This window comes from Perna viridis, chromosome 5 (assembly GCF_037379345.1).
Source record: "Perna viridis isolate PV_CMFRI_1.1 ecotype Kerala chromosome 5, ASM3737934v1, whole genome shotgun sequence".
NCBI classification, from domain to species: Eukaryota; Metazoa; Mollusca; class Bivalvia; order Mytilida; family Mytilidae; genus Perna; species Perna viridis.
This window is the reverse complement of record NC_142449.1, coordinates 49,316,976-49,450,946: the sequence shown is the minus strand read 5'-3', so window position 1 is coordinate 49,450,946 and position 133,971 is coordinate 49,316,976. Positions and strand designations below refer to the sequence as shown.

The 133,971-nt window shown below is 33.7% G+C and overlaps 4 protein-coding genes across 5 annotated transcripts; 2 read left to right on the top strand and 2 right to left on the bottom strand.

Annotated features, from left to right (window-relative positions):
• Nucleotides 1-50,742: 50,742 nt before the first annotated feature.
• Nucleotides 50,743-57,977, bottom strand: LOC148618088 (uncharacterized). Its single transcript, XM_088585165.1, has 5 exons — nt 57,962-57,977; nt 54,563-54,843; nt 53,997-54,201; nt 51,394-51,507; nt 50,743-51,177 (listed from the first exon to the last, which is right to left on the bottom strand). The coding sequence occupies exons 1-5, from the start codon at nt 57,975-57,977 to the stop codon at nt 51,014-51,016; spliced, it is 780 nt and encodes a 259-aa protein (XP_088441291.1). The 3' UTR covers nt 50,743-51,013.
• A 1,347-nt stretch (nt 57,978-59,324) lies between these two features.
• LOC148618087 (uncharacterized) lies at nt 59,325-75,755 on the bottom strand. The gene is made up of 7 exons (XM_088585955.1): nt 75,697-75,755; nt 70,515-70,587; nt 68,170-68,438; nt 65,456-65,639; nt 64,426-64,602; nt 63,354-63,530; nt 59,325-62,777 (listed from the first exon to the last, which is right to left on the bottom strand). Exons 1-7 carry the CDS (start codon nt 75,721-75,723, stop codon nt 62,761-62,763), a joined length of 924 nt encoding a protein of 307 aa, XP_088442081.1. The 5' UTR covers nt 75,724-75,755; the 3' UTR covers nt 59,325-62,760.
• Nucleotides 75,756-80,718: 4,963 nt separating this feature from the next.
• Nucleotides 80,719-85,691, top strand: LOC148618086 (heat shock 70 kDa protein 12B-like). The gene is made up of 5 exons (XM_088585954.1): nt 80,719-80,806; nt 81,395-81,713; nt 83,031-83,246; nt 83,443-83,587; nt 84,507-85,691. The coding sequence occupies exons 2-5, from the start codon at nt 81,405-81,407 to the stop codon at nt 85,544-85,546; spliced, it is 1,710 nt and encodes a 569-aa protein (XP_088442080.1). The 5' UTR covers nt 80,719-80,806; nt 81,395-81,404; the 3' UTR covers nt 85,547-85,691.
• Nucleotides 85,692-90,493: 4,802 nt separating this feature from the next.
• LOC148618085 (heat shock 70 kDa protein 12B-like) lies at nt 90,494-97,971 on the top strand. 2 transcript variants are annotated; one of them, XM_088585952.1, is made up of 6 exons: nt 90,495-90,656; nt 90,827-90,924; nt 94,383-94,704; nt 95,140-95,358; nt 95,952-96,105; nt 96,758-97,971. In XM_088585952.1, the coding sequence occupies exons 3-6, from the start codon at nt 94,387-94,389 to the stop codon at nt 97,813-97,815; spliced, it is 1,749 nt and encodes a 582-aa protein (XP_088442078.1). In that variant the 5' UTR covers nt 90,495-90,656; nt 90,827-90,924; nt 94,383-94,386; the 3' UTR covers nt 97,816-97,971. The 2 variants fall into 2 exon arrangements, with proteins under 2 accessions (XP_088442079.1, XP_088442078.1); XM_088585953.1 differs by lacking the exon at nt 90,827-90,924 and having other exon boundaries at nt 90,494-90,656.
• The last annotated feature ends 36,000 nt before the right edge of the window (nt 97,972-133,971 follow it).

Sequence of the window (133,971 nt, the reverse complement as noted above, 5' to 3'; positions counted from 1 at the left end):
ATTTTAATATTGTGGGAATGTTGTTTGAATGTAGCCTTCAGGTAAGTCTGTGTTTTCTGTAACCAGGTTGAACAATTAAAAGAGATATGTGTCAGTGATGACTGTCTAGAAGGGTTTATTTAAGGTTATGGTCAGTAATTTATTGAATTGTGTCTTGGCAGTTTTACATGATTTGAAATTTTCTGTGGTTGAATTTGGTTACACGTGTTATTTATGGGGTGTTTGAAAAGAACTTTAGAAATGCATTGTCAGCATATGTTGCCAGTGAATTGTATCACTGTTGTTAAATAAGGGGGGTAGTAACAGAAAGAACATGTAGATATTTTGAATTGCAGTCTTCAGAAATCTTTATGTTAAAACTTGTATAGTGTAGAAACACCATTAATAGTGTCACACTTGATAATATTTCTAGGGTAAATTTGTATAAAGTTTTGTTTAGGGGGCTAAGCTTTTTCATTCTTTATCCAGAGGGCTTAATTTATGTTATACAGGTAAAATTTTCTCTAAAACAGGTAATATGGAAGGAATACTGGTCAGAAGTCTCCAATGTCTGACAATAGGTGAGGCAGGATAACTTACATACACGTAACTACATATTAAGTGGGGTTTTCACTATAATGACTAATAATGAACTCGTGTCTAGACTAACAAAATTTAAAGTTTGACAGTACATTGTTGAAATATTTAACTAAATCCCTATTAATGTAAAGTAGTCTATTTAATCATGATTTCCTCTCTGGCTTTTTTAAATCTTGACAAATAACCTATTCTAGATTTAAATTAAATGGTACTGGTAGTTTGTTTTATACCAAGCAAACAATGTTGAGGGTCATTAAAACCATGAGGGTCTATCCATCTGTTGTTTTTTTTTCAGTTTTTGTCTTTTGTTGGTTTTTTTTTATTATTAGAAGTACATTGTTGGTTTCCTTCCATGAAGATTTGGACACATCTTCATGAAACTTGGTACATATGGTCATTATTGTATTGATAGTATGTTACAAATACTGCCAGTGTCTGTCATGTTATTAAAAAAGAGGGGTGTCTTTCTTCAGTTTAGAATAGACAAGGCATTTTTTTTTTTCAGGTAAGTGAAATATCTCCCTTTCAGTAGTAGCAGATTATCTTGCTTCTAGTTTAGGTAGTTGAGCTGTAAAATTTGCAAGCTTCTGATGAGATATTTTATATTTACAAACCAAGACATCTACCATAGTTAATTGCCTGCAAAAAATGTTATTTAGTATATATTGTATTGATTTTATAATCTTTTCAGGCAGAAAGGACAGCGAATTCTCTTATGTCATACTAGAGTAAACCAAATTCTACATTTAAACCATCATTGATGTTATTGGGAACATCTTGTGTTGAATGAAAAAACCAATATCATTAATCTTAGGATGGTATTCCTTACCCTTTGCCTGTGTTTGTACTGTAAAAGTTATGATTTGTGTGTAGAATCACTGAGAGGTTTGTCTCACAGATCTTTGAATTTGTTTTTATATATGTTTCACAAGTTCTGTCTCTTTAATGGTTGCTTTCTTTCTTTTTTTTTTTTTTGGAAAATAAAATTGTTTATTGTTAAATCTGAAGACATAAGACCGTCTCCTTATATCATTGTATATATTATAACTATGTTGATATTTGGTTATAGGCATCTTTCACATACTTGTGTAGGATGGTATTCAGATGTTACTGTTAATCAATATTTTAATTTCTGAGGTTTAAGATGTAACAGGTGTCTTTGGAATGTGTTATTGATGGCAGTTTCCTAATTATTGAAAAAGACATTACAGGTTCAGTTGGTAGATATTACTAGCCAGTCTTAGTATATGTAAAATAGAAATATATTCAATGACATGTTCAATTCGTTGAGAGCTGTTTCGTTAAAATATATCATAAACTGGGGCAAAGCACTTTTTTGCCTTGGGACTCAACCATAGAAGCAGTTTTAGCTTAAGTCTATATAATTCATTCAGTTTTTCGTGAGTTTTGGCAACCACCCAATATATAAATTTATAAATTGCCTTCCATCAGTGCTTCTTACGTTAAAGTGGGAGACCCTAAACAATTTTCATTTTATTATCTGATTTTTTAAACAGAAATAAACTGGAGTCCATATTTTAAAACTCCAACAGAAAAAGAACCCTATTTTCAGATTTATTTCTTTGACTTTTGAACTTTCTAAAAAGGATGCACTCTAAGGTGGTGTTCATAGATCATTGTTACCCCAAATAGTTTGTTTTCATTGCTGTCTGTATAGTTTAAGAATTTCATGGTATACTAGTATTTTTAGGAGATAAGCCGTCATAATGCAGAGGACAGCTTAGATGGTGGTGTTATAGTGGAAGGCTAAATTTTAGAGATACTATGTCGTTAGCCATCTCCCTGAGACCATAACTTGTGACTACTTATAATTGTCCCAGGTTTTGGCCTTAGGATTACGGCAAATTGACAATATCAACTAGAGGTGCCATCCTTTACTGATTTCCTGATATCATCTTCTGAATACTGGTAATATAGAAATGGTAAGTTGATATATATACTCTTGTAAACAACCAATCAAAACACTTATACAAGTATTACCTTATTTAGGTGTCTGTTGGTTGGTAAAGTGGCTTGCGAAGTGGGGTATATTGTGGTTTCTGTCCTTCCTACTAACTTCCTTCTGTACACAGTGGGATACCTAACTCTTACCCATTACTCCTTCTACATCACTGAAATGAATAAAAACTTGTACTGAATCTTTATTACATATTCCCATTGTGAACCCTCGTATTTCAGAAATTGATCCAATTCAATATGAAGATTTTACATAGCAAAACATAGACTATGTCATTTATAAATATGGAGACAGGGTACCCATATCTTATCTATTACTCCTCCTACACCACTGAAATGAATTTAGTGAATCTTTAACAGTATTTATTTTACTTACCCCTCATTGGCCACCTCCAGTCTTAGATTTTGGTCCTAATTTCTTAGAATGTTAAAAGGTACTTGAAATCAAATAGAATCAGGGATGAAAGCTTTCCACGTATCTGGGGATTTCCACCTTTTTGTGGTGATTTTGATTATTTTTTAGATCAGTGTTAATTCATTGAGAAAATTTAAGGGGGTGAGGTTTAATTTTGACGATATTTTTGCCCAGTTAGCCCATTCTAAATGCTTTGTTGTGTCTCTGATTACATAAAAATCATCCAGAAAATTATCTGAGTAAAATCCACCCGTTTTCTGGATGATTCTCAGCATATTTTATTTGAACATTCCTGCACAGCTTTTGTAAATATTGTAAACTGGTTCCCTTGCAGATACCCTTATCAAATTCTGGTAACAACTGAATCATGAACCAGTCCGGACTGGTTTAAAAACAGAAATCGTTATTTTGGTGGCAATAGGGTTATTCATAAAAAGGAACCAGTTGACATTGTTCCTTGTGGTTCAACATTGGACCTTGCTTTGGGGCTTAAGGCAACCCCCAAACCACCATCCAGATCTTCAGATTTTTTCATCAAAAGTCACTTTCATCACTGTAGAATGTGTCAATTACTTAACCATTGCTCACACAATATTTGTTGTAGTATAATATTGTGCTGTTGTCATCGTCCAGGTTGTTGTCTGTACGGTAGACATTTTATGTTAACAGATATTAGCTAAAGAAAACAAGCATTTCTTAGAACTTAACTATATTACTCCAGTAAGTACATATGGATGATTATGGTATTGTTCTACAATATCACACATCTCCAAGTCTTACTGAGATTGAATTTAAGGGGTTTAGATTTCAATCATTTAGGAATGAGGGGCCAAAATAAAAGAATATTCTGGAAGCCTGGACAATTAACATCAAGATGTCATAGCACCAAAGGATAACTAGGGTATATTTTGGGGTTGTGACATCACCCATATTAAGAATGAGGGGATCAGAAACAAGCATTTTCTTGAACATGAAAAAACTAGTCCTTTAATAAAATGGAAAAAATTTACTGACACTCAATGATATGTTAATAGCCCTGGTTGTTACATACATTATATCATCAGTTGTCTCATACTACTTGGTTTTTAAAACCTTATTTATTGTATAACTTTATTTGTGAAACTTCAATCATGCAGGTCCGAGTGTTAAAAGAATAGGCCTTCAGCAGCGCTAAGCTTGTCGTAAAAGGTGACTAAATAGTGCTCAGAACCCTAGCCATGGGTTAGGGCACTCTGCCCACAGAGCGACTGGGATGTGTGCCCCAGGTGGTGGAATGGGCTACCCCTGGCGTGTTACATGCTGGGGTTATCAGGCTATAATACGGAAAACCTGACCGCAAACCATAGTGGTGCACCATGTTGGGAAAGATGCCATGTCCTCGCACATTAAAGAACCCTACTGTGGTATACACCTGCAGTAAGAACCATAGGGCTCCGCCACAGGAGGCTAAATTGCCCAACCCTACCCACCTCTCCCCATATCCAGTGGCAATCAAAATTTGTCGACCCCATTGTCCTTGTGTCCCATCCCTTTTTCATTTCATCATCATTTCATGTTCATTTTATCTTCAATTTCATGTTCATCGTCTTAATATAGCTGAAATATTGCTGCTCGGACGTTTAACCCCAACAAACAAACAAACAATCAATCAATAAATTATTATACTCTTGCTTTGAAGGTGTATTGTTTTACCATCATTCTGTAACACAACAAAGTACTCAGCTAATGTAAATCACAGGCTGTTGATATATAATACAAAGCTACATATGGGTATACTGAATCATGGAATGCATTTTTGTACTCATATGCTAACTATTTATTGTTTGATGAAAAACTTTTTTCTTTTTATGGGACAATACAAAGTTTTGTCACCTTTTCCCCAGATACTATTAATCGCAGGTTGTTAGTATATTATACTATAGTACATGGGCTGAGATAACCCATGTGCACCCTCCCCCCACTCATCAACAACATCAACCAAAATATGATTTTCAGATACCCTTATACCTCCCATTTACGAATCTTTTTGTCGCCACAAAATAAACTGAAGCATTTTTGTATTCTTTAGCTTATTTTTATACCTTGTTGAGGCAAAAATCATTTTTTAAATTTTTTTTATTCTACAAACTTCTTTGTACAGAATGAAGTAAATTGACATATATATGTATCATCATGTAGCCCTGTATCTCAGCTTTACAATGGTACCAAGAAAGTTGCTGTAACACTTCAGGTTTTGTGGTAAAATGAAAAAAAACATACCCACGTTTGTTGAATACATCGATAATTAAAATGATAGTCCCCAATATGTCTTTTTTTCATCGATTATGTGCTAAAAATTAACATTTTGGTTCAGGTTCAAGTATTCTTTTCATGGGTGGGGGTGGCAATTTTTCACCTATTTGGACTTGAAAAGTGCAAATATTTATTACTTGGGCTTGTTAGAAGCTAAGACACTATATAATTGTAGTTGAATATACAAAAGCTTAATTGAAGTTGAATTTGAAAAAAATTGACAATTATAGGTGAAATTGAAGAAAATATGAAATTTCGAAAATTCCACTTTTTATGAAAAAAACTCATGATTGTCACATTGAAACTGAAAACTATTGTAGACCATTTATATGTCAAAAAATTGCATTTTAGTTCATGTTGAGGCATTATTTTTTCATGGGTAGGGGTGGCAATTTTCCACCTAATTAATATAACTTGACTTGGAAAAGTTCAAATATTTATTACTTGGGCTCATTTTGAAGCTAAGACACTATATTAATGCACCATATCACACAAAAGCTTGTTTGAACTACAGTAATCTAAAAAAGAAAAGAAAAAAGACAATATTGGTTGATTTAGAAGAAAATTCACCTTTGTCCGATTTTATAGTAATTGTCACCCCAAAAGAAAAATCTAAGCACCTTAATTGATCAGATATGTTGAGTACATCATTATCTTAATTATGAATGGCCAAAATATGAGTTCTAAGATGTCAGTATGCTTTGAATGAGAATTCTGTTTGAAACAAGTTTTCTAGGGGTAGGGGTAATATTTTTAACATTTTTTGAAAATCCTTTCTTGAAAATTAGTTTTTCAGGGTTCATTTATGTAGAAAATTAAATTATCTATCGAATGATACCAAATTTGAGACCTTTTAGTTTAGTAATTACTTGTAGAGTTGAATTTATGTGACTGACCGAAAAAATCAAAATCCCATTTTTTGCATTTTTTGATAAAATCTGACCACAAAAATAGCCAAAATTCATCAAAAGAACCCCAGAAGTATAAATTGTGATAATACTAAACAGAAAATACCAAATAGGCCGTTTTTTACTGAAGCATTAATACTCAAGGTGTTTTGACATTGAAAAATATGTCAATTTAAGCGATTTTTCCACGGGATAGGGGTGCATTTCTTTCATTTTACCCAATAACCCTAAGTGGTACTGCAACTTTCTTGGTCTCCTTGTAAAGCTGTGACATTAGGCTGCATGATGATACCTAAATCTGTTTAGTTTGTTAGCACATGCTATCCCAGGAAGGCTTTGACACTCATACATTTGAGTCGCAAAAATTTTGGCTTATTGACCCAGTGGGTACAAATGCAGGCTTATACTTAAAAAGAACCCAAGAACATTCCTTGTCGACAAATTGATTACGTAATGGGAGGTATAAAGGTACCTAAAAATCACCATGAAGTTGGTTGATGAATGGGGGGTGTATGGTGGACCTTCCCATCCCATGGACTACTTTTTATAGAGATGTTGTTATATAGGACGTGTTCTTGTACTCATATGACATCTATTTCTTGTTTGCCAATTAACAAGAATTTTTCTTACATCAACATGGAAAATGGGGGTACCACTAAAGATCCGTTGCTTACGGATTTTTTGTTGAATAATTGATTTTGAAATAACTTTGATTATGCAACACTTTTGAGAATGTATATGCCACATAGGCACAGATGGACATGGTAATAATAGATGTCCATCTATAAAGTTTTATGAGCAAAAATATTTTGAAACCTCTTGTCAAATTTCTTCCAAATTTGGTTGAAAGTGTTTCTACCAAGTGTAGATGTGCATACTATACTGCCATTTTGAATCAAATTGTTAGGAGAGAATTATTAAGCAAACTCTTTCCATAATGCCACTTCGCCAAGATCGCCTGTCAGATTCTTTCCATAATTGGTAGGATTTGTTGTTATGATACTTTGCTACAACTTTGATTAAAAAAATATGAAAACTATTTTTACTTGTGAACTTTTCTCAACACTAGAAAAAAGCAATTTTAGAGATGCATCTTCTTTGAAAATATTTTATTATTTTGTTGGCCATATTTTACTCAGTGAAAATTGGGTTATAGTATGGTGAATATTGGTCAGGCGGGCAGGGAAATTATTTGCATAACACTTTTTCTCAGCAATTACTAATTGCTGCCTATTGATGTTTGGTATCCAGCATCAAGTTTGGGCCCCATATTATGGGATCTGGTTTCAGGCTTGTCAGACATCTACTTCTTGTTTAACGAAATTCAGCCATTTCTGTCTTTGACCCATGTGAGCTATTGCCATCACTTGGCATCTGTCGTCGTGGTTAACAATTTTTCTAGACTTTTCTCCTCTGACACTACTTGACCAATTGGAAGCAAACTTGGTATGAATGTTCCTTGGGGTATCCTGCATAGAAATGATGTGGGGATTTTTGATGGGTCAAAACTGATAGGTTCAGCCAAATTTTGATATTTTGAGTGTTCAGCATAATGAAATCTATATGGGTTAAAAAAAATTTTGTAATCTGTTAAGCCATTTTAGAGTTGTTGCCCTTTTTCAACATTTTAATTTAATTTTTTTTTTGTGCTATTTTTATGCTATTTCTTACAAAAAACCTCTCTCTGATACTACCAGACCAATTGGAACCAAATTTGGTATGAATGTTCCTTACGATATTTTTCAAAGAACTGATATAGAGATTTTTGACCCATGGAAAAACATGGCTGCTGTTACTAGAAATAGAACAAAGGGGTCAATCAGAAGTTTTTCTCATATATCTCCAAAATCAGGGCCAGAAAAAAGTATTTTCAACAACTTGACTATAATTGAATGGATCTCTATGATATTGTAGTAAAAGGCACCATACCACAAGAAAATAGCTGGGATTGGATTTGATTCACATGTTGTAACTTGAACTGATAGGGAATGAGGGGCCAAAAGGCACCAGAGGCAAGCATTTTCCTAATGTACAGCGTGAAAGTATATGGATCTCTTTGAAATTGTACCTAAGCTGCCATTTCCCAAAAATGGAAGGCGGGTGTTCACTTTGGGGATTGTGCATACTGCGGAATAAAAGGCCAAAAGTGGGCCACTGCAATATTTATCACATTCATCTCCAGTGTCGAATACTTAATCCAAATCTAAATTAAGAGCTGAATCAAGCTTGAGTGTAGTGTCCATACTTGCCCCAACTATTCAGGGTTGGACCTCTGCAGTAGTATCATGCTGCACACTGCAAAACATTGAGTCATATGGGGTTGTATTCATGAAAAATGGATTGATGTTCTGATTTTCAGTCTATAATTCAAGAACCCTTGCAGCATTGTCAAAAAACTTTGGTGAATATTAAAAAATATAGAAATATAAGCTCCATTTCCATTTGTGTAAATTTCCCAGTTTATTATTTAGAGTTACGGTACTATGGTTCAAAAAAAAAGGAAGCAGCAACTATCAGACTATAACTCAATAGTGGCCACATCCATTTTTACGAAACGTTGGAAGTACTCTAGTTCTATTATTGTCAGCTTCTTCCCAACGATGTTAGAACTGTCAAATTTGCGATGCAAATTTTTTGTCGTTCTCGAACTCGTACCGTTGTGACATCTATGGCACAAAGTCCAGGGCCCTAGACCACTCGGTCAGCTAGGCTATATAAAAATATAAGCTTTCGCTGGCCGGGTCATTCCTCCTCGTAGGATTAATCTAGGGCTGTAACTTAGTACACGATGTATGGTAGTACGGGACAGTTCATTTAGATGTTATTGTTTAGGATAGAGGATCAAATTAATGATGAATGTCACAACAAATCAATATTATACAAACGTCTAAGAATGTGACGAGTCTATTCGCTACACTGCTCCATCAGATCAAATTGATACAGCCTAGCTGGCCGAGTGGGCTAGGGCTAGACTTTGTGCAGGCGGTGTTGCCATGCAGGTCATTCCTCCTCGTAGGATTAATCTAGGGCTGTAACTTAGTACATGATGTATGGTAGTATGGGACAGTTTATTTAGGTGTTATTATGTACGATAGAGGATCAAATTAATGATGCATGTCACAACAAATCAATATATAAATCATCATCATATCCTCTAGAAAAGAAATTTTGGATTGTCCATCCGTCAGTTAGTCTGTCCAAATATATTTTCTTTATTTTAGTCCTGTGTCAAACATTTAATCACAAACTTCAGAGTTGTATTAAGCTTGATTTTTCCCTATCTCTTTAGTATTCAACCATTGGGGCATATCTAGCTGCACTAATTGAAACATTTTATTAAAATTTTTTAGTAAAAGACCATCTGAAACTTCTATATTAAAAGGAATATTAAATATTCAATTATTAATGCCATATTAGAGGAGTTCATCAATCTTTTATGCAGAGATGCCAACCACCCCGATTTTGGCGGATCTCCTCCTATTTTTCGATCCCTAATCAGCACTCCGATTTACCTATAGGCTAAAAACCACTAATTCCACTTCCCATAGGCTTCTATGCTAATTTCACAATATTCAATGGCTTCTCTGGACTTTACCTTAACTTTAACCTGCAGAGGACTATATATCAGCATGATTCTACATATGTCAGCTCACAATCCTCAGAATGGCATGTGGGGTTAGCAGACTTGCAGTGCAGTACTGGTCACCGGAAGTGAAGTGTCTATAAATAGCATGGGAAATCCCAATGTTTTCACAAGATAGGGGTATATTTAGAAATCATTATGGAGATTAGGCTTCACATCACAAGAAGCAAAATGCACCTATAAAATGTACAGAAATGTTTTTCCTTTAAGAAACTGTTTAATTTTTTTAAATGAGATGAGAACTTTTTTCACAGCACTATGAGGAACAGGGGTAATTTCTGCGTAGGACTATTTTTGCGTATGTTCCAAATGCTCATTGGTTGAATTGGTGGTCTGTAACCTAAAGCGTCACTTTCTGTCTTAGAAAAAATAAATAACTATACAAGTATCTTCCTATACACATACTGAATGCATTTGCAAAGTTTCAGTGAAATGTGACAAGCACTTTTTTAAATATTTGATTTTTAAATATAGGGTAACCAAGTTGCACGAGCAAAAAAGTGACAATATTCTACCACACTTAAATGCATTAAATATTTGCAAAGAACTTTTTCTGACTTTTCAAATAAAAAAAAATCAATCACAACTTGTTTTTTAACAATATTAATAAAGAGATAGCCTTTAAAAGTAGTCATTTTCTGAAAAATTGGTCTATTTTTAAAAATTTATGTCTGACATGCCTCCCCCTTTTTCTTGATCACATGTCAAAAACCCTAAATCTTTAAATTTTTGCAAAAGGTGATATCTTTGGCTTTAAATTTGTAAATACAGTGTTTTCACAATAAAACATGACAAGTAAAGGGCACCTAAAGCAAAAAAAGTACTCAAAAATGGATTTTCCATGTTGCCATAGGGAAATGCTTATATGTCCTTAACCGCAGTAATGAAAGTGAGTTTTTCCTCATTTCTAATCAAATTTTTGCTCAAATTTACACAAAACTTGATTTCAAGTGCTGATTACCACCATATTTAGGTAAATATAGCCCTAAAAGTTAAATATTTGATATTTTTACTAATTTTTCTACACTTTTCACAAGATAGGATATAAAATTCAGCCAAAAAGACTAATTTTCCATAATTTGGACCTATAACTTAAAAAAATGCATATTTTGAAGGATTTTTGTAGTGTATTCCTCTCATAGCAAAGTTTACAAGATCTTCAAGTAGTTTAAAGCTATTCCAAGAAAATTTCATTTTGCCATGGCCTAAGCTTAAGGCTAAAAACCACTAATTCCACTTCCCATAGGCTTCTATGCTAATTTCACAATATTCAATGGCTTCTCTGGACTTTACCTTAACTTTAACCTGCAGAGGACTATATATCAGCATGATTCTACATATGTCAGCTCACAATCCTCAGAATGGCATGTGGGGTTAGCAGACTTGCAGTGCAGTACTGGTCACCGGAAGTGAAGTGTCTATAAACAGCATGGGAAATCCCAGTGTTTTCACAAGATAGGGGTATATTTAGAAATCATTATGGAGATTAGGCTTCACATCACAAGAAGCAAAATGCACGTATAAAATGTACAGAAATGTTTTTCCTTTCAGAAACTGTTTAAATTTTTTAAATGAGATGAGAACTTTTTTCACAGCACTATGAGGAACAGGGGTAATTTCTGCGTAGGACTATTTTTGCGTACGTTCCAAATGCTCATTGGTTGAAATGGTGGTCTGTAACCTATATCAATCGCTGTGCTTAACTCCGATTTTTTTTTAAATCAAATTTTTTTCATGGTCGGCTCCTTCAACACTTTTTTTTTTTAGAAAACACTCAATCGTTTTGGCGCTTTAAACGTTTGGTTACTTTGATACCAAACGTTCATCTGATTTTGATCAATAAATATGAAACATGATGGAGACCATGATGCCTTAGGGTATCAGTCTTGTATTACATATTCCTGAGCGGGTGTACGTCAAAACATGGAGGCTAAAAAATATTATGTGCTTCCTTTTTGCTATTTCCTGTTTTTGTTTCTTGGCAAATCACTATCATTTTTCATCAAAAGTACAGTGTAAATATCAAGCTATGACACAATAAACTTGTTTTTGAGGAAAAACAGTATTTTCATGAAAAATAATCCTTCAGAAAAGGGGTCTATTTTATGCACTCAAAATAAAAGTGTAAGTAGAAAAAGTCCATTTTTAGTTTGACCTGTCTTGGTATAGCAAAGTTTATGCCTTTTTTTTTCTAAAATGGACCTAAACTTATTTGGACATTTCCTTAATTGAAAAACATGGTTAAAAGTTAGATTGAAACTCCTTGTGTATTTTTAAAAAAATCATGAAAATTTAAGGTATACTATACAAGCCTATGGGGCAAAGAATACAAGACTGAGACCCTAGTCAGCACTCCACAGTATTGTTGAACTGCCTAATTTTGGTCTTGTAATCTGATGCTTTGCAATATTTATCACCAAAATGTCAAGCATCTGTAAATCTATGTATGTTGAAATAGCTCAAGCCAAGGCCTTCAGGGTGCAGTAAAAATTTTCTGGAAAAAAATCACCCACAGCAAATAGAATTACCATAGAAACCATGCAAAAATATGCGAAAATTTGCAAAAAAGTTCATAAAATCAGGTTTGAAAATACCAAATTTCACACAAAATATCTTAAATTTTTATTTCATCCCCTGAAACTGCCCAAACTTTTTCCTTCGAAAACACCTTCCTCACATGGGCATCGCCGGTTAGATTTTGCGCTTTTTTACTTTGTAATCCACTTATTAAATTTAGCATGGTAAAAAATTACTTATTTTCACTTTCACAATGAAGTCAAATTGTCATTGAAAAAAAGCCCCTTCAACATTGATAATATATAAAACATTGCAAACTACTTTTCAAGTCCCCTTTTTCAGAAAATGTTTTATCAACAATAGATTCTTCATTTTTAATCACTATAACAACCACAGGTTTCCATTTATGTGATTTTTCATCCCAGCCAAAAGTGCAAAACTAAACTAAACTGTGGAGTGCTGGCTTAATTTGTTTGTTTGTTTGTTTGTTGGGGTTTAACGTCCGAGCAGCAATATTTCAGCTATATTCAGACAATGAACATGAAATGGATGATAAAATGAACATGAAATGAAAAAAAAAAAAGGATGGGTCACAAGGATAATAGGGTCTACAAATTTTAATTGCCACTGGAAAAAGGGGGGATGGGTAAGGTCGGGCAATTTAGCCTCCTGTGGCGGAGCGCAAAGGTTCTTACTCCTATCGAATACCTATCGAATGCTTAATTTGTGTAATATTGTGCATATTTGGGAACTTTAGCAAAGCAAAGAGTATACATCTACTAATTCTAATGGTGCTTGAAGTTTGATTAAGTATCAACATGTACATGTATTTACAAGTTGCTATTCATGCTCTTGAGGTGCAGTGATTAGCAGCAAACTTCAGTTTTGAGTAATGTTTCATTTTAACCAAGAGAAATTTTAATATAAAAATACTCTTCAAAAATAAAAAAAAATATATGCCAGGAGAGCCTAGAGTGCAGGGTTGTGCTTGATTTTCTTAAGAGCTTCTGGGGCCCTAGATTGGGCCCAAGACTCCCGGCCATAAGGGACCTAGCTTCGTGAGGTGTGAAAGTCGCGCTGTTACTCCTAATTGACATCAAATGGGGTTGGCATCTCTGTAATATGTGATGCCATAATTCACTAATTTGCATCTCAATTAAAGTCAAGAAAGACTTAATTATAAGATTATGGTCTTGATACCTCTGCTGGTGGATTTTGTCCCCGAGGGTTTCATCAACCCAGTAATACAATTTTTAAAATTAATGGTTTTAACAAGAGGAATGAAAGAAAAACTGACTCGGACGTCGCCCAGTATAAAAAGGTCCGAACCTGACAGCAGATCGGACACTCTGTTGTCTTGTAATGTAAGTATGTGGTGTCCCCAGATGGGAATCTTAGCACACTCACATCTGGTATGGAAAGTGCCCCGACCAATTCAACTAAAAGTACCCAATCACACGTTCAGTCTGCAGGCCATCTATTCCAGTACAAAAATTCTGACTATTTTAAAATTATCAAACCATGTTCCATCACTTTAAACGATATATTTGACTACAACGATGACGAACAACATTGTACCATATCAAAATGTGGTATTAAAAATTGCAAAACATGCAACATTCTTATAACCGACCCTTACTTCTCCAGTTCCCTTACAAACAAAACCTTCCATACAAGAAGTCGCGATGACTTAAGTTGCAAATCAACAAACTGAATATATGGATTATAATGCAACTTATGTGGTTTAATATATGTCGGAGAAACGCAAGAACGATTAAATAAAAGAATGTGCGGTTATCGTTTGGGAATTAACACCACCAAATTCCCGACAATTTATCAACACTTTAATCAACGAGATCATTCAATCCTCTCCATGAAAGTTCGTATTTTAGAAAAAAATATTACCATCCTACGAACAGTCCCGTTCTAAGTAAAAACTATCGTAGGGAAAGAGAGGAGTACTGGATACGCAGACTAGGTACTGCAATACCTTACGGATGGGATGACAACATCAAAAGTATAGGAAACCTTTCAAGCCAATATAACAATAACATAAATGTGATGAATTTATTTGACAAAAATCCAAGACGGGAAAGGAGTCATGGCCATCGCCTCTATACGTCACCTAAGTTGCATGATGTCTCCATAGATGGTCTCCTTCCTTTCTTACAAAAACCTCTTGGACTTCATCACATTAGAACCAAACTTTATTCTATACCTCTCACTATACTACACTCCCTTTACAAAACAAGTCTTGACACTCCTGTTTCTGACCCCACGTCATCATTATACAGACTTGTTGCCATCATTTTGGATATTGGTTTCCACAGACTCTTTAAACCAGTTTGTGTGAAAAGTCAAGATGAAGAAAAACGATCATTTCTTCCACTACCGTTTGTCAACAAAGGTATAGATGCAATTAATTTGGCTAACATCCTGCATCACAAAAACGTTACCAACAAAATTCCGCCATATTTCAAAGACAAATCCATACCAATTATTTCATATTCCTATACTTCACCCATCGCATCCAAAATTTTCAATTATAAAAGGCTATTGCAGAACCTCGAGATTGAGGACTTCAAGGCTAAACCACCTGACTGTTCTTGCAAATCCTCTCCATTCAAATATGGTCCTTCTGGTCACGTCGTTACGGGAGATTTACCATTATCGAAAACGAATCTCTGCGTAATATCCTTTCTAAAGGTCCCAAGTACCGTGAACCACGCTCCATAAATTGGAATTATAACTAAAGTTCTTATGGATGCCGTAGAGGACTATGCAAGAAAATAGATAAAACGAGAACAAGAAGTCATTGATTCTCTGTCAGAGTGGTTAAAGGCCGTGAGGTCTTTAATTTTGAAACGAATGAAAGTTTTAAGTAGGTCAATGAGTGCCAAGGCTACATCAGTTTTCAAAGACCCCTATGTAGCAAAAACATTGTCTGATATACATGACAAGTATGTTGTCATACCAGCAGACAAAGCCCAAAACAACATTGTTTTTGTCTGCAAAACGTTTTATATCCAATGTTTATTATCAGAGATAGACGTAGAAAATAATAGCAGGGATAGGACCTACACTGCTACCACTCTCTCCAAAGAAGAGATTGTGGAAAACCATGAATCTGTGCTATCGTCTTTTGGTCTCTCTACAAAGGACGATGATTGTGGTTTACCGTCTATGTACTGGATTCCTAAACTTCACAAGAATCCATACAAACAACGTTTCATAGCTGGATCTGCAAAATGTACCACCAAACCTCTTTCAAAACTTTTAACTTCTATACTCACAACCGTCAAAGAGGGTCTACAGTCCTATCACAACACCTGTTACTCCCGTAGTGGTATTAATTCAATGTGGATCCTGAAAAATTCGAAAGATCTTTTGGAGACAATCAGTTCAAGGCTATTATCTGAATATAATAGCATTAAAACCTATGATTTTTCAACACTGTATACTTCTATTCCCTATACTCAGTTAAAATCCCGACTTAAAAACATTAAAAATCGTTGTTTTTCCAAAAAAGATGGTACACCTAGATACAAATATATAGTTCTTGGTAGAGATTCCTCATACTTTGTAAGAAATAATTCAAAATCATCTTCCAAATATACAGAGGAAGATGTTTACAAAATGCTGGAATTTTTAATCGACAACATATTTGTCCATTGTGATGGATGTGTTTTTCAACAGACGGTCGGCATTCCAATGGGAACAAATTGTGCTCCTCTACTTGCTGACCTATTCCTTCACTCTTATGAGGCTGATTTTATAGCTGATCTGATAAGAAAGAAAGTATATCGTTTGGCTAGATCCTTCAATCTCAGTTTCCGCTATATAGATGACGTATTATCTTAATCCTAATTTCGGGGATTTGATACATCGCATCTACCCAAAAGAACTTGAGATAAAGAATACTACAGACACTGTGAAGTCAGCCTCATATCTTGACCTACACTTAGAAATCGATGGTAAAGGAAAACTATTGACCAAACTTTACGACAAACGTGATGACTTTTCATTCAGAATTGTTAACTTTCCTTTCATCTGTGGCAACATCCCTTTGGCTCCTGCGTATGGAGTGTTCATATCACAACTCATACGTTATGCCAGAGCTTGCCGAAACTACGCAGACTTTTTGTATCGCGCTAGAACTCTAACAAATAGGCTTCTGGAACAGGGTTATGTTGCTACAAGATTGAAGTCATCACTACAGAAGTTTTATGGTCGTCATCATGAACTCGTGGATTGTTATGGTGTATCCATCAGCAACATGAAAACTGATGTATTCAACAGGTCATAGTTTTCCTTTCCTCGTTTGCCTACCCCGTACTTGACTTTTTATGAGCAACTCGGCGGGTGTTTTTTAGAAAAGCAGAGGACGCTTACCCTACCGGTGCACCTGGTCCATGCTCCCAGTTTTTAGTGGAGTCCGAGTTGCTCATTTACTTTTGTTACTTTGTATGTACGATTTTAGTTACTTTATGTTCTTTGTTGTGAATGTCTGTTTTCCATGTCTGGTCTTTGTCCCTGGATTACATTCTTTTGATTACCGCTATAGCCTTGGTTCCCTTGATTACTCCGTTGCAATCTTTATACCTTTCTTATTTCTTATTCAGTTTTTAGCTCACCTGACCGAAGGCCATCTGAGATATTGCCATCACTTGGCATCCGTCATCATCTGTCGGTGTCATCATCGTCATTAACAATTTTTCAAAACTCTTCTCCTCTGACACTACTTGACCAATTGGAACAAAACTTGATATGAATGTTCCCTAGGGTATCCTGCATAGAACTGATGTGGGAGATTTTTGATTTGCGAAAAACATGGCTGCTATTACTAAAATAGAACATAGGGCTCAGACAGTAGTTTTTTGCATATGTATCCAAAACCGTTAGGTTTAGCCAAATTCTTTCATAGATGAAATGATCCTTATTATTAGGACTACAAAAGTCTTCAGGGATAAAAGTTGTCAGACAACTCCTTGTAAGACTTATTGCCCTTGAAAGAATGACGGTTATTTTTGTTTTTGTTTTTGTTTTTTTTGTTTTTGTTTTTTTTTTACAGTTTTTAGCCAATATCTTGAAAACTATGATAGACATAAAGAAACTTTTAATCAAAGAAATGATCCTTATGATGTCATTCCAAAGTCTTCAGTCAAAATAGACAACTTCTTGTTAAATTTATTGCCCTTGAAAGGCAAACTTCAACCAGGTGACAATTCAGGCTCCTAGGAGCTTCTTGTTTTTTCTTCAAATGGTTTCTTTTATGTGAAATGATTTTAATTTGCTATACTTGAAAAATATTATTTTAGTGATTTTAAACTGTAAACTTCCATTTTTTACTTAACATTTTCGTACATAGTATGAATCACAGAATAGTGAACTGCAAATTCCAGTCCTGAAAAGAATATTTTATTATATAAAAAATAGTTATGTGGATTAATTGTTGATACCCCATGCCAATGTATGGATTTTTAATTTTTACACTCAAAAAAACAAATCATATATTGATGATGAAATGATAAAGAACTTTCCTATACTGCTATTATGACACAGTCACTTTTCATATTAAATTTTTTAAAGGCTGTATTTTTATTTTCAAACATTGGAAAACCCATAGAAAAGTAATATAATTTAATAAGTAATACAAAATGTTGATATTCAGTGCTGTATTATAAACAAAAGTGAATATGATGCATGTTTATCACATTACTTTTAAATTGAAAAAGGAACAGATATGGTAAAATGCTACATATGCACCATCATAAGAAAGAATTTGGGACCCAAGGTTAGGGCTTCCCTTTTATATATTTTTGTATCTACACCTAAAGAAAGCTGTTTTTAACAACCCAAATAAAATATTCATCACTGACCAGGAACTTTAAATAATTTCAGCATTGAATATGATCATAACGTGTTATATTACTACTTATCAAAGTGTTCTCATCCTTCATGTTTTTTTTTTTATATCACAATCACCACTTTTTCGTGACCCATGAACTGTTTAAGTAGCAGTCTTTATAAAGCTCAGAAAGTCTGATATATGATTCTTGCATGTAAAATAATCCACGGATTTTACATCTATTTCTTATTCAGAAACAGTTACAGACTACATAAACAATCATTTTTACGCTTGATTGTTGCACTTTTAAGATAAAAATGGCTTGACTTGGTTGATTTTAGTGTGGTATAAACAGAAGACGTCTACATATAATCAGATCTGAAGCAAAAAAGACAATTGTTGCTTAAAAATATAGCATGTAGAATGCAAGATCATCATTTATTTATTTCCGTTGTTTTTTTTTACACCATGGATCACCTCTACCATAAGCGAAATTTCATATGGACTGGTACTTAAACTATTGGTTTATATCATGTTGTAATTGTTTCTGTGTTGCAAAATTGACCTGAAACATATGGCTATTTGTGGCTATATATGTATATAGTTGATTTAGAAATGATGCTTTTCAAAGATACCAATATTTCTACACATGAGCGGATCCAGAGAGTTCGAAAGGGGATCCAGAGGAGTTCCAGAAATGATGGTGTTTCCAGGCTATTATTTGCTCATTTTTGCAAAGTTTCAGGTCGAAAAATATTCATAGAAAGGCAGATTCCAACCCTGAACCTCCTTTGATCATCCACTCTTTTGACAGATATACTATAAGGTAAACTCGTTACTCTATCTGTAAACAGGTAATACTTAAATTATCCAAAAATGCATTGATTGATTTAATATTTGTGACATAATTCATTGGCATCCCTTCAGCACCTGCGTGTGGAGTTTCATATCACAACTCATACGTTATGCCAGAATTCGCCGTAACTACGCAGACTTTTGGTATTGCGGTAGACTTCTTGCAGTTGGGCTTCTGGAACAGGGTTATTGAAATAATCGCTACAGAAGTTTTATGGTCGTCATCATGAAATCGCGAGTCGTTACGGTGAATCCATCTCCACCATGAAAACCGATTTGCTCATAATGACATAGTTTCCTTCCCACTTTATTCAACCTTGAACTTGACTTTTTATTAGCAACTCGGCGGGTGTTTCTAGAAAAGCAAGAGACGCTTACCCTACCGCGGTGCACCTGATCCATGTTCAGTGGAGTCCGAGGTTGTTCATTTACTTTAAATTTGTTACTTTGTATGCATTATTTTGATTATTTTATGTTCTTTGTTGTGTGTGTCTGTTCACCATATCTGGTCTTCGTCCCTGGATCATATTCTTTTGATTTCCGCTGGAATCTTGGTACCCTTAATTACTCTTATTTCAGAAGTTCTTCCTAAAGAGGTAGGGTACTTGTATTTTGTAATAAAGTATGCATGATGAAAACTTATTTTATAGGAGATCCACACATGCTTTAAAACCAGAAACCGTTTCTACAGATACTACTTTACCACTATGTGTGAGAGGCTAGAAACCCACCATACATGGCCTTTCCCCTTCTTTACCTTATCTTATGATCTTAACTGAAAGATGAATTCATTTGATCGGAATATGAGATGATTTTGTAGATACTTTGAAATTGAATTATCTTAAGTTATCTTAGACCTGGTGTGGAAGGCATTTGTTTCCACTATCTTTATTTATAGTCTCGGTCAAACTGGGAACATGTAAGATTCAAATTATAAAGCTATTTACACTCACACTCCAAATTCATAAGACATTACTATTTAGTTCCAAGTCATAACCTTATAGTACTTGTCTGAGAAAAATCAAGTTTTTTTAGATCCAGGGGCAAAATTGAACAATAATCTTGTGAAAAAAATACATTGCCAAGTACATCAATTAATCTTTGAAAAGCATGCAAGAATAAGTCAAACTTACTTGAGAATAATTATTTTTGAAAATTGTAAGCTTTAGGCTCAATGTCAGTGTGATAGAAGGAATATCAAATAATTCAGGAAGTTTTATCAACTCATTAATTCCAGACAGTAGAAGAGGGATGATCTCAGATGTGGGATCCATAAACAATAATACTTGAATTTTAATGACAAACTTAATTTGTCTTTCTTATGATGTGAAGGGTATATGATCTGAAGGTTATTTCTGATGACAGAACCTAAAGGTTGACATGTATTACAACATTTTAGTATCCTTAAATTTGAACGTACCATTGAGTCACGTGGCTATCTTAACAACCGTCAAAACATACCAAGTGGTCTTTGTATAAGACCTTGAGTTGTTGCTGACCAGGAAGACCGTTCGGATAAAAATAGCCTACGGCCAGATGTTTCCAGTCAACAGTCTCATCGTCGTCGACAGCACCTGGTCAAATAAGTGCATGCCCTATATAACTGACTTTGTTAAAACCAACATCAACAATACAAGAAACCCACCAGTCACTGTACCTTCCAACTTCAGCGCCACCAATCAGCAACATTTCAAAGCTACAGATGGGAAAGTTTCAAGGGTTGTCGGAGAGGGAGGGAGTATTACTTGCATAGTCAAGATTATACTCACTTGCAATATCTCGGGTACCGCAGTGGAAGCAGGACATGCTTACCCTCCCTGAGCACCTGATGCCTCTCCCGTTTTGTGTGTTTACGTCTTGTTATCCTTACCTTCAGTATTTTTTTTTCAGTTCGCTACATTATGTATATACATGTAGGTCGTTTTTGTTTCACATTTCACATTTTTGTTCACGTTTAGGCCGTGTTTTAGGGATTTTGATGTACTTGTTTCATCCCACTGCTCTAACCTGGAAACCCGGGCAATATTTACGTTCCACAAGTTTCTTTCAGATTACTTTTTTATTTGTTCAGTTTGGTTGATATGTTTTAACGATTGGTTTACCAAAGGAAACTTACTGTGCCCCCTGATCGAGACTCGTTTCTTTACTCTTAGATAGTCCCCTGTTTTGTCTGTTGTCTTTGTCCAGTCTTATCATTAAAATTTCCTTGTTTTGTCTTTTAGCTTGGTGTAGTTTTACTAGATAGTCCCCAGTTCAGTTTGTTGTCTTGGTCCAGTCTTTTACTAGAAAGTCTTAAGTTTTGTTCGTTGTCTTGGTCCAGTTTTACTAGATAATCTCCTGTTTTGTCTGTTAGCTTGGTGTAGTTTTTTTTTAGTTTTACTAGATAGTTCCCTGTTTTGTCTGTTGTCTTGGTCCAATCAAACTAGATGGTCTTCAGTATTGTCTGTTGTCTTGGTCCAGTGTTACTAGATAGTCCCCTGTATTGTCTATTAGCTTGGTGCAGTTTTACTAGATAGTCTCTTGTCTGTTATCTTGGTCCAGTCTTTCTAGATAGTCTCATGTTTTTTCTATTGTCTTGGTCCAGTCTTACTAGATGGTGTCTTGTTTTGTTGGTAGTTTGGTGCAGTTTTACTAGGTATTCCCTTGTTTTGTCTGTGAGCTTGGTGCAGTTTTACTAGATAGTTTCCATTTTTGTCTGTTAGTTTGGCGCAGTTTTACTAGATAGGCTCTTGTTTTGTCTGTTAGTTTGGTGCAGTTTTACTAGATAGTCTGTTGTTTTAACTGTTGGCTTGGAGTAGTTTTACTAAATATTTCCTTGTTTTGTCTGTGAGCTTGATGCAGTTTTACTAGATAGTCTCCAGTTTAGTCTGTTAGCTTGGTGCAATTTTACTAGATAGTCTCTTGTTTTGTCTTTTATCTTGGTCCAGTCTTTCTTGATAGTCTCATGTTTGTCTATTATCTTGGTCCAGTCTTACTAGATGGTCTCTTGTTTTGTTGGTAGTTGGGTGCAGTTTTACTAGGTATTTCCTTGTTTTGTCTGTGAGCTTGGTGCAGTTTTACTAGATAGTCTCCAGTTTTGTCTGTTAGTTTGGTGCAGTTTTACTAGATAGGCTCTTGTTTTGTCTGTTAGTTTGGTGCAGTTTTACTAGATAGTCTCCAGTTTTGTCTGTTGGCTTGGAGTAGTTTTACTAAATAGTTCCTTGTTTTGTCTATCATCTTGGTCCAGTCTTTCTAGATAGTCTCCTGTTTTGTCAGTTGTATTGGTCCAGTCGTACAAGACAATCTACTGTTTTGTCTGTTAGCTTGGTGTAGTTTTACTAGATAGTCTCCTGTTTTGTCTGTTGTCTTGGTCCATTCTTACTAGATGGTCTCGTATTTGGCTGTTAGCTTGGTGCAGTTTTAGTAAATAGTCCCCTCATTTGTCTGTTAGCTCGATGCAGTTTTACAAGATATTCTCTTGTTTTGTCTGTTGTCTTGATCCGGTATTCCTAGATAGTCTCCTGCTTTGTCTGTTGTATTGGTCCGGTCTTACTAGATAGTATCCTTTTTTGTCTTGGTCCAGTCTTGGTCCGAAGATCGGACAGAAAAGTTGTCTTAAACTATAAGTACCATCTTTACTTTCACTGTCGTTTTGCACTCATCAAACCAAACTTTTCAGATGAACATTTTGTTATAATGTTAGATTTTTTAACAAAAAGATTGTCATCTTATAGTGTTATGTTTGCTCTATTTCATAAGTCATTGTTCATATCTTTTGACAAAACATTAGTTTGTAAAGAGACAAAAAGAAAATGCACTAAATAAGTCCCCTGTTTTGTCTGTTTTTGTTGCAGTATTTATCGTCTTGGTCCAGTCTTACACGATAGTTCCCCTACTTTTTTCATTTAGATTATATGCATCTCAGTTAAGTCGTTTGTTTTTTTATGTCTGATCATTATCACACTTCTCGTTTGACATTTTCATAACCGTATGTATGGGTCGTGTCTAAACGACACATGTATAACAAAATTCTTTGTGTTCAGCCTGTAAAAAATCATTATTTTTATGTGTTATTTCCTATGTGTATAATTATCCGTGCATTTTTAATGTATGATCACTATAACATCTTCTATATGTAATGCAGATTACATTATTTATGATTAAGTTATAATCCTATTTCCTACATTATTTTTTATTACCATTATGTGTTCATTCTACATGCTATTTACCGTTACCAATCCTATATGCAATCTAAGATCACCATTCTTAAATGATATTTAAGGTCACCATTCCTATGTGTTATTTAAAGTCATTATAAGCTTATATTTATTTAAGTTATAATTATCATTACTGTGTTGGTTCAAAGAGTAATCAAGAGAATCAAGATTTTTATATTCCATTTCCATGAGAAAGGGTAGTCAAGGGAACCAAAATTCCAACAGAAATCAAAAGAACGTAATCCAGGGACAAATACCAGACAAGGAAAACAGACATACACAACAAACAACAATAACCAAAATAATACAAACAAAGTAACAAAAGTAAATGAGCAACTCTGACTTCACTAAAGTAAACATTAGTATGTCTGAACTAGCTACCCAGGATGTTCCATCTTTCTTCGAATACCTGCGATGCATGATGATGTTTTTGGATGTAGATTTCAACCACATGTAGAACGATGCTTGAATAATTGAAGAACTTAATGCTGTTATATTTGGACAATAACCTTTAACCGATTTTTAATATTTTAGAATCCTCGTAGAATTTATACCACTTTGAAAACAACATGTCCCGTCACAAGACTAAAGAAAATTTTTGGCAACTTTGAGAATGTAAGTTAGTTATTTGGAAAGAGACTTCAGAAGTACAAATATCTAATCCAGCTACAAAGCGTAACTTATACGGATTTATTGTTAATTATAAATAAAGCATATACACATTACGTTTATATATTACCCATAGATATTGTACTAGGAATGGTTCACTGGAAAGCACAATGAAAAGATGTAAATAAACAAAAATAACACATAAAAGATTTAATTAATAAAACATTTACACATGGCAATTCAAAAGTACACATCGAAATGATGTAAATAATAAAATACATACACATCGCAAAGGGAAATAATACATCGAAATGACGTTAAAAAAATGTACACATGGCAATCAGAAATAATACATACAAAAGATATACATAATAAAACATATACACTTGGAAATTCGGAATAACACATAGAAATGTTGTAAATAATAAAACATATACACATTGCAAACAGAAAGAACGCATAGAAATCTTGTACATATAACTTATACACGTGGTAATTAGGAATAACTCATAGAAATGTTGTAAGAGTAATCAAGGGAACCAAGGTTATAGCGGTAATAAAAAAAATGTAATCCAGGGATAAAGACCAGACATGGAAAACAGACATACACAACAATGAACATAAAGTAACTAAAATCATACATACAAAGTAATAAAAGTAAATGAGCAACTCGGACTCCACTAAAAACTGGGAGCATGGACCAGGTGTTGTAAATAATAAAACGTACATATGTCAAACAGAAAGAACACATAAAAATGTTGTACATATTAAAACTTATACATATGGTAATTATGAATTACTTATAGAAATTATGTAAATAATAAAACATATACACATGTCAAACAGGAAGACCATATAGAAATGTTGTACATTTTAAAACTTACACACACGTGGTAATTAGAAACAACACATAAAAAGATGTAAATTATAAAACATGTACATAAGGCAATTCAAAATAACACATCGAAATGATGTAAATATTAAAATACATACACATGGCAAAGGGAAATAAAACATCTAAATAATGTTAAAAATAAAACATATACACATGGCAATTAGAAATAGTACATACAAAAGATACACACTATGAAACACACATGCTAATTAGAAACAAGTTATAGAAATGATGTATGTAAAAACATTTACGCATGACAAATGGAAATAACACATAGAAAGGATGTAAATAATAAAACATATGCACATTGCAATTCAAAATAACACATGGGAATGGTGTAACTAAATTAAACTTATACACATGGCAAACAGAAATATTACATAAAAATGTTGTACATAATAAAACATATACATATGACAAACAGAAAGAACACATAGAAATGATGTACATTATAGAACATATACACATGACAATCAGAAATAAAACATAAAAAAGATATACATAATAAAACACATACATATGGCAAATAGAAATAACACATGGAAATTATGAAAATAAAACAAAACATATACACTTGGCAATCAGAAAAAAAACATTGAAATAAAGATTAAAAAAAAGTAAAGATAACAAATAACAAAACAAAATAACATTTATATGCAAATAATAAATTGGCATTTTATAAAATCGTTTATTGACACAATGCATAGAAATGGTGATTAATAATTAAACATACACACAAGACGATATATATAAAGGTCTGGAAAATTCCCAACGATGTTAGAACTGTCAAATTTGCATCGCATATTTGTCAGTTCTAACATCGTTGGAAATTTTTCAGACCTTACTATACGTTTATATCCAATGGAGCAGTGTAGCGAATATAGTCGTCACTTTCTGAGACGTTTATATATATATATATATATATATATATATATATATAATACACAGATGTGGTCAATATATGATAGACATTTAGAAATGATTAACTGACATGACGCATAGAAATGAGGAAAAGAAATTAAATATATACACATGACGATCAGAAATTACCAACATAAATTGTACCAATCAAAGTTACATATTAAATAGTAAAATGCCAAAATAAAATACCAATCATATAGATTGCTATTATAAAAAATCATTAGCAGATGATGAAAGATCGTAATCCAGAAATCAATTGTTTACTATAACCAAAAGTATCGAAATAGGAACCCAAATCCATCACCGAGAGTTCAAGGAATGAAACCTCAGTGTTTTAGGGATTTTGAATACTGCAAATCTTGATGAATATGACAAATAAAATCTAATGTAAGTCGGGGTCAGACAAGTCTGACTACTGGTTTGGTTAACACCCTAGGGGACTTTAGGACCATCAGCAATGGCATCGAGTATGTGGTCCAACTTTTCGGCCTTTCCCCTGATATTGTCATTTTTTAATGCATCGTTTCCTTTTGCCTAGGTTTTAAAAGGTCGATGATATTGTTATTATCCTTTATTTATAAATATACATGGTAATAAATAACACATAGAATATTATAAATCAAATTAACATATAATTATGGTTATTGTTACATACATCAAAATGATGGTACCGAATAGTAATAAATATCGTGAAATAAACATACTCTTATATGACAGTAATTCACTAATCGAATGATTTGTTAAAATTTAACTATAAGATAACCCCCCCCCCACACACACACACACACACACACACACAAGACAAAAAATATCAAGCAATTGCGATATGAAAAAAAAGAAACAACAACAAAAAGAAACACCAAGCAAAAATTCAACATATGATATTGAAAATGTTTTTGGATTTAAAATGTAATTCGAAATCATGTGTTCAATGATGAAATGAGAGTATTGAGTTTTAACATAATTTTAATGTACACATGTAAATATCTGAAAGAGAGCTTTAACATTTTTTTATAAATGTGTGAGAAGAATTAAAACGTATTTGAATACATTTCGCATTAAACTCCCTTACTAGTGTGACAAGAGCTACAATATCGTTTTATTAGTTTCGAAATAGTGTTGGGAAATCTGTAGTTGTATTGATTGTCGGTTTCATGCTGTCGTAGACTTAAAGAACCAATTGAGTGTCTCTGTACAGCTTCTTTCTATAGCCTTTATTGGTAATAGTAGCATATGCAAATGCTTTGTTTTTATAATAAAATTTTCGTTCTCCTGACAGTCTCTACATATATCATCATTACCTCGTTTGTGGTGGCTGTTTTTGCACGTATTGCTACTTATTAACAATAACATGGGCAAGCATAAATACACGACATAAATATGTAAGCTGGAAAACCATGAAAACTTTATGCCAGGAAAAGATACACGTATACTACATTCCATATAAACAACAAGAAAATATTAAACATGCAAGCGAACAACAATATAAAGAATTAGCTCATCATTTGTTATGACAGGGATGATATTAGTCCTTCGTTAAACGCGACAGTCCGTGTAGGAACCAGAAAATTCCTATGATTAACCCCACCACTTTTCCTTGTTCCGATGCATTTCTATAATCATTATGATATTAGAGAGTGTAGGGATTTTTCTGAAATGAAAGCGGATGACTCATTCTAATAATTAAAGTAAATAATTTATTTTCAGAATAATGCTTTTTTTTTTTAATCTTTAAAGGAAGAAAATGCTTTGAAAACAAAATTGGCCATGTGCTAACTACTCCATAGGTCTTCTATAGACACTACATTGTTTTAATACATTTAATCTATTTCAAACAGGATGGTTCCGAAGATCTACATCCACTTTCTCCAAAGTGCTGTTTTAATGGTAGAGAATTTCTTTTAATTACAATTGAAGCCTTTCCTTTTTTTGTTTGTTTGTTTGTTTTTGTTTTTTTTTTCTCACTAAAGTTGATAATTCAATTTATAGTGTTAAACAACTACTTTCACAAATGTTTATACTCACATAATTTATGTTAAGTATCACGCATAATTTATAAAAATTTTTCTCACAAAGTTTTATTTCCTTTATCTTAAAAGAAAAAAAAACTGCAATATGTACTTGAGGTGTTGACGAGAAATATACGTTCAATTTGTATAAAAATTGATATGAACATCTTCAAACAGTAAATGTACATTCTCTTTGTATTATTGCAGTTCTACACACTGTTTTTATACAAAATCTTAGTTTTTTACAGAAGTGTTGACATTTTGTCATTAAAAATTATAATTTTTTTATTAAAAAAATAACGAAAGTAATGTTTATTATGTATGTAAATCTTCAATTCAAACTAAATAGTATAAAACTTTGTCAGCACTTTGTGTATGTTTTGAGATTTAAAAATACTAATCCGCCAAAACTCTGCTTTTGCATGAGAAATAAAGATTTTGAAAAATAAAAATATCTATACAATTTTAACTGAAATATTAATATTCACACCTTCATGTAGAACTCTACTGAAAACATATATTCATTACTGTGAATGGCTGTAAGAATATTTCTTAAATTTTGAACTCACTAAATTCTAACATTTTGGTTTGGAAAAAATATTCAAGTAGAATAAAAACATGTTACTGTTCAACTTTTGTAACTATTTTTTAATGGAAAATCTGAATGTCAAAATCTGTGATTTTGCATTAACATGAACATTTTACAGAAATATCTATATTTATTCTATTTCGATTAAACTTGATTGTGCACATTTTTACATAGTATCTAGTTCATATATAGTGTATTTTAATTTTTAGATTTTCAATCACAAAATATAAATTCTGAATAAAAATCAGCGATTTAAATAAATAATTGATGTTTTCACAAAATTGAATGAAGTTCTCTTTAGAGTTTTATCTAACTAATGGACCCAACTTAATATTGTACTTATAGATCACCCGTTTTTATTTCCATTGTACAACAACCCATAGAAAAGCATGAACGTCATTCGCCACTGAGACGCATAATTCTGATTTCAGATCAACTGATTTAGATTTTATATGTGATGTGCTTGGTGGCTAAGCAGTGACTACATTCTTTAAAGGTATTGTTATAACGGATCAGTAATCGAACGCAGTATGACGAGACACCGAAGTTGTTTAGAAGCATGTGACGAAAGCTTTTCATAGAAAAAAATCACAAAGAATGAACTAAAATATAATGATTATTGTTTTTACTAAAGACAAGTAAAGCGTGAACTAAAATATTAATAAAATATACTGTAAGATAAGAAAGATCATTTATAGTCTAATATTAATACAGAATAAATGTATTTTCAAAACGAAAGACAAGCATTAATTATACAATATAATAGTTATTTAAAACTTCGATGAAAATCATATTTATTTTAAGAATAATGAATATGTGAACAATAGCCACGTTTAAAAAGTAAACAGGAACTAAATACAAAAAAATATAGATTAAACGTAAAAGTATTAAAGAATATATTCATTTTAGACTATCATGAATTACCATAAATTCTGTAGATAAGGAACAAAGTATTTGGTTTACTTCTTAGGCCAAGAAAAAAAAATGTCTATTTAAGACCCTATTATTTCCTGCATACCATAACACATTTTATTGGTATTTTTCTATGTTGTACTGCTAAACTATCATTTTAGTTGAACACTATTAAAGTCAAGAAATATTTCCATAATTATTTATATAAAATAATTAAAAAAAATAAATTTATTCAACTACCTACCTACCCTATTTCTATTGTCCAATGTAACTTTAAACATGCTTTTTTTTGTCTTCGTCTTGGCCTGATGAAAATATGAATAATAAAAGTTCTGAAAATAATTAGGATAAAAACCATATAACATTTAAAATAGTAATAACATGAAAATTGTAGTCTATTTTAATTACAAAAAAAAAATCATTTATACTTTGAAGAAGCGTAAATCATCAATAATTCTTAAGATGAAATAAAAAAAGCATATATTTAGAATGACAAAAATAAATACATGTATTCATCTTTTTATATTTATAAGAATAAAAAAAAGTTTTTACTTGAATCATGACAGTTTTGAATGAGTGTGAAAAGGTTTCTTTATATATGATGATTATAAAGTTAGGGATTTCATACAAGCACGAATTAATAAATACTTAAAGTAAGAATAAAATATCTACTGAGGTTAAAATAGCAATGCAAAAAAAAATCATTCGATATGTCAAGCCTGATAAAAAAAAAACGATTTGTGCGTTTAACATCAAATTTGGCCATAGGAAAAAAAGTTGGGTCAAATCAGTATTGGTAATGTATAATATTGAGATAAATGTGTAATTACTACGCCAACACAACATTAATTGTAGTTTGGCACGCATAACATGCATATTTTTCTGCAAAATGGTTGAAAATTTGAGAGACACTTGGTTTCATCGCTTTTTCTTTGCAGTCCATTTTGGCCACATGATCAAATAACTTAAATATTCCATCTACAGAAGCCTATCAATACCACTTTTGACAAAATATTTACTTTTTTGAAAGTATGTGACCCATATTTCTGGATTATAAAAACACTTACAATTCTTTAAAGCAGCATAGCTGCATAGACAAATATTTTGTATGATAACTTTGATATGTAGATATTGTAACGTATCGTTGAACTTATATATCCGAATATAAAGGTGTGCCCCCTTTTTTGAAACCCCCAAAAATACCCTAAACGAGGATGAAAAAATGATACCTTAGACAATATGCTATCTCTAAGATATAAATTCAACGGTTTATTCCCTAAAATATTTAAACTTACGCTTCGGTATTTTAAGATTTTTAATTGTATTTAATTGGTAGTCGCGCATAAATGTAGATGGTTTTATGTAATTATCTGTCGTTGTTTATCTTCTTATTGTGGTCACAAATAACTTATAACTGGCTGTGCTCAACCGATGCTAGTACACTCAATTTACATCCGTTAAGGCTGTATATCTGCATCTTCATACACAATACATTTATAATCCACTATTTTCAGAATCGAACATAAAATATAAACAGAAGGCTAACATGTAGGCAATCTAACCACAGCAATACACAAGTGTTTTCTATTTTTTATTCAAAACATTCAGTTTTACATGTGAATTTCACGCACAGTATTGATATTCATTACATTTTAAAAGATATTAATGATAAATGCAATCGAAGAAAATCTGTTTAATATCGTTTACTGAGAGATTTGTAAAAAAGCCTCAACAATGTCTAGGAACTGTAGCAAAGATTTTGTGCAGCGGTATTATCACAGATGTCACAGCGTTACGAGTTCGAATACCGCGGAGGGACCGACCCAAAATCAAAAATTTGCTTCGCAAATTTGACATTTCTAACGTCGTAGTGAATCTTTCAGACCCTGCAATGCTTTCGTTATTCCTCCCTGTATCAATTTGAACCTATGGAGCAGTGCAGAGTCGTCAAATTCTGAGACGTATTGATTTGTTGTGAAATGTATCGTTAATTTGATCTCATCCTCCTACATTTCATTCATCGTGTACTAAGTTACAATCCTAGATTTATCCACTTTATTTTTATATAGCCTAGCTGGCAGAGTGGTCTAGGGCGCTGGATTTTGTACATGTATAACCTAAAAAAAATTAAACAAACACACTAAACAAATATACAAACAAACAAACAAACAAAAATATATACAAAAAAAAAGCAGGCAAGGATCTAAACGAAAAACCAGCAACGTTGCATAAAATGTAAGCATAAAAAAACTCGTTGAAAATTAGCTACATTTGTTATTCTGGATTACAGCCACTAATAGATTTTCTTGTCAATCTTAAATATTTTCAGTTTACTCCTCCTTATATAACTGTGTTGTTTAATGGTAATAAAAATATAATTTAAGACAGTAATATGTCTAAATAACATTAACATTTTAACAATGGATTAGTCATTGCAACATTTTAACAGCTTAATTAAGGTTTTTGTCTAAAGAACACTGTTCAAAAGTTCGAAGTACTTTGACCCTCTTGCAGACTGAGGTCTATATTTTCGAGGTTGATAGGAGTGTCATCAACTTTCTCTACGAAATGCATTTATTTCTAAACTTTTATGAATGTGATCAGTTTACCTTCAAATATTTTAACGAAAACATAGTCATGAAGGTCATATTTACGTGACGTTACCTTCCATTCATTTGCGACAGGTGACAAATTGAATTTCCCATATTTTCCTCATTTTGATGAAATGGCGGTTCAGATTAAACATTTATATCCCTTTGACCGTATCGAACGACAGAAAAGCCGTATCAAAATGACTTCGACTCTGCAGTAGTAGAAGGGAAATAATTCAATTCGTAGCTAAGATGATGCTTCATCCAAAGAAAACAATATACCATTTGATTTTCTATATAAAAGAATCGTTATGATTTTTACAGACTTTACCACTGAACATTTTGTATAATCGAAAAACATTTTTCAACGCAACGATGTTAAGATGTTAGCAACAAAATCCCTCAAGGTACCTTCACACCCTTGTGAAGGATTCAGGCGTTAAACTTTAATTACTGATGGTTTGGCCAACAACAATAGATGTATATATGTAGAGATACTAAGATAAACAAGATCTGTTTATAGGTCATATTTTAGGTGTTGTTATACCAACACTAGTGCATTTGCTTCACTTGTAACTGCGAAATTGACATTTCCTTTAATTTGTATTATTTGAATGGGAAAACATTTAAATTGAAGTTGTTTCATATTTCTTCTCTCTACCAGGGACGACGACTGTGATTTACCGTATATGTACTGTATTCCTAAACTCCACAAGAATTCATACAAACAACATTACATAACTGGATCTGCAAAATGTACCACCAAATCTCTTTCAAAACATTAAACTTCTATACTTACAGCTGTCAAAGAGGGTTTGCAGTCCTACCACAACACTTGTTACTCCGGTAGTTGTATTAATTCAATGGGGATCTTGAAAAATTCGAAAGATCTTTCGAAGACAATCAGTTCAAGACTATTATCTGAATAGAAAATATATGATTTTTCAACACTGTATACTTCTATTCCACATACTCAGTTAAAATCCCGACTTAAAAACATTATACATCGTTGTTTTTCCAAACAAGATGGTACACCTAGATACAAATATAAAGTTCTAGGTGGAGATTTATCATACTTTGTAAGGAATAATTCCAAATCATCTTCCAAATATACAGAAGAAGATGTTTACAAAATGCTGGAATTTTTAATCGACAAAATATTTGTCCAGTGTGGTGAACGTGTTTTTAAAAAAACGGTCGGCATTCCAATGGGAACAAATTGTGCTCCTCTACTTGCTGACCTATTCTTTCACTCTTATGAGGTCGACTTTATAGCTGATCTGATCCGAAAAAGTAATATCGTTTAGCTAGATCCTTTAATCTCAGTTTCCGCTATATAGATGACGTATTATCTTTAAACAATCCTTTTATAATCTTTTATAATTGAAAATTTTGGATGAAATGGGTAAAGTATAGGAATATGAAATAATTGGTATGGATTTGTCTTTGAAATATGGGTGAATTTTGTTGGTAACGTTTTTGTGATGAAAGATATTAGCCAAATTAATTACATCTATACCTTTGTTGACAAACGGTTGACTTTTCACACAAACTGGTTTAAAGAGTCCATGGAAACCAATATCCAAAATGATGGCAACAAGTCTGTATAATGATGAGGTAGGGTCTGAAACAGGAGTATCAAATGAATGTAATCCAGGGACAAAGACCAGACGTAGAAAACAGACACATAACATAAAGTAACTAAAATCATACATACAAAAAAATAAAAGCAAATAAGCAATTCGGACTCCACTAAAAACTGCGAGCATGGACCAGGTGCACCGGGAGGGTAAAAGTCCTCTGCTATTCTAGAAACACCCGTCGAGTTGCTCATAAAAAAGTCAAGTCCGTGGTAGACGAAAGAGGAAAGGAAAACTATGACACGTTGAACAAATCGGTTTTCATGGCGCAGATTGATACACCATAATGATCCACTAGTTCATGATGACGACCATAAAACTTCTATAGTTATGACTTCAATCTTGTATCATTTGTAGTAATTCTAGCGCGATACAAGAAGTCTGGTAGTTTCGGCAAGCTAAGATTCGAGTGGTATTTTATTATAAAAATATATATTATATGGTTAAACACGTATATTACATGTTTAAAAACTAGACATGGAAAATGACATTCACAACAAGGGGCATGGAATAATCAAAACAACTCAAAGAAACGAGAAACAGTAAATGAACAACCTGGTCTCCACTAAAGACTGATAGCATGAAGAAGTTGCACTGGTAGGGTAAGTGTCCTCTGCTCTACTAGAAATACAGACGAGTCACTCGTCTAAGGGGAAAGAAAAACTATGACACGATGAACAAATCGGTTGTCATAGTTCAGATGGGTACACCGTAAAGATACACGTATTCATGATGACGATAATAAAACTTCTGTAATGATAATCTAGCAGTAACAAAACCCTGTTCCAGAAGCCCAATTGTATGAAGTCGAGTATGGTACAAAAAGTCCGACAAACAAATCATAGCAATTATTGATAAAAATGAGTATCGCTGATATACGAACATTTTATAGCTACATATAACATATTTACAAAATACCATGAAAAAAAGAGTAAATATGTTCTATTTCCATTCTCACATCATTCACCTACTACTCATTCATTGTATTTTATAAGTTTGGACTGCTATGTATCTAAAGAACAGAAGTGCAATTGGAATAAAAATCAAGAAAGAAAGAAAAGAGAAATTGATATAAAAAAATCCTGTGTATTAAAATATGATGAAAAAAAAAGCTTGTAAAGGAGCCCAATATCTTTCAAATTTGTCCAATGTGCAAATTTTAATTGCGACATAACTTTCAATAGATTGGTACTGTCTAATACGGTTGACGAGGCCAACCATATTTCGTATAATTTCCTTTAAGTCACATCTATATAGATAGTTTTGTGCAATTATAAACAACAAATAAGAAAAATAAATCTTCTGAAGGAAACCGTAATAGTACTTGCTGCTTAGTAAATGCAAAATCTCTGTTGTACAAATGTATCTGATGCAAAAGTGATAACCAGAAATGTTTTGTGATATGACAATCATAAAATAAATGTTCGATGGTTTCTTCATCTAGTTTTCAAAAAGAATACAGATTGTTTGGCCTTTGCTTGATCCTGTATAAGAATAAATTTGTAGGAATAATACGATGTAGTAGTTTGTATTGAAAACTTCTCAGATAACTGTCAGAACATGTTTTTGTTAAAATGAAGTATTTTTGCCAGTCGACAGTTTCTGATTCTAAAAGTTCTTCCCACTTCAAAATTGTTTCTTTTGCCTGTCAAAATATGTTACTAATAAGATGGCTATATAAAAACTTAGTTTTTTTTTAACTAGAAGAAGCTGTTTAAGAAATGTGTCAGTTACAAAAAAAATAACAAAAGTATTCTTATTGCAGTGTTCTTTAACAAAAATCTTAATACTTTTAGGAATCTGTGATAGAATACTATAGTATCTCAAAAATTTATTAGTGAAAATTTTGTTTTTGAACACTTGAAATATGAAAAATCTGTGATTTTCAAAATCTATTATATCCTTTAAAACTTGAACACCGTGGTGATTCCAACTGTCATATAACATAAAATCTAGCACAGGTTCAAAGTTCAAAATATCTAGAGAAAGAATTTCTCTTTGTCTTAAAAACTGGCTTCACTTAGTACATTGACAAAAATACATCTCTCCAAAAAAATTGTGAATAAAAGTTAACAACTCTTTCAACTTTTCCTTTTGTAGAGAAAAAAACTATTTCACCTCATTACATTCTTAAATCATCAGAGAGTAAAAGCGACTGCCATGTCCCTCCTGTATCTTGTAGTACCCTACGTACGCAACCAATTTTTAAATAATATGAATGACTCCAAATGAACCATGTTCAATCCTCCTTGCTTGAAATTTCCAATAAGTGCATTACGCTTAATTCTCTTTGATTTCCCATTGCAAATAAAGTGAAAAAATAAAGAATTAATCTCATTTATACTATTTTGAGACAAATTGGGTAAGGCTGTTAACAAATGTTTAATCTTTGGAAGTGTAAGAGTTTTAATAATTGTAACCTTAACAAGGAGTGTAAGCTTTCTATGTTCTATGGACTTCAATATACCAGACATTTCCTTAAACTTCTTAAAAATTAATATGAAGCTTGTCATCTAACTTTAATGAAAATTCTAATCGCAGAACTTTAAAATTTGAAACTGACCATTGAAGGTAATACATGATCAGAAAAAAATTTTATCAACCCATATGGCTTTGGTTTTAGATGCATTCATCTTTAAGCCAGAAGCCTTATAAAACAACTCAAATACATTTAAAGACTCTGATAAAGATTTTTCCTTACCATCTAACATTAGAATTGTATCATCTGCATATTGACTTTCTTTTTCTTTCCCTTGTACCATGACACCACGAATATTTGGATCTGGTTTAAGTTTATTAGCTGATAGTTTAACATCTATAATAAACTGACAAGGTGAAAATGGGTCCCCGAGGTTACAACCACGTTGAAGATTGAAGAAACTTGACATATTACCATTATTTATTACACAGCTTTTGGCATCTGCATAGAAAGTATTTTACCACCTGCAAATCGATGGACCAAAGTAAAATTTTTTAATGCTGCAACTAGAAATTCCGATTCAATGGCATCAAAAATCAGAGAATAACAGTAATCCTGGCATATCATGATATTCTAAATAGTCCATCAGATCATATAAAAGTCTAGTATTTTCTCCTATTAATCTATCTTTAATAAAACCCTTCTGTGTATATCACTTATGATATTGGGTAATATGGTTTTTGACCGATTTGCAATTGCAACAGAGGCTATCTTCATGTCTGTACTTAACAAGCTAATTTTTGATATATCGCCTGTCCTTACCATCTTTAGGAATACAAGTGATGACACTCTGATACTGGAAAGCAGAAAAATTTCCTGTTTCATAACCAAAATGTAAGGATCCAAACACAAGTGGTCCAAGATCTTTCCAGAAAAATTTATAGAAATCAATAGTAAATCCATCTGACCCAGGACTTTTACCATTTGCCATATGTTTGAGTGCAAAAGAACACTCATTAAAAGTTATGTTACCCTCACAAAGGTCACTTTGATTTTGTCTAAGTTTAACACCGTGCTTAAAAATAAATCATTTCGACAACCAGAATGCATGCTTGAATACAAAGATTTATAAGAATTCTGTGTGTTGTTCAAGAAGAATTTTGACTGTTCTGAAATATGTATTCCCTGATCACCAATCGATTCTGTTATTGTCTGTTTTATAAATTTTTTTTCTAGCTTGCAAAAATATTCTGAGCATTTTCTCCATTTTCGTGCCAGTTTGCATGTGATCGTAAAAGTAACCCTTCTATTCGTTAAGACCTCAGATTTTCTAGTTCTTGCTCATTCAATAATGCTTGCACTTCTTCACTAGGAGAGATGTTCATAACATGCTCAATGTCTCGGACCTGTTGTTCTATAATACAAGTAGCCTCTTTAGCTTGTTTGTTTTAGCTATACTGTGAGTAATTCACAGAGTTCTGAGTTTCATCTTCAGGATTTAAAAAAACAACTGATCATTGCATGAAAAGGTAACTGAAAACAAATTAGTAATGTCACAAGAGAGATAATACTCAGACACTGCGTCTCTTACACACTTTTTAACAATGCAACATATTCTGAATTCCTCAATAGTTGGGAGTTAAAATTCCAAAATCTCATTCCCCGTTTTACAAGGCTAGCTGCAAATAACATAGTAATGGCAGAGTGATCAGTTTTAGTTTTTTTCATAAGTGAAAAAATATCTTCAGTTACCAAAAAATAGTCCAATCGACTTTGTTTTATAGATGTAGGCTGACGCCAAGTAAACTTTTTCTCAGGATGGCAGACTCGCCAAGGATCAACTAATTCTAACTTTTCAATAATTTCTTCAATCGTTTTGCGGCATTGTGGATTTCGATTGTATAAGATATTAAAAGTATCAAGACTACAATCTTGGACAACATTCCAGTCACCACATAATACAAAACTAGTGTTAGAGAAGGAAAACAATCTCTGTAGTATAGTATCAAAAAATGATGGATCATCGTAATTGTGTCCATACAAACCAAAGATAATCTGTTCATACAGAGTAAGATCAATAATAATATATTTTCCATTTGGATCTGTAATAGAATCATGAATTACAAAATCAAGACCCTTTTTAACCATTATACAAACACCAGCACATCTATTATTACAGAGACTGAATATGCAAGTATTACCCCATGCATCTTCCCATCGTTTACAAACATCAACATTAAAATGGGTTTCTTGAAAACAGAAAATAGGAGCGTTTGTACCTTTTGTCCAATCAAAAACATCCAATCGTTTCTTTTTGCTTGAAAATAGGCCTCTTACATTCATGGAAAGTACTGTTACATTACTATCCATATTCATATTATAACTCACAATTTAACTGCAATATTAAATAACATTTCCAATGTTTTAGTCCAAACAAAAAAGAAAAGTGTAAAATATAATCACATTAACACGACTCACAACCCTTACCAAAATGATGCTTGTAAAAAATCATAACTTTCTCTTAATAATTTTACTATGCTTTTGGTATATATATTTGATAGGGCACATTATTCAATAAAAATTAAATATATGTAACTAAATAAACAAACAAACAAAAATAGATGGTAAGTCCTTTCTTCTGCCACATGATGTTGATCTTGGTCTCAGTATTTCTGATTTTTGCCAAGACAGGCCTTACCATACCTCTTTTCCTTGTATCCTGCGAATAGCAACCACATCTGTACGATCTAACTGAACTTCCCAGTCATTTTTATAAATTCTGTTCTCAAATTTTCATCAGGCTTTTCTGGTAAATTGCACTGGACAAATATGTTGCAGCATTTTGACAATATTTGCAGAGAAACAACGATTTATAATGCGTATGAGTCTCGATTACAACTGAGCAAGCATAGGTAGGAAGTGTAAAAATATTAATTGGTTTTGATTTTTTTTGTATCCACGTTGAATTGATATCACATAAAGAGTAATAAATATCGAGGTAAGACAGGAGACCGGTCCTCCTTGACAGTTGTAAGTACCCTAGTTAATAATTTCGGAACAGACTTGGTAGTACATTTTGCATATCTAGCTATGAAGCGTTGTTTGTGTGGATTCAATCAAAAGAATGAAATCCATGGACAAAGACCAGACATGGAAAACAGACACACACAACAAATGACGTAAAATGACCAAAATAATACTTACAAAGAGAAAAAAATTAAATGAGCAACTCGGATTCCACTAAAAACTTGGAGCATGAACCAGATGCACTGGTAGGGATGCTTTTCATGAAAGTCAAGTCTAGGGTAAACGATTCTGCTAGAATTTTGGTTCCGTAGCTTTTCTTGACTACTCTTTCTAATGGGAATGGAATATAAATAAATCTTTTAAAGCATTACAGTCTAAGAACTTGACAACCCACTTTAACACTTGTCACATGAAACAAATTGTCCACATTCGAAATTTATAGACTTTTTCAAGTTATTGCAGGGACAATATTTGACAGCTGGCTGTCTGCCGTACATCTGAAAACTAAAAACCGAAATTCCGTTTATATGTTTTTATTCTTAGAATTCTAAGGAATCTAACACGTGTTGTTGATATATATGTGATATTCCCTCTAAACTACCCTTGTAGAAGATTTTTGTTTTAGGCAATATTCCATGCAGTTTTATCATATACATATATGCAAAACTTATTGACCGTCAACATATTTTTTAAACAATAGCAGAAAGAACTTGATATTAAGATTGTTTACAATAAAAAAAAGAAAACAGATTGACATTTCTAATATTTTAAGTAAACGAATGAAATTTTTTTTTCTTTATGAAATCTACTCTTTCTTGATTTTACAGCTTTGGGAGTCCAAATCTATATTTCTACTTTGGTTCCATAAAACATGTCCTGTACATATTCATTTTTTAGAACTTCTCTCTCCATTGACATTGTTCAAATTTTAATAGGGGAAACTGACTCTACTTCAGTCTGTTCTTGATTTCGCCATTCTTTATGTAAAACTTATACTTAAAGCAAAAGTTAACTATCTAACTCTGACAGTCGCAGGTGGAGATATAACTAAAACAACTCATTACTGAAGAAGAATTCATATTTAACATACCAGAACTCAGCATTAAAATATACTTTGATGGAGAAATAGCCAACATAATTATGTCGTCTTGGGAGTTTTTTTTTGTGCTTAGTCGCCTCCCTTCGAATTTACGTTAGTGAGGAAGAATAGTCAGATGGAAAAAATACCTCAACGGACGTCATGATTATCTGGACGGAAAAACAACTTAAACCGGATACAAAACAAACAACACGCAATGAAAATAAAATAATTATACCTGTAGTTGCAAACCTAGACAATGATGTTATTGTCTTCTCAGAGTTACTTTCCTAAAATTATGGCCAAAAAGATTATTTTAAAAAAATCACTCCTTTAAAACCGATATACCTTTATTATAATTCTAGGTGTGGATTATCATAATAGTAATGTACGTTCTTTAATGAAAGACAAAATAAAATATAAATACCAATGGCAGCACACGCTTGTAATTTTTAAAATATGATATATTTATCTATACTTTATATTTGATATATATATATATATATATATATATATATATATATATCATGATTAAAAACCATGAATATATATGTAGATATATGTAGATAAATTTCAGAGATATTGTTGGAAAAGATTTATGATTAGTTTTCAGTGGTTTTTATTTTAATAAAAAAATATCCGGTACTACCAATACAAAATGTTCTTATATCTGAAGATAAAAAGACATGATATAAAAATACACTCTATCATCAGTTAAATGGAAATAAGATGTTTCATTTAAAAACTGTAATGCACTTAATTTAAAAATCTATACAAAACATATAAATAAAAAAATGCTGCAAACGTTAAACTAAAAAGAAAAATTTTGCAGAGCGCGTTATACAGATTGGTTTACAGAGAACATTATATACATTTTATGTTTGGTTATGGAAGACAAAAAAGGAAAAACATAGAAGCATTTTATACAATACTGCTGCTGTCGTTGGTTGTCCCCCAACAGAGGTCGGAAACAATGGAGAATGTTTTAAATGCTATGTACGTCGGAAATACTTCAACGGCTAATATCTTTAACCTGATAACTACGGAAAAGGACCGACCGGAAACTACACATGATGACTTTGTAGAAAGTTATTCTGCAGATTACATTAGCGATTATGGTATTGAAATAATCAGGAAGGGTAGTTCAACCTTTATACAACAACTAATGGAAACGACATTTCATGAAGACATACACAAAACAAAAAAAGTTGAGGACAAACAAACCGGGATCAAATAGCTATTTAAAAGGTCTATCTTCTCATTAGATGGCACACTGATTCTTTTTGATAACATTTCACCAGAATCAAATGGGATTGGCTTGGATTCAAGAAATAATACTAAACCAGACTACTCTAAACATGATACCAACAATAGTCTCTTTTTGTCTGACATTTGCAGTGTTTATGGATCATGTGACTATCAATCAAATTTGGAAACAAAATTAAGATACTGCCATTGTGACGATGAATGTTATATATGCAATGACTGCTGTTTTGATGCCAATCAAACATCTACTGATTTCTTTGGAGAACGACAACCTTGTGAATGCGTGTCTTTTAGGACAAATTCTGAACAGTGGTTTGGATATTTCATAATTCGATCGTGCCCAATTGAAATAAAGTCTTTTGAAACTGAGCAACTGTGTAAATCAACTGATTTAAAAATGACCGGCCCGTGGGTTATAAGTAGAGGGAATGTGACTTATCAGAACAGGTACTGTGCTGCATGCAATAGAGAAGAAATGTTTACATAAATTGCAATAAATGTGTCTAATATTAACGAAAAAGTTTTAAACGGAATCCTAGGAGATGATGTATCATTTGCTTCTTTAGTTACACATAGCAATCCATTCCTTCGTATGGAAATGATTCCTCCACAAAATGCATTGACAAGGACCTGTTTGCTCTATGACGAACCGATAAAAGGTTTCGAAATTACATGTAAGAACTATCCAATCAGCGCTATGATATCAGTGAATGATACCGACAGTCTGATCAAATATATGCGTAGAAACGTATTTTGTGAACTTCCTTCCTGAAATGTGTTGATCCATCTACTGACTTTAATTTAACGAGAAAAAAAAAGGAAAGTCTAAACCTTTTCAACATCGATTTTATTTACTTTTAAGAACAATGGAAGATGTCGAAGTCAGGTAATCAGTTAGTATTGAGTATAATTACTAAGATATTGATAAAAGTACTTAACTTCCATCAGCAAATACAGCTTACAAAAATAATAAGCCTACAGATACTTATCAGCGTACGGACATCGTCCAATGTGCAGCGATAGACATTGACATGCATACAGACGATAACCAACGTATAGTGATAGTCTTTGTTTTGTTTGTTTGTTGGGGTTTAACGTCCGAGCAGCAATATTTCAGCTATATTCAGATGATGAACATGAATTGGATGACAAAATGAACATGAAAGGATGATGAAATGAAAAAGAGATGGAACACAAGGACAATGGGGTCGACAAATTTTGATTGCCACTGGAAAAAGGGGGGTTGGGTAAGGTCGGGCAATTTAGCCTCCTGTGGCGGAGCCCTATGGTTCCTACTCCGGGAGAATACCACAGTAGGGTTCTTTAACATGCGAGGAACGTGGCATCTTTCCCAACACGGTGCACCACTATGGTTTGCGGTCAGGTTTTCCGTATTATAGCCTGACAACCCCAGCATGTAACACGCCAGTGGTACCCCATTCCACCGCCTGGGGCACACATCCCAGTTGCTCTGTGGGCAGAGCGCCATAGCCCTCAGCTAGGGTTCTGAGCACTATTTAGTCGCCTTTTACGACAAGCTTAGCGCTGCTGCAGGCCTATTTTTTTAACATCCGGACCTACACGGGTATATAGTGATAGTCACTGACCAGCGTACATACATTGACCAACGTATAGAGATAGGCACTGACCAGCGCAGAGACATTAAACGACGTATAGCAGTAGACACTGACCATCGTAAAAAAACATTAACCAACGCATAACGATAGCCATTGGCCAGCACACAGTCATTGACCAACGAATCGCGAAACACTGACCAGAGTATAGACATTGACCGACATATAGCGATAGAAGCTGAACATAGTACAGACATTGACTATCGTACAGGCATTGATCAACGTATAGAGATAGATATTGACCACCTTACGGAAATCGACCAACATATAGCGATAGACAGTGACAAGAACGCAGACGATGACCAATGTATAGCTACAGACATTGTCCAACGTATAGTGATATACATTGACCGGTGTACAGATATTTATTAACGTATAAGGATAGACACTGACCAGCATACAGAAATAGAAAAACGTATATCGGTACACACATTGACAAACGTATAGCGATACAGACATTGAAAAACTTATAGCATTAGACACTGACAAACGTATAGCACAAGATATTGACAAAAGTATAGATGTATATATATTTGGACCGGCGTACAGACATTGACTATTGTACAAACATCGACCAAAGTAAAGCGATATAGACTGGACCAGCGCACAGACATTGACCAACGTAAAAGAGTGGCGCACATGAATGGATTAACGATAGATATTGACAAGTGAATAGAAATCATATTGACTGGATAACAGACATTAGTTAACGTACAGATACTGTTTGGCATACATACATTGAGCACTGAACAAATATTGACCTACAAATAGACATTGATATGCAGACAGAAATTGGTAAAGACATTGATTTACGTACAGAAACATATCAGTATATAGAAAGTGACCATGGAAAAGACATCAATCAGCGTGCAGACAATGCCTAGCGTAAATTAATAAATAAGCGTACAAACATCGATAAACGTTATGAAACGGCTGTTTTCAGATATTGATCAGCTACACTACGTACTTTGTTCAGCAAACAGATCTTGATCAGAACAAAAAAAAATTATTGAATTTAATGTAATGTCCAATAGGAATATTTCATATATGTCAGGACAAGAATGTATCACGAATCGTACACGCCCTTCCAGTAAAAGATCGACATGCAGAACCATAACATGACCCCCCAGTAATAGAGCAACATGTAGAATTGAATATAGCCTCCCATAAGACCGGCCCCGTGCAGGTCCGGATGTTAAAAGAATAGGCCTGCAGCAGCGCTAAGCTTGTCGTAATAGGCGAGTAAATAGTGCTCAGAAACCTAGCCGGGGGCTAGGCACTCTGCCCACAGAGCAACTGGGATATATGCCCCAGGTGGTGGAATGGGGTACCACTGGCGTTTTACATGCTGGGGTTGTCAGGCTATAATACGGAAAACCTGACCGCAAACCATAGTGGTGCACCGTGTTGGGAAATATGCCACATTCCTTGCACGTCAAAGAACCCTGCTGTGGTATTCTATAGGAGTAGGAACCTTTTGCGCTCCGCCACAGGAGGCTAAATTGCCCGAACTTACCCATCCTTCCCTTTTTCTAGTGGCAATCAAAATTTTTCGACTCATTATCCTTGTGTCCCATCATTTTTATTTCATCATTTCATGTTCATTTTATATCCATTTCATGTTCATCGTCTGAATATAGCTGAAATATTGCTGCTCGGACGTTAAACTCCAACAATCAATCAATCAATCAATCAATCAACCCAAAGACCGATATGCTGAATCAAACATACCCTCCATATCCTTGACTGACAAGACGAATCAAACATAACCACCCTATCTTAGACCGACTTGCTGAACCGAACACACTCACCCTGAACGAGACCGACATGATGAAACGAACACACTCACCCCGAACTACACCGACATGCAGAACCGAACATACCCACCCTGTCCTAGACCGTCATGCTGAACCGAACACATTCACACTAAACGAAACCGACATGCTGAAACGAACACACTCGCCCCCAACTAAACCGTCATGCTGAACCGAACATACCCACCTTGTCATGGACCAACACGCTGAACCGAACACGCCCAATCTCTACTAGGCAAACATGCTGATCTGAACAACCCCCTGAACTAGACCAACATGCTGACCCGAACATACTCACCCCCTACTAGACCAACATGCTGAACTGAACAAACCCTCTCTGTACTACATCGACATGCTGAACCAAATCTGGCCACCCTGTACATTCTGAACAAACAGTTATTATGTAAGCTCACATAAGCAACCCCCACAGGCGTATCAATCAAAACCAGACATATTTAGTTGACTCTAAACCAACTAAACATCATGCTTTTTTTCAAAATACCGCGTACAACGCAGAGAAACATAAAACTTAAAATTGTAAGCATTTTGTAATTCTCGGCAAAGGATCGAACCATGATTCTACCACGTGGGCAATGGAAAAAAACGTATAAACATTAGGAGTTACGAGCTTCTGAATTAATGAAACCGAAATATGTTGAGATTAATTGGTAAGACGTTTAATGTTAAACAAACATCTTGAGTATACTTTGTCAAATGCGAAAATGTAGTTTCTTTGAAATTTCTGGTGAACAAGATTTTTATTATCACAAGTGTTATGTTGGCGACTCTTTCCATTTAATAACTTGTAAAATTTGTCTCAATAGTATTTTACTTTAACTCCGGTAAAACATAATGCTACATCAGAAAATGTTATGCCAGACAAAGTTAACAAAATCAATCTATTCATCTAAAATTATGATTTTATTTACAGGTATGCGAGGATAGTTCTTTAGCTTCAGACATCCCTTTCATTGAAGCGTATGCTTTTTCTTCTACTGTATCAATAACAGCAAATGTTGGCGAAAGCGTTTCTACCATATTGGCATAAAGTTTATTGGAATACATAACAGTCACGTGGATTTCTCTTATGACTTTTTATAGTACAATGATCGGAAACTCAAGTCAGCATATTCTGAGCTTTGAAATACAAGGAATGATCAACAAGAAGATGGATATACCAACATTGAAACGATTAAAACTACGTCTACCAAAGATTAAATGGACAATTAGCATTTCAAACTTTAATAAAAGTGTTCTGGAAGTTAAATCCATCGTAGGTAGACATTTATAAGAATGATATTGCATGGGAAAGTGGAATACCACAATTTATTCTCTCTAAACAAATAGAAGACAAACATATCATTCTAAAAAGTGAGCAGAATATGCTATTAAACGCTAGGTGCCAACATCAATCACTTTCGTTTTCGTTTTCAGACGAATCAGAAAGAAACCAAAGGAGACTTAATTTTGAATCCATGTAATGTTTAGAGTTCAGTGGAAGAACAAATCAGCCCCCTCAATTATATGCTTACGATCATTCTGACGTATACCGGGTCATCCATCTCCTTAGTAGCTCTTGTGGTGTCAATTGTTATATATATGATCTTCAACATGTACAAATCTACTTCTGGTACTTTAGGTCTTGGATTGTTTATAACTTTATTTCTATCCAGTCTGTTGTTTATGGCTGGTATTGGTGTTACTGATAGTGACAAAGTTTGTTACTGTATAGGCATATGTCAGCATTACCTTTGGCTTTTGGTTTTCGCATTCAAATCTGTAACCTTGGTACATATTACTTACACCATTAGAACTATGATATATAATAGTACCCTTGTGGTGGCCAGAGAGTTCTTTTCAAGGATTAAACTGATTGTTCTCTGTTTAATTCTTCCCCTTACCTTCCTTGTACCATCTGTCATTTTCAATTACTTCGACATCTTCTATCTTCTAAGGGTGGAATACAATAACAAGGCATGTTTTCCGACTGGTTTCCATGGCAATATTATCTTTGTATCAATACCGATTGGTTTGTCTATAACAACAAACATCTGTTGTCTTTTTTTTGGTCATTTTTTGGGTTTCTGGTATTTTGGCAACCACCTTCAGCAGTGTTGTCACCGAGTTAATTTTTATCACATTCTGCAGTTTCCAAGGTTTAATTGCGTCACTTGCATATATGTCGCCCATAAAGGTACTCCACCAACCCAAAGAAATATCAACATCCTAATATATCGTTACACCCACAAAAAAATCCGAGGACTAATTGCTTACTTTTACTAAAGTGTAGACAGGTATTTCATTGGATGTACTGCATTAAAGATTGGCGACAGCCGAAAAAAACTTTCGTTCAATTGATAAAATTGGAAGACCATTCTTATATCGTTAGCCTAGAGGATAAGGATTTAAACCTACATCACCGAAAATCCGATAGTAAGGTACTGTCTCACTACAACGGACATCAAATCAAAGCATGTGTTTCATTAACTTGAACGAACCCACTGCCACTAATTCTACCAACGGTGTGAAGTAAATTTCCCGAAACGTACTACAAGATACGAACAAATAATGGAAACCACACAACGACTTATGAAAAATTCTTTTATCAGAATGTCATCCTGTATGATATTTTAAGTTCTCAACGTGCATAGAGCAAACTAAACTGTTCCAATAAAATACAAATCATTTCTAATATTCTTTATTCAAATTATCACCAGCTTAATGACTATATTTGATCATAACAATTTCAAATCCTAAATAAAAACAGCTTACTACAGTCAGTCGTATGCCACAATTGTACATCGTACAAGAAGTGTTAGTTTGCAATCCTATATATGTTTGTTATGTCTTCATTAGAATTTAATAATTATCTTGCAGCACAAAAGATGGTGTTGTTTATTTTAAAATCCTGAAAATAAGGACACAAATATAACATTTCTTAGAATTTGTTTTGGATGGTAAAACTATATTTTATAATCAAAATCTTCTGGTGCCTTTTGTACAAAGCCCATTTCTTTCTGAAGTCTTATGCAAACATGTTGAATTTCATTTACAAGCAGTCAATAATAGTTTGAAGCGTAGACAATAAAACTGCTTCACTCGAATATGATATTTTATAGTTTAATATAAGGAGAATAGATATGGTTAAAGAGTCAATTAAATAACCTCACCGGAAAGAAAAATGTCAGCTCAAAACCATCCATGGGTCTTCAATGAACGACGATGAAACCATCCATGGGTCTTCAATAAACGACGATGAAACCATCCATGGGTCTTCAATGAACGACGATGAAACCATCCATGGGTCTTCAATGAACGATGATGAAACCATCCATGGGTCTTCAATGAACGACGATGAAACCATCATAGCATTAGCCTGACCCGAAAAACAACATTAAACACAGGTACAGGCGCAAAAAAATGCGGCGGGGTTAAAGTACTTATCACAAATCCTCTTTAAAAACTGGCCAATGTTGCAATAATATTACACATTTAAACATACCCCAAAATTCAGTTCAAAATGTTCTGAGTTTAAACCGAAATAGGGAAACTATATCACAGAAACACTAAGAAACTTCCGAACATCGTAGTGTAAATATATTACAGCTTATTGACTTATAAGAGAACAACCGCATTTTAACATTCCTCGACGTATCGGGACGTAGATATTAGGGGACCGGTTCTTATTCAATAATAATATCATGACAAAACAGGTGTTTGGCAAATTGAATTACATGACTTACGCAGTAACTTTATTTCTTCATTTAATTGACTTTACTAATACTATAAATCTTCTCTTACAAAAAGGCTCAATGTGCAGAATTTGCTCGCTTTATCCATAGGACAGATTACGTTTCAGTGCGTTCTCGTACGTGCTTGCAAACCGCTACCATGGTTACAGTTCTTGATTAAATGAATTTAGGTGTAGTTTAATTTGAAAATATTAAGTTATGCACACTGAGATAATAATTTTTGTAATATTTGCACCAAATCATCATTTTGTAAACTCTGTCAAGGAGTAATTAAGGGAACCAAGATTATAGCGGTAATCAAAAGAATGTAATGCAGGGACAAAGACCAGACATGGAAAACAGACATACACAACACATAACATAAAGTAAATAAATCATACATACAAAGTAACAAAAGCAAATGAGCAACTCGGACTCCACTAAAACCTTGGAGCATGGACCAGGTGCACCGGTAGGGTAAGCGTCCTCTGTTTTTTCTAGAAACACTCGACGAGTTGCTCATAAAAAGTCAAGTCCGGGTAGACAAATGAGGAAAGGAAAACTATGACCCGTTGAATAAATCAGTTTTCATGGTGCAGATGGATACACCATAAAGATCCACGAGTTCATGATGACGACCATAAAACTTTTGTAGTGATGACTTGTAGCAACATAACCCTGTTCCAGAAGCCAATTTCTTAGTTAGAGTTCTAACGCGATACAACAAGTCCAGTGTGGTGGACGTGTAGTTTCGGCAAGCTCTGGAATAACGTATGAGTTGTGATATGGACACTCTATACGAAGGTGCTGAAGGAATGTTGCCACAGATGAAAGGAAAGTTGACAATTTTGAATGAAAAGTCATCGTTTAAAAACATTATATATCGTTGTTTTTCCAAAAAGATGGTACACCTAAATACAAATATTTAGTTCTTGGTAGAGATTCCTCATACTTTGTAAGAAATAATTCCAAATCATCTTCCAAATATACAGAGGAAGATGTTTACAAAATGCTGGAATTTTTAATCGACAACATATTTGTCCAGTGTGGTGGACGTGTTTTTCAACAAACGGTCGGCATTCCAATGGGAAAAATTGTGCTCCTCTACTTGCTGATATATTCCTTCACTCTTATGATGCTGACTTTATAGCTAATATGATCAGAAAGAAAGAATATCGTTTAGGTAGATCCTGTAATCTCAGTTTCTCTGAGAATGTAATGATATGTAATTCTTTCTACAAAACAACTCAATGTTCATCGAACAATGTATCAATTAAAAGCTTTCGAACTGGAACTCCCTATGTTTCGAAACAGACGCGGCTTGCTGAGTGCTTATGCTACTATCTGTGAAAAAAAAATCAGACATGAAGAATTACCGGCTTGTTTTAAATATGTCAAAATGTGCCGGCCACGAAACAAGATTGAAAAGACAATTGTTGGGTATAAAAGGAGATGGTTGAAGCCTTATCAACAAGTGTTCTACCTACTTGTTCCGATTTTATGAACAGGCACATGAACTTTCCCCACCCCTTCCCCGTTTTTGTCCAGTTGTGACTAATAATACATTTAGGTGGTGTAAGTTCTGAGATATACAAATTTAGGATTTATAAAAGCGTGTATTTTGTCATATTGGATATTGAGAATTGATTTAATGTTTATACAGTTCAATAATAATTTTGCATGAGTGGCTTTTTATAAGATGTCGTTAAAGAAATGACATACTATTAATGATTATCCTGCAATATAGAAAGTATTTGTTTTCGGCTCGGAAGGGGAGTAACTGCTCGGCAGAGCCTCGCAGTTACTTCCCCTTCCTTAGTCTCATACAAATACTTTCTGTATTTTTCTGGAATACACTATTGTATATTTATGTCCTGTTTTGTTGACAGAGCTTCAGCACCAAGGGTGAAATGAATCGGTCACGTTAAAAGTGGTATTACTTTCATATAAATTCTGAATTAAAGGGAAGACTAATACATAAACGTCTACTTACAGATGAAATTAAATACAAAATATTTACCGTAGATTAAAGTACACAAACAAAATAACATGTCTTAGAAAATCTTAAATAGCAAGATACTTTGATGTTCCTGATCTAAGTATATATATATTCTCAAAAAGTTAGTCCGGTTGCCTTTGCTTTGTAATCCCAGCTTGAAGTGCGTACTAGGTACATAAGGTGTCTTTGATTTAAGGTTAAGATAACCTGCCCTTTGTTATATCATGCCAAAAATATACAAACTAAATTCTTTAATAGGGAGACCTGAATAAGCAGCATATTTGAGACCCGTAAATGGTGGTACAGACAACATTTAACTTTTAGAGAATGCCTTGTTTTTATTTGTGTTCGACGGAGATACACGAATAACACAGTATATTCCCATCTTTGAATTGAAAATATAATTACTGCACTAACAAATTAGGTAGTATGCAATCCAACTAATTGCAACGATTTAGAATAGGTTATTGAAAATACATATAGCAATATTCAACAATAATTCATCTGAGCACTAGTAAAGAACCTCCTCTGTTAATGTTCAACTTGCTTCGTCCATAAGAAAGTCATTCGATATATGAAAAGAAGGATTGTTTGTTTCTTTTCATGTACTGAGACATCCAACAGTTCTCATTGGAAGCAAGTTTTATTTCTACTTCTCTCCTGTTGCTACATTTTCAACTGTTTCTGTCACTGTGTCTTCGTCGGTTTTAGAATTACCATTTTTAACTTTATACTTCCGAATGAGCAGGATTACAACTGGTACCATCAGGCTGGTCACTGAACCAACTATAATAGTTATCATGTTGTTGATATCTGTAAATGGAAATTAATATTCATTTAATATGTAAAGACATCGGCAAAAAACAATATCCGTGACACGTGTCAACCACTTTTCATAAAAGCGAATTCCTTCAGTAAAGATTCACATAAAAATCATACAAAAACACATTTTTCCCAAAATATTTTTTTTACTGAGGAGAAACTTTCACAATAATAAACATAATAAAAAAATTCTTTGGATTTTTTTACCTAAGGAATTTTCTTCTTTCTCTTCAGAGTTGCTCTTTGACGGCAAAATGTGGACACACACTCCATTGTCTGACAAGCACAACTTGGGGTAGTTAGACATATCATTTGAAATAGCTGAAAATTGAAGGCAAGATTTAGCAATAGACATTCATATTTTTTGACAGTTTTATATTATGCTGACATATCTATATAAAATAGGGAACTTATATGGTGAAATACAACAAATGCACCATCGTATAACCTTACTAAAAATACCAAATAATCACAGAGATCACCAAAACGTTTTCAAATGTTAATATATATTTAAGTAAGCCGTGGTTGAAAGGACATGAGTAATACATGTAATCATAATGCAATGATTACAACCAATTTGTACCATTTTTGGTAAACTAGAAAATTGTGATAACAAGATCACCAAAAGGCTATATGGACCTTGCTTCCAACAGGGGAGGGAATGAAAATACTACGCTGACTAATCAGAAATTCTAGGTAGATAGTCGTATGTTCTTTCCGTCAGGGACTAGCCAAGTCCACTCATCAAAATTGGCATTTTCCCCTGTTTGTGTGATAAATAATTAAATACATGAGCCTTCTTGTTAGACAAAGTCCATGTAAAGTTAGGACAGCTCAAGACCACCTAGTCAAAAAATAGTCAAACTGATTTATACAAATGAAGTATATTTATTTCCATATTAATAAGACAAAATAATAAGTCCGATCGTCAGTATTTACTAATTCGTAATAATTGTTAAGACTTCAGTATATTTCATTGTAGGCGATATCAAAGTTTAACTTAAAACATGAAGCAAAATCAACTGAGAAGAATTTAAACTCGTCACGTCAAAGTGAAATCATGGGTCATCACGCTGTGCACGTCAAAGTGAAGTCGTGGGTCATCACGATTTAAATTCGAAAATAATACATTTGAAATTGATATAGAAGGAGCACAGAAAAATGTGTAGAAAACGGATGCTAGACTCCAACAAAAATATTGTTAACCGATGAAGCGTTCCTGGTTTTTCTAGTTCTATTTTATTCTACCCGTAGAAGAGAAGCTGGTAGAAACAAGTAGTCATTTTCGTTCGACATCTATTCTACTATATATTAAAAGATTATGTCACACGTGAAATCAAAACCCTTGTAATTTCAGGTAATAAAATTAATTTTCACACCTATCCCACTCCCCCAATTAAGGCATCTAAGCAATAAAAAAAAATAAATAATAATAATAATAATAATAATAATGATAATAATAAAATGCGTTAACCTTGTTGAATTGAGAGTCGTGGAACCTCTTTGTATTTCATCCGGAACAGAATGTCAAAGGAGCTCAATAATTGTAGGTTAAAGATGATTTACGCCAATATTCAATTATACAATTTTGTAACACGACATTGTCTATTTTTTCTAATAGTGTCATTTGGAGACAATGTGAATAAGGAAAGATTTATTGCCTATCTTATTAATAATGAAGTGGGAAAAATTAAAACTGATATCCCCGAAATTATCATAGCAAAAAAAAACCTTACAATCTATATCACAACACTGTTTTCTTTTCTCATCTTGAACTTTGCATCATCAATTTGTTAGGGGGAAATACCTTTTCAGCAGAATAAAAAGCAAATACTTAGAAAGTTAAAGATCCAGAAATAAGTTTGAACAATTCAGATTGATTGAATGGCATGACAAGTTCGTAGTCCGACAGCTGCCAAACTTCAGCTTTAAAGACTAAATCGGTTCTAACCTACTCAAACCATGCTAGACGCTTAGGTACCACCCCATTGCAAAAGTTCTGTCATGCTCGGGAAGTATTTCCGTGAGCGAATAAAGTTTACGATAATTTCAATTAATTAATAAATTGATAATTTCAATCCAAAAATATAGTTAATAATGCACAAACAGGACAACAGCGGCTATCCTCATTCGTAATGTAGACAATAGAATACATAAAGCTGAAGATGAGAAATAAAGTAGATAGCTTACAGAGACAATACAAGATTTTGCCTCGAATCATATCTAAGTAATGTAGGAAGCTTGTTAGATTATCTCCCGTCTGAGCCCACCGATAAAAATTCCATTTACTGAAAGGAAAAACATGTGACATCATCAGGTGCTCCAGAAGAGAAAACATGTTCTGCTTTGACAGCCACAGTCGTCAACTTTGCATGAGAGTAAAGTCTGGAAAGCGCCCATCCGGTACGGAGTGAGTAAAGTCTGGAAAGCGCCCATCCGGTACGGAGTGAAATCACCATCATTTAACTTTGAAGTGATAAAAGCAACTACTACTGAACATAACCCGGAGTTTATGGAGTTTATTTGACAGTTCACTCTATTTACTTATAAAGTAAAATGTTTTGTTTTGTCATAGGTGTCAGGTAAATGAACCAACTTTACAGTGAAGTTCATCCGTTCATTGTCATTTTCTTTATTTATTCAGTTATTAAAACATTATTGTAGAAAGTGTGTCTTAAAACGGATAAAAGGAGTCACTGAGGAGAAGAGATACGGAAAGTGCTATCTTTATTGTTATAGTGTTAATAATTACTATACTAATATAATCTAACATTTAAAAACTTAAACAAAAATAAATAAGTTTAACTAACCTATGCTTCTAGCATGTGGGTACCATAATTGATTTGATAGAAGTTCATTCCCTTTTGTCATTTTTAGCAGTATTGTAGTATGAGCTGATTTACCAGTGTCAGGTACATGTATATCTATTTGAAATATATGTGGTACTCGAGAGCATATTTCTGTAGGTAGTATCAAAGTAGACTCATTGCAAGAAAATGTTTCTTCTTTAAGTACCTTGAGAAAATAGATATTAATAAACGCAATAATTGTTATATTGGTATATAGAATAACACTGGTACGCCATGTAAACAATCCGTTGTATCACAGGTAAGTGTCGTAAATTGAATGAACCCGTGCGCACCATGAGACCTGATGTTAATACATGTAATTTTATCCTTGGTGCAATGTGAAAATAAAGACATGGCACAATTAGGAAGAGAAAGAGTGTCAACTACTTAAGACTAGAACTATGCAGAATGAACATGAAATATGCAATCAACATAATAATGAGAAGGCAATTAATGTACTGTCAATAGAATTATCAATCAGTGAACTCATTAAAGTTAAAGCTTACCACGATATTGAAATAACTTACCATATCTTTGTCAATTGATACAGTTCCGTTATAGTCGGGAATTAAACTGAAAATCCGGACAAGAAATATGTTGTTTGTACTATTCGATGAACATGGCAATTTAACACTGATGATTCTGAGACATTCGACGGTTAATACAGACGTGTTTCCATGGTTAATATATCCAAAAAACCCCATCATACACGAAGGGTCTATACGATGAGTTGATTGAATAGCTACAGTTTGGTTTTCAGAAACAGCATAATAGTTTCCACAAACTCCACTCTCTTTACCAATAATTACTGAAATTAATATTGCTTTTAACAATGCATCTGTTTAGTCATGTACAGAAGAAACAATTACCCCAATGGAATGAAAATACCAGACCAATGCAACCAAATGGTCTTAAATGAACGACAAGGAAATCCTCATACCTCAGGTTAGGCTGCAGCTGGCCCCGAAACATTATATACACAGATACATCGAAATAGTTGTCCCTATATACTCAAGTTACATAAAAAATAAACCAAAGGTGAAAACGAAACAAGACATACAGAGGCCAGAAATATCTGGCTTGAGATAGGCGCAAAAATGCGGTGGGGTTAAAGTACTTACGAGTGATCACAACCCTCCCCTTAAAATCTGGAAAAAAATATTTTGCAGTTAAATACACCTAAATTCAGTTCGAAAGGGTCTGAAACCCTTGTTACAATGGAAATAAAGAAACTGAATATAAATTACACAAATGCACAAACTAAGGAATACTAGCATTCAACTGACATGCCAGCACCAGACCAGTTTAATCCTACAAAAATTATGTCCCAATCGTATGTAAAATCAGTCCCAATTCTTCCCATGTCATGCCAAAAACTGCTTTCATTATAGTCTTTCAATTTCTATGGAAAGACCCTATGAGCGAAACAATGTTAATAATATCCTTGAGGATTTGACAATAATATCATACAGAACGAGCCCATTCAATAGTTTAGTTAATTTAAGGAGTTCCATGCTTTGTGCTACAATATTTCCGTAAAACAAAGGGTGAGAGATGTCCTCACAAATCAATCATTTATAAGTACATCTTTTTCTGAAGGTGAGTTCCTTGTATTAGTTGAAAAAAAATTTGTGAATGTTTTGAACGAGCTTGTGATAGAGAAAATCTTGATGTAGTATCTTCTTGGGTATATAAAGATTCCTTTCGTTAAAACCCGACACATTGTTACAAATGAGAGCAAATCAAATCAGTTGTGATATTTAATCACCATAAGACAGTGGCAAGGAGACTTTACGATCTATAAATTGATCATATATATATATCTTTTTGCATTGTAATGGCCTTTGGACTTTGAGAATTATTGCAGACTCAGTTTTTTTGCACTTTCACAAATAATGCATTAAGTGTGCATTCTGCTCTCTTCAACATAAATTTCTTTCGGAAGGGGGACTCTTAGAATGCTTGGATTGTTTTTATTTTTTAGATTCTTTAATATTTAAATTCTAATTTTCAATTTAATTCAATATATCTTCACAAAAAATCTAAACTGATTTCCATATTTCCCCTTAGGAAATCCCCCTTCCCCAAATACAATAAAATGGGAAGTCTACCACCTTAAATACCTTCTCCTACTAAAAAGTGCAACATAAATAGAATATTAATATCAAACAAATCATAGTGAGTGAGACAATACGATTAGGAATGATGAAGAGAGAAGCCCTTTGGTTGGTTCTTGTTACAATTACGTTCACTAGTCCTTCAAATTTAACAACTACGTTGTATTTCTGTTTGGAAACAATGATAATTTCTATGAAAGATACAGTATTGGTTTGCCATGTTGATCGGTGAAATTTCAAGCCCTCCTCCGATATAAACAGAAAAAGGGAAAAAAATAAATAAATAAATAAACAGGAAACAGCAGGCCTTTTTAGTTTCTATTAGATTACTTACGTTCTTGATGCACACTACTCCTTCCATTACAATCAAATAAGCTTACAATAATAAATAGAAAAGACCTCTGTAATAAAAAGAGATTAAAACATAATTGAAGTTATCGAAGTAGTTACCCAACAAAAGAACCCTTTGCATATTTATTATGTTTAAAATTGGAGTATGTCTGCCAATGAAATATTTAAATAATTTAAAAAATAAGTCAATTTGTCCGGTTTTTTTTTTATACCGAAAAGTGAGTCAGGATTTTTTTATAAATTGATATTTAAATGCTCTACAAGTCCTTTTAATATATAAAAAATGACATGTTGTATTACAACTTCTGTTATGAGTTATAATCCTTTGTAGAACATTGCCCACAGATAAGTGTATAGTTTTTGTCATTAGAGAAAAGGGCAGATATAGTGAAATGCAACAAATGCATAAATTGAATAAGTGTAAACACACCTAGATTTTTAGTGGAGTCCGAGTTGCTCATTTACTTTTGTTACTTTGTATGATTTTAGTTACTTTATGTTCTTTGTTGTATATGTCTGTTTTCCATGTCTGGTCTTTGTCCCTGGATTACATTCTTTTGATTACCGCTATAACCTTGGTTCCCTTGATTACTCTTTCAAGTAAGCCTTTGAAGGCCCCGACAACAAAAGTAATAAAATACACCGTAACAGAACAATGATACTTCTTCAAGACACTAAAAAGTAAAATAACGACACGAAGACACTTTAATGACCAACATTGTCAAATACTATTGATGTTAGGGCGAAATCACTCATATCTTACCAATATCAGACAACTTTTGAAATAGTGGATAAACATCCGAAATCAACAAAATTAGATTGAGTCAACGAAAAATCACCAAAGGTAATGATTCATTCATAAATTGTTGAAAATTTCGAATTTGATCTTGACTTCTTACAGTTAGGCTTCTATGTGGGTTATGTTGCTACACGATTGAAGTCATCACTGCAGAAGTTTTATGGTCATCGTGGATAGTTACGGTGTATTCATCTACACTATGCAAACTGATTTATTCAACGTGTCATAGTTTTCCTACTTCTTTTGAATATCCTGGATTTGACTTTTTTAGTTGTTTCTAGAAAAGCAGATGACGCATACCCTACCGATGCACCTGGTCCATGCTCACAGTCTTTAGTGGAGTCCGAGTTGCTCATTTACATTGTCTTTGTACGTGTTATTTTAGTTATTTTATGTTTTCTGTTGTTTGTGTGTGTCTTGACTTTATTCTTATGATTGTCGCTCTAATCTTGGTTCTCTTAATTATTCTTCAATAATTTAATATGACCATGCACTAGTAGTTTTTTGTTGGTATTTGATACGTTTAGTTTTTGAATCGTTTTATGCACAATACTTTTGTTTTTTTCTTGCTTTGTCTTATCTTATTCTGTTGAATTATTGTCTTTATTAATGCTTTAACCATATTTTCCATTGCTTTTTCACTCTAATTGTTTGCTTACCTTCAAAACTGTCCATTTCCTCTGATAACAGTAGATTTTAGTGAGAAAGAAGTAAAAGGGGTATACGCCATAACACGAAATAAACAACAAACTGAAGAATTTAAATTATTTTATGTTGATTTTTGCAGGTGTCATAGTACATATGAAAAATTAATGGCATTTTACATCTGTTTGATTTATACATGACAAATAATATAACCTTTAGAATCCTTGAATAAGTAATGGTTAATTGTTTAAGTTATCTCACTGAAAAATGCACCGCAGGAAAATTCATTACAATTATATTTATCAAGAAAATTTAATTCAATTCACCATCTGTTATGTAAATTAATTTTGATATATCACGATCTAACACAAATAGATTTATGAAAAATCGTTGGAACACCAATGTCTCAAAAGAGAGAAAATCAGTTGATAAAGCAAAAGGCGACAACAGCAGTGCAACAGAAATGTACATGTTTTGCACAATATAAATATAGGATATGTGGTATGATTGCCAATGACACAGTTATCCACCAAACACCAAGTAACAACAATTGCTTTTTACAGGTCTCCCTAACCCTGACCCAAAACCCCAACTCTATATCCCCAAAACAAAAAAAGTGAAAATATTCATAAAAGACGACAACCGACCTAATATATATAGCACAAATGCATTGCAACTAATAGATATTTAGAAAAAACGAGTAGCACGAATGTCTGAAAGAAAACTGGAGTAAACTCGGACGCTCTGTTAAAACAAACATTCTTGCTTTTTTGCAAGACAACTGATGTGCTATCTGCATGCGGCCTGTTGGGATGTATGTAAAGTGAAAGATCAATATATCTTTAACATATAGACAGATGTGATTAGGTAGAAAGCATATGTCATTTTAAGCTCACATGGCTGAAGGCCATGTGAGCTATTGCCATCACTTGACGTCTGTCGTCGTCCGTCGTCGTTAACGATTTTCCGAACCTCTTCTCCTCTGACACTACTTGACCAATTGAAACCATACTTAGAATGAATGTTTCTTGAGGTATACTGCTTACAACTGATGGAAAAATGTTTGATCCTTCGAAAAACATTGCCACCGTTACTAAAAATAAAACATAGGGGTCAGACAGTAGTTTGTAGCATATATCTCCAAAACCGTTAGGATTAGCTAAATTCTGACGTGTGTAAAAGTGTTCAGCGTGATGAGGTCTATTTATGTTCAATTTTTTATTTTATTCCGTCAAGCCTGGGTCCCGCAAACCCTTTCGGGTCAAATGGCCACCCCCTAGGTAATACAAAAACACACTGAACCTAGACCTATGCATTGTACATTATTTTTGTGTATTCTGATTAAAAGTAGACAAAATAAAGCTGACAATGTGTACGTTAAAATCATATTTGTAATTTACTACAAAAGTGTAAGAATATGTGTTTACAGGTGTGAGTAATTTGCCACCATACTGTCAATTACATGTAGCAGAAAAGGCAAAAATGTGGATTTTCGGTATTATTTATTTAAGTATTGTTTTTTTTTTGTTTTTTTTTTTGAAGAATTTCTACAATCATCGTACCTTTAGCATAATGATCTTGAAAGCCTTATTTTCCAAGCTTCGCAATGGTATGCAATTTTAAGATGTCATTTGTCCCGGGAATTCACAGTGAAACTTTGAAAATTACTCTTTTTAACATGTAAAGAAATGAAAACCTTAGAAGTGGTTAGTGAGACCATTAGCTAAATTATGGCATATTTCAGAGTGATGCATAATTTGTTGAAAATTGCCTATCCTGGTCATTATTTTGATTTTCCAATAAAATCAGTGTATTGATATTGGTAATCTAGCTATATTTTACGAGGAGCATTGTGCAAGGTATTTAGAAAAAAACAAACAAGATTTATATCAGTAAAACTGCCTCATAACTTGACATCATCCCTGAAATACCTAACGTCACTGCTTGGGATATTGAAAGTACTCAAATTGTCATACAGCACAAACTAAGAATCACACAATGATGAGACAGGCATATTAATTGTTGAAATCTGTCCCTTTTTCATAATGATCAATTATATTAACTACTACACCTTCTCGTATCATCATAAATATCAAATTGGTATGACAAAGTGCCTAAAATTGTCATTTCAAGTAATTTAGGGAAAATACCACTGAGGGGCATGATATGAAAATGGCAATTTCTTTGTAGTCCCATGCTGTCAGCTAGCAGAAAAGGGCAATCCGGACTCCACTAAAAACCGGGAACATAGACCAGCAGCACCGGTAGGATAAGCGTCCTCTGCTTTTCCAGAAACGGCCGCCGAGTTGCTAATAAAAAGTCAAGTCCGGGGTAGGCGAAAGAGGAAAGGAAAATTATGACACGTTGAACTAATCAGTTTATATGGCGCAGATAGATACACCATAAAGATCCACGAGTTCATGATGACGACCATAAAACTTCTGTAGTGATGACTTCAATCTTATAGCAACATAACCCTGCTCCAGAAACCTATTTGTTAGAATTCTAGCGCGATACAAAATGTCTGCGTGATCTAGGCAAGCTCTGGCATAACGTATGAGTTGTGATATGCAAGTGCTGAAGGGATGTTGCCACAGATGAAAGGAAAGTTGACAATTCTGAATGAAAAGTCATCATGTTTGTCGTAAAAATTGGTCAATAGTTTTCCGTTACCATCGATTTCTAAGTGTAAGTCAAGATGTGAGGCTGACTTCAAAGTGTCTGTAGTATCCTTTATCTCAAGTTCTTTGGGGGTAGATGCGATGTATCAAATCCCACAAATTAGGATTGTTTAAAAGTAATACGTCATTTATATAGCGGAAACTGAGATTAAAGGATCTAGCTAAACAATATACTTTCTTTCGGATCAGATCAGATATAAAGCCAGCCTCATAAAGGTGAAGGAATAAGGTAGGCAAGTAGAGGAACACAATTTTTTTCCCATTGGAATGCCGACCGTTTGTTGCAAAAAGCGTCCACCACACTGGACAAATATGTTGTCGATTTAATATTCAAGCATTTTGTGAACATCTTCCTCTGTATATTTGGAAGATGATTTGGAATTCTTTCTAACAAAGTATGATGAATCTCTACCAAGAACTATATATTTGTATCTAGGTGTACCATCTTTTTTTGAAAAACAACGATGCATAATGTTTTTAAGTCGGGATTTTAATTGAGTGTGTGGAATAGAAGTAATACGGTGTTGAAAAATGTGGATTTTCAGTATTATTTATTCAAGTAAATTGTTTTGAAGAATTTCTTCAATCATCTAATATTAGCATAATGATTTTGAAAGCCTTATTTTCCAAGTTCGCAATGGTGTGCAACTTTAAGATGTCATTTGTCCTGGGAATTCACACTGAAACTTTGAAAATTACTTTTGTAACATGTAAAGTACTGGACACGTTAGAAGTGGTTAGTGAAACCTAAGCCATTTTGGAGGTATTATCCTTTTCCAACATATTTGCTATTTTTAATGTTACTTCTTCAAAAATCTTATCCTCGGACACTACTTGACAGCCCCGTGCAGGTCCGGGTGTTAAAAGAATAGGCCTGCAGCAGCGCTAAGCTTGTCGTATAAGGCGACTAAATAGTGCTCAGAAACCTAGCCGGGGGCTAGGCGCTCTGCCCACAGAGCAACTGGGATGTGTGCCCCAGGTGGTGGAATGGGGTACCCCTGGCGTGTTACATGCTGGGGTTGTCAGGCTATAATACGGAAAACCTGACCGCAAACCATAGTGGTGCACCGTGTTGGGAAAGATGCCACGTTCCTCGCACGTTAGAGAACCCTGCTGTGGTATTCGATAGGAGTAGGAACCTTTGCGCTCCGCCACAGGAGGCTAAATTTCTCTACCTTACCCATCCCCCCTTTTTCCAGTGGCAATCAAAATTTGTCGACCCTATTATCCTTGTGACCCATCTTTTTTTTTTCATTTCATGTTCATTTAATCATCCATTTCATGTTCATCGTCTGAATATAGCTGAAATATTGCTGCTCGGACGTTAAACCCCAACAAACAAACAAACAAACAAACAAACCAATTGAAGCCAAAAGTGGTACAAATGTTCCTTGGGGTATCCTGCAACGTCAATTTGCGTACCTTTTATGTATAGTTTTACATGTCACGAACATCGTAATTAACGTCTATAACCTTTGTCCATAAAGCTGTCTCTAAGGGAGTGGTGATGTCTTAAAAGAAGTCAGAATAGTCATTACTAGTTTACAAACCTTAACTAAGAAATAATAACCACATGCAGGGGAAGCTGGTATATTACTGCACATGAAAAGAACTAAATCTTGGCGAGAAAGTACATAGACTCACATGTTGAACAAATAGATGACCCAGCTTTGTACCTTAATGAAACAGTACTAACAATTACAAGGCATTATCCAACGAAACAGTATAATTCAACAAGACAAAATGTTATACGGTATTGAAAAGCAATTTTAACAAGCAAATTGTAAATACAACTCTCGATTTCAAAGATATCTCACCACATTCTTCTTTTGAACTAGCTAAAGATGATGATAAATGTAGCGAATATTTATTGTGATATTGTGAACTAATAATATTAACATAAAGAAAGTAGTAAAAGGCTTCATTGGAATTATTTAATCAAGAGATTTCAGTAACAATTTAATCACACACCTTTAAAACTATTTCTTGATTATTTTTTATTTTAATATTTTAAACATCTATTTAAAACATAAAATGTTCGTCTTCAGCATGTCGATTATGAGGTTTGTCCTCTTCTGTTTATTCATTACAGATGATAACATGATGTTGAATTGAATGAGAAACAATGATCGTCAGAGCTTTTCGGATTCTGAAATAATGTATATCAAGAAACTTACTCCAATTAGGTTCGCATCGCCGTGAAAGGACAAAAAATAAATTTGAAGATTAATAAATCATGTGTCAAACAAACGGACAAGAAAATCGTTATGTTGTAAATCATAAACCATTTTTCCTATTGTAAATTACTGCATACAATTAAAGTAAATAATTAAAACAAACTGTTACCAGGATGTAATCAACATTAATCTGTTTTTTGGACTTGGTTAATCGTTGAAAGTTCAACTTATTGCGAACATATAACATGGTATGCTGTTGCATGTATGTTACCAAAATAAGTTCATTATTTAGTTAAGGTCTATTTGTTTAATATTTGTTAACATGGTTTTGCGTTCTTTAATTTTATTTGAGTTGAGTTATGCCATATTAGAAACATTTCTCAAATCATGTGTAAATACAGCTCTGTGAAACAAATAACTATTGGGAAATTATTAATTACTTCATTTGTATTTTGAACTCGAAATACTTTACCGAAGTAAAAGGTAGTTTAAGTGCAATAAACTCTTAAAATGGTACCATAGTCACAAAACATAAACTTATCACTAACCATCCGCTATTGTAATCATCTCATCATCATCCTCTGTACTAGAATTTTTTCCAGCGTCTATATTAATGCTTTTTCTTTGAACGTAACTTCGTACTAACAGAAGAATTATTGGAATGAATAAACTTGTAATAATCCCTCCAACTACGGTTATAACTATGTTGACGTCGACACCCGTACCTTAAAAACAGATATAAGCTGGTAATGGACCGGGAATAAAGAGCAAAAGGAATATTAGTTTTCTTGCATTGAATTGAATAATTTTGTTTCTTTTCAATCAAAATTTTGCTGCACGGTTTAAAATCAAATATTAAACAATATGAACAATACAGAGTACATACAAAATATAAATTTCTCGTTGCAAAAAGAAATAGGACACAAATCCTATCCAAAAAACTTTACGACCCGATTCTTATTCATATTTGTTCAATTTGACTGGTTCAATAATTTAAATTTACTCTTTTCTTTACTGTTGTACTCGCACAGACTTGCTCTTTGCTTCTTAACACTAAAAGATTTCCAGTGAAACTTTTCACGTAATCCAGACAAGAAAACATGTTTTCACTACATTTCTTGCATTCGATGGTAGATACATTTCTCAATTTTGCATCCAAAGTTAATGTTCAGCAAAGCAGAAATGCCCTAAGTAGTTCCGATTGACAGGTCGATATTATTACCTTGCTTGACTGTCTACGCGAGTTTTCAGTATTTTTAAACATACTGTAGACAGTCAAGTAGACTTTACGAAGTTGTTGTGTTTGTCTTATATCCAGAGCTTTTGAAAAAAAGTTTTGTATCTCCGTAAAAACACGAAATATTGTTGAATAATAATTGTCCATCACATCCTATATTTTAAGTTACTGGTCCGATTGGTCACTAAAGCTCAATTTGAATGTCGAGAGTTTAAAAGTATGTGATTTTGTTAAGTATAGTGTTTCCAACCTGTTTGTGTTGCAGGAAGTAAAAGTCTTGAGAAATAATTAACGTCACTTTCGATATTTCTTGCAGTAAGAACAATTGAAAAACGATCAAGTAAAGAAGTTACCAATACAATTATTTCACTGTATTGCCATACCTTTTTTTGTGGGTTGTTTATGTTGTTGGTCGCTTCCATTTGATTTTAGGTTCTTTACGACATTCGTATCACAGTTGCAGTTAGGATTGTTACAGTCACAGTCATTGACAACGGAATACCGTTTATTGGTGTCTGTCATTGGAGTAGGCGATGAATTACGGTTCACACAAGACGTGTCTAAATTTAAAAAAAAGGCTAACTGGAAAAATTCACAACTAACTTTTATGGATTTTCCAACAACAACACGTGTTACCCCGAAATTAAATGTGGAAATAAGATGATTATTTCGGAAGTCTACAAATATTGAGTAAATTTGACATGTGCACATGGTGAATACACACTTGAATTACACTCCAGAAACGGTAAGCAGCTGAAATCAAATTTGCTATTTGATGAAACATGTTGAAATAAATGTTTGACAAATAAAAATGAGTCAGAATGTTACTCGAGTTCTTAAATATTAACAACATAACAAACGAGTTTAATACAGTTGATATCCTACCGGTCCGCACATAGTCCGTGTTGCTCGTTTACTTTCGTTTTTGTTTTGTTTTGTTTCGGCCATATGTCTTGGTCGATATGTCTTTTAAGTGCTCAATAAAACATGATATCGCATGCACTGAACTGCCATAATTGTATAATATTCAGCTGTCCAAGAAGTGTGTAAAAAGAACAAATCATAAAGAAAACACAGAGAAAAAATGTGCAGAGACACATGCAATAACAAACCCTGTAAGAGAAACACATTTTTGAATTCAAAACAACAATAACAACTCTAATAAAAGAAATTGCTATTTTTCCAAAGAAGAAGTTGCAATTAGTTATATTTGTTGGCAGTCAAAATTTTTGTTTTTGACATACTTTTCTATAAAAATGAATTGAATCAACAAGAACTGTTCTATACGTTTTAACATTTATTGGTTAAATTTAAAAGATGCTCTGAAATTTAAAAAAAACAACATTATTGGGCAATATTGTTGACGAATAACTCCCTGATAGTGATACTAAAGACCACACCTAATAACGGTACCTTTTCTATCATGTGGTATTTTGGTTTTTATAAAGCTGAGGAACAAGGACGGCAAAGCCTTTGTGTACTGCTCTTTCGTCGAAGTTACTGACATTCGCACAACAACAGCAAAGGGTGGATCGCTTGTGCACAGAGCGTGTGGTCCTTTGTTACTGGAACATGTGTAGTCGTACTGCATGAAAGCCTAAACAACAAAAGGTAATTCTATGGATTGGATTGTTAAGATAGAATATACAGATCTTAAATGTAATATGTTGTGAGCAAGTGCATTGATTATAGAAGCGTACACTGTGCACGTCGGGCTAAAAAAAATCTTGAATTCATGGAAGAGTTCAGGACAAGTTTCATGATACTTCATCTTATATCTCCGCTGTTCCACTTATGAGGTTAATGAACATCAAGTGGAACAGTGGAAAAATGAGCTCAACCTATTCCTAAACTTTTCCATGAATCATTGTTTGAAGTGGAAAAAGAGAAGGAATGCAATGAAGACGAACGTCCATTTTCAATTATGAAAATTTACACTTATATATTCCCATTTATTGATCCGAAAAGTGTCACTTTTAACATTTGCCCAAAATTTCCATTATAAGGATATTTGTGCATCATATCAAACCCTTTCCGGTACAACTGATAACTAGCAATGGGAACCATCTCGTGTTTTTTTTTTCACACGTACTCATACTTTGCTGTTGAACTCACTTTGTGCTCTCTATAAAGTTATCCTTTACACCTTAAAACACCCCCCATTCTTTATTCCTCATCATTCTTATTCCCATTCTATATAGAAACCTCATTGCATTTTTATCATATCATTACTTTATAAACGTTAATATTTTAAGTAAATTGAACTTTTGATTTTAAATCAGTAAAATTGTTTTTGCATACAAAAAAGGAAAAAAAATATGATCCCCAACCTATATGAAAATCTATATCCACATCCATTTCATAGGAACATCAAGTTCAGATACTGCAGCTTTGCAGAAATTCCAATAATGGTAATGATGATTGCCTTTCCTATCTTCAGATATGCTTCAATTTGAATTATGCAATCTGACAAGGCTAGTTAGGTTCTCGAACAACAAGTGGAATAGCGGAGAAACATTCGTAAGTATCATGAAAATTCTCCTGAACTTTTCAATGGATATTTTGTATTATCAGAAAAAAAACGAGAAAGTAATGCATTGAAAACGCTTTTACAATTTCATATATGAAAATTAAAGCTTATAATAAATCCATTCATTGAATCCGATAAGTTTCATCTATTGCTGCAGAATCCTTTCCGCTTTGATGACTATTACTGGGACCATTTAGAATGGTTTTTTTTTCATGTACACATAGGTTGCTGTTGGGATCACTTTGCGCTTGCTATAAAGCAAAAATTACCTTTCCACTGTCGTTTAAGACGGTGTTTCTTAGTGGAAAATCGATTTAAAATGATTATTTAACATTTGTTTTTGTTTCATAAAAGTTATAATGGAAAAATTATTAAAGTGGTATATGGCAGCCATAGATTAATATAATATATAATATATATATAATTTAAAGTAGATTATACATATTACTGGAAGTACTTGCAAAATAACAAAGAAGTATTCTAAATGAGTCAAATATTTAAAAATATTGTTTGAAATAAAACTGTATGTATGGTAAAATTACAAACAATTAAGAAGATTTATTTAAGGGGGTAAATGGCGGGGAAATATGTTATAGGAATTATATCTTGTTTGTATCTCCGTAAAAACACGAAATATTGTTGAATAATAATTGTCCATCACATCCTATATTTTAAGTTACTGGTCCGATTGGTCACTAAAGCTCAATTTGAATGTCGAGAGTTTAAAAGTATGTGATTTTGTTAAGTATAGTGTTTCCAACCTGTTTGTGTTGCAGGAAGTAAAAGTCTTGAGAAATAATTAACGTCACTTTCGATATTTCTTGCAGTAAGAACAATTGAAAAACGATCAAGTAAAGAAGTTACCAATACAATTATTTCACTGTATTGCCATACCTTTTTTGTGGGTTGTTTATGTTGTTGGTCGCTTCCATTTGATTTTAGGTTCTTTACGACATTCGTATCACAGTTGCAGTATGTCGTAAAAATTGGTCGATAGTTTTCCGTTACCATCGATTTCTAAGTGTAGGTCAAGATATGAGGCTGACTTCAAAGTGTCTGTAGTATCCTTTATCTCAAGTTGTTTGGGGGTAGATGCGATGTACCAAATCCCAAAAATTAGGATTGTTTAAAAGTAATACGTCATTTATATAGCGGAAACTGAGATTAAAGGATCTAGCTAAACAATATTCTTTCTTTCGGATCAGATCAGATATAAAGCCAGCCTCATAAAGGTGTAGGAATAGGTAGGCAAGTAGAGGAACACAATTTTTTCCCATTGGAATGCCGACCGTTTGTTGCAAAAAGCGTCCACCACACTAGACAAATATGTTGTCGATTAAATATTCAAGCATTTTGTGAACATCTTCCTCTGTATATTTGGAAGATGATTTGGAATTCTTACTAACAAAGTATGATGTTCTTGTTCCGAAATTTATCGACAACTTATATTAGATGTCGACAGCACAATTTTAACGTACAGAATAATTTCAACACTAAAATGTATTATTTCTACCATTGTTTTACTGAAAGAGTATGACCAAACACGATATAAAATCATCAAAACGAACGTCTAAATTTACGTAGATAGATATATTACCTTTTTATCGCGTTTAAATATTTCTTTCTCAGTAATGCCAACAGAGTAAGTCTGAACCCTCATATTACTTTCATAATCACAAGGAATTTCGATATTAGTTAGAACTACACAAGTGTCTGTCAATCTCTCATCAACAATGAAAGCCACAACACAAGGTGGATCAATTGAATAACCATCTCCTTTAAGCTCGAGTGTTGAGTTCATTGACATGTAAAATGTTCCAGTACAAAGACTATCATTGGTAGAGCGCCCAATGTGCTGTGAGGAATCTACAAACGTTTGATGTTTATAAAGTATCATTTTATCTTAATACAAGCAGACAACAAGTGGTTTATGCATAATTTTGCACAAAATATGTTTGCTGAAAACCATTCAACATGACTAAAATAACATTTTTGACTGCTCATGGTAGGGATCTTACATAACACACCATTCCATTAAATATCAAAAATATTATACATGTAGTCATGTTGCACCATTTTATGTAGAACTGTGCTAAATAAAGTACGAACAATTTATGTATCTTATCAAATGTAATATATTAAGAAAGCAAAAGTTACCATGAGATGTTATCAAAGAATGTAATCCAGGGACAAAGACCAGACATGGAAAACAGACATACACAACAAAGAAAATAAAGTAACTAAAATCATACATACAAAGTAACAAAAGCAAATGAGCAACTCGGACTGAACTAAAACTGGGAGCATATATTATAGATAGAGCTAACACGCCATGGCTTTGTAATATTACTTAAATTACAATTATGATTATACAATACTAGTACCACATTAGTTTTTGTGTTGTCGTTTTTTGTTTGTTTGTTTGTTTGTTTTTATGTTTGTTGGTTTTGTTTTTGTTTTTTTTGGGGGGGAGGGGAGGGTAACATATTTCGCGTCTTTTTTTTATTGATTTGATTTCCGCATAATGTAGTTTTCGCGACTATAATTTTCCATATATACCTGAATAAGGAGGAATATCTCTTACATCCTTTCGGGGTAATCTTTTTCAGGCTCTGTGGTTTCAGTGAATATTGCCAAAGTAAATTTTTGCAAGAAAAAAATCGCGTATAAGGTAATTAAAAAGTTTAGTATAATCATAAGAAAGGAATAGTTGAGTCGTTCAAGGTAATTATATCTGAAATACTTTGACGCTAAACTTAAAAATTATGTTGACAGATTGACTATGTGAATACACACTAGAATCACGCCACACAAGACGCTTGATACTCTTAATCGAAAGATGAAGATAAGGGATTCGTTTAAACATGTGAGATTTGATATATATCTGACAAATAAAATGAAAACAAAGAGTATATGCATTAAGGTAATTCCTCGTGTGTAAAGTCAAATCGTTATATCTTACGTATAGCTATAGATATATACCATAGATGACGTATTATTATTTACTTTCAATTAAACAAAAATTGTGATCAATCGTTTTTTACAGTAGTATAGCGAGTATTTTCTGTCAAATTTAATTCAGTGTAACTACAATCTTGCTGTCGGAGCAAATGGGATCCGCCTAAGAGGTTCAAGTATCGGAGCACATGGGATCCGCCTAAGAGGTTCAAGTATCGGAGCACATGGGATCCGCCTAAGAGGTTCAAGTGACGGAGCACATGGGATCACTAAACAGGCTCAAGTGTCGGAGCACATGGGATCGCCTAAGAGATTGTGTTGTCTTCTGTATAAACTTAGATTACGTTTCTGTTGAACAGTTTATGTTTTATCTATTTTCCCATTGGTGCCCTCATGTATTTATTATTACTAGTATGTTTTGTATTTTGTATTTATATATATATTTTTTTGTTCACATATTTCCCAGCGTTGGAACCTTCGATATTATATATTTTTCCTTAGCTTCTAATTCTTCAAGGTAACTCACCGTGTCTGACCCTTAACGCGGGTTGTACGGTTCAAACACATGATTCATGGTTTTTCTAACGCCGGTGTTTGTTAATTTACCGTCATTTGCGAAGAAAAAGTGGGTAGCGTCAGTATGTTACTCTGATATGAATATTGAATATTTATGCATCGAATGCTCATACATGTATTTAAAATTTCATGGTTTTACGAATTTGGGAACATTTATGGAGAATATGAGAACTCTGCAGACCAAATGATGACCTAAGGAATGGCCAATACAGTTGTTTTTCGCGAATGGTTGAGACATATTTTCCTCTGTAGACTAACAACTTTTTAAGGTTTATCGTTCAAGCACCGAATGCTCATATTGTTATATAGGTTACCTATATTAATCATTAATATCTAAGGAATTTACTATACTCTAGATCTACACATTTTTTTAATTGTTAAAACGATATAAGTTCAATAATGTGTTACCTGCATTGACAGTATGTCCTTTAACTGCATTGTTTATTAGGTGATTCAATAATGACAATCTTAACAAGGTCAACTGAAAAACAGTTTAAAACGTTATTGTTATGAATATATGTATGCCCGTCATGCACCAAGGTTATCAGTAATAAATTGTACCCATTATAAAATTTTACAGAATACTCAGATAGTTTCAATGTATTAAGTACTTCTAATATAGAAAAAAAATCTACTTCCGATTTTATACTTTTTATAATTTCAAATATGATCAGACCATTTCCGTATCAGTGTATTATCATAATTGTTATTTTTTTAAGATCCACGTAAGTGTCACGGTTCATCTTGCTTTCTATACAATACACACACACACACACACACACACACACACACACACACATTGTTTCTAAATAAGCATCTGCCAAAGTAACGATATTTGGTTAACAACTTTAGGGTTGGGTCGATACTACGCTTACCAAATTCAGACATCTGTCAAGCAACTTCTTGTTTACCGATTTAGTTCACGGTTTCAAGTAGTGTTTATTTTTGACAACATTTTGGTTGAAATAAAATGTCATATCTCTTTATTATTTTGACACAACAGTTAAATTGTTCTGCATACTATGGGGTAGAATTGCAGAATTAGGCCTCTACAATTTTTATCTGACCGTATATATATATAATGCATTCACTAAAGTACTAAAGACGGGTTGCGTAGTAATACTTGATGGCATTGGTACACATACTTCTTGTTCAACTAATAAATATTAAATATCAAAGATATGAAAATGTCCCTTACGAGTTATCCATCTTAGGAAAGGTATTTATTTCTCTTTACTCTATGCATAAGACTTTTTAAAATACATTTGAGATACAATCGCTCATTTCAAACAAGTCTACAAGTCCTTTTACATGTTTGGTTTGATTCTTTCCTGTTGAGTGTGAAAAATAGTTCATAAAATATCATATTGCATTTCGCAAAATTAAAACTTTAAATTGCTATTCATTACATTTTTAATGTTGATGATATTTATATTAATCTATGTACTATACAGCACATTTTGCAAACTTCTTCCTTTAATAGATTGTAACTAACTACGCAGGTTACGAAACAAGAAAACTGTAAACCAATGCCTATTCAAGGTATACCAACATTCCATCCTTCGTTCATTATATAGGCCGAGTCGTCAAATAGGGGGTTGTTGTCCTCTTAGCATGAAATCGAATTTCACGATATCATATACCAATATAAAGCTTGTGTCAAATAAACAAGTGGCTTAGTAGTCTGATAGATTCCTGACCAAAAAGTGAAGGATTGAAAACGTTAGAATATTAATGTCCAATCCGAATTGAGTGTATATCATCAAAAAGGGCATTTACTATACTCTTCATGGCAGCAATGAGTTTTACAGCAAAACATTTACTGTAGAAATTTAATTTAATAAAATCCAAGTATAATAAAAATGTTCTAGTTATCAGTAAATCTATCAATGATAATAGTTTTTTTCAAAGTTTGTAAAACAATTGCATCAATCCTAACATAGAACAGAGTTGGTCAAAAGACAATCAAAAAGATTTAAATGCTTGGCACTTCAAAGTTTTATTGACAAAAAATGATTAAACAGGAAAAATTATATATAGGTATATGCAAAAGCCCACCGATTTGACAATATAATTTCATTCAAATATGCTTTCTCCGTTCCATTTGAAAATACCATTATTTGATCTCTGCACCAGTGGATTTGCTCAGAAAGTTTTCAATCGGCTGATAGAAAAAATAAGGTTTTTAACAGAGTAATCTGCCCTTGAAATGTTCTTCTCCAGTGCAAACTCTTCTCCGAATAGTTAAATTATAACATCCCTTCAGCACCTGCGTATGGAGTTTTCGTATCACGACTCATACGTTATGCCAGAGCTTTTTGTATTGCGCTATGACTTCTTACAGTTATGCTTCTGTAACAGAATTATGTTGGTACAAGATTGAAGTCATCACTATATTTTTATGGTCGTCATCATGAAATCGTGGATCGTTACGGTGTATCCATCTGCACCTTAAAACTGATTTTCCTTATTCGTCTACCCTGGACTTGACTTTTAATGAGCAACTCGGCGGGTGTTTCTAGAATAGCCGAGGACGCTAACCTACCGGTGCAGCTGGTCCATGCTCCCAGTTGTTTTAGTGGAGTCCGTGTGGCTTTTTTACTTTTGTTACTTTGTATGTATTATTTTGGTTATTTCATGTTCATTGTTGTGTGTGTCTGTTTCCATGTCTGGTCATTGTACTTGGATAACGTTTTTGTTGATTTCCGCTGGAATCTTGGTTCTCTTGATAACTCTTTGACTCGTATTTCAGGCATATTCTTAAATAAGTAAAATGTAAAAAGTATTTTGAGTGCTGTAACAACAGGATAATATTAGTCTTAAATATTTTGTTGTATTAGCTCCTCGGAGGGACCACTATTTGACTACAAAAGATGCCAAACCGTTTTATATACTGCAGATTATACACTCACGTATCCGTCACACATTTGAATGAACAATCCACGAGTTCATGATGACGACCTTATAAATTCTGTTATGATGACTTCAATCTTGTAGCAATATAACCCTGTTCCAGGAGCCTAATTGAAACAGGTCTAGTGTGATTCAAAGAGTTTGCGTAGTTACGACAAGCTCTGGCATAACGTATGAGTTGTAATATGAAAACTCCATATGCAGGTGCTGAAGGGATGTTGCCACATATGAAAGGAAAGTCGACAATTCTGAATGAAAAGTCATCACGTTTGTTTTAAAGTTTAGACTGTAGTTTTCCTTTACCATCGATCTCTAAATGTAGGTCAAGGTATGAGACTGACTTCAAAGTGTCTGTTATATCCTTTATCTCAATTTTTTTGGGGTAGACTCGATTTATCAATTTCTCGAAACTATAATTGTTTAACGATAATACGTCATCTATAAAGCGGAAACAGAGATTGAAGGATTTAGCTAAATGATGTTCCTCCTCTTGATCAGATCAGCTATAAAGGAAACATCGTAGAGTGAAGGAATGGGTCAGCAAGTAGAGGAGTACAATTTGCTTTAAGTTGAATGCCGACCCGTGTTAAAACCATGGACAAATTTGTTGTCGATAAAAAATTCCAGCATTTTAAAAACATCTTCTTCGGTATATTTGGAAAATTATTCAAAATTATTAAAATCATAGGTTTTAACGCTATCGTATTGTGATAATAATCTTGAATTGAGGATTTCTAGACGATCTTTCGAATTTTTCAGTATTAACAGTGAATTAATACCACTACGGAAGTAACAAGCGTCTTGGTAGAACTGGAGACCCTCTTTGATAGCTGTTAGTATAGATGTTAAAAGTTTTGAAAGAGTTTTGGTGGTACATTTTGCGGATCCAGCTATGTAGTGTTGTTTGTATGGATTCTAGTGGAGTTTAGGAATCGATTGCACAGACGGTAGATCCCAATCGTCGTCTTTGGTAGAGAAACCAAAGCGGATAGCACAAATTTATGGTTTTTCCACTATCTCTTCTTTTGAGAGTGTGGTGACAGTATAGGTATTATTACAGCTACTATTTTCCACGTCTACATCCCATAATAAACATTGGGTGTAATACGTATTGCAGACAAAAAACAATGTTGTTTTGGGCTTTGTCTGCCGGTCTTTAATAATCAAAGCGAGACATGAATAAGGTTTTTCAATAAGATGCCTTTCGATGTCGGTTTTCAAGATTATTATAAAATCAACGTCGTTTGTCAGTACGATGTTAACATGGGCATCATATTCAATGTACATACAAATTGATTGTACTTTTATTGTGAATGAAGGAGAATTAAACCTAAATAAGAATGCATGAAACATACTTGGTGTTTAGTTTTATATATATTCAAAAAAGAATGATGTGGTATAATTGACAAGGAGGAAGTCATCCACAAAATGTAAAGCAATGAACATTTAAACTTCTACGAGTCAGCACATGGTCTTCAACGATCGGCAAAACCCATACCATAAAGCAAGCTGTGTTTTGATACTAGCAAGTGTTAACAAAAGTATATTGCTATTATATATATTGACTAAGGTTTAAATCTTATCTTAAAAATTCATTTGCAGAATGATATCACAATGATGTAATTAAAGTACTGCATACTAATTCACTGCTTCATGACAAAGGAACTTTATTTTGTGCGGTTTCTATGGATAATTTCACTTTCCATTGATTACTCTTTCAGTCATTTCTTCAAGATAAATTCAAGACTACTGATTAAACAATTTTGCATCCAGAATAAAATACAATTATGAATTTTGCTATAATTTTACGACGAAAGTTTGTTTTGTTTATTTTTTTGGTGATAATAAAGAGTAACACATGATTGGCTTCTTTAATTGCAAAGCTAAATTATATTTATAATAGTTTTGTGTGTGCATCTTATCAAATATAAAGAAAAAAATGAACCAATTCCTGCTTCCTTGTTATCCAGAAGGAGGATACATGTGGTTATGCTATAGTTGTCGCAAAAGTCTTAAAAAATGAACCAATAAAATGGACAACAATACCATCTGGATTTGCAAGTCAAATATTCAATCAGCGACTTGTTTTGGTACCTAAGTCTGAAAACCCTGATGACGGTGCCTTAGGCACCGAACAAGTCTAGACTTGCAAATTCTGTTGGTGTTGCTGTCCATTTTTTGGTTCATTATCAAATATATTATCAAATGGTGGTGACCTGTAGAAGTTTAAATGTAATTGTTCAATGCTTGGCATTTGGTGGATGACTATCTCATTAGCAATCATACCACATCACCTATTGTTATATTTTCACTCTAACAAAATACGTATTTTTTATGCCGTCTTTAACAGAAAAGAAAAAAATATCGGAGTGGTGATATGTGATTCAGAGTTAAATATGACACATATTTATTTTTTTCTGGAGAACAAAAAAACAATAATAAAACATTTATGATGATGTAGATTGTAGATTTATTTTTATCATTAATTAATATTACTGAATGGAAAGTTCATTCGTTAAAGATTTTTTTTAACTTTCCTATGCAGCAAGTTTTCAAAATTTGACACCTTATTAGATACGAATTTAATACTTATTTCCGATCAAAACGTGGAATGCTTATTGATATTAATATACATACATTAATTTTAATTTTAAAAAATATAGAACATCCAACTTACTGTAAAAATCATGACGTCCCTTTTCATAAATTCACTATAAAGTAATAAAAATTCACAATACCTAACCTTTTAAAACCTATTTAGATGTATATCTAGTTTCTAATTACTTGGAATAGAAAAGTGCAAGATATCCCACATATCTATTACAAAAATTAAAGTTTGATAAAACTTATAAATTTTGCAACCTGCAATGATGTTTAAGAAGTTTTTGATATTTGACCTCAGAGATATTCATTTTATTTTTTGTCCATGTTTCAGATTACGTCATGTCATGCATAAAACTATTGTTGTTCTCAGATGTTATCCTCTTTGTTGTTTGCAGTGGATGGGTTGTGTAAAGTAGAAATAATTGCATCACCCAAGGTGCAATGCAAGAAATTTTTCACAGGACAACACCGGGACCACACAACATTAACACACAAAGAACACCTGAACATCCCCCCCCCAAACAAACAAAAAATAAAATAAAAATAAAAACTGGAAAGTTCACTTAAAAAAGCAAACAAACCAGTGTTTAAGTTGTGTTTCCGAAAGGGTTAGCGGTCGTTGCTTCTGATATGATACCAGTCGTCCTGTCCGTTAAAATGGAAAGACATTTTTCCATAGTCAGAAGTCAGTGGTCATAGTAAATTGACCCGTCAGTATTTCCAAATGTCACGATGTTTACTGTATTGTGATTGTGAATGATGGATTGAATAATTTCGGGGATTTGATACATCTCATTTACCCCAAAGAACTTGAGATAAAGGATACTACAGACACCGTGAAGTCAGCCTCATATCTTGACCTACACTTAGAAATCGATGGTAAAGGAAAACTATTGACCAACCTTTACGACAAACGTGACGACTTTTCATTCAAAATTTTCAACTTTCCTTTCATCTGTGGCAATATCTCTTCCGCACCTGCGTGTGGAATATTCATATCACAACTCATACGTTATGCCAGAGCTTGCCGAACTACGCAGACTTTTTGTACCGCGCCAGAACTCTAACAAATAAGCTTTCTGGAACCGGTTTATGTTGCTACAAGATTTATGTCATCACTACAGAAGTTTTATGGTCCTCATCATGAAATCGTGGATCGTTATGGTGTATCCATCTGCAGCATTAAAACTGATTTATTCAACTAGTCATAGTTTTCCTTTCCTCGTTTGTCTAGTCTTTGTCCCTGGAGTGCATTTGTTTTTACCGCTATAACCTTGGTTCCCTTAATTACGCTTTACAAATTTAGAACAAAAAATAAATAAATTAAGTTATAAATCGATATATATATATTTATATATAGAATACATTTGTACTTGATTACTTAAAATAAAACCAAAATCTAAACAATTCATAATTTAATATAATCGTAAGCATAAATAATAGTAATTATAACATTGTAAGGTAACTTAAGTGTGCATACAAACAGGATTTAAAAAGGCAAGTTTTCAACGTTAAGATATCTATCTTCAATACGTATGTAACTTGAAATTCGAGATTATAAGAAAATTAATACCATCCCATAAATTAGGTAGAAGAAGGTTACCATTTTTGTGTATCTTTAATTTAAAGGCAAATGGAGAAAGTTAATGCAATCAAAATGACATATCATGTTTATAAATTGTTAGAGTAATCAAGGGAACCAAAATTCTACTGGAAATCAAAAGAATGTAATCCAGGGACAAAGACCAGACAAACACAACAAAGGACATAAATTAACCAAAATAATACAACGAAAATGAGCAACCCGTTGGCAAAATCCGCGACCAAAACATAGTGTTTTAGATAAATTTTAAAATTGCATAATTCACCTCTTTACTAAACGCTATTAAATTGCTATTACTGCATATTTTGCACTGACATTGAGGACAGAAATTAAGACAAAATTACAAAGTTAAGATTAATTATCCCTTATGTCATTTTGATAAAAATTCTACAGGAACTGCCGTACTTGGTGTCCTCATTGTTGGATTCAGATATTATTTAGGCTTAAATAATTAAATAATTAGTATACAAATAAGAAATTTCCGAAAGTATGTTGAAATTTTGATAAAATGATAGTTCTGAAACTAGTATTATTTAACCTACCCCTTTATAAAATGACAACTTTACATGTGTCAGATTTCAATATATAAGATGCACGTAATTAATGAAATCAAAACAAAAGTCAATCACTTACAATAAATCAAAAGCTTTGTTCTTTTGTTGTTCAAACCAAACATCTTTTATTTCCTACTGATACCAGAGAAGGAAATTTTGTTTTTTATTTTATTTTCTCCTTTCCTCTTTCGTTTTATAAGCAACTCGGTAGGTGTTTCTAGAAAAGCGAAGGAGAACTCTTATCCTACTTGGTCAATGTCTCCATGAGTCCGAGTTGCTCATTTCGTTTTGTTTCATTTTACATGTTTGTTTGGTTATTTCATATTTTTCTGCGTGTGTGTGTGCGTCTGTTTCCCCTGTCTGGTCTTGGTTTTCTTGATTACGTACATTTTTATTTTACCTTTATTATGTAAATGTTACTCAGTTTGCAAGTTAGGACTTTGCAATATAGGCATTTTGGTTTCTTTATAATGTACAAAGTCTAAATGGTGCCTATCAAGTCATATTTGAGTGTTTCCTCTAGTATTTACATGAACTGACTTTCTAGATTTACGTGTCAACATATACTTCTTTATGCTACCTCATAACCTGAGACGGGGCAATCTGTAAAGAGATTCATTCGTGTATTATTTATTTTTAGCAGGTAAGATGGCTCACTTTTTTATTGTTGTTAATGTTGATCACAGAAGTGATTTTCCGATTTTCAAGATACATGTACATATAAAAATATTCAAAAGTGCGTGATACAAGTTGACCCACTATGCTTCATTGATCAAGTGGTGTATTTTATAGATACACAAGGCCTCATAGTCAAGTGGTGTATTTTATATACCCACAATGCCTCACTGATCAGGTGGTGTTTTTTATAGACCCTTAAGGCATCATAGTCAAGTTGTGAATTTTATAGACCCATAAGGCCTCATAGTCAAGTGGTGAATTTTATAGACCAACAATGCATTAATTGATCAAGTGGTGTATTTTAACGATTCTGACCATTGCACAGTCCCTAATGAATTTAAGCAATTTTCCATATTGCGTATTATACAATACCCTATATATGTCCAAGTCCCCAATGATTATACAATACCCTATAAATGTCCAAGTCCCCAATGTTTTTTGAAATGATTTTGAACGCTTTACTAGACCCTAATTATTAAAAAAAATCTTCATTGTACATGTCAAAAATTGAATGATTTTCTATTATTATATTAAACTGTTTTTGATATTGCAACAAACCTAAATTAAATAAAACGATTTCCAACATTATACAAATTCCTAATTATTTAAAACTATTTCCAACATTATACAAATTCCTAATTATATAAAACTATTTTCAACGTTGTACAAATCTCTAAAAACAAACAACAAAAACAAAAACAAACAAAAGCAGAAAAAAAAAAAGAAAACACAAAAACAAAAACACGGCAATTCAAATTGCACTAGTTGTTACATTGTTCAGTCCCAAATTTAATCAAACCTATTTACAGCTACTGATAATTCAAAAACATTTCAACCACCTTCTGTTCTTCTGTGGTATATGATAAGATTAAAATCATTGAAGTAAAACATTACATTATAATAAAAAAGGAAATTTGAAGAAAGAATTTATAAAAAGACAAAAATGAAAGCATAGTTTAAAATAAATTGCAGTATTGCAGTATATGAACTTTCTGCCTTACTTCCTTTTTCATAGATGTATATTTTATTGACTACAGCAGTACATAGTTTTATCATAAGTTCTTCAATTAATGATTTTCTGATTCTATTTTGATAATACAACATATACTTGTTTGACGCTAGCACAGCATAAACCTATGTATTTGATAAAAGTAATTAATTTATCAATGTGAACTAAAGGTGATTAATTGTGACTCGTTAAAACAACTTCATGAAATGTTACGACTACTTCAAATGCAGTGTACATTTGTATTGTACAAACGTGTGTGTAACGTTTATTTCGTCTCTGAATTTAAATGTGTGGAAAAGGTAGATAAACCAAATATTTACTGTGTCATTTCAATAAACCACAATATTTACTGTCATATTAAATAATTATTTTAATGCTGGGGTTAAGCATTTTGTGTCACGTCAAAAATTCGATGAAATTTGAATAGTGTCATCTTCTCGTGTTTTTTTTTCTATCAAATACGTGCAGGTAAAATAAACACCCAAGTTCGATTTACAAAACACCCCCCCCCCAAAAAAAAAAAAAAGAAAGAAAAAAAATTAAATAATAACTACTTACCAAATAATTTATCAAATGTTACAAGTCATTTATTAAATAAGAACTTGGGTTAACTTACTTTTTATATTTTACTTCTTAAAAAAAGTCGTATTAATCTTGCATTGTATATTGGCGATTATCTCATTGTTTAATGGTACTTCTGATCCGCACACTATATTCTTCACCTGTTGGTCCTTGATCGGAATAAAACTACTGTAATGGTTTGAAAAGGTACTACTTATAACAAATAGGCTTCTGGAACAGGGTTATGTTGCTACTAATTGATGTCATCACTACAGAAGTTTTATGGTCGTCATCATGAACTCGTGGATCTTTATGGTGTATCCATCTGCACCATGAAAACTGATTTATTCAACGGGTCATAGTTTTCATTTGTCTACCCCGGACTTGACTTTTTATGAGCAACTCGGCGGGTGTTTCTAGAAAAACAGAGGACGCTTACCCTACCGGTGCACCTGGTCCATGCTCCCAGTTTTTAGTAGAGTCCGAATTGCTCATTTGCTTTTGTTACTTTGTATGTATGATTTTAGTTACTTTATGTTCTTTGTTGTGTATGTCTGTTTTCCATGTCTGATATTTGTCCCTGGATTGCATTCTTTTGATTACCGCTATAACCTTTGTTCCCTTGATTACTCTTTTAATAGCTTAAAAGCATAAAAATAGATGAAAACAAATTACGTCAGTGTCTTTTTATAGCTACTTGTAATAGCGTTATCTTCTCAAGTTTAAATAGTAGGATGTGATTATTGAGATCTAAAGTGTTTCATAAGAATTGTTTATGGTTTGTTTATTTAAATTATTTTTTTTATTTCTACATGTTTTAGTAAAAAAAAAGATTATTACAAATTATGAAGTTTAATGGTTTATTATAACAAACCGAAAGTATAATGTTGACAGATCATTACAACTACTGTTGAGTCTGGATTTTGTTTTTATGTACTTTCAGTTTGTTTTGCAAGTCTTCTTTTAGTTTCAATGTCGTATATGTTTCCACTAAATGATAATGTTATAAACTGCAAAACCTTTTTAGTGCCAACTATCCATCCGATCAAAACGAAATTTCCTGTTTTACTTCTGTTTTGTCGTATATATGGCTTGTTTTAGTTTCATTTATATTTAGATGTACGACAATATTTGGCAGAACTGATACTTTTAATTTAGTATTATAATTGCCATCTTCACTCCAAATTCTTTTATTGCTTTAAATCAAAATTTTTGATAAATTAAAGTTAAGTATTTTCTATTGTCCACATAACTCAAAATTCGTGTTTCAGCAAGAGAACAATTTGGGTAACATATCAATGTGAACTTTTTTAATCCTTTACCTTTTGTTTGATCATTTTTCATCTTATTTCATAACTTTTTGAAGTTTATATCCAATGGGTGCGGAACAGTGTCAACCAGTGAAATTTGTTGCTGGAATATATTTAGGAACTACTTATAGTGGATATGCCTTCTCTACGGCAGAGCAGTACAAAAAGAACAAGTTAGACATAACCCATAACCCGAATTGGCACCATGGATCGTCATATAAGGCACCTACATCAATTCTTCTACAGTTGAATGGAGATTTTGTCTCATTTGGCATTGAAGCAGAGAAACAATATGAAAGACTTTTATTGGAAAAAAAAAACGATATGAACTACAAATTCTTTAGAAGATTTAAAATGGAACTATATGACAAAAAGGTATCATGCAATAATATGATAAATAGGAAATCGAGATTATTCAAACTTTTCATCTCGATTAAGAGAAGCTGATCGACATATATTATGTATAAATACTTGAATGTTCTCCTGTCACAAACGAAACAAACTTTATGATGAATTTGTGTATTTAAGGTTACATTCCATCTTTATATTCCAAACAGAACTTTCAATAACCAAGGCCACTTCAGTCACGAGAGTGTTTACTTGCTTTTGATATTTTATTTTGTCCTTATAAAATGAACGTCGTTTTTATTCGTCAAATTTGTCTTTAATGTGTAATTCACAGTCATGAGGACAATTTTAGTCATTCATCTTACATTTTCTTTTCTTTGGCAATTTAAATGGTTGTTTCTTGGAAACCAGAGCACGATTGGTATCTAATGGTCTGGTTTTGTTTCATGCGGCCAGATTTTCTCATGTCTGGATTGTTTAATTGTGTTCATTTGTTGTGTTTGTGTTTTTGTTTTTTGTTTGTTTGTTTGTTTGGTTTTTTTTGGTTATCGATTTTTGTTTTTGTTTGTTTTTTGTCATACTTTGCGTGCTGACCTAAAGGAGGGCGTGCAAAGGATCCTTACCCATAATAGGAAATTTAGTTGAGTATTAGGAAAATCATTCAACTTCACTTCAGACCCGCCTCCCCTCACACAAACAATTTATATGTTTGTTTCTGTATCCTCCTTGCTTAATCTACGGCCCTTGCTCAAACAACGGTCCCTATTTCCATCTACGATTCCTTGTTTAATATACAGTTCCTTGTTAAACATACGGTCCCTTGTTCAATGTACGGTCCCTTGTTTAATCTACGGTCCCTTTGTTAATCCACGGTACCTTATTCAATCTACGGTTCCTTTTTCAATCTACGGTACCTTATTCCGGCTATGGTCCCTTGTTCAACCTACAGTCCCATTTTCAATCTACGGTCCCTTGTTCAATCTATAGTCCCTCGTTCAATCTACAGTCCCTCGATCAATCTACAATCCCTTGATCTATATATTGTCCCTTGTTCAATCTACGATCCCTTGCTCAATCTACAGTACCTTGTTCAATCTACAGTCCCTCGATCAATCTACAATCCCTTGATCTATATATTGTCCCTTGTTCAATCTACGATCCCTTGCTCAATCTACAGTCCCTTGTTCAATCTATGGTCACTTGTTTAATCTGTCGCTGTAGTTCTCATTGATTTCAAATTGAGTTTTTACATGAAACGAATTATTGTTCAAACCGGTTACAAACACATGCTATTAACTCTGTTGTCATGTTTGTTTTTAATAAATAATTTAAATACTATGTTAGATTCATGAGAACACAAAGATCAAAGATATCCAGGGTAAAGAACATCGAGCCATTGACGTTTTCATCAAATCTGTCATTTTTCTGAGAGATCACTGCTTACAAAAGCTGAAGGACCAGGGACATACACCGACTGACGATGAAGTAAAATGGTGCCTGTCTGTTCCTGCTATTTGGTCGGATGAAGCAAAATTTTTCATGCGAAAAGTTTGCGAACAGGTAAACATATTTGACGTAAAAGGTCAAGTGTTATTTGCTAAAAGACTAACACCATGATTCTAATTAGCCATTCCACAAGTCTACCTTGTTCAATGACAAATTTCAAAAATGGACATTCTTCATTTAGATTATCTAAAGTACCTACTTCTACATTAGCAACGTGTTCATTTTTTTTTTGCTACCTTTTATCTTATAGTCAGGTATTCCGAGGCGCAGACTGCAGATAGTGTTAGAGCCCGAGGTGGCCTCGCTGTATTGTCAAACCTGGTACTCTGAGGAACACAAAAGTAGCCAAAACCTCTTTCAACCAGGGACGAAATGTCTTGTTATAGATATGGGAGGTAGTTCATCATATTTTAAATTATTCGAACTAGCAAAGAAGATCGATTATTCAAAGAGTAAATATAGTGAGGATGAAGTATGAAACCTATGAAAACCAAACAAACAAGCAAACAAACAAAAAATACAAAAACAAAAACAAATTACAAAAACAAAAAAAAACAAAAAAAATTATTAACGTGATTTATACATCATGGACGCAGAAACAAAGTAGTCGATGTTGCTTTTAATTTTACCGATCAAAAGTTTATTTTGGATTATAAATATTTATTACCTGGCTTAAAATTTACTATGTCACGCGTAGGTTTTCAAAAAATGCCGTTAGAATGTAAAAGAAGACAATTTTTAAGATAACAAAAATATAGAATCACTTGAACATTTTAAACTATTAACAAACAAATAAACATTTGTTATTTTACATTTTCTTGAAGTTATTACTTCAACATTTTTATTTCATGCTGCTAAAAAAATTACCGGTGCATTAATTAAACATGTTCCCTATCAAAAACACATTAGCTTCCTTCCTTTGCGTGGCAAAAGTTAAAAGTAATATTATAGACAAAAAACTCGGAGTCACCCAAAAACCTAGATCATGAAGGTTAATCGTCTATTTTCGTGTTAGAAATTATCCTTTTTTTTGGTATTTTAAATTTAGAAAAGATCTTGATTGATACTAAAAAATAAAATGATTAACAGACATAAGGAAAACAAAAAAAAATACAAGATTAATACTTCAATGGAAGGAACAGCGAATAAGCAAAAAAACAAATTAACAGGTATTTTAATCTCTCACTTCATTTATCTTTCTATTGATATATTTTATTTTGTTATTAGAAAAAAAAACGGAATCGCGTGCTTTTTGAAAAATTGTCTGTTCTAAAAAAAAGTCTAATTCTCTTCAATTATCTTTGACTTAAATAGGTGGTACCGTGGACATTTGTGGACACGAAATCCAAGAAAAAGGAATGTTTCGACAGATCTGTAAAGCTAGTGGCAATGATTGTGGAGGAGTTGCTGTTGACAAAGCATTCATGCGTGTGTTGGAAAATATCCTTGGTCATGATAGATATAATGAGTTCAAAAATGTTAATACAAAACCATACATGACAATATTGAAAAATTTTGAAACAGAAAAGAGGAATATCAGCGAAGCAACCTGTCAGATTACTATAGATTTACCCATCCTATCTCTAAATAAAATAAGCAGGGATGGGGACTTTGAGCAAATGGTCAGGGCTTCCGATTATAAAGATATCGAACTGGTCGATGAAACCATGATAATAGGCAAGAGCATGATTGATTCCTTGTACCCAGACGCATTAGATAAACTCATTTCAACCGTAGAAGGGGTTCTTCAAAACAAAGATTGTCAAGATATAAATATACTTCTGCATGTAGGGGGGTTTTCTGAGAGCGCAATTGTCAGGGCAGCAATTAAAAATGCTTTCCCGAAAATGACATCTATTATTCCGTCAAATCCTTCGTTGGCAATTTTGAATGGATGCGTCATTTACGGTCACCAGCCAGATGTCGTGACTTCACGAGTGACTCGATTTGCGTATGGGCGAAAAATAAAACCACTTTTCAACAGTAGAGTACATGAAGAAGCTAAAAAAGTACAAATAGATAGCTCTTCGAGATGCGATGGAGTTTTTGAACTACTTGTGAGGACAGATACAGCTGTTCCAGTTTCAAAAACTATTTCAAAATCATACCACACCGTTGCCAAGAATCAGAATAAAATTCACGTTGCCTTGTACAAATCTCCGAATAACGAGACGAAGTATGTTGATGAAGTGGAATGCTTCAAGATCGGTGAGTGCTGGATCGACGTTCCAAATCCATCTAATCAACGTAGAGTTGTAGACGTCGACTTTGTGTTCGGAGAAACTGAAATCTTTGTGAAAGCCACCGACCGGACAACAAATAGAATATCTACAGAAACGTTTAACCTAGAGTAATATGATGAGCAATTTGGTTTTGCATTTTTCAAATATTACGCGGTGACATACTTTCTTTGAAAAAAATAGCTGACAGATGAATAGATTAGTTATGTTTTTATCATGTAACTTTTGGAATTAAAAAAAATTGTTTGTTGGGGTTTAACGTCCAAGCAGCAATATTTCAGCTATATTCAGACAATGAACATGAAATGGATGATAAAATGAACATGAAATGAAAAAAGGGATGGGTCACAAGGATAATAGGGTCGAAAATTTTGATTGCCACTGGAAAAAGGGGGGATGGGTAAGGTTGGGCAATTTAGCCTTCTGTGGCGGAGCGCAAAGGTTCCTACTCCTATCGAATGCCACAGCGGGGTTCTTTAACGTGCGAGGAACGTGGCATCTTTCCAAACACGGTGCACCACTATGGTTTGCGGTCAGGTTTTCCGTATTATAGCCTGACAACCCCAGCATATAACACGCCAGGGGTACCCCATTCCACCACCTGGGGCACACATCCCAGTTGCTCTGTGGGCAGAGCGCCTAGCCCCCGGCTAGGTTTCTGAGCATTATTTAGTCGCCTTATACGACAAGCTTAGCGCTGCTGCAGGCCTATTCTTTTAACACTCGGACCTGCACGGGGCTTAAAAGAAAAAAAATTAAGTCCTAACACAAGTACCAATACTTTGCTTGGTGATTGTATTTTGTGTAATTCATTGTTAAGTGATTCACCAGAGGTCTTCTCGGTTTAACAAAACAATGATATATGACGAATGATTAGTAAAACTAGTGATTTCTACCTCAGAATGTTATTGATATTGTTTAAATGGTACTATGCACTCTCAAAGTTACGTATTTTATCGTCGTTCAAAAGTTCTGAGAATGAATATTTGGAACTATATAACTGCTAGTATATGTGTAAACAATCATGCAATAACAAACCAAAATAACACATACAAAAAACAAAAATAAATAATCCACTCGTACTCAACTAAAATTCCAAGCCCGGACCTGGTGCACCGGTATGGTAAGCGGCCTCTGCTTTTCTAGGAACACATCAAGAGTTGCTCATATAAAGTCAAGTCCGGGGTAACGCATTGCTTTGTTTGGTTGATTTTAGTGGGAGATGAAAGAGTGGTTTTCTCGAAAATCTAAATCTAAATACAAAAACGAATATCATTACGTGCAAATATAGCAGATGTAGATAAAACTAGATGTATCGCCATGGCACAAATGCCCCAGCAGTACAATCAGTACAATCAGCACTCCATCAAAAATCAACTAAATAAAACATAGCTCAACCTCTGTGTGTTAATCATCAATATAAACCTTCATACCAAACATCAGATCAACAGTTCAAGTCATTTACAGAAAAGTCTAAAACCCAAACAGGATTTTTTCAAGGGAAACAACTCCATAAAAATCATCGAACCGGAATACATGTAATACATTAACTAAATGTATACCTGCATACAAAAAAAATCTGTTCAATATCTCAAGACGTTCAGAAAAAAAATCCAAATGGCCATAACAGTATTTTTTTCTAAGTTACTGTAGCACAACTATTAACGAACCGGAACAAAATTCAAACCGATATGTAACTGATCAATATACACTTGTATACAAAAAATATTTCAATATCTCAAGGAGTTTAGAAAAAATTCATCTGACACTCCTCTATAAAATAAATCAAATCTCGTAATAAAATTAATGGACTAAATCCCTATATTAAAGTAGTAAATCATAGATTTGAAGCTATTGATATGTATACTCTCTTACTGTTGATTAAATTGCAAACTTTTTTATTGATTGTATGAATGAATGATTGTGGTTAAACGTACTATGGCATTATTTCTATCATTCTTGCATTTCAATGCGAAAACTTTTGGCCAACCAGAATATCCTGCTGTTTACAAGTCCTACATGTTGAGCGTGTTTTTTTAATTTTTTTATTTTGATGTAATAGCGCATAGAAGCAACAGCTCACAATTAGGTATATCACCCGATTCAAAAACTGTATAAAAAATCCGGCAATCCAAGAAGTCGTCACTTTGTCTCCATATGAAGTCATCATTGAGCAGCAACAAGCATTTCATTGTAGTTGGTTAGAAACTGAAGCTAATTTTAATGCTGTGTTTTGTTATCATTATTATAATTCAAATCATTTTATTCTTCACATATACATATGTCATTTTGCATTGTGACACTATCATAGGGACCTACGAACTGTATATTATTTTCTATTCGTATTCGTATCTTGTATAAGAGTAAACCCAAGAGAACATGATTGGAATTAAAGACAGGATAAGTCTGTATTCAAGAATCGGCTAAGAAAACAGATACATGTCAGACACCAAAAATATAAGTAAACTAAAAAAGATACACACAGAAAAAAAAAGACCAAAAGAGCAACATGGAATTCACTTAAATCTGGAAGTATGGACTAGACACAGCAGTAGAGTAGATACACCAGAACACATCCGCGATAAGGTGGGCATTTAGAGTAAAATTGATTAATTCTGTGTAGAACAGCATCATACAATATTGTGCACATGAAACTACAAAAACAGTTTCAGGCTAACAAATCAATTCCAGTCATGCCAATAGTGTCATTATAATAAAATTGGTAGAAATAGTGAGTTTATTTTTTTTAATTTATATCGGGTAACCCTGTAGTGTAATCCCCCTACATTTCACAAAATCGGTATATGATGATAGTTGGAAAAATGAATCTTCCGTGTATGTTTGTTCTGTCTTTCCATCTTTGACTAATAAATACATGTACAATGAGACCTGTCTAAACCGAACCCCTTTCGGACTTTAAAGATGTTCGGTTTAGGAAGGAGTTCTGTTTACCCAGGTTAAAATACATTAGAATTGATACAAAGGGACTTCAAGAAGAATCTGGTTTAGACAGGTTTTCGGATTATTCAGGGTTTAGTTTAGACAGGTTTTTGGATTATTCAGCTTCGGTTTAGACAGGTTTTCGGATTATCCAGGGTTCGGTTTAGACAGGTTTCACTGTGGTTAGGAATACATTTTTTGGTCCAGTAAACATTTATTTGGTTAGACAGAAGCTGTCAGTGTGTCTGACGAAATGTCAGACAAAGGTTCAAAGTATATCGCACAAACTGCAGTATGCACACTAAGGGATGGAATATGCTACATTTTGCGTATTTCTTTAAATGAATTTTCGAAAGACAGGCGTGTAGAACTTTTAACGGAACCAAAAGTTCGTACGTTACACAATGTACCTTTTCCAGGGGTCCTATTTTTTTAATGACATTACTCCAATTTTTGGGGAAAATGTACATTTAAGTCCCGGAAATACTTACAGTACATGCTGTTCATGCTCCAAAATATTACTTCTAAAATGTGTAACATGCAATGCAAATATTAACTTCTGCAAATATATACTGCTTCCTGGATTGTAAAAAAAATCGCATGTACCACTACCGGTTATAGGAACCCATACAAAATTGAACATGTATGCTACCGAATCCTGTATTTGACAAATCAATCAGATGGTAGTACGGACACCATCAAAACTCCATGAACATCTGGTTAAAAACTTCAGAAATGTCCGGTTAAAAGTCATTTTCCAAATATAGGTGTGTAGACCTTTAACAGAACCATAAGTTCGTACGTTACACAATACAAATAGAGAAGACAAAACAAGATCATGTTCTTAAATATCTTCCATTTTTTTCCAAATAATTTTTCAAAAATCCAAGGCAGCTCCACTTAGCAGCTGTGACAACAATTTTACTTTTATTGTCCATAAAAGCCGTCATATTGTTAATGATCTGAAGGAGAAAATATTTTGTAATATGTTTTATCAATGATGGTATGATTCATATTCCTAAAATCTGCTAAGAAATAGATAAGGTCATAAAATGCATATTGTACAATCCTACCAACATAAAAGTATGTGGTTATGGCATACATTTACATGTACATGTATCAGTATCAATTTGTCTTTTACTCCCTGGATTAGATTCTTTTGATTTCTGCTAGAATCTTGGTTCCTTTGGTTACTCTAACAGATTGTGTCATTTTCAGTGCTTTTTTTCACCTGGCCTAGACTAAAGGGCCATCTGAGTTATTGTATTGCCATCACTTTGCGTCCGTCGTCGTTCTCGTGAACAATTTTCAAAACTCTTTTTCTCTGAAACTCCTGGACCAATCAGAACCAAACTTGGTATAAATATTTCTTAGGGTATTCTGCATAGATCTGGTATGGCAATTTGATATTTGATCCGTCGAAAAACATGGCTCTTGTTATTAAAACAGAACAAAGGGGTCAGTCAGAAGTTTTTCCCAAATATATCCAAAACCGTTAGGTTTAGTCAAATTATTTCAATTGCCGGAAAGGCCTTAAGTCCTACAAAGTATTGCATTCGATCTAAGTTGTCCGACCACCCCTTGTTAAGAGTTATTTCTCTTGAAAGGCGAGAAATTATGGGTTTTTCTTGCAGTTTTCAGCCAATATCTTGAAAACTATAATAGACAGAAAGAAACTTTCACTTGATCAAATGATCCTCATGACAAGTCCTACCAAAGTCTTCTTTTGAGTCAAAATTTTCGGACAACTTCTGGTAAGCGTTATTGCCCTTGAAAGAAAATTTATAACCACGTAAGCGATTCGGGCTTATGGGAGCCTCTTCCTAATTGTACATTTTAAAGCATCGTACGGTGTACCTTATTTGATTTTTTTTCTTATATCTTTCATCAGAGTTTGGTTTTATTATTTTTTTATATTTTTCTGCCTATTATTTACGGTATTCATTACGTCCACATATTTTCTGTATGAGTCAGAGTTGATGTCAACATTTTTAACATTATAAATGCATGTATATGCATGAAGCATATGCCCTATATTTAGCGAAATGAATGACTGCTTATTATGTGATCTGTTGTGAAAAAAAAAAACAAAAAAAAACAAGAGGGCAATATTTATCTATAGAATTCATATTTTTTACTGGGTTTCATTTTCGATTTCTTTTGACTTTTCTTTTTTTTCTATTTTTGGATTGTATTTACTATTATATATAGTCACCGTGAATTTAAAACTTCTTCCTCACTCAATATACACAAAGAATGTTCTTAGTAATATACCACTGTCTCGGTAAGCTTTAAATAACAAATGTATATGTACGTTGACCTTATCAGAGTTCATAACAAATATAGACTTATTCCTAATATTTTGTTAGTTAAACGTGTTCAATGTTAAAACCTTCAGTACATGTGAAAAATACGATAGAACTGTTTTACTGTTTTACTTTCGTTTTTACACAGTGTAAACTCACAACATCAACGTCTAAGTCAGTGTACACTATACTAAGGGATGACTTCCAGGTTATGAGGCGTAAATAGAATTAAAGAAGCTTTCGGAGGTAAAATTTGTAACATTCAAGATATCATGCGCCTGAAAGTGACTACGCTTTTTTTGTTATATATGTCTTGTTTTAACCTCTGTTTACTGTGTAATGTTCATTTTGATCATGAATTCTTATCGTAAAAGGTGTTGTCTACAGCTGTGCTATATTTGTGTGCATGTTCATTTTTCTCTGCCGGTCATTTGTTTTTGCCCCCCTTCCCTTTTATTGTGAATCGGCGGACTCCCACTTTATTATTAATTTAAGCAATTCGGCTGGGAGGAAAATCCTCTCTGTACTTAAAACTTTTTCGTTGCAGGATAAGAACAATGTTCGGGTATTTTGTCACAATCTTAGTACGCGTCAACTCTAAAAAAGTAAAATCTCTCCAATAGATCAACCATTTTACCCCTTACACGGTCAAATGGGAGAATATGATCGTGAACAGATCGATGATATAAAGTATTGCAGGTGGATCGTCAACGGAAGACGTTAAGAATTATGAACTATTTTTTGATCAAATTGCTACAATATGTATATAAATGCCCATCCTTTATGAACCGAAAATTTCGACAACTGGTCATTACGAACCGGAAATTCCTACAGCCGGTCATTACGAATTTCAAAACAGGGCATCAATACGGGACCATTATGAACTTAATCAAAATGGCGTACATTTCTTAAAATAAGTGACAACTTTAGTTAAGAGTGACCTAATAATTCAATGATTTAGATTATGATATTCAAAGTTGCTGAAATAGGTCTTGGAACTAAGTATATTGAATTATTAGATATGTTTAATATTGAGCTTTAAATTTACGATTGGGGGGTATTATTGGAAAAGGCAACAAAAATGAATACTCAAAGCGGGAGCACATACTTTTCTATACAGAAATGCTAAAGAAAAAAGGCGACTTTTGCGTTTTAGTGATTTTTAAAGACGAATCCTGGTGTTGAATTTAATCTTCAAAGTACATTGCTTCTCTCTTTTTACTCACCTACCTTGTGCGCTCTGTCAAAAAAGTTCCCACGACATTTGAAAATAGCTTGATTCCAGATCAAAATGCACTTAAACACACGGTTTTTACTTAAAAAAGCCAAATTATTTGTTGTTTTTTTTAAATTTTCCCGGGTCACATACTAGGACAGTATCAATAAACATAAGAGCGATGACGGAAACAACCCAAATATTCCGTAAATTATGGATATTTAATTGTTTTGTTTGTTGGGGTTTAACCCTCGGGCTGCAATATGGATATTTGAAAGGTCATGGTTTTGAGATGTCGGGTATCGGGTGACTGGTGATTAATTAGCTCATGAATATTCATTTTTGGTAATCGCAATTTCTCCATATGAATTATTAGGTAACTATGTTTAATCTTTTACTATATGTTAATAAACATGTAATTTTATATTGGCCTAGTTATAGGTTTGAGGTCTATCATATTGGTCGAGGCGCTCGTATTGGTCCCGAGGCATCGCCGAGGGCCATTACGGCTGTCGAAGCCAATATGATTGACCGAAACCTATAACCAATTCCACAAATTAGGTTTATTTATATAGAACCTTAATAAATGCATGACACCAAATATTATAAGCTTTCATTGAAAATTTACCCCTGAGCTAGACGGTTTCATAAGAGTCATTGTGACGTACTAATTTATTTTTACATAAGTTCTACGTGTTCCTAAAGACAATAGTTATCGAACGAGAATAACCAGACAGAGGCATATAAAATACACTATCACTTGTCAAAGTTTAAGCTGTTAGGTTCCGTGATATTTTTGTTTTCAACTTGGTCAATACCAAAACATTTGATATTTCAGATTCTTATAGTTTAAAGATTTAAGTTTTATTCATAGATTATAAAGGTTAACCTTTTTATGGTTTAGGAACATTCTGAACAAGTAAACGAAGACATTCATTTTCGAATGTTCTTTACATCAGCTTCAACAGTACGACGCCTGGAAGGTTTTTTTTTTTGGTCTTCCTTTACTTTGTTTTTTCCTCATGGGTCCAAATTAATTTTGCTTCAGTCATGCTATCCTCGTCTTTACGAAGAATATGACCAATTGATTTCCATCTTTTGCTCTTGAAGATATAGTTGTTTGCATATCTTCCGTACTGTATCTCAAGAGAAACATGTTGTATAAAGAAGGCGTTCTTATTCGAATTACTTGAGCTTTATCCATTTGTCGGTGTTGAATTGACAATAAAATATAAACATCCGAACTAAATAAGTATATCTTTTGTAGTTGTTTGTTAAATCCAATGAATGGTGACTCATCTGTAATGAGTCTTAACCGCCTCCCTCGCGATCATTGTACGCATTATTCGGTCGTTTTTATTATAAATTTGTAAAATAAAAAAGCAAAATATAATAAAAGCCGGGGATAAAATATACAACATCTTAACGTGTTCATCTTTTATAAGAAATACGATGAACATCTTTTTAAATTTGCCAACAAAACTAGGGTAAATGTTAGAAATCTTGATAAAATGTGTCGACATCCATGATAAAGTATCGCTTTTTGTATATTCTTTTCAAAATGGTCATCAAATTCGACGACGCATTACTTCATATCCTTTGTAAATGGTTATTATTTTGGCAGACACCCTTGCTGTTTTTAGGAAAATGTTTGAAGATTTTCAGTAATTATTGAAAAAATGAAAAACAAATGAACCAAAAACACTTTATTAGTGGTTTACGATCCTTAACATCATCCGTTTACGATAAAACTGTAATACTTGACAAATTATCGATCAGTTCACGATCATTTCTCTCGATTGACATCGTGACCGGGAAGGGAGGTTGTTGTATTCGTCATTTCATACATGAATATTGTATCAGCATATAAAAGTAGCTCCAAATTTTGAGCTCACGTGTACCTATGTGCCATGCGAGCTATCATAAAGTGTTCGTCGACGTACATGTAACTTTTCAAATTTTTCTTCTCTGAAACTACTTAGTATATTAACTTATATATTGGCCAATATAATTCCTTATGCGTCATGTGGTTTATAGCGACCACGGGCTACAAATATGGTCGCCATGTCTACCTAAAACAGTGGTTAAGTTCCTAATTTCAAGTAATATCTTATATACAAGCTTGAAGGGCACGGTGAGTCTTCGGTTTTGTCTTAATTTTTGACCAAGTTACGCGATATAATCAACTGTTGGCCAGTTTTCGCTTCCTGAACCATGAAGTGGTTTATAAACAAGCACGAAATGTCCAAAAGTTGGTTAGGCAAGCAATACTTGGTAAAAATCAAAACACAATCCTTATAAATTGGAATCCATTCCCATTCAAATTAAGATCTGGTCCTCAATCGAAGAGTTTTGGGGGCTAGTGTTTTTTTTTAATCGCAGACTGCGGACAGCAGCACCAAACAAGGTTATGATCTATGATGCCCAAAGACAACAAACCAATCTGAAGGCTTATTACAAATAAAATAAAATTATTTATATTAAACAGTATTATGGCTTGCCAAGAAACAGACAACTACCTACTAGTGGCAGCCATTGATTTTGGAACAACTTATAGTGGGTATGCTTTTTCCACAAGACAGAGGTTCAGTACTGACAAACTAAATATAATAGCCAATCAAGTATGGAATGCCGGAACAAAACAACTGCTGTCATTAAAAACTCCGACGTGCATTCTCTTGAAGAAAAACAAGGAGTTTGTATCCTTCGGATATGAAGCTGAGAACGCATATGCTGATATTGTTGAAAACAATGAAGAAAATGACTACTTCTTTTTCCAGCAGTTTAAAATGATTCTGTACTATACAAAGGTAAAAAGTTAAATGGCTTGATTTTAAAATAGCGAGAAAACAGACCAATGGTATTCAGATAGGAATAGAGACATGCAACAATATATTTTCTCATTTAATCGAAATGTTTTACAACACTGAGAAGGCCACAGAGCATTCATTGAAAAAGAAGCATGGTAATTTCATTGAATTGGTTTGAACAATGTTTTTTATATATATATTATATAGTGAAACTCTCTTCCTACATAAATTGCTTTTATTATTATTTTCATGTCAAGAGACCCTGATAAGTCACGTCCTTTCTATATAACTTTTTAAGTATTAGATTGACTACGACTCTTGGTTTCTGAGATTTTTTTTGTGTTCCAAAACAATTGAGAATTTATGTTTTCAAGGGTAAGTAGGTTTCCTAACAGTTTACCAGGTTTTTTGTCTAAATGTACATTGTTCTTGTAGGATTTGACCCAAGAAACATCGTTAAAGGACGTACGAGGACATTCACTGTTAGCTGTCGAAGTATTTGCTGCGGGAATAAAGGCTTTGAGGGACCATTTGCATCGTGAACTGACTAATAAGTCAATAGATGTCAAGGAACATGAAATAAAATGGGTTCTGACCGTTCCTGCAATCTGGTCCGATAAGGCGAAACAGTTTATGAGAGAAAGTGCTAAAGCGGTATGTAATACATGTATAACGAACCCGAGACATCGTCTAATACGTAGGCATAAAAAGCTTGATTTGTGAGTTTGCATCAGCCGCCTATATTCTGGAGTTCGCAAAATTGATAAAATTTTGTAACTTCTTCTCTGTTTCTTTTATACAAGAGATCTTAATTGTTTAGGCTACAACAACGACGTTCACGAAAATATCGAAACTTATCTTAACCGAATAATACGGAAACCCTTCTTAGCCATACACATCTTAAAGTCCCTTTATATCAATCAAAATGTAATGTGAACTGTGGTAAATCACAAACCAAACGCCTGTCTAATCTGATCACCTGTCTAAACCAAACACTTTCTAAACCGAAGACTTGTCTACAGGGAACACCTGTCTAAACTAATCACCTGTTTAAACAGAACAACTTTCTAAACCCAACACCTTTTCAAACCGAACACCTGTCTAAACCAATCCAATTTTTAATCCAAAAGAGGTTCGGGTTACACTGGTATCACTGTGCACATTCTTAACATCACTATGATAATTTTGTTTTCTGCATTTTTTCAATCCAAAAATTAAAAAAAAATCTCAGTTGTCTACATTTTCAGGCTGGAATCAATGACAAACACTTGGTTATATCATTAGAACCAGAGAATGCCTCTATTTATTGCCAGCTTTTAACCCCAGAAAATCTGGTTGGATGTAAGCAAGGATTCGCCAATATACAGAAAGGCACAAAATACATTGTCGTAGATTTGGGCGGTTAGTAATGGCTTACATTTAATGTGTATTAGAAAAAAAACTACTTCCCCTTTCTTAGACTTATAATGGAAAAATACAAAATTACCAATCTGATAAACTCAAGGCAATAGTCAAAAGAATAGCTTTACTGCTATTACCTACATGTAATTTTCGTTGATTTATAAACTGCCCTTATATCACGCCATTGTCAACGTTGAAACATACATGTAAATTATAATAATACCATGAGAGTATACGAGGGCAAAACCTTTGATATCTCAACACGTGACACAAAAAACAACAAAAAAAAAACAACAACAAAAAAAACAAAAAATAAAATTAAACTCGAAAAAGGTCAGTCTTGTCATGGTGACAATTGTAAAATTTTCACTTGTCGACTTTCAACGATGGCAGCATATCTTTGTTCAATAGTCCAAAGGAAGCTACAATTTTCTAATTCAAACGATGAATTTTCTGATATCTCAGTCAGTTTACATTACATGCTTTTTAATTTCATTGAATACATCAAACATGCAGCTGACTATATGTCAGTTGGACATCCCTGATCATATTGTATGTACGGACGCTGCATTCGTGTTAGTTTTTTTTTCATAATCGGAACGCGAGGGACCCACGCTAATTTTAAGCTAAATATTATATTTAAACAATTTAGGTGGTACGGTTGACATTACAGTTCATGAGAAAGCAGGAGAGCACCAGATGTCAGAGTTGTGCAAAGCAACCGGAAATGACTGCGGAGGATCATCAGTTGACAAAGCGTTTATGCAAGTAATAGAAGACATTGTGGGAAAGGATCTCATTAAAAAGATAACAAGAGAAGACGTCGAATCTCATCTTGATCTCTGTCGATCTTTTGAGACTATAAAAAGAAATTTGCATACTCACACGCGAGCTCGAGTCAACATGATATTTCCCTTTGTCTCACTTGACGGGTTTTGTAAAAAATATAAAAAGAAAGATTTCGACACCCTATTAACTGAATCTCGACATACTACACATATTAAACTTAACAAAGATAAACTCAGCATAGACCTTGAATTTATGAAATCATTGTTTAAGAAAACGATCGATAATATTATCAGTCTTATCAAAGGTATATTGTCTAATGGACCTGCTAGTGATGTAACCACTATCCTTTTAGTCGGGGGATTTTCAGAGTGTCAGCTCGTCCAACAAGCAGTTAAAGGTGCCTTTGCTGACAAAATCGTAATATCACCAGAGGAGCCAAGTTTGGCAATCCTTAAAGGAGCAGTTCTGTATGGTCACATGCCAAATTTTATCCAATCAAGGATTATTCAACGCACGTATGGTCGTCGCATCAAACCAGTTTTTGATAGCTCCATTCATGACAAATCTAAACGGGAAGAAGTGGATGGACAAGAACGTTGCCGAGATGTCTTCGAGCCATTCATGACTGTTAATAAATCCATCCCATTTGGTGAAAAGGTAAAAATCGAATATCACACCATACAAAAGAAACAAGAAAAAGTGAATGTTGCTATATACGTCACTGAGGAATCGGAACTACCGAAGTATGTCGATGAAGAGGGATGTACTAAAATTGGTGAATTTGTCGTTAATATACCGGAACCATCCGATGACCGGCGATATGTTCTTGTACAGTTTACATTTGGAGAAACGGAACTGAGGGCAAAGGCCATAGAAAAGGAGTCAAAACGGAAGTGTAGAGCAACTTTAAAACTTATATAAAAACAGACGTTCAAAGTTTCTATTCATTAATTTGATCCATGTAGACTACTTTATCTCTAGTTTTCTTTATTTATTTTATGCAAATAATCATACTACTTTATGTATAACTGAAATATTTCTGGTACATTATCCTTATAATTAAATAGGTCATGTTGATATCTTCGTACTGTTTATTGTTGTAGTACCCTTTGAAGCAGACGGTCCAAGTGCGAGACAAAAAATGGTAATTTTTTTTAATTGACCTATCATTAGTTTATTTTTATTTTTATTTTTTAATTTCTACTTTGTTTTCAATTTTTACAAGAAGATAAGGGACTTTCACTGTTGTTACGTTTGAGTTTCTCCTTTTGTTACTTACGTCCATTCTTTCGTTTTAACTTCAGATTTATTTTCTATGTATTTGGATCGAAATGCACATGCATCTTCACGAGAATACTCAATAAAACTCCCTGCACTTAATAATTATAAATTCAATGACGGAAAAATCTGTTGCTGTCGATTTGAAAACCCCTCGTGCGTTTAGCCACACTCAAACCAACAGGATTTATTTTCCGTTCCAAAAGAGATATCTTCGCTATTAGCAGATAGTTTCAAGACAATGCTTTAAGTTACTTTTTGATTTTAGTGTATTATTTTTTTCTGAACACATTTATTTTTCATTACTATAATGGATTAGACACAAGACATTTTTCTTATCAACAAAGTTAAGAGTTGATCAATTCCTTAAATCGAGTCATTGACTATAAGAGGAACTAAAATGGAAACATGAATAGAATGGTAATCAAAAGAATAAAACTGGACAAAGACAGTAGATAAACACAACACAATACATGCTATAACCAAAATAACACTTACAAAGAAAAAAAGGAAATAAGCAACCCGGACTCTACAGAAACGTCCGGGGTAGATGAAAGAGGAAAGGAAAACTATGACACCGTGAATAAATCGGTTCTCATGGTGCAGTGGATACACCATAACAATGTATGAGTTCATGATGACGACCACAACATTTCTATATTGAAGACTCCATTCTTGTTTAATAACATAACCCTGTTCCAGAAGTAAGATGTCCTGCACAAAGTCCGCGTAGTTACTGCAAGCTTTGACATAATGTATGAGTTGTGAAATGAAAAGTCACAAGCAGATCCTGAAGGGATGTTGTCACATATGAAAGAAAAATTGACAATACGGAATGAAAGGTCGTCGTGTTTGTTGTATAGTTTGGTCGGGAGTTTTTCTTTTCCATCGATTTCTAATATAAGTGTAATAAGTAAGTATTTGTAACGAAGTAGGAATTAGATAGCATCGTAACTGCGCTCGATATGGATCTTGTCTTAAAGTTTTGAATCAGCAATCAAAAGCCGTCGGAGAATTAGTGAATACTCCAATAAAATAAAAACAATTGAGAGCGATTATCACCGGCACAACAAGCTTATCACAACTTACATCTACCCAAAAGAACTTGAGATAAAGGATACTACAGACACTGTGAAGTCAGCCTCATATCATGACCTACACTTAGAAATCGATGGTAAAGGAAAACTATTGACCAAACTTTATGATGACTTTTCATTCAGAATTGTCAACTTTCCTTTCATCTGTTGCAACATCCGTTCGGCACCTGCGTATGTAGTGTTCATATCACAACTCATGCCAGAGACTTTTTGTATCGCGCTAGAACTCTAACAAATAGGCTTCTGACACAGGGTTATGTTGCTACAAGATTGAAGTCATCACTACAGAAGTTTTATGGTCGTCATCATGAACTCGTGGATCGTTATGGTGTATTCATCTGCACCATGAAAACTGATTTATTCAACGGGTCATAGTTTTCCTTTCCTCGTTTGTCTACCCTGGACTTAACTTTTTATGAGCATCTCGGCGGGTGTTTCTAGAAAAGCAGAGGACGCTTACCCTACCAGTGCACCTGGTCCATGCTCCCAGTTTTTAGTGGAGTCCTAGTTGCTCATTTGCTTTTGTTACTTTGTATGTATGATTTTAGTTACTTTATGTTCTTTGTTGTGTATGTCTGTTTTCCATGTCTGGTCTTTGTCCCTGGATTGCATTCTTTTGATTACCGCTATAACCTTGGTTCCCTTGATTACTCTTACAGAAAACTGTTACTGAAATTAGATCACTAAGTCAAAAATTGTGGGCGTCGAAAGTTTCCCCAAGTAGTGCCTCTCCGATGAAAAGCCTTGTAGACAGTTGTGACAATACATGTCGTGAGCGATCAACCGTATCTGATCACAGGGGTATTTCAGTTAAACCTTGAACAGGATATTGAGTAACATCAGTAAATTTCCGAAACCGGGCGAAAATAGAATCTCCGTTGAAAACAACGAGGGTGAATTACGGATCCCTGTACGCGTCAATGATGCTACAGCAGATGTTAGATCGTGTGATGATAATTTCTTCACGGGAGTTACTAAGAAGAGAACGGCACGCTTCTACCTATCCGGAATCGACTCGAGGTCGACTAGAACGGGTATCATAGCATACCTAGAGCAGCGTGGCCTTAATGTGACAAATCTTAGACTTTTTAAACCCAAATCGCATGCAACATCGACTAAGCTAAATGTGTCCGAAAATACGCTAGCATCCTAGACTCTGAACAGTTTTGGCCAAAAGGTGTCCGTTGCAGAGCTTGGTTTAACAACAGAGAATGGTATCAGCAAACCCAGGGAGAATTCTATGATGATAATTAAACTTTTCAGACTGATGAACTTATGCTATGTCCTGTCTTTATTTACTATTGTTTTAGAATTGTTTGTATCACATATGCTTATTGTTAAACTTGTGTCGTGGAATGTTCGAGGCATAATGTTCTTTACTATGACTCTTAGTTTCCTGTTAAAACACTGATTTTGACATATGCGCTGTATATAAGCACATACTGAAAAATTCCTCATTAAGATATTTGTCCAGTATTGAAACAGGGTATACATGTATAAGTAAAGCTGAAAGCTATACCGGAAAATTATATGGCGTTTCATGGCAAATGTGGCATTGCCATCTTGTACAAAAACTCATTACATTTTACCATAACCAAAATTCCAAATATTGACTCCACATGAATTATTGGTATTGAACTGAAAAAAATAACAACTATATTTATACTAGGTACATATCTACCCTCAGATGAATCTGTAGAGAATTCCAATTACCATTGAAACATGCTTGATAATTTGGTCACATGTTACATGTCATATGGCAATGTATTGATTGCTGGTGGTTTGAACGCTAGTTTATTGAAACGAGACAAGGGTTGAATCACAATTTTTTTTTAAGTAAACGTCATTTTATGCTGGGAAGAATATTGCAAAAAGGGCCTTCATATACATATATCACCATTCAAATTATGTTAGACTATGTGTTGTTTTAAAATAGTGTCTTATTCAGATATTTGAGATTTCATGAAATTCTTGCTGAGGAGGGGACATTCAGTAACACTTCTGACCACCTTCCGATACTTGTCGACTTTGAGTTTACTCATAACCTGCATCGTATTTCGAATACAATGAATAGGTTCCCAGCATAGCATAAGGTAACGGAAATACAAATACATAACTATCAAATACTCATTAGTGATTTGTTTGAAGATTTTAGCAACCGAATGGGCAATGATTGACTAACGTTGATAACGCGTATGAGGAACTTGTTGAAATTTTGAACACCGCTGCAGAAAAAGCGATTCTGAAATGTGGATTTAATAAGTACACTTAACCTACTAGAAGGCGGGTGTTAAGCGTGCACATGACAATGAAAGAACGTTTAGAAAACTATGGACAGCTGATGGTCGTCTGAGAGGTACAATGTATGAATTTCAAATCATACAAAAACTACAAGCAAGCTTAAACGGAATTCCGACATGTACAACATGCCGCAAGTGAACAATACCTCCAAATGAGTCTTAATGAAGCAGGTGGTTGTGATATTCGTTTTTTTTTTTAGAAAATAGTTAAAAAGTCAAAACAAACTCTGTAAAAAATTATCCTGAAATCGTATATAAAGACACAGTGTGCTCCTAAAACAGAAACTAATTATTTCACGAAAGTTACGAAAATCTGCAGGCTATGATAGAATTCAACATAAACAAATGTCTGACTGCACTCATTAACCTGATCGTTAAGCATGGACGCATACCATAAGAATGGAAAACAGGACTTTTTGTTCCGATTTATCAAGAAGTTGATACGTGAACAGACTTCTACAGACCGGTTAGCTTGTTGTCATGTGCATATAAAGTATTTGAAAAAAAATAGTTCTTTCTCGATTGATACGATACATATTTATAGACAAACAGTTTCCTAGTCCCAAACTGTAAGGTTTTCAAAGGAATCGTAGGTCTCTTACTGCCTTATGTAATTTACATGAACATATTCATCATAACTTAGAATTGAGTAGTAAAGTATAAGTTGCATCTTTAGATAGTAAGAAAGCCTTTGGCACAGTGTGGCGAGCAGCTTTGATGTATAAATTGTTTAAAATTGTTGTGAAAGGTAAAATTTGGTCAATTATAAATGATTGCCATGTAGACACTGAAAGTGCCATAATTGTTAATCAATGTAAATCCTCGTTTTTCAAAGTAAGAGAGGGTGTGCGACAGGGAGTTTTGTCTGGTCTGCTATATTTAGTGCTCATAAATGACTTAGTGTTGAATATTAAAACATGTAATGAAAATACTGTTATTTTCCACATTAACAGCCTCAGTACCTCTCCCAATGGACTTCAACGTATGCTGAACTTATCTTCCGATTATTCCTACAAATGGTGTTTCCGTTTTTATCCGCAAAAACCTGGAGTTGTTCAATTTTCTTTTAACCTCATTTTGTTAGACTAGAAAATACATGGACTCTTTGTGATATTGTCATTCCCGTACGGGAAAACGCTACTCATCTTGGAATATTGATAGACTCCTACTGACTCTAAAAGACCGGATAGAGAATACATGTAGAAAAGTTCGGAATAGTTGTGCAGGCGGTGTTGCCATAGATGTCACAGCAGTACGAGTTTGCATCGCAAATTTGACAGTTCCAACATCGTTGGGAATTTTTCAGACTATTCTACACACACACACACACATATATATATATATATATATATATATATATATATATATATATATATATATATATATATATATATATCAATGTAACAAAAGATGCTGTTGTTTGTTAATGAACAGGAAGTGAAATGTTCATGTTTTGATAATAGAACAAAATATGAGGAGGAATGAAGCTTAAAGATGCAATTTTAAAGAAGACACTTGCACTTGGTTATAGACAACAACACATTTATGACTAATTCACAGCATGTACCCATTTATCATAAACATATTCATACATTATAGTACTTAACTTTGCACATGTGCAAAAAAACAGAAGTTCTTTATTACAGTACTTTGTACTTCTTGTAACTAGATACAAATATATAGTTCTTGGTAGGGATTCCTCATACTTTGTAAGAAATAATTCCAAATCGTCTTCCAAATATACAGAGAAAGATGTTTACAAAATGCTGGAATTTTTAATCGACAACATATTTGTCCAGTGTGGTGGACGTGTTTTTCAACAAACGGTCGGCATTCCAATGGGAACTAATTGTGCTTCTTTACTTGCTGACTTTTCCTTCACTCTTATGAGGCTGACTTTATAGCTGATCTGATCAGAAAGAAAGAATATCGTTTGGCTAGATCCTTTCATTTCAGTTTCCGCTATATAGATGACATATTATCTTTAAACAATCCTAATTTCGGGGATTTGATACATCGCATCTACCCAAAAGAACTTGAGATAAAGGATACTACAGACACTGTGGAGTCAGCCTCATATCTTGACCAACACTTAGAAATCGATGGTAAAGGAAACGTGATGACTTTTCATTCAGAATTGTCAACTTTCCTTTTATCTGTGGCAACATCCCTTCGGCTCCTGCGTATGGAGTGTTCATATAACTCATACGTTATGCAAGAACTTGCCGAAACTACGCAGACTTTTTGTATCGCGCTAGAACTCTAACAAATAGGCTTCTGGAACAGGGTTATGTTGCTACAAGATTGAAGTCATCACTACAGAAGTTTTATGGTCGTCATAATGAACTCGTGGATCGTTATGGTGTATCCATCAGCTCCATGAAAACTGATTTATTCAACGGGTCATAGTTTTCCTTTCCTCGTTTTCTACCCCGGACTTGACTTTTTATGAGCAACTCGGCGGGTGTTTCTAGAAAAGCAGAGGACGCTTACCCCACCGGTGCACCTGGTCCATGCTCCCAGTTTTAAGTGGAGTCCGAGTTGCTCATTTACTTTTGTTACTTCGTATGTATGATTTTAGTTACTTTATGTTCTTTGTTGTGTATGTCTGTTTTCCATGTCTGGTCTTTGTCCCTGGATTACATTCTTTTGATTACTGCTATAACCTTGGTTCCCTTGATGACTCTTGAATAAGTTCAGATGTATATGTATGATGCCTTTATATAAGTAGTGTGAAAAGGCCGATTCTACCGCACATGCAGAAATCCTGCATAAAACCCCCAACCCCGACAGCCAAATGCAAACGGACGACATCCCTATTGAGCATAGGGTAAATACAAGAATTATGGCTTTCGTATCGATCGAAGAAGACTTCATCAGTGAAGATTTCTTCCAGGAAAAGGTTGAAGAGCAGAGTCAGGAAGCTCTGAAATGGGAGGACTTACCCATCGGGGTAATCTACAAGATCACGGAGGTGATAGAGGTGGATGGAAAGTTCGGTATGTCTAAGATCCACACCTTGAAGGATAGACAAGGAGAGAGCACCAAAGTATGGGCTTGCCCTACGCTCAACAAAGAAAAAGATCCCTTGCAAGGAGCAGACGTCCGGAGCACGGGATTCAAAGTGAGCAAAAAGTCCAAACAGGAATACCTCTCCTATGATCTGGTGAAGAATTAAAAAAAATAACCGAGGGCTAGGGGTTCGAAATTTCCCGATCCAAATTACTGGATTGGGAAATTTGTTTTTGGTCACTTGAGACTTTGATCTGGAGGATTCTGGAATAAGTGCAGGGATCGAGGCGTAGCCGAGCGAGGCGCGCGTTGGAAGAACCTCCCTATGGCGCATGCGTAGTAAGGTCTTCACTAAAAGTGGTGGTGGTGGTGGAAGGTTTTCGCAGCTGCTGCTTTTCGTCGTAGTAGAAGCCAAGACATTTCACAACCCCTGCAAATTCAGATTCATCGATATCATCATCCTCCAGCGCTTTGCTCACTGCATCTTCGATCTTGGATTGGTAGGATCTGGCGATACGCACGGTATCTTCATGCTTTTTACGCTTTTTAATCTTTAATCTTACTGTACTACATATGCCAATAACCATAGTTAGAGTACATGCACATGTATTTTGTTAGTTTTCAGAGTAAATTTCTTGTTCACAGACATACAAATGTAAACTGCAAATTTTGCTAAGAAATATGGCTACACTGTTCTACACTAGCAATAAAAACAGTATACCTATCACCAATTTTGAAAATTTTAAATATCTGTGTACATACAAAGTATATGAATAAATAATGTATACCTTCAACACTTACCTAGTACATTGTACATGTAAAAATGTCCATTAAAATCTGCTCTTAGAAAAGGTCTACTTTTGGTAGCCTTGACATCCAACACATTTTCAATGCACTTTCATGGACACAGAATTTCAAACATAACTGAGTCTTTCTTGCGTCATAAAAATCCTGTTTCTTACTTTATGATCTGCGTTCTAAGTAAATGTATATGGTATATCTTGACAATGTACTAAAAAAGAACCATATTGATCATTAGTTATGACTTACATGGATATAAGACACGTGTACATTGTATTACTATCTCTCTAAATTCCACACTGAATAGTACATGCAGTATCAACAGGAGACACCTATATAAACTGAAGGGCCACTGGCCCGCGGGATGATATAGGTCGAGGGTTGATACTACATATCAAACAGATTTTTGCATGTCATGTTCGTTCTTTCTTATATTTTATCTATACAAAATGTACTTCAAATATGTTCTGTGCAAGGTATGATATATGATAAGCAATATATGTCTAGGGGTGTGATATAGGGTATGCCATATAGGTATATGGGTGTGATTTAGAGAATGCGATATAGGTTCATGGGTATGATATATAGTATGTGATATAGGTCTAGGCGTGTGATATAAGGTATGCAATATATGTCTGTGGGTGTGATATATAGGGTACTTGAAATGGGTTTAGGGTGTTATATACGGTATGCAATATAAGTCTAGGGGTGTGATATACAGAAGGCAAAAAAGGTCTAGGGTATAATGCAATATATGTCTAGGGGTGTGATATACGGTATGCAATATAGGTCTAGGGTGTAATATACATTATGAGATATGTCTACGGGTGTGGTATACAGTATGTGCTACAGGTCTAGGGGTGTGATATAGTGTATGATAATTATAATGGGGTATGGGATAAAGGTCTATGGTCGGTAGGGAAGTCTGGATTTTAGGAACATGTACAAGTGTATGTGTTAGCTCATGTGTCTACTCGCATCCCAAGAACTTTATTTCACTGGATACTCCTCCTTTTTGATAGTTCAAGATTACCTTCTAAATGTGATGAATATGCCACATGACCTCCTTTCATCCTTAACGTTGAAACAGACACATTGTTTATGTCTCTACTTTGAAATCATAATAATTTAACAATTCTGTTTATTTTCTATTTTAAATACTTCATTTGCTACATGTATGTACATGTGTGTTTACCATTTTATTTTATTTATGCACATGTACATGTAGTAATTAACATATATGTACACAATGCTTGTATTTTATGTACGGAAGATAAATTAGTGGGATCAAATTAATCACAAATGATTTTTTTCAATAAAAAGGAGGGATGTCAACCCCATGCACCCTCTCCTGGATCCGCCACTGTAATCTATACTTACTACACAAAAAGTGTACATTGCAGCTCCGAAAATCCGTCATTAGAAGCCCCCGACATCTTCATTAAAAGGATCAGATCGAGAAAAATAAACTGACAAATCTCGATTGAGCTTTCCTCACTGCGAGTGCGAATGTTCGGGTCAATTAGACAAAATTAAAAAGCTTAACGAAGCGCAACATGATACGACCGCAGTGGTCGAACCCTGAACAGTTGGGGCAAATGTGGACACAATATTAGTTTTTGACACACTTAAGCGTAGGGACTTACAATTCATTATGGACACAACTGGTTTGGACACCACAAAACTTGAAATTCAATCAAAATTTTTAAAATCAGACCAAAAATTGAAAAGCAGATGTGTTTGGCGTGTCCCCTTTGACCCCTTATAACACGAAAACAGTAAGTAATATCGGAAATCTGATTGAAAAATACATAAGGTACCAAATTAAAACAAATTTGATATCGGACCAAAAAGAAAGTCAATTTTGGAGGGTGTGGCGCCTTTGACCCCTTATAACTCGAAAAAAAACGTGAAAGATATCTGAAATCATTTTGAAAAATGCTGGCAGGGATTTTCATAAGGAATCTAATTTTTAGAAAAAATCAAAATCAGACAAAATATTAAACAAGAGGCTCCCAGGAGCCCGAATCGACGGATAAAAAATCTCTACATCTATGCAGAACACCCTAAGGAACATTCATACCAAGTTTGGTTCAAAATGGTGAAGTAGTTTCAGAGGAGAAGAGTTTTGAAAAATTGTTAAAGACGACCAGGTGAGCTAAAGAGATGATTTTGTTTGGCTGGGGTGTGGCCCATTGACCTCCCTGTAACTAAAAAAACACAAGAGATATCTGAAACACTGGGACAGATTTTCATAAGGTATCCAATAAAAGAAAATAAAAATAATGAGGTCCCTAATTCCTAATAATCAATTATCGTCTCCCTCTTACTGTACAGCACCTTGCGGTATAATTTCAAGGGTATCTAAAAATATTGTTGGGACATCAGGAAAAAACTTGTTTCGGGCGCTTTTTGGGCACCTCATTCTTAAATGGTTCGAGTCACAACCCCCCGTAATTAATCCAGGCCCTCCTTTGTTAGTGTGGCACATTATGGTACAATTTCAAAGACATCCATTCAATTTTACTAAAGTCATTGTCTAAACTTAAAAAAAAAGTTTGGTTTCTGTCCCCTTTAAAAAAAACCTTCATTCCTTAATAGTTCAAGACACACACCCAATTCAATTCCAACTCTCTTTTTGCAAAATGACACATTGCGGTAAAATTTTTAAAAAATTCGTTCACGTTTACTCAAGTTATTTTCCGAACATACAAATGCACTTTTCTGGGCCCTTTTGGCCCCTGATTCTAGTATGGCACCCTTGTCGTATAATATCAAAAAATTCCTAAATAGTTAAGACCTAAAGTCACACCCCCTAAAAATCAATCCCGGCATTCCTTTTTTGTATGACACCTTGTGGTAAAATTTCAAAGAGTTCTATATATTCACATCATCCAGTTATTGTCTGTGGGTCATGAAAAGGCCAGTTTTGACCCCATTCAGTCCCTTAATTCCTAAACGGTTCAAGTCACAACCACAAAAATCAGTCAGACTTCCTGTTGTAGTATGACACCTTATGGTATAATTTCATAAATATCAAAACACTTATACCCAAGTTATTGAGTGGACGTGGAAGTGTCTACGGACGACAACGCCGACGCAGTGTCTGTAGTATCCTTTATCTCAAGTTCTTTTGGGTAGATGCGATGTATTAAATCCCCAAAATTAGGATTGTTTAAAGATAATACGTCATCTATATAGCGGAAACTGAGATCAAAGGATCTAGCCAAACGATATTCTTTCTTTCGGATTAGATCAGCTAAAAAGTCAGCCTCATAAGAGTGAAGGAATAGATCAGCAAGTAGAGGAGCACAATTAGTTCCCATTGGAATGCCGACCGTTTGTTGGAAAACGCGTTCACCACACTGGACAAATATGTTGTCGATAAAAAATTCCAACATTTTGTAAACATCTCTTCTGCATATTTGGAGGATGATTTGGAATTATTTCTTACAAAGTATGAGGAATCCCTACCAAGAACTATATATTTGTATCTAGGTGTACCATCTTTTTTGGAAAAAGCAACGATGTATAATGTTTTTAAGTCGGGATTTTAACTGAGTATGTGGAATAGAAGTGTACAGTGTTGAAAAAATATAGGTTTTAGTGCTATTACATTCTGATAATAGTCTTGAACTGATTGTCTCCAAAAGATCTTTCGAATTTTTCAGGATCCACCTTGAATTAATACCACTACGGGAGTAACACATTTTGTGATAGGACTGCAAACTAACTTTGACAGCTGTGAGTATAGAAGTTAAAAGTTTTGAAAAAGTTTGGTGGTACAACGTGCAGATCCAGCTATGTAACGTTGTTTGTATGGATTCTTGTGGAGTTTAGGAATCCAGTACATAGACGGTAAATCACAGTCATCGTCTTTGGTAGAGAGACCAAAAGAGGATAGCACAGATTTATGGTTTTCCACAATTTCTTCTTTGGAGAGTGTGGTAGCAGTATAGGTCTTAGCACTGCTGTTATTTTCTACGCCTACCTCTGATAATAAATGTTGGATGTAAGACGTTTTGCAGACAAAAACAATGTTCTTTTGGGCTTTGTCTGCTGGTACGACAACATACTTGTCATGTACAGTAGACAATGTTTTTGCTACATCGGGGTCTTTGAAAACTGATGTAGCATTGGCACTAATTGACCTACTTAAAACTTTTATTTGTTTCAAAATTAAAGACCTCACAGCCTTTAACCACTCTGACATAGAATCAATGTCTTCTTGTTCTCGTTTTATCCATTTTCTTGCATAGTCCTCCACGGCATTCATAAGAACTTTAAAGTTGTAATTCCAATTTATGGAGTGTGGTTCACGGTCCTTGGGACCTTTACAAAGAATATTCGTTTTCGATGATGAACAAATCTCCCGTAACGACGTGACCGAAAGGACCATTTTTGAATGGAGCGTTTTTTGCAAGAACAGTCAGGTGGTTTAGTCTTGAAGTCCTCAATCTCGAGGTTCTGCAATAGCTTTTTATAACTGAAAATTTTGGATGCAATGGGTGAAGTATAGGAATATGAAATAAAGTTTGTCTTTTTAAGAAATTGATAGATCAAATTCAGTTGAAATGCACTATGGAAAGATGGCAGGAAAATTGTCCGGCCCTTTCCCCTGTATAGCCAGTAAAAAATATCTATGTAACAGATGCTTCAGAAGAAATCTAAATAACTAGATGTATTGAATATATTTGAGGAAAATAAGACCAAACTGAGAAAAAATTATGTGCCATCCATTCGTACACAGAATGGTACTTCAACTATATACATAATAACGTAATTTATCAACAGGGTTAACCAGGAGGCTCAACATATTTCTTTATAATTCTGACAAATTTACATACAAATGTAGTCTCAAAAGTTCAAGTTTATCATTTAGGTTCGTGGCATATTAGAAATTAATAATATTGGGACGTTGATAAACATTCCTACTAATAAACATCTTTCCTAGATTGATTTAAAAAAGGACATATCATTATATAGTGAAACTCGTCACCAATCTCATGCATATTGCAGAGAGTACAGTATCTATATTCTTCTTGAACGTTAGTCCATCTATCATGCCCAATAGGTAAACGATGGTTTGTTGTTCAAAATCTATAACAACAAAACCAAAAAATCTTTATCATTAAATGTCGATGTTGAAATGCTTTTCAATTTTCATTAATCACATTGTCCCACTCTCGTTGGAACTGATCACGTAGATTGATTGTCAGTTTCAGCCGTATATCACTTACAAATGTTTGGGAAATCAATATATATGACAACCTAGTATCTTCTTTTATTAGAAGAATTAACTAAGGAAATGTGACGATTTTGTGAATGCATAACGTGCATTAACGTATACACAACAAAACATAGCTTTGATGGTTTTCCTGCTAAAAGTTTAGTCCAATGAGAAATCATTCTCTGCTTCACATCTAAAATAAGCGGATATCGTCCAAGTTCACAGTATACCATACAATTTTATGTTGTAATTCTCAAATTCAGTAATGATTTACAAAATTTAAGATGCACTCTTTCAGTACAATCAATACATGTATTACTAAAGCTCCGTACCTCTGAGTCATATAGAAGAATGGGCTTTATAGTCTTATCAAATATATCTACATTTTGTAATTGACAGAAGATTCAATTTGATAAATTGTAATATTTACCCCTTTTTAGAATTTCATACATGACCCTTCGCCCTCTATCTGCTTGCAATTGTATTGCTTTTGCAAACTTGCCGGTTTTTGATAGAAGTATCCCTGAGCTCATTCACAATGTCAATATTTCTGTTATTAAACAATAATCTTGGGTTATTTGTTATTCTGACATAATGATTACAAAAACACAACACTTGTTTTCTATACATCAACTTTAAGTCTCCACGTTACACAATACTGATGAAAACAATCTGTTAATCTTTTGGTGTTATAAGTATAGTATCATCTGCGTGAATATGGCAATTTAAATATTTTCATAAATAAACTTAATTCATTTTTTATTTCATCTGACAACGAAGTTATAGTCTAAGATATCATTCTTGTTCATAAAGTCTTCTAAATCATTTAATAACAATGCAAACAAGAAAGGTGAAAGGTTTTCACTTGGTCTAACTCCAATTTCACGAGGGGAAATATTCTGATATTCTGGTGTACATTTATCATAAACAATCCGTTTACATATTTTGTATAACACTGAACATTTTACCATTGATACAATGTACTAATTATAATACATTCATGCCATAGCCCATCGCTTCAAACTATCAAACGCCTTCTCAAGATCTACAAAGACACAGTATAACTTAATTTCTCTTTTTCTGTTTCAGAGTTTCAAAAAATGAATATAGGGTAAATAAATTATGTACAGCTGAATATCCCTGGGGAAAGCCATTCTGATTTTTTTCAGTAATGAAAAATTTTCCTAATAACTGTTAAGGCGTTCGCTCAAAATAGCAGTAAAAAGTTTGCCAATGCAGCTCACAATTGTGGTCGGCCAAACGTTTTTAGTGTCATCACTCTCATCCTTATTCTTATACATTGTATATTGGAATGATATTGCCAACAAGCCAAGTTTGGCGTTATACCTGTATCAAGAATTACATAGAATAAAAGTTCATACACTTCCATAAGATATTGGGAGGTACTTTTAATGTACTCGTTCACAATTTGATTTTTACTCAAAGCTTTGTTATTTTTCAGTTTGCAATTAGGGTATGTAAGTCTCGTCACGTGACTCCGTGATTTCATGAGAATGGGCCCTCATCTCCCATTCAAATGCATTGAGATTCGTCATTAACATAGCATTGAGTTCAATGTTAAAAGCAAAATATCTTTTTGTGAAATAAAATACTGATAAAAAATGACAAATATCTAGTTCTACTGGATAAAAATGTTAAGAAAAGCATAAAATAGAAGCTTTTGCATAACGATACAGTGTTTTAATTTCCCGGATGTGAACAATAAAATGCAGACCGGTCTTCAGAAATCAGACCAGGGAAGAACTTGTGCAACCACTGCCGCCAGTGCCGAGCACTGGCATATTGTACCAGTTGATTCTGGTAAGTAAAAATTACAAATACATTTATACTATGAGGCAGATGTAACCTGTAAGAGCATGAAGTAGAGTAAATTGACATTTAAAAAAATGTATGCCTTTTACAGCTTTACATCATCTTCAATTAATTTTTCTTCACAAATTACACAATTTGGTAAAACTTTGTAAGTTGAAATTGTATCAGTCCCCAGCTGTAAACATGTAGCCATTGAGGTTGCTCGTTTATTATATTTTTTATACTTACTAGTTGTGACCATTCAGATTACTAAATATTTAAAAAAAAAAATGGCAATAGTTATGATTTTGCAGCTATTCAGAGCACCACACTCAATGGAGCCAGGTACAAAAGTCATTGACATAATGTCCACTGGACATTGTATTCGGTATCTGATTCTATCGCTGTTGAGTACCATTATGGGGACTTCATCCTCTATTAATTACAGTTTAAATAGGTATGACTTTCAAAGTCTTAGGTACAATGTAGCAAATTATATTCTACATGGTCATGCAATGGTGGGCTACAAAGCATAATATTAAAGCACAGATCCCATTACCACCCAAGAGTGGTAGTACGTAGAGAGCAAGGCTCTGTCTGAAATGGGGGCCTGTGTTTTCAAGGCATATTGAAATTGATAGCTAGCTTTTTATATTAACCTGTCACTTGAATAATGTCAATTTCTATCTAGTTTTTGTCGGTTGTGATTTATTATCCTCCATTTTTTCATGCATTTCAGGAAGAGAATGTTTGACCATTCAAGCTGATCTTGCCTGGTGCTTAACCTGACAGTAGTCACAGCCTGCAGGTAGGCAGTCAAACTCATTATTCTGTTTCCCTGCCAACCATTTAGAATGCTATCTCTCATATGGCACAGGCTAGGCAGAGAAGCAGTGCACAACTACCAATTTTATATTCTGGTGTATCTCAACCAGGGATCAAAGACATGCAAATTTTGAGGGGGGTGGGTGGGCGGATGCCCGCCATGCCCAAGCCTAAATCCGTCCCTGACAATTCCACAACAGTTCAAGATAAGTCGATATCCCCTTGACGTATTTTATTTTCAGGACATAAACCATACATTTATATCTTTTTCGGTTCTAATTATACATGTACAATATAATTATCATTAGCTGTTATGATAAGCTACACTGCATTATACTCTGTAGCATATCAACCATAAATGATAAAAAACAAATGAGAGAAAAATGTCAATATGGGTCTACATTGAGTGGTGCAAGAATTCCCACAACAACAGCATGCCTTTGACATGCCCCAAAAAGACAAATGCAAGTATACAGCAAACTGGGCATTATGCTACACCCGTCTCATGCATGCATATAAAAAATGAATCTCAGTGTTAACAATAGCTAGCAGTTATCCACATTAAAATCCCTTGAATTATTTTAAGAAGACATTTCAATAAGAATTAGCCTCCTTATTTCAGTTATCATACAATGTAGTAGAAATTGTATTTTACTGAATCTTAACTTAATACACTTAACTGCATCACATTGATACACGTGTTTACTATTAATACTGTAGACATATTAATAGTAAACATGTGTATCACTGTGATGCAGTTAAGTGTACAAAATACAGAACAAATGGTCCATATTGTACTGAAAACACTGGGCATTTGTGTCCAAGACCGCTTATCAATACCAGATGTATTTTTTTAGTAATATTATAAACTAAATAGTAGTATTCATTAAAAGAGCGATATGTTGTTGTTTTTTTTTCAGTATGATTGCTTAGAAGTGAAATTATTTGCATAAATTATTATTTGGTCTCTACGTTTGAGATTTTAAAAGAACCCTGTGAAATGCAGATACATGTATAAAATGCACATCTCAAGAGAAATGTATTACTGAAATTGGAGGTTTAGTTGCTCAGAACCTAGCTGTGAAAAGTCATGCAGAAAGTAGTTTCTTCTTGAAAAAAAACAGTGATGGTCGAAACTTTTTTTCACCCTGGAGCAACTAGCACTTCTAATGTAGCAATGTACATATGTAGTTGTTGGCAAATACTGAGTGCCGACTCAGTAACCTGTAACCAGTCAAATGTAATGCACAATCAATCTAATGAGAGTAATTACAATTCACAGAAAACAAAAACATAACTGGATGGGCCCTTATCAGACAAAGATGTCAAACTGTATGCGATATACATGAACATGTATTTGAGGAAAGAGAAACCTCTGGTAGTAAGCAAATTCTGTGAAATTATTTATTACAAATTATCAATGGCTGTGATTAGTGTGGAAGACTATATTTTACCAAAATGATTGGATTTTGTGCAGAAAGTGAAGAGTCTCTTAGCTCATTGCCCTTCTAAAGATGATGGAGACTTCCAGTAAAGTCAAAAACAAACGGAGTGGAACTGTCATGAAAATCAAGAGAAATGAAGAACCAAGTGAGATTTGTGAACTAGCATACTACACTGTATATTAATATTTATTATGTAACTAAAAATATGCTCACTGAATTTGTACGAGTGACTTGAAAGAAAATTTAAATCAAAATGTAAAAATTGAAATTTGTGTATTTATCCAAACTTGCAAAATCAGCTTTAAAAAATGGAAGTTTATAATGTAAATAATACATCAACAACAGGCAGTGTTACGGACAGTATAGGTCTGTTTTATTATCCCCCTTTGAAAAGCATAGTATACATGTACATATATATTGATCATTCTGTGTGTCGGTTCATTTGCTACTTCCCAGAAAACTAATAAATGGAATTAATGAAGTTTCCACAAATTCTTCGTCATATTTGAATGTTTCATTGTGCATTTCCACCAATAAGTGAGCTTTTCTCAAGGTATTACTAGTCTGTAGTATGGCCTGTAATACATGTAATAGGAGTATGATTTTTTTCAACTCAAATTTTCATAATGAGGGTTTCTCTACTATGAATGGGAAAACTTTTTTATTGATGCAGACCATATATAATGCATGTACAACATGAACATGTATGAGATTATTGAAGAAAAAAAACAAAATACATACAAAAAAATTCAGTCACATTCATCTAAGTTATTATATTTTACTATTTGTTGTGTTTTAGGCAGAAAGATTTGCTAATTTCTTGAAAAGTGAGTTTTAAATTAAGATATATGTGAAAACTTATGGTTACAATACATTTTTATTCAAATTGTCTACCCTTTGAAAGAGAGAAGACCTAATTTCACTGAAGTTTAGAGGAGTTATCAACAAGACAGAAATAAAATCTTGAGCTATTTTCAATCCAAATGTTCTTGTTTGCATTAAGTAGAAATTGAAATTCATCCATGTGTATGTGTGTACATGAAACAACCCATTCCCCCTTTTTCATTTAATTAAGCTAACTTATTTGTATTGTGGTCAGGGGCGTAGATAGGCCTGTTTTATTTGTACGCAAAATTGGGTCTTGGGGGGGGGGGGGGGTCGCTCAAGGCCCCCAGTGAGTCATTGCATAAAACCTTTATTTCATCTTTAAAATGTGTGTTTTTATTTTTGTTACTTTTTCCAAAAGTACGCAACTCTGTATTTGCGTATAGGCAGGTACGCCCCTGCTGGTATTGAATAAAAATAAAATGAAAAGACTGTAAATAAGCACTAATATAAATAAAACTGCATTTTATATAAGATATGCTTTTCAAGGGAGCTAACTCTTTGTTCAGTGATTTTTTTTATCCTTTTTTTAAATATGCAATTTTAAAATTTACGAAAAAGTACTTAATCCTCAGAACCCAAATAAAACATTGATATAATGTAAAAAGTAAGTCTAAATCTTCTAATTAGAAACTATTGAAAATGAAAACGAGGCGTCAATTCTATTTATTTTTGTTTGAAGATTGGCACTATTTGGTAGTTATTTCCCTTAAAGTGGAACTTAAAATTAGTTATATTTTAGTTCAGACATAGATATTCGATACATTTATAAAGTTATAACCTTTGATTACCTTGTTTTTCATCAGGAACATTTCAATATGAATGGTGTCGAAATTTTGTGAATTTTAGAAATTTTGATGAATTTCAGGGGCCAAAGAGGGGGACCTAGAGATGGTCCTCATTTTAGCCTCTTATTACTGAGAAGAATAAAAAATGAAATGTTACCCAAGCTTTGCTTAATTTAGGTACTATTTGGTACAAATTTGGTGAAATTCAGTATACCTTGATGTATCGACTTCTGCCTGGGCCTATTATAGAATGTCGATCGGCGACCAGGTGATTCAATCTGTAAAATGCACGCTATATACAGCGTTGTATAGACTACAGTAGCATTTGCTGAATCTTTGACCCATCAAAAATACTTTTTTGGGATAAAATCAGCACTTTCCGGTGCATGTAAGACTGATATTGGTGCATGCCAGTCAATTGACGAGAAATGTCCAAGGCAGAAAAAATAATGTCATGTTTTCGAGAACTATTCTAAAATTTAGTAGGGTCGGTAGGTAGGAATTTTTATTTTCATTTGATATTTTTGAAATGACGTAAGTCATACAGATACAATCTTTTTTCTGGAAGACAATCGGCAGAATTTTTACGTAATTTTTTTCTTCAAAATTTCAAATCAAAATTTATGAGTTGGGGGCCTGAAAGAGGGTCAGTAGGCCTAGGGCGATCGGAAACATTTTTAGGTCTAAACGGATGGTCTGTTTATTACTCCAGTAGTGCTAGAGATTGCCTGGCAAGCTTTTTTCTGACTTGATAAATGATATTGGCAGTGCCTCTTGAAATATTTTATACAGCTGCATAACAAGTATAGTTTTCCTCCAAGGAAACATTTTTCAGACTACTAATGTATGGGACTATTTAGAATTAGATAAAATTGTTTGATACAAGATTTAGTTGAAAGTTTGATTTTGAAGTGTTAAATTTGAGTCAGGACTGATGGATTTAGCCTTGAAGTCCTTTATATACCAGTATTTTATTTTCATTTCATAAGAATTTCTAATATATATGTGTGTGTGTTTAATATAATAGAGTTACCGAAATAGTGCTGACTGCGTCGTCATCGTCGGCGGCGTCCGTGTCGTCGTCGTCCATATTCACTTGATTTTCGTGCGATGACTTTATGGTTATGGTTGTCTAATTGTTATGAAATTTTGATATGATTTTACTAAATATTAATTAATTGCGTCTATTTAATTTTTTAGTTTATGGCCCCTACAATAGGGCCATCCATGTAACTGACACACCACACTGTCGGTTTCAGTTAATAAAAAAAACAAAACAGAACAAAAAAACTGAGAGCCCAGAATTTTACCAAGCTAACCTATAGCTACATAAAGTAAATGTCCAATCATTATTAACATGACATAGCAAGTTAATTCTACACATCCATGCAAGTACACCTTCAAGGAAGAATATGTATATGACATGTCCTATGGTTGTGGCATGTCATATTGTGTAATGCTATTTTTCTTTTAAAATTTAAATTAAGACGGGTAAAATCAATCCAGCAATGAAATTTTAAAAAAGAAACATGCAAAAAAGTTTGAATAGAAGCAATGTGAAGTCTAAACTAGTGGATACCCGACATAAATTCAACATAGTAGATTTGTTCCTTTTCAGTTCATTTTGATTGGCTATAAACAAACTAAAAAGGTAGCAGTTTCAGTCAATATTTTATTTGTTGTCATTAAACAAAATAACATTCCATATACATTTTTAATTGATTTTTAATTGCTATTCGATAAATTCATCACAAAATGCAGGGAAAAAAGAAACAATGCTTTTGTTTTGAAAAGAATGAAAGTTTTAAGTTAAAGGAGCAAAAAAATAATTATATCTTCTCTTCGTTATTTTTTGCCCTTTTTTGTGATTCTTTCTTTTTTCTTTTTTTTTTTGTTAAAGTTTTCACATGAATGAAAATACACTCTTTCATTGGCGATGAATGCCACCCAGGAAAAACCACACTAAAAAATAAGTAGATTTTTGAAAAAAGCGATGGAAACCTGTGACTCGAGGTAATGCCGACACCGCCTCCAGAGTAGGCGTTCAAGTCCTACGCCTTGGAAAAAAAAATAACAGAAATATAACAATAACAATAATTATAACTTCACACACATTTACAAATCTTTTTCCATTTCACCTTTTGCTCAATTTTTTTTTAAAAAACCTGTCCAAAATTTAATTTGCAGTCACATCCATAACTATTTCAACGTAGTATTATCCCACACTGTAATTATATACTTACATGGAACCAATTTCAGCCCAAGAAAATAATTCCCATGATCAATATAACATTTTCATATCTAGACACTTTTTATCAATTTGAATGTTCCCACAAATTTTACTTGCTTGAACTCCCTGTTTATTAATCATAAAACATTAATGATATGATGGAGATTTAAACATCTTTCAAGGCTGAAAGGAGTCCTTCAAATCTTCAGCTCATTTGAAGACTATTGAAGCTCATTATTGAGCTTGAGCTAAACAATTGCCAGAAATTATTTAGACAAGATCATATTGAGCTGAATAATTGCCAGAAACATATTTAGACTAGAACTTATTCAGCTGAATAATTGCCAGAAAAATATTTAGACTAGGTCTTGCTGAGTTATTGATCTTATTGAGCTGAATAAGTGCCAGAAACATAGACTAGGTCTTGCTGAGCTTAATGATTGCTAGAAACATATTTACAGGTTACAAAGATGTATTCAATGATATAAAAGAATTATATTTTTGTGTAGTGTTCAGAAACAGTAGGAAAGTTCCTGGCATGAACCAGAAACATAAGGTATTTTGATACTAAAGGATCAATAACCAAAAAATAATGTAAAAATATCTTTTTTCCTTCTTTTCTCTTCTATTTCTATTGCTTTACTTTTCTGAACTTTTGAATTCATTTGTCTTTTATCTTATTTTTGTTGTTGCTTTTTTGTACATTGATCATCATCATTTAACAATGTCAATTCCAGTGTCTTAATTCTGATCACAAATTAACTCGTTCTTTTACCACCAAGTTCATGCTCCAGTCGCCACTTGTTGACCTGCAGCTTCTGTCTATTGCTTTTGACCTGCAGTTTATTTCATTTCACCGCTTTTTGACCCACAGTGTGTTTTTCCTGTAATTGACTGAAAAAAAAATAAAAAGAAATAAAACAGACAAGGAAGAATATGAATATTTACTGTTATAATCAACAAATAATAAACTAGTGAAAGCATCAAAAAAGGGCAATAGCTTAATAGATTTACATGAAAAATTAACCACAAAATTTTGATTAAGGTTTATTAAGTTTTGGAGATATATATTGGCCAATCAAAAACTAATACAGCCTCTGGCAGCCTTCTTGTTAAATCAAGTTTAACAAAAATCATCTAAGTTGTCCCTTTTATTATTTCTGCCAAGTATGGTCTCCACTGGCTAAAAGAACGCAAAGATATATCGTTTTTCAGTGACTTTCAGTGGCCACAGCCACCCAATGAGCCACTCAAGCCACACAAAAAGTGGACCTTTGTACAAAGCATTCAGGTCATTAACCCTATCAAGTTTGGCACATGTGATTTCTGAGGAGTTGATCTTTGAAAATTGGCCGATCAGAAGCTTAAATAGACTGTGGAGACCATCTTGTTTAGTCAAGAGGAACCAAAAGTGGATCCTGCATATATCTTATTTGCCAAGTTAGGTTAAAGTTGGTCAAGGGGTTTTCATGTAATTTAGCTAAATGTGAAAAGTTGACAACAGATGCAATAATGAAATAATCCTTTGAGCTACATGAGCTTAAAAGCATGTATGACCTCTTTCATTGTACATTAGTATACATACCTTCTGAAGATGTGACTATGTATACTGGAGCTATTTTTTGTGATCTTTCCCCAAGGACAGACATCCACTGATTACCCCCGCCAAATATAGATATGCCAAAGTCCTCACAAGAAATCTCCCCAGATTTCTTGCAAGAAGTCTCCCTCTCATTCAGGGTTAAGTGCATGTGAATTAGTAAGGGGTTAAATGTGAGTTACATTAGTTTTATGAGTATTTTTTAGTACGTGTTAGGGTTGTTAGGGTTGAATGATATTATGGAAGACAAATTTGAATGGATTTTGAATATTTACTTCCCTCCCAAAAAATCCCCAAAAAGAACAAAATTAGATCAAGAACCAGTTTCCGAATGTCCTGGGCTTCAGCTGGAAGTTTTGTTGTTCTGAGTAAAGCTGTTCTGAAATCACAAAAAGTTTATCATAGAGAAAAGCATATTAGAAAAGGTATATCTGCTATAAGTATTCAGTTGCTTTGAAATTTATGTATTTATGTATATAATAACTAGAGATGTCAAGGAATACTCGAGTATTCAAGTATTGCTCGATAGGTCTGATAATCAAGCAGCAATTTAGCTACCAGGGTACTCTTATAAAAAACCACTCGTTCGTGTTTTTCCCCATCCTTGCTACAGCTATAAGTATTCAAGAGCTTTGAAATTTAATTCCTATCTAAAGTCAAGTTTGTTCCATTGATTAAAATTTCTCAAATATGTGATCTGCCATTTTACCTCAATCAATCAACGTGATTTCAGAGGAAATGTATTCAAAAGGTTGTAAAATGTAGAGAAACTCAGATGGAAAGATTCAAACAATGGAGCAATAAAGATGGTGCATTTGTTTTTGGCAGATGCACTAGATTCTTGGACAGGGTTAATGGTGATATATGATTACCTTCAAACTTATTAAATTTATTACTTACCTTACCAATTTGGAAGGACTACATCACCTCTGTAATTCCTGCTGGGTACCTATAGCAGTGAGGCTACTGCCTGTTTGTGTATACAAGCCCTTCACAAAACTGAAAGAGTACAAAACAAAGAGCTAATTTTTCATTGCCCTTGAATAATTTGCATTTGACAAAGAGTATTTTTAACTAGAAATATGTGAGCAAGCTCACAAAAAGAATAATGTTAGACATTTGTTGGATTATCTTCTTTGGCTTCATCCAACAATAATTATATTCCTTCATGCCTTTCTGCATATGAGACCCAGCCTTCATATAAAAATATCCCTCGAGAAGTTCAGGTGGAGTTAGGCCTGAGGTTTTAACCTTGATTTGGATTATCTCCCTTTAGAGAAATCTGACAGTTATGACTTTCCTGCACCATGAAGTTTAATAGTCATCATGAACTTCTGAATCAATACAGTGTATCCATCTGCACCATGAAAATCGATTTGTTCAACTTGTCTTAGAAAAGCTGAGGATGCTTTCCCTATCAGTGCATGTGGTCCATGCTCTCAGTTTTTAGTGGAGTCTGTGTTGCTCATTTACTTCCATTCCTTTATATAAATTTTGGTTATTTTATGTTTGTTGTGGGTGTTTTTTTTGCCATGCCTGAGTTTTGCCCCTGCCCTTTCAATTTCCGCTCGAATCTAGGTCCTTGGATTACCTTTCATGCTCATCTACATGTGATACCCAACCTTCCTCCCTTGATTGGTTTAGTTGTGCTTACAAGAAATGTGGACAGACGGACGGATGGACAGACAGAGCGATTTGTATACACCCCCTTTAAACTTTGTTTGTGGGTGTATAAAAATATACAAACTCAGCCTGAATAGTATTGTGTATTATTTTCAGTGTCTTTCAATTTAAAATAGCAGAAAAATATACCTAGGTGATACATCTTTGAGCCAATCCATATTCTGCAAATAAATGCCCCATAAAAATCAAATGCAGTGGAACATTGTTCAATTTTATTTTTATCAAGGCAGAATTCATTTTTAAAACAACAACTGTACCTTCCATAAACTGGGAAATACTTCCAAATACATGTTCCAAAATGATACATGTATGTACTGTTCAGTGTTGACCTTTACATAAACAGCCTTTAGTTCTTTACCTGTAAAAATTACACAATCAAATAATTCAAGCTGACAAAATTACACCTCATAAAATAATACATTGCTGGAAAATTCATGATCTCTATCAAATCTTAATGTTTAAAACTGTCATCTGGTAAATGGGCAGATCTTTGGGTGTTTTCAGGCTGTTATTTGACCATTCTTTGTACAAAATAAACAAAATTCTAAGAGCAATGGCACTGTACATCGTAAAAACTGTGACCGAAAAAAAGGGTTCAAAACACACAGTAACACAGACAAGGGTAAAACAGTATACCTCACTCTCCTTTTGAGCAGGGGTATAAGGGGGTAGTAACACCTCTGGAACCCCCATTGGAACCGCCACTATGGTATTGTTAATATAAAACTATCTACACGTCCTGGATATTAAAAAAAACTATCATTATAAATACTATCAATAAAAGAACAGAGTAAAAGTTGAAACCTTCTACTAGGTTGAACTCTTCTTCATAAAATACATTCTGTTTACTGTTTCTTGACCTTCAGTAAACATCCATTGGTTCTGGTGACCTGTAAAACATACACAATATCTAAATAAAGTACACAATTTTGGTTATATACAGTGGATTCCCCTTAATTGCATAGCCTATTTGCCAGTCAAAATTATGCAAATAACCGGGCTATTCTTATAACCGAAATTACGATTTTACCGGAAGTGTGAGTTCAGGTAAGACGACGATACTGTGGATCAACCAGGGATATCACTGTACAACATTTCTGATCTGGTATTTAATTGTTATAGACCTTCTCATTGTATTTTTCCTTTATCAATAAATAATAATATATATTGTGTTTGTCTTGTTTATTGACCTTCTTTACGTTGTGTGTATTTATAAGTAAAACCACGTGTTTCTCATCTATAAATAGTCAAGTAATTTCCTGACCTTTCTACGAAAGAAAATCCCATATTTTATATTTCAGCCAGGATTCAGTGTAATATTCATCAATGTTTGCAGTTTGTGGGCTTTTGAAATGGTCTGTGTGTTTTTATTCCTCTGTTCATTGTATACTGATAGTTGTGTATTATACGCATCATTGACCTCGATATATTCCTATGAAGTGTGGATAGTATGGGGCACCTTAGGGTAGTTGAATTTCATTAGACATTGTACTGAATGAATGACTTTTAATTTTCGTATGATATTTATGCCTAGTAACCCAAGCTCACTCAAAACTGCTCAGCTCATTAAATAAAATTAAATTTACATTGATAATCATTTGTAGTCAGAAGAATTTAAATAGGGACAAAAAATACCCCAAGCCGAACCTCAAGCCGCATCATAAGGTGATGTTCGGCATGTCGTCAGAAGTCATTGTTCACCTAGGTGCTTGTTTATTTTAATGTAATTAGAAATCATTTATATTGTCTTTTATGTCAATTATTTTTTTAATCCATTATTAACACCTCCTGATTGATGATAATCTAGTTTTTACAACAATAAATATGATTGACATATTTATGACCCGAAGGCTTAAAATAGAATTTGGGAAAACCTGTCTTTACCTGGACGAGGCAAAATTCTCTATGCAATAAACCGAAATGCACCTCCAAGGCCTATGCAAATAAGCGATTTTTTCCCTAATAGAATAATAGGAAATGGTTTTGTGCAGGAGAAAATTATGCTAATAACCGAAATATGCAATAAAGCGATATGCGATTAAGTGGAGTCGACTGTATAATAAGCCTAGGATGACAAATATAACAGATTGTTACATTACAATTGCATTTGGTAGCAATGTACTGGATTTAATTCTGCAACCAGAATTTAATTCTTTGTATCAATTTCTGTCTAAACTTCTTCTATGGCTTTCTAAACAAAGATCATAGATTTTTTTAAACCATTAGTTCTTGTCCAACCTCCTAATGTTAAATCTGACTTGGGAGGATTCATGAAAATAAAATGCTTTCTACTGGATACTTATTGTAAACAGACTGGTAGACACCAATTTCCTTGTTAGGCTTGTATAAATGAAAGATTACTTACGTCTTGACCAATGTAAAGTATCTGTAATCGTGTTGCTCCTGCTTTGTGATATATTGACCAGTATCCTCTGGAGGCCTTGTTGAGAGGTTATATCACATTGAGCAGGGTACCTTGGTATGTAGCTAAGCTTTACTACATACAGAAGGGCAGTATCACTGAAATCTGTGGACCATAATTTCAGTGAAGATAGCCAATCATTTGAGGTATTGTGTCGGCAGAAATCCTTCCTTGCTTTACTCGGGCAACACGATTTTCCCCCTCAAGCACAACATGGAAGATATAGCCTGCAGCAAATTAAAGTGAAGTGTTAGTGCATTTTTTTGGTTTTTGTTTGCATCATTGAATGACAACTCAAAAGTGATAAAGAACATTTATTTGAATACATACCTGTTATTTTATATTTATTTTTTCAATATGAACTTTAATCTTAATGATTGTTTTCTCATTATCAATTATTAAAACAAAAACTTGTTTTGTGGAAAAAAATAAATATAAGCACAATATCACATACAATATGTACTCACATTTTACAAAACACTTCCAAGACTAATGTTAATTGACCCAACGTGGTGACATACTGTGTATCTTCTTCATTTGTCTTTTTATCTTTATTTTGTATTTTTTTTTGTACAATGATCAGTTAACAATGTTTATTCAATTGTCTTAGTTTGATCACAAAATAAGTTGGTTTTTTACCTCCATGTTCATGCTCCAGTAGCCACTTGTTGACCGGAGGCTTCTCTACACTGCTTTTGACCTGCAGTTCATTCCATTTCACCACTTTAAACCTACAGTTTTCTTCCTTTTCTTTCTGCTTTTGACCTGCAAATTTTCATTTTTATACTATATATATACCTTCCGATGATTTAACTTTACTTATACTGGAGCTATCTTATTTTATCTTTTCCCAAGGACAGACATCCACTGATTACCCCCGCAAAAGATGGTTTTGGAGATATATGCAAAAAAACTACTGTACGACCCCTATGTTCTATCATGCTGAATACTATTACCCGATGTCAAAATTTGGCTAAAGCTAACGGTTTTGGAGATATATGCAAAAATCTGCTCTCTGACCCCTATGTTCTATTTTCAGTAATGGCGGCCATGTTTTTTAACCGATCAAAAATCTAAAGTCATTTTGTTAAGGATACCCTAAAAAACAAAAATACCAACTTCAATTGAATTTTGTGCAGTAGTTTTTGAGAAAAAAACTCAGGAAACTTTACCTAGGTTTCACATTCCATCCAAACAAATGCAAACCTAGCTGTAAAGAGTTAAGTAGATAAACAATTAAGTTAAGTGTAATAATAATAACTCCTGATGTTTAATCTATACATAAGTGGAACAACTCATGCTGAATTACATACATACTGACTTTGAAATTATTTACATGAATTTCTAACTTTAAGCTGACAAAATGTGAAAGGTGGGTATTGGCCTTAATTGACATATTACAATTGAATTATGATTAAATATGAAATCACTGAGCACATATATTATTAAAACAAGTACTGTACCTTCCATAAACTGGGAAATACTTAAAATACATGTACCAAAATGATACATGTATGTACTGTTTAGTGTTGACCTTCTCATAAACAGCCTTTGTTCTTAACCTGTAAAAAAGTACATACAACTGTCCATACACAAACACTTTTTTTTCAAAACAAGAGGCTCCCAGGAGCTTGAATGGCTCACCTGTTTTTTCTTGTCTTTCAAGGGCAATAAATTTAACAAAGAGTTGTCCAACAATTTTGATTCAAGAAGACTTGGGTAGGACTATCATAAGATCATTTCAGTGATAGAAAGTTTATATCTATTATAGTTTTCAAGATATTGGCTGAAAACTGTAAAAAAAAACCTGTCATCTTTCATCTTTCAAGGGCAATAACTCTTACAAGGAGTCATCTGACAACTTTGATTCCTGAGGACTTTTGAAGGCCTTATAATAAGGATCATTTCAACTATAGAAATAATTTTGCTAAACCTAACTGTTTTGGAGATACATGCAAAAAACTACTGTCTGACCCCTTTGTTCTATTTTTAGTAACAGTGGCCATGTTTTTCGAAATATCAAAAATCCCCACATCAGTTCTATGCAGGAAACCAAAAGGAACATTCATACCAACTTCAATAGTGACAGAGGAGAAGATTTTTGAAAGAGATTACATTAAAAACAAAAAACAAAAAAAAAAAAAAAACATCAAAAAAGGGCAATAGCATGGCTTCACAGATTACATTGAAGAAGTGACCACAGATAGATCTCATCATGCTGAACACAGTCAGAATTTGGCTAGACCTAACGGTTTTGGAAATACATGTGAAAAACTATTTTCTGACCCCTATGTTCTATTTTTTAGTAACGGCAGCCATGTTTTTTAGACAAAATCCCAACACTCAGTTCTATGCAGGATACCCGAAGGAACTGTCATAATAACTTTGGTTCCAATTGGTCTAATAGTGTCAGAGAAGAAGATTTTTTAAATAAATAACAAAAATTAGCAAAAAATGTTTATAAAGGGCAATAACTCCAACATGGGTTAATGGATTAGAATGAAAATTTTACTACAGATAGATCTCATCATGCTAAACAGTTTTACCCTGTCAGAATTTAGCTAAACCTAACAGTTTTGGAGATAAATGTGAAAAACTACTGTCTGACTGTTCTATTTTTAGTAATGGCGACCATGTTTTACAACACATCAAAAATCCCCACAACAGTTCTATGCAAGATATCCCAAGGAACATTCATATCAAGGTCGGTTCCAATTGGTCAAGTAGTGTAAGAGAAGACTTTTTTTGAAAAATTGTTAACGACGATGACAACGGACGCCAAGTGATGGCAATAGCTCACATGGCCTTCAGCCAGTTGAGCTAAAAAAACAAATAAATCAAGCCAACAAATTACACCTTATGAAATAATACATTCATTGCTAGAACATTCTATGGGTTTATTTATGTTTAGGACTTACCTCAAATAAATATGACGTACATGGGCAGGTCTTGGAGGGGTCCCATTTTCCCATTTATGCTCAAATTTTGCACAATTGCACAAAATAAACAAAATATTTGAAAGAAGGGGGTCCACCATTGCAGTATTATTGATATAAATATCTACACTTCCTTGATTTCAAAAAAACTTTTATCATTATAAACACTATCAAAAAAGGAAAATAGGTAAAGTAGAAACCTTCTGCTAGGTTGAACTGCTCTCCATACAATAAATTCTGTTTACTGTTTCTTGACCTTCAGTAAACATCCATTGGTTCTGGTGACCTCTGAAATATACACAATACCTAAATAAAGTATACTTTTTTGGTTGTATAAATTACAACTAGGATTATAAGCAAAACAGATTGTTACATTACAGTTGCATTTGGCAGCCAAACTGCTGTCTATGGCTTTCTAAACCATGATCATGGTTTTTTTTTAACCATTAGTTCTTGTCCATCCTCCTTATTTTAAGATAGCCAATCATTTGAGACATTATTTCTGCAGAAATCCTTCCTTGCTTTACTCAGGCAACACAATTTCCCCCCTCAAGCACAACATGGAAGATATAGCCTGCAGCAAATTAAAGTGAAATGGAAGTGCACTTTTGTTTGTTGGCTTCACTGAATGACAACTCGGAAGTGCTATAGAAAATTTATTTTTTAATATAAACTTTAATCTAAATTACCGTCTTCCTTTGACAATTATTAAAACAAAAACTTGCTTTATGAGGAGAAAAAATCAAAATAAGATTTGACAACATAACCAAATGTAAGTACAATATAACATACAATATGTACTCACATTTTACAGAACACTTCTAAGACTAATGTTAACTGATCCAACGTGGTGACATGCTATGAATCTTCCTCATTTGTCTTTTTATCTGTATTTTCTATTTTTCTTTTTGTACGTTTATCATCATCATCAGTTAACAATGTTTATTCTATTGTCTTAGTTCTGATCACAAATTAACTTGGTTTTTGACCTCCAAGTTCATGCTCCAGTAGCCACTATTTGACCGGAGGCTTCTTGCCACTGCTTTTTGGTTTATTTCATTTCAACCATTTTTGACCTACAGATTTCTTCCTTTTTTCCTCTTTTTTGGGGTTCTTTTGTCCCTTTCTCATCATCAGATTAACTTGTCAATTCTAATGTCACAATTCTGATCATAAAACAACTTGGTTTCTGGCTCCCAAGTCCTGCTCAAGTGACCACTTTTTGACATACAGTTTATTTCATTCCACCATTTTTCACCAAGGCTTATCTCTACTGCTTTTGACCAGCAGTTTATTTAATTTCACCTCCTCTTGACCAATGGTGGCTTTTCTTTTAATTGACTGAAAACAATAAAATAGGCAAGAATAAATGGGAATACATCCTGTTGCATGCAGTAAATAATTAACCAGAATTAACTGCGTTTCATATTAAGTGAAACAAGCATTCTGACAGTATTGCTGATGCAACACAGTGTCCCCTTTCGGCCTTTGAACTCATTGCCTTTGTGAGATTTTTTTTATATACATGTATGTGAACTAAAATGGATGGCGTTATTTTTTAACAATCAAGAGAAAATGACTCTTGAACAGCAAAAGCAAATTCCATCAAAATCAAACCTGAGCTTCATTTTACAGTAATAACATTTTTGCATTACAGAAAGCTGCATAAAGACATTCTCTTTCTATCACCTGGAAAGTTGAAAAAAAACTTCGTTATTATGAATTAACGGGCAAATAACTCTAGAATGACAGCAGCAATTTGCATCAAAATGATGAAACATAAAATTATATGTAATTTTCTATGTCAAAGGGCCACAAGTTCCATATAACCATTTTACGCAATGATATTTAAATTTAATTTGTAACTTGTCAAGATAAGACTAGCTAACAAATATGAAATCAATTGGATGAGGCATTACAAAGGAAAGTCTGGAAAACATAAACTTTAATGAAATTTTTTATGTCCAAGGGACACAACTTCTGTAAAAATCATTCGAACTTAACTTGTCATGATAAGACTATATACCAAATATGAAATCAATTGGATAAGGCATTACAAAAAAACCAAGTGTGAGTGATGGACTGACAGACTGACGGACAGCAAATCTAAGTTCCCTTCGGCATTTGCCGAAAGGGGACAAAAAAACATTTCTCTTTCATCAGTTAGCGAAAGAGTAATCAAGGGAACCAAGGTTATAGCGGTAATCAAAAGAATGTAATCCAGGGACAAAGACCAGACATGGAAAACAGACATACACAACAAAGAACACAAAGTAACTAAATTCATACATACAAAGTAACAAAAGCAAATGAGCAAATCGTAATCCACTTAAAATTGGGAGCATGGACCAGGTGCACCGGTAGTGTAAGCGTCCTCTGCTTTTCTAGAAACATCCGCAGTGATGAAAATAAAGTGATGAAATAAGTGTAGTTCAGAAATATAAAAGGGGGCATCCCAATAGGATCCACCTAATTTTCTGATTACTATAGGTCCGGGTGTTAAAAGAATAGGCCTGCAGCAGCGCTAAGTTTGTCGTAAAAGGCGACTAAATAGTGCTCAGAACCCTAGCCGGGGGCTAGGGCGCTCTGCCCACAGAGCAACTGGGATGTGTGCCCCAGGTGGTGGAATGAGGTACCCCTGGCGTGTTAAATGCTGGGGTTGTCAGGCTGTAATACGGAAAACCTGACCGCAAACCATAGTGGTGCACCATGTTGAGAAAGTGCCACGTTCCTTGCACGTTACAGAACCCTACTGTGGTATTCTTCCGGAGTAGGTACCATAGGACTCCGCCACAGGAGGCTAAATTGCCCGACCCTACCCACCTCTCCCTATTTCCAGTGGCAATCAAAATTTGTCGACCCCATTGTCCTTGTGTCCCATCCCTTTTTCATTTCATTATCATTTCACGTTCATTTTATCATCCATTTCATGTTCATCGTCTGAATATAGCTGAAATATTGCTGCTCGAACGTTAAACCCCAACAAACAAACAAACAGATTACTACAACAAAAAGTGGGAGGTAAAAGCAATAATGTAAAGCAAATTAAGATTTATTTTTAGAATAAAAACATAGATAGATCTGGTCATGTTGAAACTTTCACCAAGGCCGGATTTTCAAAAAACCTTACAGTTTTAAACATATGTGCGAAAAATGTCTGCCATTTTAAGAAATGATGGCCATATTTTTTGTGGGATCATACATCTCCATATAGTTCTATGCAGAATTCCTTCAGGAACATCCATACTAAGTTTGGTTCTAATTGGTAAGTTGTGTCAGGAGATTATTTCAATTTAATAACATCAAAATAGGGAAAAAAAACGTTAAAAAAGGCTCCAACATGGCTTAACAGATTTACATGAAAATTTTACAAGATAGATCTCATCATAGTAAAAGTGTTAAGCCTGATGAGATCTATGTCAAAATTTTGATAAACCTAATGATTTTGGAGATATAATCCTTTGGGCTAAGTGAGCTAAAAGCGTATCTGATCTGTTTCTTTATAAAATAATATACATACCTTCTGATGATTTGACTTTACACAAACTGGAGCTATCTTTTGTGATCTTTCCCCAAGGACAGACATCCACTGATTACCCCCGCCAAAGATAGATATGCCAAAGGCCTCACAAGAAATCCCCCCAGATTTCTTGCAAGAAGTCTCCCTCTCATTCAGGAGTTAGTAAGGGGTTAAATGTGAGTACATTAGTTTTATGAGTATTTTTTAGTACTTGTTAGGGTTGTTAGGGTTGAATGATATTATGGAAGACAAATTTGAATGGATTTTGAATATTTACTTCCCTCCCAAAAAATCCCCAAAAAGAACAAAATTAGATCAAGAACCAGTTTCCGAACGTCCTGGGCTTCAGCTGGAAGTTTTGCTGTTCTGAGTAAAGCTGTTCTGAAATTACAGAAAGTTTATCATTGAGATAAGCCAATAAGAACATATATATGATATATGAAGTTTCTTATGTATACAATGTATGTAATTTCAGGAGTCAATCTTAGAAATTTTCAAAAGATCACTTGTATTTGCTTAGTATTGCAAGACATAGCAACATGTCCCTAGTGTTGATGTCAACCAAATTCCATAACTCTTGCAAAATTTGTTAAAATTCTATTGAGTCCAAATATGTCTCAGTGGATTAAATAATGTTACACTGAATTTTCATCAACATCATTCAACTGAGGAGACCATGCTTACTATATAAACCAAATATTATTGAAATCAAAGATATAATAAAAATTAGCCGGGAAGTGGCAGACTTTCAAGACTATTATCTGAATATAATAGCATTATATCCTATGGTTTTTCAACACTGTATACTTCTATTCCCCATACTCAGTTAAAATCCTGACTTAAAAACATTATACATTGTTGTTTTTCCAAAAAGATGGTACACCTAGATACAAATATATAGTTCTTGGTAGAGATTTCTCGTACTTTGTAAGAAATAATTCTGAATCATCTTCCAAATATACAGAGGAAGATGTTTACAAAATGCTGGAATGTTTAATCAACAACATATTTGTCCAGTGAGGACGTGTTTTTCAACAAACGGTCAGCATTCCAATGGGAACAAAATGTGCTCCTTTACTGGCTCTGATCCGAAATATGTTTAGCAAGATTGAAATCATCACTACAGAAGTTTTATAGTCATCATCATGAACTCATGGATTGTTATGGTGTATCCATCTGCACCATGAAAACTGATTTATTCAACGGGTCAAAGTTTTCCTTTCCTCGTTTGTCTACCCCGGACTTGACTTTTTATGAGCAACTTGGCGGGAGTTTCTATAAAAACAGAGGACATTTACCCTACCAGTGCACCTGGTCCATGCTCCCAGTTTTTAGTGGTCTGAGTTGCTCATTTGCTTTTGTTACTTTGTAAGTATGATTTTAGTAACTGGTGAATTTGGTCACAAAATGGCAGCAATTTTAAAAATAGCCACCTAAAAAATATTTCAATGTTGCCAGTCTACTCAGAATATCAAGATTATTTTATTAATGGTGCTCATCTTCAATATTCTTCTATGGTGGAGGAAATAATAACAAAATAGCAAAAATAGTATTTTGACCCCAATGTTCTATTTTTAGTAATGATGGATATGTTTTTTGACTGAAGAAAATGTTTTGTGTAGGATACCCTAAAAAACAATTAGGCAAAATTTCATTAAATTTTATCGTATTGTTTCAGGAGAAGATTTTTAAAGTTGTACTCATGAAATATGACAAAAAATCTGTTTCACGGGCCATTACTCCTACATCATGCAACAAATCATTTTGAAAATTTTGGCATAGGTCCGTCTGATGGGGAATAATATGTAGCTCATCAAAATTTTGTACAATTCATTATTTTTTTTAATTATTTGCAGAAAAATTGTTTGATCCCTATGTTCTATTTTTAGTAACGGGGGCATGCTTTTCCCTGTGTCAAAACAGAATACCCTAAGAAACATTCAAATAAAGTTTCATCTGATTCTGAATAGTAGTTTCAAATAACAGGAGGATCCCAGGAGCCTTAATTGCTCACCTGGTTGAATTTTGTCTTTCAAGGGCAGTAAATTTAAGAATTTCTATCATAGTTTTCAAGATGATAGCTGAAAACTGTAAAAAAAACCTGCCATTTTTCTCTTTTCAAGGGCAATAACTCTAACAAGGAATCATCAGACAAATTTTATCCTTCAAGACTTTTTTAGTCCTAATAATATGAATCATTTCAGATATTAGAAGAATTTGGCTAAACCTAACGGTTTTGGAGATATATCCAAAAAACTATTGTCTGACCCCTGTTCTATTTTTTGTAACGGCAGCCATGTTTTTCAACAGATCAAAAATTCCCACATCAGTTCTATACCCTAAGGAACATTCAACCAAGTTTGGTTCCAATTGGTCAAGTAGTGTCAGAGGAGAAGATTTTTGAAAGATATAACATAAAAAATAGCAAAAAATGTTTATAAAGGGCAATAACTAGAACATGGCTTACCGGATTAAAGTGAAAATTTAGATAGATCTAATAATGCTGAACACTTTAACCCAGTCAAAATTTAGCCAAACCTAACAATTTTGGAGATATATGTGAAAAACTACTGTCTGACTGTTCTATTTTTAGTAATGGCAGCCATGTTTTTCAACAAATCAAAAATCCCCACATCAGTTCTATGCAGGATACCTCAAGGAACATTCATACCAAGTTTGGTTCAAATTGGTCAAGTAGTGTCAGAGGATAAAAGTTTCGAAAAATTGTTAATAACGACGGAGACGGACGTCAAGTGAGCTAAAAATGTCGAAAAAAGGGCAATAACTCACACATCAGTAGACATATTTTCATGAGAATAACAACTCAGACAGCTCTCATCATGCTGAATACTTTTATCCTGTCAGAATTTGGCTTAACATACGGTTTCGAAGATATATGCGAAAAACTGCTGTCTGACCCCTATCTTCTATTTTATTTATGGCAGCCATGTTTTTCACCAGAGTCTAAATCAAAGCAAAAACTTTGTGCAGGATACCCTACGGAACAATCGTTTTAAGTGTCATCCTAATCCATTCAGTTGTTTCAGATGATAAGACGTTTGAGAAATTGTTAACGATGACAATGACGGTGGACGCCAAGTGAAGGCAAGAGATCACATGGCCTACTAATTTATTACTTACCTGACCAATAAGGAAGGACTGCATCACCTCTGTAATCACTGCTGGGTACCTATAGCAGTGAGGCTACTGCCT

Bases quoted from the DNA above. Each gene is read 5' to 3' on its own strand.
- LOC148618088 (XM_088585165.1), bottom strand. The intron at 54,202-54,562 runs GTAAGTTATTTC...TATTTTCTCAAG, and splicing joins TATCAATTGACAAAGATATG to GTACTTAAAGAAGAAACATT. The intron at 51,508-53,996 runs GTTAGTTAAACT...TTCAATTTTCAG, and splicing joins CCCACATGCTAGAAGCATAG to CTATTTCAAATGATATGTCT.
- LOC148618087 (XM_088585955.1), bottom strand. From the start codon at position 75,723: ATGAAAAGGGACGTCATGATTTTTACA. The intron at 70,588-75,696 runs GTAAGTTGGATG...ACTGTTTTTCAG, and splicing joins GGGACGTCATGATTTTTACA to TTGACCTTGTTAAGATTGTC. The intron at 64,603-65,455 runs GTACCGTTATTA...TTTTAAATTTAG, and splicing joins AATACCACATGATAGAAAAG to ACACGTCTTGTGTGAACCGT.
- LOC148618086 (XM_088585954.1), top strand. From the start codon at position 81,405: ATGGGTGCGGAACAGTGTCAACCAGTGAAATTTGTTGCTGGAATATAT. The intron at 83,247-83,442 runs GTAAACATATTT...TTTATCTTATAG, and splicing joins TGCGAAAAGTTTGCGAACAG to TCAGGTATTCCGAGGCGCAG. The intron at 83,588-84,506 runs GTAGTTCATCAT...TGACTTAAATAG, and splicing joins TCTTGTTATAGATATGGGAG to GTGGTACCGTGGACATTTGT.
- LOC148618085 (XM_088585953.1), top strand. From the start codon at position 94,387: ATGGCTTGCCAAGAAACAGACAACTACCTACTAGTGGCAGCCATTGAT. The intron at 94,705-95,139 runs GTAAAAAGTTAA...TTGTTCTTGTAG, and splicing joins TGATTCTGTACTATACAAAG to GATTTGACCCAAGAAACATC. The intron at 95,359-95,951 runs GTATGTAATACA...CTACATTTTCAG, and splicing joins TGAGAGAAAGTGCTAAAGCG to GCTGGAATCAATGACAAACA.